This window comes from Alosa alosa, chromosome 1, assembly GCF_017589495.1.
Source record: "Alosa alosa isolate M-15738 ecotype Scorff River chromosome 1, AALO_Geno_1.1, whole genome shotgun sequence".
NCBI classification, from domain to species: Eukaryota; Metazoa; Chordata; class Actinopteri; order Clupeiformes; family Clupeidae; genus Alosa; species Alosa alosa.
Window position 1 is genome coordinate 40,792,782 of NC_063189.1, and position 126,158 is coordinate 40,918,939.

At 41.5% G+C, this 126,158-nt stretch overlaps 7 protein-coding genes across 13 annotated transcripts in view; 2 read left to right on the plus strand and 5 right to left on the minus strand.

Moving 5' to 3' along the window:
* Positions 1-2,063: 2,063 nt before the first annotated feature.
* Positions 2,064-5,198, minus strand: ccl25a (chemokine (C-C motif) ligand 25a). Its single transcript, XM_048256043.1, has 5 exons — positions 5,160-5,198; positions 4,113-4,189; positions 3,495-3,612; positions 3,198-3,294; positions 2,064-3,095 (listed from the first exon to the last, which is right to left on the minus strand). The coding sequence occupies exons 2-5, from the start codon at positions 4,174-4,176 to the stop codon at positions 3,084-3,086; spliced, it is 291 nt and encodes a 96-aa protein (XP_048112000.1). The 5' UTR covers positions 4,177-4,189; positions 5,160-5,198; the 3' UTR covers positions 2,064-3,083.
* A 26,592-nt stretch (positions 5,199-31,790) lies between these two features.
* ranbp3b (RAN binding protein 3b) lies at positions 31,791-49,963 on the plus strand. 6 transcript variants are annotated; one of them, XM_048259581.1, is made up of 17 exons: positions 31,791-31,837; positions 34,700-34,755; positions 34,881-34,917; positions 35,136-35,222; positions 36,353-36,424; positions 38,452-38,517; positions 38,995-39,099; positions 41,751-41,851; positions 42,642-42,755; positions 43,226-43,329; positions 43,445-43,520; positions 43,719-43,812; positions 44,732-44,901; positions 45,041-45,161; positions 45,425-45,567; positions 48,799-48,985; positions 49,251-49,963. In XM_048259581.1, exons 1-17 carry the CDS (start codon positions 31,816-31,818, stop codon positions 49,292-49,294), a joined length of 1,599 nt encoding a protein of 532 aa, XP_048115538.1. In that variant the 5' UTR covers positions 31,791-31,815; the 3' UTR covers positions 49,295-49,963. The 6 variants fall into 6 exon arrangements, with proteins under 6 accessions (XP_048115538.1, XP_048115544.1, XP_048115550.1 ...); XM_048259587.1 differs by having other exon boundaries at positions 42,645-42,755; XM_048259593.1 differs by having other exon boundaries at positions 39,007-39,099.
* A 1,579-nt stretch (positions 49,964-51,542) lies between these two features.
* Positions 51,543-56,539, minus strand: capsla (calcyphosine-like a). 2 transcript variants are annotated; one of them, XM_048256131.1, is made up of 5 exons: positions 56,383-56,539; positions 55,712-55,814; positions 53,276-53,453; positions 52,093-52,302; positions 51,543-51,893 (listed from the first exon to the last, which is right to left on the minus strand). In XM_048256131.1, exons 2-5 carry the CDS (start codon positions 55,804-55,806, stop codon positions 51,792-51,794), a joined length of 585 nt encoding a protein of 194 aa, XP_048112088.1. In that variant the 5' UTR covers positions 55,807-55,814; positions 56,383-56,539; the 3' UTR covers positions 51,543-51,791. The 2 variants fall into 2 exon arrangements, with proteins under 2 accessions (XP_048112088.1, XP_048112095.1); XM_048256138.1 differs by lacking the exon at positions 56,383-56,539 and having other exon boundaries at positions 55,712-56,124.
* A 1,021-nt stretch (positions 56,540-57,560) lies between these two features.
* LOC125302196 (glial cell line-derived neurotrophic factor) lies at positions 57,561-69,368 on the minus strand. The gene is made up of 4 exons (XM_048255281.1): positions 69,162-69,368; positions 68,119-68,690; positions 60,994-61,306; positions 57,561-60,102 (listed from the first exon to the last, which is right to left on the minus strand). Exons 3-4 carry the CDS (start codon positions 61,277-61,279, stop codon positions 59,591-59,593), a joined length of 798 nt encoding a protein of 265 aa, XP_048111238.1. The 5' UTR covers positions 61,280-61,306; positions 68,119-68,690; positions 69,162-69,368; the 3' UTR covers positions 57,561-59,590.
* Positions 69,369-75,996: 6,628 nt separating this feature from the next.
* Positions 75,997-88,072, minus strand: abhd8a (abhydrolase domain containing 8a). The gene is given in 6 exon segments (XM_048260128.1): positions 75,997-78,692; positions 78,694-78,825; positions 79,067-79,283; positions 80,902-81,072; positions 82,138-83,055; positions 87,647-88,072. Coding segments are annotated over 5 exon segments (1,506 nt in total). The 5' UTR covers positions 83,043-83,055; positions 87,647-88,072; the 3' UTR covers positions 75,997-78,611.
* Positions 88,073-89,301: 1,229 nt separating this feature from the next.
* Positions 89,302-92,758, minus strand: LOC125300049 (cathepsin Z). The gene is made up of 6 exons (XM_048251537.1): positions 92,600-92,758; positions 92,346-92,509; positions 91,961-92,140; positions 90,729-90,879; positions 90,322-90,487; positions 89,302-89,932 (listed from the first exon to the last, which is right to left on the minus strand). The coding sequence occupies exons 1-6, from the start codon at positions 92,731-92,733 to the stop codon at positions 89,819-89,821; spliced, it is 909 nt and encodes a 302-aa protein (XP_048107494.1). The 5' UTR covers positions 92,734-92,758; the 3' UTR covers positions 89,302-89,818.
* Positions 92,759-107,441: 14,683 nt separating this feature from the next.
* Positions 107,442-126,158, plus strand: part of LOC125301414 (piezo-type mechanosensitive ion channel component 2) — a 66,003-nt gene continuing 47,286 nt past the window's right edge. Inside the window, exons 1-4 of the mRNA XM_048253825.1 lie at positions 107,442-108,076; positions 112,311-112,406; positions 117,806-117,931; positions 124,123-124,165. Of these exons, the coding sequence (XP_048109782.1) occupies positions 108,013-108,076; positions 112,311-112,406; positions 117,806-117,931; positions 124,123-124,165 (329 nt within the window). The 5' untranslated portion in view covers positions 107,442-108,012. The remainder of the gene's footprint in view (positions 108,077-112,310; positions 112,407-117,805; positions 117,932-124,122; positions 124,166-126,158) is intronic.

The following is a 126,158-nucleotide window of genomic DNA, read 5'->3' on the forward strand; positions in this document are numbered from 1 at the left end:
GTGGGACCCCAAGCAGTTGTAAAGGGAGCACTGAGTGGGTGGGAGTTAAGCAATGGAAGAGCTTGACATAAACCTTTGAAATCAGCTAAAGTCATAAAAGTTGCTGTGGCAGTTACAGCTATATTTTGGTATGTGTTTCTACATGTGTGTGCGTGTGTGTGTGTGTGTGTGTGTGTGTGTGTGTGTGTGTGTGTGTGTGTGTGTGTGTGTGTGTGTGTGTGCGTGTGTTTGTGTGTGTGTGTGTTCGTGTGTATTTGTCTGGATGTGGGTTTTGTATTTGCATGGTCTGGTGCCAGTCACCAAGACAATGTATCAGCCTCTCATTGCTCCAAAACCATGCCAGGTTAAGTACATCACTGCTGCTGTCATGAAGCATTTCGAAAGGCATTTGTCTAACAGAACTGTCAGTCCAGCATCAACGCCCTTGTTGAAAATATGGGCATATACAGACACATATCAATGGACCCTGATCGGTGCAATTAGTTGAGATATGATTCGCTGGAGGAGAGATATGACTCAGTGGAGGAGAAATGTTTATGCTCTGCCTTCTTGGCACAAGAGCTTTGCATAGTGACTGCAGGCCATTGATATAAGTGGCCTAAATTGCAGCATTAGTCTCTATAATCAACAGCTATGAGTTTGACCCACTTTTCAAGGCTGCCTGCCCTACTTCTGAAAGGAGAGTAGTCCAAATCCATTATCAAATATATGCAAGTGACATCTTCATACCTATTCCTCTTAGACTCTCTCAACAGGACTGCAAGGAAGAGCCCTCTTTACACTGATCCACAATCTGAAATATCCATGTGTTCACTCCACTTCATGCTTGCCGTTGAATTTGGAGAGAGCCAAAAGAGGCACTGTGCATCACGTTTGCTCACTCCAGTACACTGCCGTTAACAGGGATGCAGTGGTAAAATAAGATGTGGGTAAACTATGAATTCTGTGTTCATGGTAAGGTGGACTGCATCGCGGTATCATTTTTTTAGAAAAGGCAATCAGAACATGTTTGATGATGGTGGAGGTTATTGTCCAATGTTTATAACAATACAAGGGGTATTAAATGGTTCTTAGAGTGTTGCTGAGTGTACATGTTGTGATTGTGGATAATACAGTGTGATTTTTAAATGTTAAAAGTTGCAATTGGTGAAAACTCTTTTGAGAGGTGGATAAACTCTATTAAGAGGTGGTTAAACTCTATTTCTAAAATGTCAAAGGTGCGTAAAACTGTGTTTAGCCTCCACTACATCCCTGGTTAACCCCAGCAATGACAAGCATAATGATATGAATGATTGTCCGTATTGCGGTGTTGTCTGAGGATGTCGGGTTGTTTAAAATCAGGCACAGCCTTGGGTTATCTGCTGTAAAAACCTTCCATTGATTTACCATGGTCAAGGCATGAAGGAAGAATATAGGAGCCTAATATTATGCCTGGGGCTAAAGCTATTAATCACATTAGGAGCCGCAGCCTAGGACCCGATGGCTGAGATCTCTATCAGCAAAGTCAACAAGGCCTGGACAGGTTTAGTGAATGTGCGTGAAATGCAGCAGTCTGCTCAGGTTAAAAAAAGGGACTTTACCCATTACCTACGCTCTCAAAATATGACACATGAAAGAAGAGCAGGAATCAGCATGCTCACTGTCAACAGAGATGTCAATGCATCTTTGTCTGTGTATGTGTGTGTGTGCGCATGTGTGTGCGCATCTTTCTGTGTGTGTGTGTGCGCGCGCGCATCGGTGTGTGTGCATGCGTGTGTGAGTGTGTGTGTGTGTGTGTGTGTGCTTAATTGCATTCAGTATCAATATGCATTTGAGTAGAGAGAGAGCTGTGTGTGTGTGTTTCTGTGTGTGCATGTTTGTCTGCATGTGACCACTGAGTAGACAAGAACCTTGATGCCAAAATGTGTGTCCTGTTGTGTCTGTGAATTTGACTTCTTTTTAACACTGACCGATTTGCTGCAGTTATTTTGAGTTGTGGGAAATGAAAGTGTAACAAGTACACAGAGCAAACAGACTCAGAAGACATGAAACATGAAAATGATGTGCAATACGATAAGCCAGTGTTGTTTTTAAACTTTTATTAACAATTTCTACAAAAAAAAGGCAACAAAGAAAGATAACCTCAGTACATACATTAAGGCACTCCAGAAGTTAACAGGGCTATTAACCTTTGAGCTTTTAGGATGCTATAAAATGGACATGCAATTTGATTACAGCATTTGTTACACCACAACAATAAAGATATAACTTCTGCTTACAAACTCACCGCAGCATTACATTAAAACATTGTTTCACATCAGCTTCTACCCACAGGTCTTTATGATAGACTTCACTTATAATATGCATATTTCAAGTGCAATAATATAACACAAGAGACAAGAAAAATGTATTAAGCCATCAGCTGGTGAATTTCTACACTGATTATTACATAAATCTAGATTCTTTGTAAAACACTCCAAAGTCAAAAGGTTGTCCTTGATTAAGTATCTGAGAGACATTCTTTCCCTGTCCTGTCCTTGCCTGTTTGTCAGTGGTAAAAAGGAGTAAACGCCTCTGAAGATGAAGATGTGAGATTCACTCGGGCTTGTTCAAACATTTTCTGTGATAATGTGATCATTGAAACGGAGAAGCATACTGTTCTACTCACACACACACACACACACACACACACACACACACACACACACACACACACACACACACACACACAGATTACAAGGTGTCAATAATGTGCAGTCACAATTTTCAGTTACATTGGATGTCTCTCTCTCTCTCTTTCTCTCTTTCTGTCTCTTTCTCTCTCTCTTTCAATAATAGTGGGCCCTCAGCCAGCATCACTGCCTGTTTTAGTTGTGTCAATTTGCCAGTGGTGTGTCTCATTGGCAAGATACCAGTCTGTGTGTCTGCAAAAGAGGCAATAACAAAAGAAGAGTTTGGCTAAGCAGGAGGACGAGATCAGATGAGCAGGGGAGGCAAACGGACTCTGTGTCCAAAAACGTGGAGGAGGTGGAAATCTTGTTCACTATACGCTGTTAACACTGTCTCTCTCTCTCTTTCTCTCTCTCTCTCTCTCTCTCTCTCCATCATCCTATGCTCTGGAAAAAAAGAACAACTTGAATAAAACACTTATATATCACATTTTGGACCAGTGAATTGTGTTAGCCCCAGAGATGTTTTGATTAAGGGTGTAAGGGTACCTTCTTGTTAAGTTTCTTCATGAGCTCCCGCACCCAAAGCTGCTTTGGGTCGGCACAGAACACTCGACCTTGACGACCCCTCCGCTTAATCGAAAACCTGTCAAGGTCCACACGAGAGATTAAGACACCTTGTTCTTGTCCTTGTTCAAGTTGAACAGGGTACATGTTTTCTTTTTGAGTGCTCCAAAGTATACAAATAAAACACAGACTTTTCTTTAGAATTGAGCCATGGAATGCATAGCCACACAAAAACAGACATGAGGCTGATATTTACACTGAACGATGATGGAAACTTACACAGTGGCAGGGATGTTGCATCCTCCATCTAGCTCTTGCTTCCGGTAGCTTATGACCATTCTCCTGACATGATGGGAGGGCTTCTTTGCATACTTTAGGCAGCAGTCCTCATAGGAACCTGGGCACAGAAAGGCCACCACGTTCAACAGCACACCGGTAACAACAGAGCATCACGGCTATTCTTTACCTGACACTAGGCTTGCCTGTTGCTATATTAATATGCCTCTATCGTTTACACTCAGGCTCGCTTCTGTATCATATGAGATAGCGAAGGCTGTTGTTTAGGGGAGAGATCCACTTTAGCCCTGAGCTTTATTGGTTGACCTACTAACTTTACAAGAACAGCTGCAGGTTAATCATCACACACCATAGCAATATAAATGCTATCACAAGCAAACAATGCGACTCCCTTGCACTGATAGCACAGGCCGACATACAATACATTTTCAATGAGGTGCTGCAGCAATAAAAACCAGCCAGGAAATGAACGATTTTCTTATACAACATTTGATTGTCCAGTGAATCCTGATAAAGTGGAGATAAGTAACTTGAGAGGAATCAAAGACGTGCAGACTTTCGATATGTAAGATCCTGCTGCTAAATGAACAGAGAGCTTACCTTGTGCCACAGTCAGGTACAAACAGGTGAGAATGACAAGGAAGAGAAGCGTGTAGAACCTCATGGCTGTTTCAGAGCTGCAGAGAAGAAAAGAAGACAGAATTTCCCGTCATGGCTTTGTCTGGCATTGATGATAGATTATCTGATGTGTCCTGGCATTGTAGGAACAGCTTTGAACCTTGTTCTGATGTGTGACAAAAGAGAGAAAAAAACTGTTCTCTTCCTATAATCCAAGATTACACTGCAAAAAAATATTTTACCAAGTTACAATCTTGTATTAAGATAAAAAAAATCTAGTTAATATTGTTTTTTTTAGTATAAAGATACTTACTTTGAGTTTTCTTTTAAGATTATTTTACTTAAAATAAGTCAAAATCTTCTTAAATTCAGACATAAAAACAAGTAAATCTATCTGCTGTGGAGTAAGTACATTTACCTTAAATTGTCTTAAATCTTCAATCTTATCTTAAAAGATAAAATTGAAATTACTTACTCCACTGGCATATACATTTACTTGTTTTTATTTCTTAATTTAAGAACATTATCTTACAAGAGAGCTCAAAGTAAGTATATTTTTTACTAAAAACAATACTAACTAGATTTTTTTTTATCTTAATATAAGATTAAAACACTTGGTAAGATATATATTTTTTGCAGTGTATAAAATGAAAAGAAAGCTGGCACGACAGTAAGTATGTGATGAAATCCCCAAGAAGAATAAAAAGATCCTGGTCTTACTGAGAAATGGAGCTACTTACTCTCTTCCCTGCAGTATTGGTACAGCTTTTTCAGATATATGTTTAAAATGTTAAAAAGCATTCAAATGATTTTTGGTCCACCATGCGGCCTGTATGAAGATCCTCACTACACAAACAACTCACAGCTAGGGCAAACCATAGGCATAATTTTTTTCAGCTCTCTCACTGAATTATTTGGGGAAGTGTCATTGGTTAAACATGAATACAATGTATTTTACCATCATAATTTAACATTTCAAATAAAAAAATAAAAAAATCATATCTAATCTGCATGCTCTGAGAGTCTTACCTTTGTCTGCTGGTCTTTGGATAACTCCTTTTTGAGGCTCTGCAGGAAAACTAGCTTGCTTTATATATTCAGGTAGCCTGACACCTGCTACTTGGGACACACCTCCTGACAGATCTTATGCTGCAATCAGCATCTTCCATGAGCATTTACACCACGCATGTACAGGTTTCGGGATTGGAGAATGATTATGAAAAAAAGAGTGTTAAATGATAGTAAAAAGAAGAGTCTGAACAATACAGTGATTCTTTTCACTGCAGTTTGTGACCTCGGTGGCACTGGATAGTCATAAAATGTTTAATAAGGAAAAGATTGATCGTCTGTGACGGGTGACAACTCTCTTTGATGTGTAGCCGCTCTCTGACTTTATACATCCTCATTCATCTGCAAGCATAAATAGAGGATTTAGTGTCTTGCACATGATGCCTGGACACAGTAAACAAAAGCATTAAGTAAATTCACTTTCTCAAAATATAGCTACATGCAAGTAGCTATGCATAAGTCATAAGTACACATAAGTGTGTACTTTGTACATTATTCTATTCAAAAAGGCCATTCACTAACTGCCAGCTATTATGTAAGAGGTGAAATCTGCCACATACTTTATAAAAATTACCTGCCCAGGCTGATTTTTTGAAACGGAAACCCAATCTGACAAACACTGTTGTTCAAACTTGACAAAATATGAACCCCGACTCTCCCTTCTCATGAATTTCAATGGACCTGTCGAAACCATGCCCTTGTTTGATGGGGACACCGGGGGTTCAAATTGTGTGCAACTTTTTTTTTTTTTTTTTTGGGGGTTCTGTGTGTACTAATCATGGACAGTGTTACGGAGTAATGGAATACCTGGAACAGGATTATGTATTTAGAATCCGCAATATTGTATAATATACTGTATTTATTTTTACATTAACATTTATTCATTTAGATGACATTTTTGTCCAAAGCAACAATCAAGGTACATTGCAAATTGAAGACAATGGTGTAATAATAACTAGATAGTTCAGAGTCAAGTCAAATCAAGGGGCGTGATAAGAAGGATGGAGAGGAAAGAGAAGAATGTGGAGATACAGTCAGAATTGTACTCAGAGTCAAAGGGATTACTTCATAATTGATATAAGGCTTTTACAAGCTCAAATTCAAATATTTCTATGCACCACTCTGGAGCCTCCTTTCTTGTTTTCTTTCTGGTTATATTGATAAATTAAATAAAACTCCCAGGGAATGTGAAATCAGTTTTGTTTATAGACTGATGGGGTCTGTATCCAGCCAGCACATTTTAGGCCAATTATAGATTCACATTTCTTGACAGTGTTCTACATATAAGGCATGTAGCTCCCTTTTCTTGTGTTGGTCAATTTTAGGTTACACTTTACTTGACAGTGTCGACATAAGAGTGACATGACACTGTCATGAGCGTGTCATAAACAAGTCTTCAACGTTTATGACATAATGCTTCTGTTATTAAGTGACATTCGGTTTTTGTCATAAGAAGTTATGGTTAAGATTAGGGTTAGATTTAAGGTTAGGGTGAGGGTGAGGGTGAGGGTTAGGGTTAGGGTTAGGGTTAGAGTTAGAGTTAGGATTGGGGTTAGGATTAGGGTTAGAGGTTAGGATTAGGGTTAGGTTTCATGTGTCATGACACTGGCATGTGTTCATGACAGTGTCATGTCACTCTTATGTCGATACTGTCAAGTAAAGTGTTACCAAGTTTTATTTAAAAATGTGTTTGTAGAGATTTAGCCGTATAGAAAAATACACCACTGCCAACACAACGTAATGTGTTAGCATTGGCTGTTGGTCTTGCAACCTTAACGTCTGACATGACATTTTCATTCACAGCCATTCAGTGTAAGACAACAAGAAGTAAGTCTTCCTATATGTTGAAAATGAAAAAAATGTAGTGTGTCTATTCTGTATTCTGTATTTTAACCGTGCACTGACTGATCATAGATGACACTGATCATGGAGATTCAAACGTCAATATTTATTAAAATCAATGTTATTAAATTGGTATGATTCTTTAAATGAATAAGCATTGACCACTGATCAATGACATAGACAACAATATAAAGCTTATCATACTAAAATGTACCTTTTTGTTTTTTAATTTCTTTCATATGTATAAGCTTTATGCTAAAGATAATAAATTGGATTAGATAATGTGGAAAACTTAAAATTCAATGGTGCAATAACGTAAACAGTAACAGTAAAGAATACTAAAAGTATCCCATTATTTTGTGGGTGTCAGACATCATAGCTATTATTGTGTTATTTCTTTGTTCTCTTATTTTTCATAAAGGCAGAAAGACAGCAATCCTGCCGCTGCAATAAATAGTCTTACCTTGAGACTAGCCTCAGATGAGAGGTCTAATGTATCTGATAAGGGATTATGATTGATTGCTATTCTTGTATTATAATTAATCTTGGGGTCAGGAATTGAGAAGGGATAACTCAGTCAATAGAATTAATTTTTAACTTGTAAAACTGATACCAGAAAGAAACAGTTATTGAGCAATTGTGTATCCTAATCTATCCACACAAATGTTATATTCTACTTTGACTGCCTGCTAGTAATTGTTTCCAGGTTTCATCATCTTTATCGTTGTCCTTTATCCTGGAGACATCTTTCCATGAGGCTCTAAATGTCTCCTACACTCTTGTGTTTTGCTAACATGTTAGAACTCTCTGCCCAGTTGCAAAAAGCTTTAGATCATTATACTGAAGCGGACACCTGATAGCGTTGCTCTTATAGTCAATGAAGTGTGGCAAAAATATATAAATCTCCTGGAGACTGACACAGACACTTGTGTTTTCTGTTCAATTCTCTTTCGCTTCTGTTGTGTTTGGTTTGCATTCAGCCTATTTGTTCACTTTGTGTATTCTGGGAAGAGCTGTTGAAAAGACTTTTCTTTGTTAAGACGGTGAGAAAATGTGTACACTACTTTTCACAAGACAAAATGAAGACATTTCTTCTTCATGTTGAGTCAGTATTTGTCAAGGGATTAAGTATTTTCTACTGGTATGATATCAGTGACCAGATCATGAGTAGGCCTACTGCATTAACAATGAAGCCAGGAGACACTTGAGGGTACTGGTTAAGAATGCCAGGGCCCCGTTTGCCAGAGGAAGGTTGAAAGTATGCCTGCATGGGTTTTGGGATATATTCATAGGCCATTTATTGTCCATGTGGGTGTGACAAGTAGGCTATGGGTACCGGTATTGCGTAGCCAAATCACTCAAAATGACATCATTGTACTCGTTTTGGAACAAGTGACCAATTGAGGGACTTGTCTTGTCAGATCCCGACATCTAAGGTCAGGCAAAGGGGTGAGAAAGCACTGCAGCCTCACTAGCAGATACCCAGCAAAATGACTGAAGCTAAGCAGATGTGGGCTCAGTCAGTAGTGGATGGAGAACCTTCTGGGAAAATTGATTTGCTGCTGGAAGTGGTGGTGTTGATGGGTTGTAGGATGAGTTCTCCCACCAGTCAAATAAATAATCCCAAAGCCCCAGTGCTGTTAAAGGAGAATTCCAGCAATTTTGTTATTTTTTTGTTCAAAAATGTTCATGTCCCCAGCTAGGTAGAACTGATTTTATTTTCAGTACTCGGGGACCTTGAGAAACACTCCTGCCTAAATTCAATCCATCTGGACACTTAGTCACCCCCCATTGTAATTGGTTGATTGATTCCCCCACTCTCCACCTCAAACACATGTTTTGGCATAAAATCACTGTAAAGTAATTTGGGTTTGTTACCATCACTCTATTCATCTGTGTGTTTTTAAATTTTTAAATGAATTCCCATTGGACGTGGAAATAATGTTGACACGCTGATTCCTCCACTGTGAACACTATGGTCATTTTCACATTCTGTGTAACCTTCCCTTTTTCCTTTCTATTATGGTGACATCAAAACAGGGACGTGCACAGGAATTTTGAGGGGCAGTTGCTCTGACCTGAAAAAACCAAAAAAACCTCACGGGCTATACACGGCATACATTTACCAACAAAACTAGCAAAACTAGATGCGCACGCTGCTGTAAGCTACAATCAGATTTTTTTGTATACCCTTGTTGTCTCAATGATAATAACATCTCATTTCAGACTATAGTTCAGAGTTTGCATTTTAGCAGAATTTGCAGAATTTGCAGAATTGCAGAATTTGCATTTTAATATAACATCGTATTTTGTCATTTTTGGCGAAGACATGCATTCCGTTAGGGATATTGAACATATTGAACATTCTCTAACCATCGTGATTTCGAATTGGTGCATGTTTCAGCACAAAAACTCATTTTATTCTTTTCATGGACAGCACTGCTCTGTGCTGTTCTATGGTGCTTTCTGCCTCTTAGTTGCGCACGCATGTTTTCGTGGCATTGCATAGAAATCCATGTAGGCCTACATGAAGGACTGAGAATAACAGGGTCTTTATTAATATATATACACAAAGAAGTAAAACACTGAAATACAGCACTCAATCACCTTAACTACTGAGTGCAAAGTCTCTGTCTCAGCTGCTGGTTGGCTTTTTCGCAGCCAACCCTGCAGTGATGTGCTGCCCTTCGCTGCCTCCCTGAATTGTCTCTCCCTCTCCTGAATCCGCCTCTTTTCAGTGGGCATCTTGCCTTCAAACAATAGCCTACTCAAAAAAGTGATAGGATTTAGGCATTTAACTATTTTGAATAAAATAATTAATATGATGCATTACATCCATCATTCATTCTTCTTGCTAAAACTATATGTGAGAAACTAACTATCAGCAGACATGTAGCTTAGTTTGTCTAATGCCTACCAAAAAAAATAGTAGGCCTAGCCTAGGCTATGTGATAACGTGCTGCTTGTCTGCAAGCTATCTGTCTGATTATTTAGGCTAAAAGTGACAAACTCAGTCTGGATTTATGAAGATTTTATTTTATTTCATAAACTTGATGATGATGATCGTTCGTTTGTCACCCGACAACCGCGACAATCTCCCTAGGGCCGCTGCCGCTCATGCAGGCTCAGCTCAGGTGCCCACGTAAACAGAGTTTGCCCTTCCCCTAGGCTACTGACTTTCACTTTCGGTGCTCGAATGGAAGTGAGTGAGGCTTTGCGATTTTTTTTTTATCTAGGCCTACATGAAATTCTGCATCCACTGTAGCCTACGATTTATTTATTTAGGCCTATTTTTCTTTCCCCTCGGAAGGGCAACGTGAGTTGAGAAGGGCATATGGGCAGTTGCCCGGGCAACCTGAGCAACCCCCCTGTGCACGTCCCTGCATCAAAATACTCGAGAAATCAGTGTGGGAAGTATCTCAATAGCAGAATCAAAAGTGACTTTTGTGTAGTTGAAAACCCTGTGTCAGTGTTTGACTCACAAGCAAGACCAACAGTCAGGGACATAAATCTGGCCTGGGCTTGTGCAAATCTGTTCCTGTAAGTGATAGCCTGATGGGTTAATAGCAATCAGCTCAGACTCAAACAGAGAGCTTAACTTCTCTTTCCGTCAAAAATGACTGAAAGAAGAAACCTGAGATGTTCTTGTAGAATATACAGTGGCACATTCTCTGCATTCAGTGACATTTTAGTGTTTCACAGTTGAGGTGATTTTCATGCACAAAATGAATAGATGACACTGATCAAGATTAGTGTCTGTTAAGTCAACAGTTTTTTGACAATGATGGATTTAGTATGGACAGGCCAAAATGTTTCCCAGACACCTTGACTTCACTGTCAGTGAAGCAGATGCAGATAAAGAACAATGAAGCAAAATTACATTGAGGGCCACAATGGAAATATGCTGTGTGCTGAGTGTGTTTCACTAATTCACGGATTGGGATAAATGCAGAGACCAAATTCCCTCACGGGATCAAAGGAGTATATATACTTATACTTACACTTACTTATACTTCTTGTCTTTATTGTGCTGTCTTTGATAACTTTATAACAAGGAGGCGGACATTGTGCGAACTTTTGCCCCTCAACAGACCCGCCCCCCTGTCATATTCTACTGCTCTTCATACTACTCATCCTGCACATTTATTCTTACTACTCTTATAATGTTATACTGTTTCTGTACCGTACTGTTACCACACTGCACATAACTGTACATACTGTACATACCTGTCTATACAGTTCATACTGAATATCCATATTTATTCTGTTTTTCATATAAAATATTCTGTTAATACACTGCATATATCTATATTATTTTATACTCTTATAATGTTACTGCTACTACATTACACATGTTCATCCATTGTTCATATGGCCATATTTATTCTGCTCTTATAATGTAACTCCTAATACACTGCATATATTTATATTTAATTTGTATTACTGTAAACCACCTTCTGTAAACCAACTGTATACTACTGTCTACACACTGTACTATATATATTGTGTATATATTGACCACCTATACTTTACATTGCTTCTGGTTAGACACAAACTGCATTTTGTTGTCTTTGTACTTGTACTCTGCACAATGACAATAAAGTTGAATCTAATCTAATCTATAATCTATAATCTATAATCTATAATCTAATCTAATATAATTTAATCTTGTCATGAGTCTGCTCCCTGCTCCACTAATTGGATATTATTCCATCTCACTCTGCCTGTTGCCACACCCCCCTCACACTCACACTCTAACCTATCAGGAAGCTCACCTGTTCATTGCTCCTAATCACTGCCACCTGCACCTTGTTACCAGCAGAGGTGGAAAAAGTAAGAAAATATTGTACTCAAGTAAAAGTACCAATACCTTGATGAAATATTACTCAAGTACAAGTTAAAATACCGATCTGAAAATGTACTCAAGTAAAAGTAAAAAGTAGTTCATTTAAAATGTACTTTAAGTAAAAGTTACTTAGTTACTTTTTTTTTTTTTTGGGGTACCAGAACAACCAGTTTTACCTGAGACTTTCTAATGAGGAGATACAGCACTCAAAAAATCCTCCATAGTAATGCATGTGGTTAGTTTGTAACGCCAATATGGCAGTTGTCTACACATATCACAACCCTTCCACGGCAAAACGTCGACATGTAAATACATTGAGCCAATCATGTGGTGTGTTGTGAATACATTGAGCCAATCATGTGGTGTGCTGTGAAGACATCGTGTCAATCATCTGTTGTGATCTCGCTGCTGGAGCAAGATTGGTGTCGTGAAGCCTTACGCACATGCATTTCTGCCGAAATAGATGCACGATAAGTGCCCAAAAAGGGTTGCAATATGGCCGCCGAGTGGAGGTACTTGCCTGATAAGGACGTTGAGAAATGGAGATCTATGTGAAAAATCACCGGAGTTCTCCTTTAAGTTTGAGCAGTAGTTGATTTTCAAAGTTAGTTGCACTCATCCTTGGGTCGCTTTGCAGTGAACAGTAATCCAGCACAACTGAAAAGCCCCTCACAAGCAGCTGAGGCAGGCAGGCCAATGTTGAGTTGCAGAGTTTTTTTATATTTGGAAACGAGCAGAAGGTTCAGCAGATTAAAGGGCGTCGAACTGGGGGGGAAAGTGGGAAGGAGAGGGCCCTTGAAAAGTGGAATACAGGGGGCACAACATTTTCACCAGGCATTAGTAATAACTCCGGTAACCCACACATAAAAAATCCAAACAACTCCATAAGTAGTCATGTGTAATGAAGTGGAATAACACAGGGAAAAAGTATTGAACACGCTAAGAAAAAGCACTAAGGCAAGGAAAGGGAAGGAACGAGTAGTTATCCTTTCTATTTGTGCAAATTAATATAAGCTTGGTTAGTAGCCTACATATTGATGGGCTATAAAAAGGTTTTTCATTACCAAGGTGTCACACAAGAAACATTTCATGATGGATAAAAGCAAAAGCTCTCCCAAGACCTTTGCAACCTTATTGTTGCAAAACATATCAATGAAACTGGTTACAGATGCATTTCAAAACTTCAGAATCTTCCAGTAAGCAGCATGGGAGCCATTATCTGCAAGTGGACGAAACATCACTGCATCATCAACCGGCCTTGCACAGGATCTCCTCGCAATATTTCTGACCAGGGAGTCAGAAGGATAGTCAATTCCAAGAGCCAAGGACCACTCGGAGAAAGCTCCAGAAAGACTTGAAGGCAGCCAATTCAATTAAATTCAATTAAACAGTTCTGGAAGTAACTAAAGATCAGGATTCACAAGAGGGACCCCTGGAATCTGTTTAGAACAATGGGCCAAAATCACACCTGATACTGCAACTAATACATTTTGTCATACAGGAAAATGTCTTGAAGCTGTCTTTACAAACAGAGGCTTTTCCACAGAGTGTTGAAGAAAAATCTTAGTAGGCACCTTCAATACTTTTTTCCTGTGTCATTCCACTTTAATACACAAAACTCTTATGTTTGGATTTTTTATGTGTGTTAATATAATGTGTGGTGAAAATTTCGAATAGACTCACTGGAAGTTTAGGCTAATTACTGAAAAAAAAAATTAAGCGTTCAATACTTATTTCCACCATATATTTATTTTACCTGAATATTTTAACTTCCAAATGAAATGTCAAAATGAATGTCAGACGAAATGTAAAGTTTGACTGACTGGATTTTGTAAACAAAACATAGTGAAAACTGTCTAAGGTCACTCTCACTCTCCCTTGCTAAAGAGCTAATGGTTTAGTCCGCCTGCACGATTCATATCTTTTATTTATTTAGTTGAGCATCGCTAGTAGTGGACCGCTAATTGTTTTGCTGCTGGTGCAATGTCTTTCTCCAAGAAAGCCAAGTCAAGTTACTAAAAACAAAGGCCAAAACAGGAAAAAGAGAGACATCAAAATGAGGGGAAACAACTGCTAATAAACTTCTTTCCAAAGAAAGGTGAGCACAAACGTCAAAACACGAAATCCCATGGTGTTTGCTTGAATATCGCCGCAATCAATCTTGAATTTCCCCTTGAGGATCAATAAAGTATATCTATCTATCTATCTATCTATCATTGGTGCTAAAACGAACTGAGACAACCCACTGGAATAGCGGAAAATACACTTTCATAGGTTAGGCTAATCTGATGCATCTCGTGATCCAGCTCCATCCATCAATTTCAGAAAGACTGCATGGCGCCAGCTTGATTCATTAGTTGTAGGCTATATGCTGATCATTATCACTAGGCTAGTGGTTTAGGGCGCGGTTTTTTTTTCTCTCCCTTTCTGTTTTCGTTAGTCTTAACTTTTTTTATTTACTCAAGTAACGGATGGGATTTTTGATGTAGCGAAGTACAATACTTCACTCAAAATGTAATCAAGTAAAATTTAAAATACCGATTTTATAAACTACTTAAAAAATACAAAATACACAGAAAAACTACTCAATACAGTAACGTGAGTAAATGTATTTCGTTACTTTCCACCTCTGGTTACCAGCTGCTGTGTGTGTGTGTACTTAAGGCACAGGTCTCCAGACATTCAGTGTCAGTTCGTCTGTGATTCAGGGTGTTCCTGTTCGTTGGCCTTCCTCAACTGATCTCCGTGCTGATTCCTACCTGTTTGACCCGACCTGTTCAACCGTACAACGACCATCTTCCCGCTCCTGGTAACCAGACCTGTTTTCACTGTTTTCAAGATTTCTGTATCTTCGCTTCTGTGCCTCTACCCCTCTCAGAACACTCTGCCTGTGCCTGCCAACCCCAGCCCCAGCCTGTGCCGGTGTCTGCTGCTGCTCGCTCCACTCAGCCTCTCACAGACCCCACTCCAGCCACTGGGGTCTCTCGCTCCACTCAGCCTCTCACAGACCCCACTCCAGCCACTGGGGTCTCTCGCTCCACTCTGACTCTCACTCTCCACTTCCCCTTATTTAATAAAGATAACCTTCTGGTGTTCGTGAAACGCATCTGGTTCTCCTGTCTCGTACTTGACAAATCTTTGTCTTCCAAAGTATGGAATATCTGTCAATCTATCTAACAGGGCAGGGTGTCACAACAAATTACTATTATCCTGCTCCAAACACCTAAGAGATGTGCTAGCAAGTATCCATTTTCACCTCTCGCATGCTCGCATCCCAATGGGCACAGACACCCTGACCCCTGTTGCTACTGCTCTGTGTCATATATAATTTCACGAGTGTGACTAAAATAATAGATGTGAAAAGTGAAAAGGTCTGGCTTTTTGAGGTTAATTAATTAATTAATGCACTTCTGTGTCTCCATCAGGAGCGTTACAAGCGGAATCTGCAGCTTTTCTCAAACTATATGGGCCTCCTCAAGAGGATTACTGGACCGCGTAGCCGCGAAGTTAAGTTATGCCAGTGCTTCACACACCTGATCATTTGCAGCAAGATTTAATGGTATGATGGAACCGCGGACAGAAAAAAAATAAAAAAAGTTTCCCCAATCAGGAAATACTTCTTAATCTGTCATCAACTATAGAGACATAGCCTATGGTATGAGCGCTCAATGTGTGTGCATCCCTGCCCCCCCCCACACACACACTTTTAAAAAGCCTGATATGCTTCATGATGATAATAAATATGATCTGTAGGCTACCTATGGCTCATTACCAGTTCTAAATCAATAGGTGTGTAGCACTCCTTTCAAATAATCAAGAAAGGAGTTTATTAGGATAAGTTTCTGTATCAAAAGCATGACTGACTGTCTAAGACTTCATTTGAAGAGGCTACCGTAATTGATGACCAGTAAAGTGACTTGCAAAACATTACAACTGAGGAAGTTGCAAACCTGGAAAACACCACAACCAAGAAAATCTATGTGGTCACAAGATTTTATCTCCAGGAAACTAAGGGGGACTTTCAAAGGTTCTCAAAACCAAAATACACACAGAGGAAAGTTAAGTCTTCAGTCTCTGTGCCTCTGTGTTTAACAGTTAAACAGGAAAAGCCCTGATCTGTTTTGAATCTGAAATGGTGAAGTGTGTGTCAACATTACAAAAAGGCAGAGATTGCTTTTGTTCATAATTCCAATAAAGCTGTCACCAGGTAAGAAAGATTGCCTTTAAGGTATTCAAGCACTAAAACAAAAAGCAAGCACATACATTCATACACCTCAAAAAATATACACACACACACACATCAAAACATTGTGGTGAAATGTGCTAACAAACTAGATTTTTTGGTGAAGGGATAGAGCATTGGCCAAGAGAGAACATCCAGATTCATGTTAAGTTTATGATATTTAACAGGTTTTAGATTTGTGGTTGGAAATTCAGCTGAGCTGCTATTTTAGTGCTGTTAAAGGGACACCAGGCAACGTTTTCGTGTTAATTAATCATCTTCGTAAGTCGGTATATGGTTAAATGACTCATTACGGGGCGAATGAAGGCTCTCTCGCCCGCCACTACTGCCTGTGAGAAGAATATCCCACTTGCAAGTTCGGTGTATCCTACCCGCCGACCGAAGCAGGATCAGTTTACAGCACAGAGGCAGGCTAACGAACCGCTAGATTGTTGCAAACGTGTGTATAATGGCAGAGCCGCCGAAGAAGCAGCGAAAACCCTTGACGGAAGACGCAAAGAAAAGGAAAAGAGCTTCAGACCGAGCGAGGGGGAGTTTCGTAGAGAAAAAGCATCAGGCTTGTCTGGTGTCCCTTTAAGTGAAAGTTATTCCTTAGTTTCCTTAGTTTTTCTAGGTTTTTCCTATACGGGGCATACTTGTTGAATATTGGTGACAGCACAATTGGGTTAAGGATGTCATTATAAAATGCAGATTCTATTTAATTCAAATTATACTCTGAGTTTTATTACTGGCTTTAATTCCAAACAACAGGAAGATATAAAAGTAACTCAGCAATTAGCACCCTCCTCCGCAAAGGTGCTGAAAAGTCTGGAATGTGTGCGTGTTTAGGCTTTGTGGAGATGTGAGATTTGTAGTCATTATGATATACTGTTACTCTGTTTAGGTTTAAAGATAGACACATGCTAATTGCCTCAGTGTTTTGTGGCTCTACCTGGGTAGTGTTGAAGTGAAGATAGTGTTGCATAGTCTGACTAATGAGCATCATCTTCACTTTCAGGCAGGGCTTTAAAAGCCAGGAAGTAAACTGCCTCTGCCATTGTTAGTGGAACATACTTATGGGGTCTTTCATCTTGTAAGAGTGATGGATGTGTTTAATGCCAATGCAGAGCCAGACATGTGGTTACCAGGAGTTTTTGCCGTAGGGGCCCTGTCATATCCATCTCAGGCATTGTGAAACACAAACTCTCTCGGGGAGCTCTTACGGTGCTTTCCTTTGTTTTTCACCTTTCCCATGCTGAGAGGTGAAGCCAACCAATCAACTTCAAGGCCATCTGCACCACCGGCAGAATGTCTTCAGGCCAGCTTGTAAAACCTCTCAGAAAAGGGCTAAATTATCTTTTTTAATGGAATGTTTTCTGTATTGGCTGTATAGGCGAATCTGGATTTCTTGAAGAATAGCCTTCAATTCTTATAGCAGGGACATAAACGTTGTATCTGTCTGGCAGCTTTACAACACCTGGTACCTGGAACAGCGTTAATTCTTTGTATGCATAAAATGCAGTAGTAGGCTTCCTTGCAACAGCTACCTAATTGATTACTAATGTCTTAAAACAGTCACTCTCAACCTTTTTGCCCCTAAGACCTCCCTGTGTCCACAGAAACACCCCACAGGAGATGTGTTGATCTGTCTGACAGCCTATTCCGTTTACCGCAGGGGTGTAGTGGTAAAATAAGAGGTGGGTAAACTACGGTAATCACTGTATGGTAATCACTACGGTGATCACGGTAAGGTGGATTGCACCATGCGGTATCGATTTTAATAAAAGGCATTCAGAAAATGTTTGATGATGGTGGAGGTCATTGTCCAATGTATTCAGGTCACTGTCCATTGGTATTAAATGGTTCCTAAAGTGTTGATGAGTGTACATATTGAAAAATGTGAATAATACAGTGTGATTTTTTTCATGTGAAAAGTTGCAATATGTGAATAGACCCTTTTGAGGAGTGGATAAAATCTAATAAGAGGTGGATAAACTCTATTTCTGAAATTTCAGAGTTGGATAAACTGTGTTTACTTACGTTAAGCCTCCACTACATCCATGGTTTTCCGTTTCCAAAAAAAAAAGTTCTGCTCTAATGATCCTGAAATATTTCAAGTGCATGGCAGAATAGAATTGAATGCTTTTATTGTCACTGCACAGTTGTGCAACAACTTTTAGATCATCTCCCTGAGTGGCTCATATGGCTACAGTGAAAATAGGCTACAAATAGAATCTTCAAACAGATTCAACATATGCTATACAGTTCATACAGAAAGCATTCACAGCGCTTCACTTTTTCCACATTTTTTTATGTTTCAGACTCATCTTAAAATGAAGATGAAAGAAGCGTAAAGAAGGACAAACATCAGTGCAGCCAAGTGCCTGGTTTCTTCCACACACGCTATTGGGAATTATGGCCAAATAGTTCAGTCTTTGTTTCATCAGACCAGAAGATTTTACTTCTCATGGCCTGAGAGTCGTTCAGGTGCTTTTTGGCAAACTACCGGCAAAAAATGGCTGATTGGTGGAGTGCTGCACTGATGTTTGTCCTTTTTTTACGCTTCTCTCATCTTATCAAAGGAACTCTTGTTCTCATTCATAGTGACCATTGGGTCCTTGGTTACCTGTCTGACCAAGGCCCTTCGTCCCGAATTACTCAGTTAGGCTGAAAAAAAGTTCTGTATGCACTGTACTTACCCGAGAGTACATATAAAAATATAAAAGAACAGGTATGTGTTAAAAGAGCAATATAGGCTACACAATAAATGCACACCCCGATACAATACAGTACCCACACACAGACATATCAATAAGAATAAATAGTGATAAATAACAGGGTTACTGATTGGACATGTTTCTTACACTGTCCCCATATTGCACAGGATACTGAAACACTGTGACCATTTAGTAGGGAGAGTTATAATAGCCACTTAGTTATGAGACAGAGACAAAGTTCAGTGCTTTGATTGCGGAGGGGTAGAAGCTTTTCAGGAGTGTAGAAGTGCAGTCCTGGGTAGACCTATAGCGCCTCCCAGTGGGGGGGGACACTGTAAAAAGTGATGTGACAAAATGACACATTGCGTGTTAGCTCAGGGAAAACACGATATTGTATATCAATTTCAACACAGCAATTGTGTGGTGGGGTGAAAGACGGATTTCAGCTATCTAATAAAAAACAAGCAAACAAACAAACAAACAAAAAACATTTGTGCAGGTACACATTTTTATTTTTTTGAGATAGCTGAAATCTGTTTTTCACCTGCCAGCCACACAATTGTGTGTTGAAATTGACACAATATGTGTTGTTCCTGTGCACACTATCACATTTTAGGATGAGGAGGTGGTGACAGGGTGAGATGAGTCCTTGAGCAAGCGCAAGCACCGTGTTTTGTAAATGTCCTCTAGTGCAATGGTTCTCAAATGGGGGTACGCGTACCCCTGGGGGTACGTGAAGGCACTCCAGGGGGTACGTGAGATTTTAAAATATACATATATTTGAAAAGTAGAATCCATGCAAAAATACTTTAAAAACAATTATTTAATAAATATTTCAGGAAAATATAAGTTCATAAAATGAATTTTATATTTCAGCAGGCTATTCAATTTCATTATCCTAAAAATGGATGGTTCAGGATGGTTCGACCCAACCTGTCACATGCCACTCGCCGTCACCTGTCAATCACTGTCAAAACTCAAATGATGGAGTCGTGGTTGAAGCATAGCGGTAATTCTTGTGCGCTGGTTAGGGGGTACTTGGCTGAAAAAAATATTTCATAGGGGGTACATCACTGAAAAAAGGTTGAGAACCACTGCTCTAGTGAATTCACTTAAGGCAGCTAAATGTTGGTATTCTGTGCTGATTTGATGACCCTCTGATCCTTCTTGTCAGCCTCAGAGCATCTGGCATACCACACCAAGATGTGTGTAATGCTTCCCACAGAGGTGATAGAATGACACCAGCACCTGCAGGTTGGCTTCCCGTAGTGTCCTTAAGAAGTAGAGCCATTGCTGGGAGATGTGTGTGCCAAGGAATTTGAAGTTAGACACAATCTTCATAGGTCCAGTTTGAAGCGTTCTTTCCTAGAGGCAGACTCATCCCCATTGTGTAGCCAAACACATAGGTGTTATCTGCAAAATTGATGATTGAATTGGTGCTGTGGGTTGTGCAGTCATGGGTGTAGAGAGAGTAGAGAAGAGGGCTCTGCACACACAGCCTTGTGAGTGCTCAGTCTCAGTGTAGGGGAGTGATAGGTCCCCATCCTGATAGATTGTGGATAGTTTGTAATGTGATTCTTCAACTATGGTACTTTATCACCAAAAGATTTTCAGAAAATGAAACATTTTGTATTCAAATATTATTGCCATACTTTGTTTCCCCATTCTGTCTAGATACCTGCCCTGAAGTTGGCTATGCTGATTTTAATTGAATAATATATATTTTTTGCCATTTTGTCTAAGCACAGCAAGGAAATTGTAATTTTCCATCACCGAGATAAACATGTGTTTTAAAGCAAAAATGTTAAGGCCAATATATGTATGACAGCAATTATTTAAACATTACATTCACATCTTTCCAAATTTTATATTTATTTATATCTCAGAAATGTAACTGTTATGATATTATTAAGTTAACACTAAAAAACGCTTAAAAATAGGTCACTGAAACCATTCATTCACATTTTTACCATTTTGAAATCTGAGATTTTTAAACTAATACAATATACCTTACCCTCAACTGCACAAATATCAACACCACAACCATCATTACCATAAAACTATTATTTTTAAACATTTTACCTTAAAAAATGTGTGGTTGTGGAAAAGACAAGGAGTTGTGGAAAAGACGGGATATGGTGAAAAATACATTTCAGTATAAAACCTCTAGTAAAAATATAAAAGATAGTAAAATATAACTCATGCAATATGTCTCACAGTTGTATTTTTAATACAAAACAATATCATAAAAAACCTCATCCTCATTTTGCAGAACCCGTAGTTAGCACGTAGTTGAAATCGAAAAAGTTGAACCTTGAGAAAGTAACCGTCTCAAAAAAGAATCACTCATAGTCAAGATCCGAGCATATTTCATCCCAAACGGATGGATCCAGCATCTGTTAATCTACAGTAAAGTGGGTTGGAAAGACACTACACTTCCTATAGTGGGGTTGTTTAAGGCTCAGTCATTTCAAATTTGTGTCAAAGTTTGAATTTTCACTTCCAAGTTGAAGTTTAGGGTCTATAGAACAATTTGAGTCAGAGTGTCAAACACACAGATAAAAAATGGCCTCTGGGGGGCGCCGTAAAATATATAAACTGCTACAACTTTTCATTAGATTATCCAATTTTAACATATGAGGTATGTATGGATTCAGAATTAAAAGGATAAACTGGTGTGCTAAGCATTTGGTTACCAGATTAAAAACACACTTTATAATAAACACACTTTTAGCCCATGGACAGCAAAATTGTGCTTTTTTTTGGGTGGAAATGCCCTCAAAGTTGCAATGAAACATCATTTTTAACTAAATTCTTTAATGCAACAGTTTCTTTTCTGGACCAGTGAGTGACATTTGGGTAATTTTCTGCGGCACACCTGATGATCTCTCACGGCACACTAGTGTGCCCCGGCACAGTGGTTGAAAAACACTGTCGTAGGCCTAATCCCTTGCATTGCCACAAACAAACATTAGGCCTATGATATCCCATGCATGATAGATAGATAGATAGATAGATAGATAGATAGATAGATAGATATACTTTATTGATCTCTAGGGGAAATTCAAGAAATTACATTTTTCATGTAGTCCAGGCAAAGTAAGGTCTGACCCAAAACTTATTCCAACAGAATTTATTTTCACATTTTTATATTTCAATTGGTAATTTAAACACCATAGTCAATGAAAATCCAGTTGGTGGAAATATGTTAAAATGAGGGTTGTTTTATGCTTTATCTTTCAGCAAATACAAACAAACAAATGGCTACAAACAAATGATCATAGTCAGCTTGTTGAACTGTGTCCTCCTCAGTACGAGTCTTTTAACAAACCTAGAGTCAGCGGTCGCGGGGGAGGCATTGTGAGTGTGTACAGGAAGAGCTTAAAATGTCACCAAATACCTTGTGATGACTTTTCTTCCTTTGAAGCGCTCACTTTTAAACTTTGTGGTCCTGAACCAATTTTGTTTGTTGTAATTTACCGTCCCCCTAAACCATCAGGTTGTTTTTTAAATGAAATCCAAGAATTTCTCTCCACTCTTGTCTTATATTATGACAGTGTTGTTCTTTGTGGTGATTTTAATTTTCATGTTGATGACTCCAGTAATGTTCATGCTACTGATTTCCTAAACATTGTTAAATCTTTTCAATTTTGCCAAGATGTGTCTGGACCAACACATAACCGTGGTCATACACTGGACCTTGTTTTCACTCTGGGTCTTAATATATCCTCTGTTGATTGTTTTGATATGACTGTATCTGATCATAACTGTATAGTTTTTAGTTGTGAAACATCCATCATCAATACTGTCACTCCCAGCTCTTTCTGTTCCCGTAGCCCTGGATTAATAGTGGCATTCGTAGTTGTAAAAGGGATTGTAGGAAAGCTGAGCGTAAATGGAAGAAGTCTGGTCTTCAGGTTCATTATGACATTATGAAGGAATCACTTAAACACTATAACATCTTGGTTAAGGATGCAAGATCACAATACTTTTCAGAACTTATTTCTGATCATCAGCATAATCCTAGATTTCTATTTAAAACAGTAGAGCAGCTGGTAAAGCCATCTACTCCCTGTGTCCCAGTGGAAAGTGATGCTGATTCTGAAAAGTTTTTGTCCTTTTTTACTGAGAAAGTAGAGTCAATTAGAACTTCTATCACTCCTAATACTATGCACTCTGAAGTCTCTTTTTTACAGGATAGGCATACTTTAAACCACTTCAATACAGTTACTCTATCTGAACTTCTAGAGACAGTGTCACATATGACAGTATCTTCCAGTCCTCTTGATGTAGTACCAACAAAGTTCCTATTAGAAGTAATTGAATCTGTTGGGTCCTGTTTGCTTTCTATTTTTAATAGTTCACTTTTAAATGGCATTGTCCCTGATTACTTTAAAACTGAAAGTGTGAGCCCTTTGCTAAAGAAATCAGGGCTTGATCCATCTCTACCTCAAAACTACAGACCTATTTCCAAGTTACCACTTGTATCAAAGATTCTTGAAAGATTAGTATCCAAGCAGCTTGTCTCTGCACTGGAAAATAATAATCTTTTGAAAAGCTACAATCTGTTTCCTAAAGTATCATAGCACTGAGACAGCACTGCTGAAAGTTACAAATGACCTTTTAAGAACAGCTGATGATGGCATGTGTTCTGTCCTTGTACTTTTGATCTTAGCGCAGCCTTGACACTATTGATCACAGCATACTGCTGCATAGACTGGAACATTGGGTGGGAATTTCTGGTACAGCCTTACAATGGTTTTCATCTTACTTGTCAAAAAGGAAGTTTTGTGTTTCTGCAAACAGTTACACATCTTCATTTTCTCCTGTCAAGTATGGGGTACCTCAAGGGTCAGTTTTAGGACCAATCTTATTTTGTTTATACATGCTTCCTCTTGGGCACATTATCCAGAAACACTGTGTCTCCTTCCACTTCTATGCTGATGATACACAGCTGTACCTGCCCATTAGTTCCTCTGATCCTAGTATGCTGAATTCCTTAAATGAATGTCTTTGTGACATAAAAAACTGGATGTCAAACAATTTCCTCCAGTTGAATTCTGACAAAACAGAAGTCCTCATCATTGGATCCCAGCACATAGTGAAACACATGATACCATCCTTAGGTTCCTTTCCATTTTTAGACTATGTAAAACCTGTTGCAAAGAATCTTGGTGTCTGGTTTGACAGTAATTTAAGCTTTGAACGTCACATCACAAAGCTCATACAGTCTTGTTTCTATCACCTCAGAAATATTTCCAAGATTAGTTCCATCTTAACTTTTAAAGACACTGAGACCATTATACATGCATTTATTTCTTCATGCCTGGATTACTGCAATAGTCTTTTTTCTTGTCTGAACCAAAAATCTATAAAGAGACTTCAAACTGTTCAGAATTCAGCTGCCCGGCTTAGTACTGTAATCACATTACTCCTGTTTTAGCCTCACTGCACTGATCTCCTAGTACCTTATACACCTGCACGTACTTTAAGATCATCTGGTAGTGGTTTCCTAACTATTCCTAAGGTCAGTCTGAAAACTAAAGGGGAGAGAGCATTTAGTGTCAGGGCACCTAGGCTCTGGAATGACCTGCCTGATGAAATCAGGTCAGCCAAGTCAGTATGCTCTTTTAAATCCCTCCTTAAAACTCATCTTTACAAGCAAGCCTTCCTTAGTTTTGTTTAAGTAATATACTTCATTTTGTGTTAAGTTTATTAAGTTTTATTTCAGTGTCAATTTTTATTTCAGTATCCTAAATTTTATTTCAGTGTCAAATTTTATTTCAGTAAGTTTTATTTCAGTGTAAGTTTATTTTCCTTTTTCAAATTTATGTTAAGTTCTAATTGAATTAGTATATATTATTTGATTGTTATTATTATGTCTTATTTGCATTTTCATTTATGTTGATATTGTACAGCACTTTGTAACTTTGTTTTGAAAAGTGCTATATAAATAAAGATTATTATTATTATTATTATTATTATTATTATAAATACTGAAAAAAATTGCATTAGAATATTGTAGAATAAGCATTCTAGAATATCTGATTTTTAGAATATTGCATTGTTGAGGAACATTCTTTTATTTTCAAAGAGTTAGTACATTTCTCATGCTTATTTCACACTGGTTTGTTGCAAAATTGGTGTCTATTTTTACATGTTGGCCCTTTGAATCAATGGAAATGGTTGTTGACGGGGATTGACTGATAGACTGTCTGTCCAATCAGAGGGGCCTGTATGATGCCTCTTTACTCTGTACAATTTTGACTAAAACAGTAGACAGTATGTTTATGTAAGTGAATGAAGATAAATTGTAAAGGTTGAAGATGGGGTTGAATGGGGGTTTCTGGGCTATAGGGCCAGATAATAGCGGTATTAAACCGATGTATCATCTTGAGGGTCACCAAGTCCCCAAAAAATCTTCAAAAGTGACCTCACTGCTAGCTTATTTAGAGGGCATGCAGGTAAAAGCCTGTCCAGCCATTTAACTACTAATGTAAACGGCAGGAGTTACTGAATGGTACAGTGACTTTGTCTGGAAGTGTGGTCTATTGTCAGATAAAATGAAAATTGAGCTCTTTAGCTAGAAACTTTAGATATGTTTGGTGTACAGCTGTACTGGCTATACTGAAAAGAACCCCATACCTAATGAGAATTATGGTGGAGGGGCTGTGCTATTGTGGGGCTGTTTTTATTCCCAAAGGCCTTGAGAACCTAATTAAGGTGCATGGTGTCATGAACACAAAGAAAAACCTGAACATTTTCAAAGGAAATCTGCCAATCTCTGCCAAGACACTAAAAGTTGGTCATGATTGGATCATTCATCCGGTCAATGAACCAAAGCAAATGTCCAGATCAAAACAAATATTGTTTGCTGAACACAAAATCATGCTCCAGACATTGCCATCTCAGTCCCCTGATCTAAACTCCATAGGAAAACAGTGGTGTGAGTCAAAGAGGAGTGTGGACCTAGGAATCTGGATGATCTGGGGAGATTTTGTAAAGACGAACAGTCTTAAATCCCTTGCTTTGTATTCCCCAACTTAATAGGGTTTTATTGGCAAAGGGAGGCTTAAGAAGTTATTACAAGCAGGGGTGCCAATAATTGTGAGTAATGTGTTTTTGTTACAAATATTTATTTCTTCATGAGATTTTCCTTTTTCTCCAAATAAATTTGCTTCCCTTCAAGGTTGTATTTTTCCTCATTTCTTTCATTGTGAGATTACAATAAATCACCAACAGATTGTTTTTTTATACAAGTTTTTAGTCAACTTTAACCGAGGTGCCAATAATTCTGGAAGGTACTGTATATAATTGCTATAATTATTGCAATAATTTTAAACTACATTTTCTGATTCAAAGCTGAACAACTGAACAACAGCTGAACTACAGCTATAAAACTGACTAAAAGCTAGATTCATGTCAATTCAGGTTGGTTTTTACAAAGTTAAATTGTGTTTTGTTTTATAAATCATGATATTGAATTATGCAGTGCAAGATGCCTTAAAGACAGTAGACAAATGCAGAAAGAAAGCCACAAAAGGCAGTGGATTTCTCTCTCTCTCTCTCTCTCTCTCTCTCTCTCTCTCTCTCACACACACACACACACACACCACACATACAAACAAATAGATAAAGATTTCACCTGGTGGGGTAAATTATCTATATACTATAGTATGATGTAGTTTGTTGTAAGATTCCATGTTGAATTTTGTTTCAATATGGGTCGCTATAATTTAACGGATTGAACTGTAAATTATGCTGACATATGTTTAAAAATCTTGTTTCATGTGCCCCTTTTTCAATTTGAGCCCCTGGCCCTCCATGGCCCTGATATAGAGAGCTAGGCAATGCCCATGATGATGACTGAGCTGTGTAATGGGTCTGTTGCCTACTTTAGGCTATCACGACTACTTCATGACTACCTAAAACCGTCTTTATTCAGAAACTGTGTCATTGGTCATTGATTTATGTACTCAAAAATAGCCCTCTAGCCTTTTTCACAAGCCTGTATTACGCAATGGGTTCCTCAAAATTCCACGCACATTATTATTGATTTACTTTCTTCCAGATATAAAGTTCTTTTGTGATTTTTTTTGTGAATAAAATGATGGCTTGATTGAAAAAAGTTGGTACTCATGATCCTAAATTCATAAACTCAAAGTTGCAAGTTAGGTGCTTAATATCACATCGGCTTTATGCAGCCATATTTGTGTATGGGTATCCTAGGTATCTTTGTGCTTCAGGGATATTCTGAACAACGATCTTAAATCGAGTTGAGTGATTACCCAGGCTTTATTTACAATAACTTTCAAAATTATGTTTCATTGCAACTTTAAGGGCATTATCACCCTTTATCTAAAAAAAAACACAATTTTGCTGTCCATGGGCTAAAAGTGTGTTTATTATAAAGTGTGTTTTTAATCTGGTAACCAAATGCTTAGCTCACCAGTTTTTCCTTTTAATTCTGAATCCATACATACCTCATATGTTATATTTGGTTAAACTAGTCAAAAGTTGTAGCAGTTTAAATATTTTGCAGCGCCCCCTAGAGGCTACCAAGAAAATTGATAACAGCACTACAAAACACACATTCCAAACAAGCATACAAAAAAGTTTCAAGAGTGGGGAATGGAGTAGAAGATGGAGACAATTTCATTTATATGATTTATTTTCGCGGAATGGATGTACAGGACTGAGCGGCGGTCATATTTTGTACCGCTATGCGGTACATCTAGTTGTGTGTGTGTGTGTGTGTGTGTGTGTGTGTGTGTGTGTGTGTGTGTGTGTTTGTTTGTTTGTTTGTTTGTTTGTGTGTGTGTGTGTGTGATACCTGGTGTATCTTCATGGTGCCTTTGATGGTCATCAGGTCACCAGTAAGCCATCCATTTCCTCAATTTCCTCTTCAGTGACGTACATTAGCTGGACAGATGATGGCTGGTTCCTAAGTTTTTCATATACGATCAGGCCATTTGGGAGGCCAATGCCTTGGGCGACATGTGCATCAGCCTGACGCTTTATGGCTGCTCCAATTCCATCCGCTGGACCCTTTCCATGACCGGCTTCCAGAAAGTTCCACGTTATCTTTTGGAATCCCAGCTCATATGGAATTTTGCTCAAAAAGAAGAAGTTCTTTTTGGATCTATGAGTAGTTGGGCCATCGCTTATTACATGCAGGGTGGTTGCTGCCGGGTTCAGTTCTCTCAGATAGCTCAGCACTTTTTTGAGATGGGCCCAGATTGCTGCTGGGTCGTGGCGCATGGATGAACTGAACAGTGTCTGCATGTTCCCATGTACTTTTTCTTTTGCTGTAAAGTGCACTTTGATGATTTCCTTGGAGCCATCTCTCTTCTTCTTCTCTCTGTCTTCCACAATACTTTTCCAGGACCACCACGACGTCTGTTCCTCCTCATCAAAAGCAGACGATTCAGATGAATTAAATCTGTAAGTTTAGACATCTGAATGACTTTGCTGAAGAACAGCTTATCGGCCATAAACTGAAGGCTGGCGTGTAACTTCCACATACACGTCTCTCTGTCTTTAATTGCAGGTTTGACAACATATGAGAGGTTTGCCTCAGGATATTCACGTGTAAACTTCTGGTGAAGTGCTTTCATAGACTCGTTCAGGAAACGCTTCTGCTTTTTGTTTTTTCCTTGTAATCGTCTCTTTTTTCCCAGTCAACGACCTACTGTTTTCGTCTCAATAAACGTAATGACTTTTTCTTTTAAATCTTCGCCCAATTTGTTTTGCTGTGTTTTCCTGGTGTATTTGAGTTTGTTTGTCCTCGCCATGTTTGTCCTCATTAGCTTTACAGAGAATTCAAACTCTTGTTTGGCCATGTACTTTTTTAGAATTTTTCCAGCCACAACTTTTGAAATGACTTGTCTTGCTTTGCTATTGCTGATATTCATATATTTTTTCTTTATTTCCGAAAGAACTGTGTTGTGGAAGAGTAGCATATCAACTCTGTTGTTGTTTGCTTCATTTGCTTATTTGTTTTACTTTTAGGGGATTCAGCCTCATCCATTTTCTTTCTCAGACGACTACACCTCTTCTTGTACTTTTCCACTTTCCTAAGGGCATGGTCTAGCCTTTCTTTAATTTCATTAAGGTCTCTGTAGACCTTTGCCCTTGCCCCTACCACCTTTCTTCTCCCTCTTTCTCTCTGAGGAGTTCTCATTGCCCCTCTCTCTGGCTGATGTGGTTCCTCAAACTCATCATTATCTGGGGATTGTGGTGGTGTTTCCCCTTCCAGGAACCTCTCTGCTGCTGAGACCATTTTAAGTCTGTTACGTCTGTTGCGTTGCTTTGTTCACCACTGTCTTCTCATCATTCTTTGGTCTCTCACTGACATGTCTGTAACAGTCTTAACTAATCCTTGTTATTTTTTCTTTGCATATCTTTCTCTGTATTTCCTTTGGAACTCAGCACATTTTACTGGATCATATTTTAGTCTTTCCCTGTATAGTCTGGCCTTCTCTGCTGATGTTTGGGGTGCCATCTTAAAGGAACAGCAGAGAGACTATGTCAGACTTAGTTGTAACCAATAAAATACTTTAATTAATAACATTCCCTAGGTCATAATATGCAAATCATGTTTCTACACTACATGTTTTAGCACTATAGGCAAACTACTTTGCTTTTTAGCCCTGACAATGTCAAATTTCAAATGCGAAATGTCTTTTCCACAACCGTCTGTCTTTACCACAACCATGGAGATAGTTGTGGAAAAGACGGTTGTTGAAAAGACATTTTCCCCCTTTCCCTCCAAAATCTCAAGCCTGATTAGCCTGATAGTGTTAGTTTTAGAGTTAACAATAAATAATCACAAATTACAACTAATTACATTTAAAAAAAATCCAGTTATTTTGTCGTCGATATGAATTACAAGCGGTTCAGAAGTGACATACAATAAACATACTCTAAGTATAACTCATATTTACCTTGATATAGTGTGGATGTGTTCCAAACGGGAGACAGCTGCCTACTGCCTCCCTCCCTACATAGAGAGCTGTCTCACTAGACATGACTTTGGATTAAATGCAATTTTACCCGTTTCGAACACACCCTGTATCTCCTTTTTATTACCCCCTATTGGGATACCTCTTACATTCAGCCATGTGGTTCCCTCTGGAGTGTCTGTTGCTATGGTTACTGAGTATACAAACCTACCAGACTGAGCCTGGCATTGTATTTTGTAGGCCTACAGAGTTGTGGAAAAGACAGTGAACCCAGGGGACAAGCGTTCAACATCTTAAAAATATGTCAAATTGAAAATAAATACTAAAGAAAATATTATATTTGATTGAAATGGATATTAATCCATAACTTATGCTTGAATTTAACATTATATCAATACATTTAAAGTGAGATAAGGTCAAAGAAAAGTCTGGCCTGGGGACGGAGGCAAAATAGTAAAAAAACACATATAACAAGCCTCTTATTTTATAAAAAACAACATAATTGAACAATAATTTTGATATACATAGGTTCCCCTAAATGTGTATTAAGTGTGGAAAAAAACAAAATAGTGGAAATGTATTTTAGTTTTTTTTTATTTCTGTTAGGGACAGAAAAAGTACCCTAGTTGAAGAATCATGTGTGCTGACACCCAGGTCACCACCAGTATGCTGGGGATAGATGATGGTGTTAAAGGCAGAGCAGGTGTTCATGAACAGCATCCTCGTACCCTGATGGTGTTAAAGGCAGAGCGGGTGTTCATGAACAGCATCCTCGTACCCTGATGGTGTTAAAGGCAGAGCGGGTGTTCATGAACAGCATCCTCGTACCCTGATGTTTTCAGGTGAGTCAGTGCTGTGTGAAGGGTGGTGTTGATGGCTTCTTCTGTTGACCTGTTGGGTGGAAGTGAAGATTGTGCTGCAACAGGACCAGACTTTCGAAAACACTTCACCACAGTGTGGGTGAGTCACAGGTCTAAATGAAGTCTGCTGATTGCGAAGACACGATGGTGGCAGACTTGAGGCATTTGATGTTGCTGAACACCTTCGCCAGATCCGCAAAGTCTGAGTGCCCACCCTGGAAATCTGTCTGGACCCGCAGCTTTTCTGGGGTTGACAGTGTGGAGCACTTCCTCTGACATCATCTGTGCTCACAGGAAGTGCCAGGCTGTCAACAGTTGCCACTGCTGCTATCCCGGTCTCTGCCTCTTCCACTGCATCTACCTCAAAACAGGCAAAAGAAGTGATTCAGTTCCTCCGGTAGTGAGTCATTGCTGCAAGAGATGTCTACTGTCTTTGCAGCTTGTGAGGTGATTGAGGCCTTTCCATGCACACCGGGGGGTCACCATCACTGAAATGGTCCTCAATCTTAAGCCGGCAGGCTGCCTTTGCGGCTTTAATAGCTGTCTGCTGGTTGGACCTGTGTGTCAGAACTGTAAAGTTCAGCATTTCCTGACCTAAAGGTTGTGTTTCAGTCCCTCAGCAGGAGCTTGACCTCCCTGGTGAAGAGTTTCATTTCAATTTCCCATTGACCATACATGCCCAGATAGTGAAAAAATAACTAAAACTAAAAAATAATTTCATATCATCCCGAAGCCCTTTATTGTAGTGGGCCCCGGCCCCTTGTTGATGACCACTAACTCCACCTAGTGGTAGTGAAGTCTAACTCGAACTAACTTAATTCACGCCCTACTTGATTTTAAACCCTAAAATGTATGGAAAACACAATAAAACACCATCAAGGCCTACTCAAAAATTTTGATGTTTGGGAAGACCTTTTTTTTAGGCTACTTGTCATTCAGACTATTCATAACTAAGGAGAAACATAATAACTTTTTTTTTTCACAAAACAGATATCTGTTTATTTATCCACTTATTATTCTGGTATTTTACAATAATTTCCGGAATAATATTGACTGTGGAGCTATACGGTAGTTTACTGTTACCTTGAAGCATAACTGTTTCGGACCAAAGAGGCTTTGAATACTCGTCTGGCGCATTGCTTTGTGGGTGTGCGCGGCGAAGTAAAATGGCGGACTTGGCAAACGAAGGTAGGCATTGAGATTGAGTGTTGATATAACAAAACAAAGAAATGTTTTTAAAGGCGGTGTTGGTAAAGCTTTCAATTTAAAAGGTATGCAAATGTAGCAGGTATGACCAGACATTCAAGTACCGATTTGTAGTAGGGATTAACATGACAGATGAGATAGCTAGTATGAAAACGCCGTTTAGCTAGCATTAGCTTATTAGCTGATGCTATATTGCCATCGACTAACTTGGTACCTTACAGACAACATTAGCACTGCTAGCTCACAGTTCATGGAAATGGGCAATTAGGCTGATCAACTAGCTATACTTGCTAGCGTAGCTTTACTTAGCTGTGTTCCCGGCCTTTCGCGTCTTTGATTTTAGGCGGGGACAGAGAAGCTGTTCAGTTTATGATCACCCTGCTAGCTGACATAAGTACCGGTTGCAAGGAAAACTCGGTCATCAAGAGACAACTCGCTGCATGCACGAGGGTTTTGGTCATCTACCCAGCTCGCAAAATAATATAAACGTTACGTACAATGGAAACGACAGTGTAACGTTAGGCATCCTATGTGAATCCTAGAATCTTGGACGTTTCTTAGCAAGCTAACCAGGTAGCCAAATAACGTAATGGTAAGGCAACAATTATAAGCCTTTACCATTCAAATAGCTAGTGGAATGTATTACAGTATAATCCCGCCTATAGCTAATGCCAGTAACTTATCACTTTGGATTTGTAAAGTTTTTTTTGGTGGGGTGCCCCTAGCAATTAGCCCCCTTTCAACGTCCAATGCGTTCTGCAATTTTTTTTAAGTGAACGTGGTTTACTGGCTAGGACTATTGTTAAGGTTAATGTTAATAACCCATTTGCGATTAACTGTTAAATAAAGTTAGGTTAGTGAGTAGCTTTGTATTTGACGTATGCCTGGCGCATACAACACTGATGGAGGCAATAATTGCGTACCACATGCCACCACGTTAGCTAGTCATGGATGTACTAGCTGTGGGTCAACATTCCAAATATTTGTTGTAACGTTAATCTGTGCTAACTTTAGCTCAGATAACTTGATTGCATCGGTTGGGGGTCAGTATATAGTAGTCAGGCCTAATAGTTCAGTTATTTTGTGAGCTATCCCTGTGTTATATGTGATGTGAACGATGGGCTCAGGTTGTCATTCTTTTTTTTTGAACCGATGTTACGTTAGCAGCTGGCTTGCCTGAAGCCAAATTTACACCTGAACACTGTCCAAGGGTAACGTAATTTGTCAGCCACTCACAAACTAGTTTCCTTACTGTCCTCCAGCAACATGTTTGACAGACACAACTTGGCTGTCTCAACTTAGCCTGCTAGAATAGTTAGTTAGCATGTTATAGAGCTGGACCTAATAATGATGTATGATTTGGCAATATGAATTGTAATAGACGTCTTTTCTCTCATGTTTAATTCACTATTCTTTTTGAATATTCGAGTTTTTATATTGTGTAATTAAATTAACGTGTTTGGCTTGACGTAGCAGTTCAAGTCGTTCAGGCAAATTTGCGTAAACGTTTGCTGCTAGTTGGCTCTTAAGCTCCAGCTTTCTGATAGCCAGGTCGGATACGCCCACCCAACCGACTGTAATGCATCCTTTTATACGCGGCTGCGTTTCATCCCGTTTCAACGTTTCATCCTTGAAGGAGACAGTTCTACGTTTAGATAACAACGTTTTTAAATTGGATTAAAAAAAAAAAAACAGTTTAATATCTAATAGCCTATGGTCACATCATAGCCAGTGATGCAGCCCATTGCATTTAGTGTTTGAACATCCACTCTCGTGAATCATTTTTCCCAGCCCAAATCAAGTAATACTTGTAATACAAGTGTATACCGGGACTCCTGTTGTGTAGGTCTGAATAAATGTATCTTTTTATTTGTCAAGGGCGGGGACAAAGGGGCAACATTGTGCCTTGCTTTTCCCTTTACTGTTTGTCACTGTTATGAAGACTGTTGATGCTCCACCACAACTAAAGGCATACAGCGGAGATCCTGTCTTGGTTTAAGTCGAAAATGGCCATCATAAAAACTGGATTGATTTTGGATTCGTATTTCAGCCAGGAATGTGTCCCATTTTGTTTGATATCTTGTATTGTTCATGTATACAGCCTTGCTTTGAATATTTTATAAATGCTTTTATGCAGTGTAGTTTCCAAAGGTAGTGGCTACTTTTCCAGTGCAGGAGCAGCCTTTTGGCTGCTGTGCAGCAGTAAAGAAAAGTAACACATTTTGGACACAAAACATGTCATATGGACACTTGTATGTGAGAAAACAAAGACACATTTTTAAACAGGATTGCCCACTCATGCTTTACATTTAGGTGTTAGTTTTAGTCCCAATTTCATTAGCATTTGGTTGCTAAAGAGAGGTGTTTGGTAAGAATTAGTTGGCCTAATAGCATAAAGCTTAGGGGCTTTATTGCTTTGTGAGTACATTATATGCATGCATGCATGTGTCCATTCAGTCATGCATGAGGTGCAGTTTAATAGCTAAGCCTAAATAGACTGCCGTCTCAGTCCAGTAATACTCTAGCCTAATTCATTTTTACTCAACATACAAATCAATAAGCAGTGTCTGCAGAAGTAATATTTCCCTTTTTTCAAGTTGCAGAATACTCTGTTTTGAGCAAGACCTCATTTGTTCACACCTCTGGTCTTGTTATGTGAGGACATTGGTGTGATGCACCTTGTGATTATGAGCTTTGTTGAGGGAGAGGAGAGTGTTAAACATGCGTGAGAGGTTTTGCATTAAACAATATTATGCCAGGGGCTACATGCATGTGTTTGTGTTCATTGTTACCTCAGTATTTGTTTATTATCTCAGTCACACTGTGTTTGTTTCTCCCAAACAGAGAAGCCTGCCATAGCCCCTCCAGTCTTTGTCTTTCAGAAAGATAAAGCACAGAAGGTGAGTCTGATGCACAGTCCTCCACTCACTAAGGGCTTACTTGAGCAGAGTGTGTAGAGTGAAATTGCCAGTTTAAGCTCTAGTTTCTCTGACCCAATGGATCCTCGTGTCTTTTTTTCTTTCAGCGATCGGCCGATGGGTCAAGTGCTGAAGATGGTGAGGGTGAGTGCATGTATATATTTTTAACGTATACGTTGAGGTGTTCATTCATGGCCCATTTAGAGAGAGATCTAAATGGACATCTAAATATCTCTTTCAGTATCCCCCATTTAATATGTTGGTGACATTTTGCATGCCATCTATTTTGTAACCCAGAGTAATTTGAGTATAAACTATTTTTTTTTTATTTTTCATAGATGCTAAAACATGTTCTGTTTCAGATTCAGAACGGGAGGAGAGTGAATACTGTCCTCCAGTGAAGAGAGAGAGAACATCATCTTTAACACAGTTTCCTCCGTCTAACTCAGGTGAGCATGGACACTACAGCAGGTTTCAGAGGTCAAGCAAGCATGCAATGCACTCCATTGGATATTATGTCTTTGCAGCGGTGAACCCTTTACCCAAAAGTGAAAAAAGTGTGTTTGGCGTTTGGGATGTTGATCAACTATAGTCTAGTATGTCAATATGTATTAGAAGGAAGAGCACTGATGTGGCTTTTTGTGACGCTCAGAATTGAATGTCATTGCAAAATGTTTTAAGAACTATTTGACTCTGATATTTGGAACCGTCTGATTTTGGTTTGGGGGTTGAGGAAGCCTCAGAAAAGGATACAAATCTTGGTAGGCCAGTGTTGTAAGCGCAGCCTCTGGTCTGAAAAAGAGAAGCCTGTTACCATGTTATTCGAGGCTAAGTGTTGTGCTACTGCACCATCGTTTAGCACCCATTAAATTAGCTCTTTACCCTACAGTGTAATCAATGCACAGGAAATCACAAATAAAATGTTCCCATTTTCACTGTGATTGGATTTGTCTGAGGCACGTTGTTGAACTGCTGAAACAGTATATTGTTGGCTGGATCATTCATATGTTGTGTAATATGTCAGAATCCAAATTAAATTAGATCTTATGACTGTAAAGCCTGTGAGCTCCATGTCTTGTTTGCTTGTTGACTAGCCAGTGTAAACAGTCTGCTGCTGCAGTGTTCTGACTACATTTCTACAATTAATTGGTAGTTGTTGGCTGATTCAAGCGTAATGATTTATGATTCCTTTCCCTCTCTTTTAAGAGATGACTTGAAATGGTGATTAATATGTCTGTGGACTAAATCACAGGGAAACAATTATAAGCTTGGACCTGCATTGGAAGAGCGGTTATTTTTACTCCTATGGCCTTCAGACTTTAATCTGTATTTTGATCTGTGTGTGTGTGTGTGTGTGTGTGTGTGTGTCTGTGTCTGTGTCTGTGTTTGAGGTTCAGGAAGTCTGGTAACATTGTTTTTGCCCATCTCCCCTATTTGTCAGTTGAAGGCATTGACCTGCCTAACCCATTTCTCTCTCCCATTCTCTCCTTTCTACCCCTCTTCTGTGCTCTCCCATTCTATACCTCTTCTGCACGTCCTTTTCTCTATTCTCTCCTTTCTTCTCCTCTTCTCTCTGCAGTTTCAAAGAATAATGTGTTCATGCCCTCAAGTTTCTGCCAGTCTCCTACTGGGAACTCTGACTCAGAGCCAGGTGAAGTGTTATTACTTACTTAAAAACCACACACACACACACACACACAGAGTGTATTGAACAGAGAAACACTCTCAAGACTCCTTGTGCTGCATAAATTAATCACTTGGGTAGTGTGTTGGAAGCTTGTCACTTTCCCTGTGGGTACATTATAAACTGCCTAGCATGCATATGGAGATGGTGAGGATTTTTTTGGAGCCTTGTGTCTATGTGTGTCAGTGTCGGTTGGCGAAGGGGCTTGGACATTTGGTGCACGGCTAACCAATGTCTGCTCGCTGCAGTCAAGCTTGTTTTTATCCACTATAAGGGACCATATTTATACTGTGTCAGGCGTGCTCTGGAGTAACCATGGTGACTGCCTCAGTTAGTGTTGAGAGAGAGAGAGAGAACAGGAGCGAGAAAGGCTAGAAAGAAAAAAGATTTGAAGATGCCCAGAGTGTCTCATGTGCATATTTCCGGCACCTTCCGAGACAAAGGGAAGTGGCAACCAGACTGGCAGGCGGTGCAGAGTGGAGTGCACAAGGGCTGCTCAGAGCTCTGCAGTCAGCCAGAGAGGAGGCAGAAAATAGGCTAGCGTGGAGCAAAGCGGTCCAAGCTGAAAGGAATGTGCAGAAGTAGGTTTTCAGGCCTGAGGTGGGCTCTTGGAAGTGGTCAGCAGGGATGTTCCTGCTTCACTGGGCTATCACTGTGAAGGGCCTTTGGGGGTTGGGGTTAAGGAATCACCAGCCATGGTGAGGCATCTGTGGGTGGGAGGTGCGATGTATCAGAAGAGAAGCAATCCTGGTAGATACTTTAAGTTGGTCAGCAATCGTAGAGTTCTCTGTTAGACTATTAATGCAATGTGTTTAGACGGATCCTGTATCCCTACTTACCATCACCCTTGTTTTGTTTTTGTTGTTAGCTTGTGCCCTGACAAGTGTAAAATATGTAGATTAGGGCATTCACACCACTGAAAGTGTTATGAAAGTGCTATGAATATTAGGCCTGTGTTGAGACTAAATTAGTTTCCAGGTCCACTGGCCCTGTTAATCCGGTCAAAATAGATTAGCCTAAAGAAGGAAAGTGACTGTTAAGAGGAACCCACACCGTGTGCTTGTGTGGTGTGCCTATGTTGAGGGCAGATATGACTGCATTCAGTGCTGTTTGAGTTGATGTTTAGGCTAAGACATGATTAGCGTGAGTCTTAACAGCAGTAGTACATCATTGCCGTCCTGGAACATTTGTTGTTCTTCCACGTGAATCATTTTGCCTCAGGCAGACTTTCTATATTCACGATCTTGTCTCATTAGTGCTCCAATGGGAAAGGAGGCTGTTTCACTTATGAAGTTTGTCCTGAACACTTGAATCAGCGATGAGAAAAATAAATCTCTATGTAGCTGCAAGTAGGGCTGCAACAATTATGTCAGAGTGCCTCCCTACAGAATACAGAAGAAGCAGTGGTATTGAAATATGCCAGAAAACGCACTTGCATTGCAAGATCGGGCCACACGCACACCTAACTTGCAGACATTCCTCTTCGATCCAACCACAGCCAGACAGGAAATATATATATAGCATATAATTTGCGGTGTTTTATACTTTGTGTTTGTACATCTTTTTTTTTTTTTACCTTATCCTGCCATCTGCGGTTAAGTGGTCTGGCGTGGTTCACTCGGCCTCCTCACCGTTGGCTTGGTGTTGATGTTGTGTTTGTAGCCAGTAGACAGCCCGCCACACCGACAGGACACATTCTCAGTTTGTTCCCTGTGAGCTTGCTTCTGCTCTACCAACGCTTGGAAGCAGCAGAGAGACGAGGCGCAGGGGTGATGTACTGGTGCACATTCAGTGGTTACACAGCCAGCCATGTTCTCCACAGAAGCTTTGCCTTCACGCACCCAACTGATGCCTGTCTGATGCATGACTCTGGTGTCTGGCCAAAGTTCTATGTTCATGTTGCTTGCTGTTGCCATTGTGCAGTACTGTGTGTTTTTTACTGTTCAATTCCAGTCCAGTTCTTAGCTAACGTGAGTTCTCTCGTCTGTCCACAGAGGAGAAGCCTGTGGGATTTCGCCTGAAGCCTCCGACGCTTATCCACGGGCAGGCGCCCAGCGCAGGTAAGAGTGCTTATCCCTGGGCCAGGCTAATGCAGGTGGGGTTGTGTGTATTGGGAGGCTATGCAAGCTTTCTGACCTTATAGGCATGAGAACCCTTTAAGAGGGATGTGGTTTCAGGCGAAGGAGTTAAGGCTTATGTTGTTTTGCTGTGCTGTTAGATCATTTGGGCATTTTTCCCAGACTGATTTTAAGCTGTGTTTTTGGGGTGTGGAGAAGCAGGTTGTAATGGATGTGTGTGAGCGAGAGTTGGAGAGGGGGAGAGAGCGAGTGTGAATGGTGTGGATGAAACCATGGGTGGGTGAGGTTGAGGGCCCGTGGAAGGGTCAGGGACTAAAATTTTGTGTGTGTGTTTGGGGAGGCGAGTGGCTTGATTGTTGTGAGTGTGTTTGCGTATTGAGGTGGGTAAGAGTTGCAGCAGGGTTGAGCGTTGAGGTCAGCTCTGTGGGGCGTTCAGCTTCAGATCCAATCCATTAGCAGGTTCTTTTCCAGGCGTGCCCAGCCAGAAGCCCAAGGAGCAGCAGCGCAGCGTCCTTCGGCCCGCTGTCCTGCAGGCGCCGCCCACCAAGACCTACACAGAGTCCAGTGAGTGTCACACACACACACACCATACCAAGACCTACACAGAGTCCAGTGAGTGTCACACACACACCACACACACACACACACACACACACACCAAGACCTACACAGAGTCCAGTGAGTGTCTCACACTAGAGTGCAGATCGGGCCGCAAATTTCTGTCCGAACCCGGCCCGCGTCCGACAGAGTTGCGTCCGAACCCGACAGGCATTTTCATTTTTATGTCCGAATCCGACCCGAGCCCGACGCAGATGATGCCTCAGTTATTCCCATGCTAGTGATTAAACGTTCACGTTTGTGGATAGCCTGTCTTTTTAGCCCATTAAACGGAACACACAACAAATTGTCTACAGAATCAGATGAGCGTGCACGCACGCAGGTTTCACACAGCGCACATTAACACAAGAGGCCCAAGCAAGCATAGCCTAAATAGAATTCTTGTCTTACCATTGACGAAAAGTCTTAAAAATGAACTGCAACAGTCGTTGAAACTACAGTGCCTCTCACTGATTCATATGCAGCATCGACGTTAATTGGGGCACCTCGAGTAAATCCTCATCCAGTTGAACGAGACGACCTTATAGCCTACCGGTAGCCTATGTCTTTACCACAGTATGCAACGCAAATTATGTAGTCGTGAGACGTGACGACGCGTGTGCATTTCAGGCGGCATGCCTGAAATGCGTTGTCACGATAAACAAATCTTGCACACAGGAACAAAGCTATTAGGTCTTTTTTACATTTTACTTTATTCTCAAAAAACAAACGTTTGCATCATGTAAAGCAGACCTGTTGGTTACCCAACATAATAAGGAATTTAAATGTAAAGCTTCCAATGCATATCGCCCCCATGTGTCCGTGTCCGAACCGAACCCGACTACAATTTCTAAATATTTGTCGGGTCCCGTCGGGTAGCCACACTCTACACACACACACACACCCACCCACCAAGACCTACAGAGTCCAGTGAGTGTCTCCCACACACACACACACACACACACACACCCACCCACCAAGACCTACAGAGTCCAGTGAGTGTCTCACTCACACACACACACACACACACACACACACACCAAGACCTACACAGAGTCCAGTGAGTGTCTCACACACACAGACCAGTGTTTCCCACAGAATTGGATTCAATTTGGGAGCTGACTTGGACAAGGGGGGGGGGGGGTATTAAGATCGTCTTGGTAGTGTATAGGTCTAATTGAGTGCCTGTCACTTTAAGACGTTTGAGGGAACCCTTGCTATTGTAAAACAGTTGAAAGGCTGCTGATGTGTGGATGCAATTCATAACGTTTTCTACATAGTTAAAATAAAGGTTCGTACTTCTCCTTGGGACAAGCGCTTTTGAATTTTGGAAAACACTTTTCCATTTACATCGGGATTTTGCAAACATTCAGTGTCAGAGTCAATAAAATGAGCCCTTCAACGAAAGCTGTCAACGAACGCAGCTGTAAGTAGGCTAAGCATGCTAAATTCGACATCCAAACAGTATTCTAACGTTAGCTTTGAGATACTGCTTGATTTCATAACTTAACTTAGTTTAGTCCCTTCAATGTAGCCTACTATGTTGTGATAAGGCCTTAGCAGAGTTCACTTCAATGCAGCAGTTTTGAACAAATTTGCGCAGCATGGTCATGATGCTAAGTGGATTTAATAGCAATTTAGCCAGACGTCTTCTATGCAATGCTTCTATGTGGCAACAACAATCCTTCAACAATCTAATTTTGTTAAATGCACATGCAGAGGAGGGGCAGCGGGCTACGAGAGAGAGCGGGGCGGGGAAGGAAAGGCTGCGTGCGTAAAAAGCGCAGCTCAATGGCAATGCAAGGATCTGACCTTATATTTAATTTAAATTAAATTAAACATAGAATATTAATCTGTGGCGGCCGATTTTTATTTTGTGGCGCCCCGCCACAGATTAGTCAATGTATGGGAAACACTGCACACACATACACACCCACCCACCAAGACCTACACAGAGTCCAGTGAGTGACACACACACACACACACACACACAAGACCTACACAGAGTCCAGTGAGTGACATATATTAACACACACACATACATACACACACACTGCCCACCAAGACGTACACAGAGCCAAGTGAGTCTCTCGCTCACACATATTAACACACACACACAGCCAACCAAGATCTACACTGAGTCCAGTGAGTGACTATACACACGCACACACTAAGTCACTCCCACATGCACACACTGCATACCAAGACCTACAGAGTCCGTTGAATCTGTCAGACACATGCAGGTTAATGCATGCACATGCATGATTCCATTTTGGTATTCTGAGTCTGCTTGACTTACACATAGGCATGTTTTAACTCATGGAGACAAACACGCATGCTAACCCGCTGTATCTAAAAACTGCTGCAGTTACACCGCAGCACGCGCACACACACACACACACACACACACACACACACACACCAATATATAACCTCAAGGCTGAGTCCAGGAAGAAGAGTTATTCCGGCACATAGTTTGACACATGTATTCCTCACGAATAACTGACTGGTGTTCTGCTACACAACTTGGCTACTCACCACAGTGTAGATGTGTGCTGTGCATGTGCTGGTCAGAAGGCTTGTTTTGTTAACCTCTTGGCCTGCCCTCTCACCTGTAGAATCAAGTTGTGGGACGAATGGGGTGGGGACACTCTCGGACGGAGCAACAGAGTCTCCGACTGTCATCCAGAACAACGTAGAAAAATCGGACAAACCACAGGTGAGGGACCAGGAGTAGTGTCATGCATGTTACTTTAATACACTGCTCTCTTCATGATGCTGTAGAATGCTCTATTCACTTAAATGGGCCTTCCCAACGTTTGGAGGTCTGATAATTTTGTATAACAAACCGTTGCTAAGTATAACAGGCCGTTGTGGGTTTTGTGCTTCTTATTCACGTCTTTCATATTACTCCACAAGTAGTCTGGTCACTTCTTGCAATGGAACTTTGTTCAAACGTGAAAGCAGACGGTTGATCAGCTGTATTGTAAAGAATGCATGTTTGAAGTTCAGCATGTGTTGCGAGCTATTAGTTTCTTAGCAACGAAGAAACGGTAACAAATAAAGAAGAGGGATACATCATGTGGAGTTTATTTTTTCGCTTTGGCAAGTAGCCGTATAATAAGCGGAATAATGTATAGAACAGCAGTCATTATTGGGAAAAGAAGTCCTTTCAGGGCGACGCAAGAACCCTCCTCTGGCACATCGGGGTCCGGTTCGCCTGTCGGGACTTATTTTCTCCATGATGACCGCCAATCTATACATTATCCCTTATGTGACGCCTACATGTGTTACTTACACTGTTTTTTATATTCAGTGATTGCTGGACAGATAAGTATCGTGCAAGGTTGTCTAAAAGTTATAGCAGCCATAAGTCGTCAATGTTGGTTTGAAACGAGCCATTCTCTGTGGTATGGTAATTGTGTCCTTTTAGGCGTGTAGAACCGCTTCAGTAAGTGTTTCTTTTATTTTCATTTATTTTTTTGCACTTTGTCTACGTTTTTCCACAGCAGAATGATGACAAGGACTATGGGAGTGAACCAAGTGGCCAGAATAATGAAAAGAAGGATCCGCTCAAAGAGTCCAGTTTTGTGTTTGGCCAGAACATCAGAGAGCGGGCCAAGGTGAGTGTGTCCAGTACGTCTTTGAAAACACAAAGATTGTAACCAATTCCCATTCAGTTCATTCACATATTTGAAGCACTTGCACATTTCAGCCAAATTTTCATCAAAATGTAATCTGGTCAGGGCAACGTTTACGGAAACGTATAGTACCTAGATGCAAACTCCTCACCTTTTTGCTATCAAAATGGGTCACCCATAGGTCACGAGATTCATGCAGATGAGAAATGATTGAGCAGGGGGACTCCAGAGACTAGAGGAACTTTGAAAAAGGGATATATTTTGTAGGCGATAAGGACACCGCATATTTACTTGTAATAACCATCTAATTCCCAAAGTTTCCTGGTCAAACATGCAAATTCAGGAAGAAGTTGAATAGACACCCAGCTACTGACTGCATGACATGTTTAAGTGATCACTTGAGGTCTTGTTAGGTTGGAGATTTTTAGCATATAGAATGTTTGTGACTGTAGGTGGAAGAGAACAGCAGTGCAGCCAATGAGACGAAAGACCCTGCCACGTCAGATTCCCAGCCAGGTGGAACGAATTACTTCCTGCAGTATATAGGTACCCCCAGGTAACGCCTATATTAAAGTATTTTTTTAAATATTTGAAAATGTAATCAGAATAATGTTTTGTAACTGGGTAGCAGTGCCCAGTAAAACAAATATTGTTTCTGGCCTTTTTTTCAGCTCTCAGAATGCCACAAACAACACAGACAAGGAGGCCAAGTTTGTCTTTGGGCAGAATATGTCGGAGCGAGTGTTGGTGAGTCAGTGTTTTCACAAGGCTTTAGAAGTGGGACCCTGAAGACATTTTTTGCAACACACTCATTCATGTTTTAACCAGCATTTCCCTTTAGGCATATGCTGTGTTTTTTTTTTGTTTGTTTTTTTTTGCTTAAACACAGCCAAACTGAAATTCTAAAGGATTATTCATCAACTTTGCATGTATGTGTACTTGCAGAGCCCCCCTAAAGGTGGCGAGGGTGTGGGGAGCGGGAGAGAGAGCCCGGCTCCTGTGTCTGAGCCCTCCTCACAGGAGGCTACGCCGGAGAAGGGTGAGTCCTCTCTCCTCCAGCACAGTTTGTCACCGCCCCCTAGAGAATACTCAGAGCTCTCACCAAGCACAGTGAATGTGAATACACTTGTTAAGGTGTGTGTGTGTTCAAAAAAAAGTTGTAGAGTTTAACTGATTGGAGTAATTGCGTGCTCCCTGAGACTTCTGATCATTTATTTTCTCTACCTGTTTTGAAGTTGAAATTCTCATCATTCATTGACTAAAATTCAACCACATTCGAGTCTCAAGATCTCAGCTCAAGATTTCATGACTGACCAATGGTGACTGGAGCAGGAAGCCGTTCATACTGAGCCCACTCTGCTGCTCCCTTCTCATGTCTATACTCTACTGCCAGTAGTCCTTCAGATAGCCAAAGCCTCTTGGGCTCTGCTCTGAGCTGTACTCCGCCTGGTCCTCTGCCAGCTTCTCTTGCCTCCAGTGATTGTAGAATAACCGGTCAAAGATGGGTCTGTGTGCAGGTCTGTTGATGACTCAACCCTGGTCGTCCTCACAGTGCCACGTAGCTGATTAGAAACTTTGCCTGTGGTCATGATTTGGTGCCGTAGAGTTGGAGATCTTGTGCCAAATTAGACTGCAATAGAATATCAATAGGTTTTGTTGCCATGGTGAGTGTATCGAATCTGCACTGTCACTGTGTTTGTCATCACAACAACAGTGGCCAACTGCGTGACTGAACACCTGGTTACACTATTCAAATGAATGTAGTCATACTGGAATGAATTCTTTCATGCATGGTTACCTCACTGGGGGGTTACAAAACGACATTGCTTTTATGATCCCCATAGTGTGGTCCTATAGCTAATTTGTAAGCTATTTTGTGGAGTTGGTTTGCTAGGTTTTGGTGAAATAGCATGTGTGTGTAACAAATGTGGTGTCTGCTGTTCATTTTCCTGTCCCAGCCTCAACAGCGTCGGCGTCGGCAGCAGCGGCAGCAGCAGTAGCAGCCAACAGTGTGGCGGAGTCTCTGGAGGAGTCGGCGGCAGCCTACACCAAAGCCACGGCCAAGAAGTGCATTCTGGAGAAGGTGGAGGTGCGCACCGGCGAGGAGTCGGAGAGCAACGTGTTACAGGTGGGGCTCCTCCTGGTCTGCAGCCTGATCTGTAGCGTTGGAGTATTTTTCATTTGATTTTGAATCTGATGAATGTTGTTTGTTGTGAATGTTGTACTGGCGACCTAATGGCTGCCGGGGTATTGGACGTCCTCCACAGATGCAGTGCAAGTTGTTTGTGTTCGACAAGACGGCGCAGTCGTGGATCGAGCGAGGCCGAGGCCTGCTGCGGCTCAACGACATGGCCAGCACTGAGGACGGCACGCTACGGTCCAGATTAGGTACGGCCACCGCTTGTCCTAAAGCCGTCTGGTCAGGGGTATTTACCTGGACAGGGAGAGAGCAAGGGGTAATCGGCACTTAATCTGCCTTTGTTTTGTTTTCCTTTTTCCCCTCACCTCATTCACCCTCCTTGTTTTTTGCTCTCTCTCTCTCTCTCTCTCTCTCTCTCTCTCTCTCTCTCTCTCTCTCTCTCTCTCTCTCTCTCTCTCTCTCTCTCTCTCTCTCTCTCTCTCTCTCCCCCCTCTCTCTGTCCCCCTCTCAGTGATGCGCACCCAGGGGAGTCTGCGTCTGATCCTCAACACTAAGCTGTGGCCTCAGATGCAGGTGGACAAGGCCAGCGAGAAGAGTGTACGCATCACTGCCATGGACACTGAGGACCAGGGGGTTAAAGTCTTTCTCATATCGGTATGCAGACTCCACAAATAATACTCTTTAATCAGGTGTAGGTGACCTGGTGAAGACAAGTTCTCAGGGATCACGAAATGTTGGGCCTGATTTTGCCTTAAGCTCAGTGTTTGGAATAACGCCGTTTAAAAGAACGGCGTTAGGTAACAACGTTATTTTTTCAGTAACAGGGTAATCTAACTAATTACTTTTCCCGTCGTTACAACGCCGTTAACGTTACTGGACGTTAAATGCGGTGCGTTACTATGCATTGATTGAATAAACTGTAATCCGAACGAATCCGAATGCATTCATTGTTTTTCACTTTTATAATCACATCACCAAAAGTAGGTTATTGGTTTTACCAAAAGTATTTGGCAGTATTTTTAAACTACAAACCTATAAAGTATTTTGATACAAAATACGATGCCATTCATTTCCAACTAAATAAAATACAAATTTATATTTTAAATACATCAGACATGCCTATCCCTGGCTGTTGGCTGCAGTAACTCAAGCTAGGTAGTACTTATTGTTTTGTGTTTATGTTAGTTTTGATCCAATTTGACAGCTTTGCTATGTTGCCCACCCAAAATTTCTACCAGCCCACCCAAATATAGTAGCCTAGCCTAGGTTAGAACCAGCCCTGCCCTACATGGAGACATATTTTACGATAATAATGGAGAAAATGTTAGCAAAACTTTAGGTTTTTGTTAACGAAATCTCCCTCCCTCATTCATCTATTTGCGCAACAGCCCACATTCTGCGTTCAATCCAGAGAGACAAGTGAAATAAATGTTTGTTTTTTTTTTTTTTTAGCCGGACATCGCCATAGGCACGATATTTAGGCTACCTCTGTTAGGCCTACAAAAAGTTGCAAATTAAGGAGTATTTCCTGATCGGGAAACCTTTGGGTCCAGGGTTCTATAATATCATTCAATTGTGCCGCAAATTAACAGACAGAAGTGGGCGTTAATTTAAATTCATGGCTCCGTAGACCAGCAATCTACTTGTCGAGGAGGCTCATAATTTGAGAAACGCTGCAGATCATAGACAGAGAAAGCTCTGGGAAAAGAACGCAGGCATGTGATTTTGTTGTCACGCGCTACTATGGAAAATTAACTTTATAAAGACTGGCTCGGCCAATAAAAAAAAAAAAGAAAAAAGTATGCCAGATGGCCAGTCCAGCCCTGCGTTCAGGAATTATTTAATTATTATAAGCAAAACTGGAGCGTGCACAATGTTTCATTTATCCCTCCTGATCGGAACCGAATAAAGCGGGTATTGGGGACGAAATAAGCATACAGTTTAGCCTAAGCTATGTAAACTTCCAATAATTTCAATATTTTACAACAAATGCTTGACTGGTTGAATGGTCATACATGTCATCAGAATATCGCTACCTGTAGCCTAGATCACGACAGTGTTTAGTGAGTAGGCCTAAGCTTGATGAACCATAAATGAAAAGTTTTCTTAACATTACATTAGGACATTATTACCATTAAACACTTTTACAAAAGTATAGGCCTAGCCTACAGTTAACACTTTTGGGGGTGGCCAATCGAATCTCAAGGGTGGCCTGAGCCACCCCTCTGACTCCGCCCCTGCAGAGGTGGAGGCAAAATGTAATTATATGATATTTCCTGTGGGGGCGTGGGCTTCGATAATCTCACTCCTTTTTGACCATACCTCTGTTTGCATCCCTGATTTTCGAGGTGGAAGCACTACTTCAAATTCATTGTGGTCAAAGGCAAGAACGTGCATGTTATGTGTACATTATGTCCAGGAGTGAAGACTTTGTCGACATCCGTTGACAACTCTAATTTAATGAAGCAGCTCACACACGCATCTAAAGCTAGTGGCCAAAAACACCGTTACCTCTACCACGGATGATGGCTCACCATCCACTAGCAGAAAAGGACTCGTAGCAAAGTCTTCCAAGCAGCAAAAGCTAGATCTTTCTGCCTCACAAAAAAAACCTATGACACAGGCTGAAGTCAACTGTATCGATGTGCAATATCTTGAATTTCTCCTTTGGGATCAATAAAGTATCGATCGATCGTTCGTTTGTTATGTAGCCTACAAACACCTGCCTGCTCTACTCATTTCAACTGGCTGCTCAAAACTGCTCAAAAAAATCCACATTATTTGACATAGCAACTTTTTTATTTTTTTAACAGTAACGCAAATGGGGCTGTATTTTGGGCACCTGCGCATGGCGTAAAGTTCGTTTTTCACCCGCACAAAGTTGAATTCGGTATTTTGCAAGTTTATTTTTTAAACATCGCGCCCAGGGGTGTGGCAATTAACAACCTAGGGAGGGGCCTGGCGCGTTGTCTAAAAATCGCTATCATACACCACCTAAACCTGGTCAGAAGTCAATGGCGAGTTGTTCATATGCTATTTTAAGAGCGCATGTCAACAGTCATATTGGCAGGTGCATGCACCATCCTTCTATCATTCATGAACGCACACTAGTGCACGTCCATGCAAAGCATTACAAATTGCACGATTACAATGGGAAACATAATTAGAATAAAGATATTACGAAATACTGTACATCTCATGATGAGTAGTTATTCACCATCATTTGCAAATTGGTAATGACGGTTAAAAGTGATTAGGGGAGAGGCGAGAGACACGTATGGAGCACAGCTGAACAGTCATGATGGGGCCCATACTTTCCCTGGTAACGTGTTACTCTTATCATAGAGTAATTCAGTTACTAACTCCGTTACTTTTTAGAACAAGTAGTGAGTAACTAACTAAATTACTTTTTTAAAGTAACGTTCCCAACACTGCTTAAGCTTAATAGACGCTGCCATTTTGATGCTATGAGAGTCTGTGAACACCATAAACCTATTAATAGCTATTTAAAAAAAAAAAAAAAGCATTTTTAAAAGGTACGAATTTGTGATGGTATGAATTTCTGATATGAATGATTCACAATATGGAAATGTAGTCAGAATGCTGTGAAATTATACCAAAAAGTAAAGTTCAACCATTTTAGCAGACTTATTCTATATCCCCACGTATCTCAAAACGGCAAAGTGCGACTTCTTTTATCGTGGAGTCACATACCGTCTTCCTGGCTTCAGGTGCCCAGTGGACGCTCGCATTTGGTGTTCTTCATGATTCAAGTTCAAGAACTTTTGGTGTTCTTCATGATTCAAGTTCAAAAACTTTTGGTGTTGTTCTTTCTTCATTGGCTTAGTAGTGACACTAGAAACATTTCTTCCCCTCTTCCTCCAGGCCAGTTCGAAGGATGCAGGGCAGTTAGCAGCCGCGCTGCACCACCGCATCCTGGCCCTGAAGAGCCGGGCAGAGCAGGAGCCCGAGCCGGCCCCACTAGGCCCTGAGCCTGAAGTGCCCCAGTCCAACGAGGACGACAGCGATGACGAGCCCAACAGCGCAGAGGGGGCCACGGCCAACACCAGCGGTAAATATACACACACTTAAATGTACACACGTATGGCATACACATTGATTGCAGTATTGCACACGCATATGCACATGCACACACACTCGTGCACATGAATCTAACACACACACAGGCATGTACAAAGAGTCCTTACTATGAATTTGTATTACTCAAACTGGGCCTTTACCATGTTATTAGCAACATTAGCCAATCAGTCAAGTCATACAGACATACGCTGTGTTGCATTCTGGGTATATGGAAACAACAATCTCTCTCCCTGCAGGTACCTCTGAAGGAGGGGAATCCCAGGAGGCCGGGGGGACATAGCATTTCTGGCATCTGCCTGCTAGGAAGCTGCTGTACAAGGATTTTTTTTTTCCTTTCTTTTTTTTTCCGAGCAGGCATCTCCATGGACAGCCCGTAACCAACACGGGTCCCTCAGACAAGTGCAGTCCAGTGGAAAGTAGACATCTAACCCTGTGTCGGAATCCTTCACCCTACTTGTGCAGTTGTTTTTTTTTTGTTTTGTTTTTGTTTTTCCCCCCCTTTTTCCCTTTGCATTTAAATGTAAATCTGGAATTTTTGGAATTGTCAGTGTGTTTTTTTTTTTATTATTCTCTCTTTGTTTGGTTTATTTTTTTGACTGCAAGAAAAAAAGACTTTTCCATTTTGGTTTAGGACTTGGAATCTCATCATATTGATGAGAGCAAGGGAGCTCCTCTACATTTTGAATACGGCACATGTTTCTAAATATGGGACCTTTTTTTATTCTTCGCCAAGCCACAGCTTGCGGTCACCTGGGACCTTCCAGAAGGATGACACACTCACTGTTGACCAGTCATGTCACTAATGGTTACAGCACCCATTGGACTCTTATCCCCACCCAACCCCGCCCCACCCCCTCTGTCTCCATATCCTCTGTCTCATCTAGTGAAACATTCACTCAAACTCTAATTTATTTTTCGGACGATTTTCTTTTTTATATATATATATATATATATATATATATATATATATACATACACACATCTCTACATACATATGCACTGGTTAGTAGGTTAAGCCAATACCATTTAGTCCTCCACTGTGGTAGTTAAATCTTTTGTTGGTGTGTTGAATAGATTAATCCAACAACTGAGGCTATCATGCTTTGGAGTTTTTGTTTTAAGGCTTACAGGCACGAGAATCTCACCCCTCGCCGTGTATGTACTTGTCTCCCTTTGTGGTGTAATATCCACTAGATGTTGCAGTTAATTTGGTCCATTTTTTCTTACAAATTCTCCATGAATTTAAAAACAGCCTTTCAGATATTGGTTTTTATTTCTGATGGTTTGTATTATTTTGCAACATTTTTATTGATATATTAACTTTTTATCCACTCTCCAGAACCCAAGTTGAAATTAAGGTTTATTTTGTGTGGTAAGAGTTTGAATGAAATCTTGTCTGTCCAATCCTTGAATGTCCTGTTAATTTCATATAACACCATTTAATAGGATCCCATGCTTCCTACACTTTACAGAATAAATCTTTAAAACCAGACAAATGAAATGGTGCCCTGAAATGATTGTGTTTCTTTGATCTCTGACCAATGGATGAACAAATATTTAGCTCAGGAGTTTTATGCCAGTGTTTGTGTTAGAAAGACCAAAGATGTATTTTAAATGTCAGTGTAATAAAAAAAAAAAAATAGAATAGCCTATGTGATTTAGTGATTAATTAGGATAAAACCTCACACTGGAATTAAATCATTTGTCACTAAACATGTTCTTGGAATACCCACCAGTATCTCTCCTCAATTTTGTGCCTCGGAAATCGTTTAAAGCTCGATGTCGTCATCGAGGATGTCTCTTGTCTAATTGCCACCAGAGATGTGAAACAAGGAGAGTGGACTAATATGCGTGGATGCAGCATCCTACATGGAAGCGTTTATAGTCAAAATGTGCAATCACTGGGCCAAGCAGCCACTGTGAATTTGTTTCCCATTAATATTCTCAGCAATTTCCAGATTTAGACTAAATTAATTAGGTTACTTTGAGTCTGGAAATACCGGTACTTGACACTTATTCACATTCTGTTTTTGGATTAGTACAGCCCACAAATTCCATCCATTATTTCAACCAAGCTCTGATTATGCACAATAATGTTAATGATTGATCATAACCCCCAATTCTCTATGCTGTATAACAAGAGGTGAAGCTGCCGCAATATAAGTAATTGACGTGTCTAAAGTGATGCATGAGAGAGCAGAGCTCATTTCTCATTTCTGTCCTGGATTCCTCCAGCCTTATTGCAATCCCTCCTCATTTCCTTCACATGATTGATTAGGAGGAGGAGTTACGACATGAGTAAGAAGGGAAGATTGACAAATAGAAGACGCTATAGCTTAACAGTTAACATAACAGTTCCTTCAGTAACCGCCAGGTGGTACTATTGAGGACTGAATGAATCAGTCAACAGATGAATTACAAACCCTAGACACAAATAGTTTAAATTAAATTGATTGATTGTTTTAAACAAAAGTGATCAACAAAACACCACACACAAGGAGCTCAAGGTGTCTAGTAAAGACCAGTGCTTTGGTGTAGATAGATACTTTATTGATCCATATGGTGCTGACAGAATTTCCCCTAACCTCAAAAAGACTTATCTACAGATGTATTTCTACCTAGCCTAAATAACAAGGTTCCATCTGCTATACAGTAACCACTATGTCTGTTTACTGGATCACTGCAGTTCCCCAGACAGCCACAGGAGGTCTCTTTCCAAATCCTATCAGCATAGCAAGTGTTGAAGATGGATGTTCAGCATGGAAGTGACTGGAATCCTACAATTTCCAGGCATTTCTCATCATGGTGACAAAGTATTCGTCACTGTCGATAGAGGCACTCACTCCACTGTAGTAGTTCAGAAACTCTTCTTGTGTGACCTGTGACATTATATAAAAAATAAATCTCATGTTTGTAGGATGCAAAGTTTGAGGAAAAGGATCTAAGAAGCAGTACTTCCTCGTTTCACCTTTACTCCAGCGCTGGATGTTTTACCAAATCATGTTTTGTGCAGCCACAGTGGTGAACTGTGTAAAATGTGTGAATAACATTTTTAAAAATAGTATGTGTTTACTCGACCTTGCCATCTTTGTTGTAGGGTGAGTCAAAGCTGTCCAGGAACGAGCGAAACACTTGCTCCTCGCTCCACTCTCCGTTCTTGAACTTAGGATGGTGCTGGCTGTTGTAGACACCCTGCAGATCCTCTACGGTCACCAGACCATCCCCTGTCCTGTCCAGCTTCTTAAAAGCCTCTGCAATGATCTGCTTTCTCGCGTTTGACATTGGGGGCTGAAGTAGATGTAGAACACATGCAAGATAAAGCATTTATGTAAATTCTGTTTTTACCCCACTGGTGGTAAAGTGTCAGAATATTACCACAGAGTTGGGAGAGTTGACGGTCTAGACCAGTGTTTCTCAAACTTTCAGACCAAGGACCACTTAACCAAAAAAAAAAAAAAAAAACACGGACCACCTAGCTGAAAAAAAAAAAAAAAAAAAAAAGTAGACCTACTTCAACAGTATATTACAATAGGCCTACTCACTGAACCACCTTGCTTATTGTTTCAGAGGATTCATATGATTTCAACTGGCACAGCTTACATAGGCAGTGTTGCAGAACCGTTTGGATTTACATACAAGTTGGTTCAATATGGCAAACAACTCGTCTATATTATATTTCACCATGTCTGCTTGCGGACCACTTGGGATAGCTTGCGGACCACCAGTGGTCCCTGGACCACACTTTGAGAAACACTGGTCTAGACAAATATGGCACTGTGCAGTAAACTCATTGTGGCATCAGACTTTCTTCATTTGTAAACTAAACACAGAACCCGAGTTCGGTGGCGATATACTGTAGGTAGTGGAAAGCCATGTACATCAAGGCGGGGATGCTGAAATGGGCAAGACCTCTCCGGTTAAGGGAAATTGAATAAACCACATCACATGCAACCAGTGTTAAATTTGGATCTGTTATCAATTAACTTTGGACTGACTCTGCCCATTTGCACCTGACATCGCTCTGGCCACAGTGCACATGCACGGTCAGCAAAATATGCTGTCAAACTCAAACACCCTAAATGTTTTAATTAATTAACATCAACTTTGCTGCTAAAGCTGTACAAGAATATGTGGTGCTCTACACAAAGTGTCTGCTACCTAAACTGAAATAGAACTCATCATGTGTGACTGCTGAATTCCATCATGGAAAGGTCAAAACCTCAACTGTGCACTGCATTCACAAAACTATACATACTCTTACCCTTAATTTTTCCAGGAACTCATTGAAATCGACTGTTCCACTTCCATCCTTATCGAATATGCTGAACACTTCCAAAGCTCTCTCTTTGGCCATGGTCACCCCATAAGTGTCCAACCCCTTCTGGAACTCCTGCAGATCCAGGGATTTGCTACTATCGTCATCCATAATGCAAAAGGTCCTTTGATGCACAAGAATATGTCCATGAAAACAGTGTAAGAGAAAAGAGAAGCGCAAAACTGTCTACAGTGCAACCGATGTATTGAGAAACAGACGTTTCTGTCAGTCAAACATTTATCATTGAAATAATAGAATAGACAGTTACCCAGAACATTTCTAACAATTACTTTAACGTTGGTCCAGAAGCAGTGATTCAGAATGTATAATCTACTGTAGAATATAAGGTATTAGACTTTATACAGTTGTGGCTGCATTTGTGGGTACCCTTGCAGATTATTGAAATAATGTTTTATTTCTTCCTTTAAAAAGTGACAAGATTCTTTTCATGAATATCTGCATGTCTTTGTCAAGTAATAAAGTAAAGCAAAGACAGTTTGAATTAATTTATTGTGTATTTTACAAAGATACTCTAAAATGGCCTGGACAGATGTATAAGTATAGTATATAGTAGTAGTAGTAGTAGTAGAGTATATATACTCTTTTGATCCCGTGAGGGAAATTTGGTCTCTGCATTTATCCCAATCCGTGAATTAGTGACACACACAGCACACAGTGTACACACAGTGAGGTGAAGCACACACCAATCCTGGCGCAGTGAGCTGCCTGCATCAACAGCGGCGCTCGGGCAGCAGTGAGGGGTTAGGTGCCTTGCTCAAGGGCACTTCAGCCGTGCCTACTGTTAGGGGTTCGAACCGGCAACCCTCCGGTTACAGGTCCGAAGTGCTAACCAGTAGGTCACGGCTGCCCCCAAAGATGTGTCGGTACCCTAAATTGTATAGCCTAAATTACGGTCTTATAGTGATGCTTTAAATGATAAAATGAAGAATTAGTATCAGAGATGTATTTAGTCATTCAGCCTATAAGATGGAGAAAAGTAGTCTGTCTGTCTAGATAGATAGATAGATAGATAGATCTCAGTAGCATACAGACATCACACACAACATGCACTTACAGCAGAAATGATAAGTATAAACATATAACAAAACTCCACTGTAAAATAGAGACAGTAGAAGATAAGAAAAACTAACAAAACTAAATATACTATATAAATTAAATAAAACAAATCCACAGTGTGCTTGAGGGTGATCAAGCATGAGACGCTTGCAGTGACAGGGCCGGGACTGGCCTGTAGTTCTGTGTGCATGGTAAGGTGCTCAAGAGAGTGTCATGGTGAAGGTGCAAAAAGTAGTCCAACAGTAGTCCAACAGTGCAAGAATAAGGTCTAGAGACCAGCATAAATAATATGGACAAATAATAGAGTAAAGTATAATGTAGACAAGGTAATATAAAAAACTATGTCAGTGCAAGAATAGGTTGAGGTAATAGGGTTACAGCCATTCAGTATTGTACAGGCTAGTCCCGGCCCCGTCACTGCAAGCGTTTCATGCTTGATCACCCTCAAGCACACTGTGGATTTTTTTTATTTAATTTATATAGTATATTTATTTAGTATTTAGTTTTGTTAGTTTTTCTTATCTTCTACTGTGTACAGTGGAGTTTTGTTATATGTATATACTTATATTAACCCTTTCTGCTGTAAGTGCATGTTGTGTGTGATGTCTGTATGCTACTGAGACCTTGAATTTCACCTTGGGGATCAAAAAAGTATCCATCTTGTAGCAGAAGCCATTGGTCATGTGTGCTAATATAGCATGAACCAGACCAGAAATAAAAAGAACCTGACTAAGGAGTTCAGAAGGGAAATTATAGGCAAGCATGTTAAAGGTAAGGCCATCATAAAAATCTCTAAATAGCTTGATGTTCTTGTGAGCTGCACATTTATTAAGGTAATTGGGAGTGTAGCCACCTTTGCTGGGTGTGGCAGAGGAAAGCCCAGATTGAACAGAGGGATAGTTCAAATTGGAAGACAAAAGAACCAAAGAAAACTTAGGTAAATTCCAAGGTCCATATGTATTTATTAATTATTAGAGTTATTTTGTATAAATTATTTTACTGAACTCTTTTGCACAGAAAATTACGATTCTAAGGTCAAGGTAAATCAGTGTCTGATCACACACCATCTGTCACCTTTTCCCCCCATGGAACTTAGACTATTATGCACAATTTGTTTCTAGTCAAAAGTCTAATTTAAATTAAATTAAATTAAATTAAATGAAGAATGCTAATTACTTTTGCCAGTTTCAAATTATTTTGGAAAACAGAGCCTTTTTTCCTTTGTCGTGGTGGGCCATACAAACAATTTCAGACACCACTGTAGCCCATGTTAAATTAAGATTATAGAGATTATACACAACTTGCCTCCCAAGTCCCTTGATTCCAGCAGCCCCTCTTGCCAGGCACTGCTTCCTAAGATCTTCCAGGACATCTGATGATTGCAGATCCCCAGAGGCCATGTCTCTTTCTTAAAAAGCAGCGCAACAATTTTCTTTATATTTCTTCTTTATTTTGCGTGTTTGTTAACATGGGTCATCAGAATCTACCAAACGTTACCTTATTACCAAAGTATCTCTACTAGCCTACTTCTCACAAAACACACGAGAGTAGGCTAGCTAAACCAGTAGAGGTTGTTGGCATGGATACTTTGTTGATTTTACTCCGCGTCTGTGACAACTAACCATAGTAGCACGGGAAGAAAAAAAGTATCCGCGCACTCAAATCAAGCAGCCTAAAATGGGGAAAATCCTCGTTGAGGTAATTTACAAGATCAACATGATGCATTTTATAGATTCCTTAACGTAACGTAGTATGCTATCAGTTCCCTGGCTTTTATGCTATCAAACAATAAAGGCATAAAGGTCTATTTTACAAGACCTCTACCTGTCTGTCTCAGTTATTGCCAAATATAGGTCTATAGTGTAGGCTAGAGTTTATGGTAGGCTATAGCCTGGGACACGAGTAGGCCTATTACCACATAGGAATGTAGGCTATATTAGGCTACCCCACCATAGATAATTTACAAGTTACCTTACCTTTAGTTGCGAAAATGCTGTGAGTCTTGCTGTCTTGTTTGGCACTGTTGTGTCACCCAGGTTGATTGCAAAAAATGTGCTCGCTCCACCCTCATTGTTCTCGTCGCGAGGTAGGCTGTTTGGGAATAGGTGGGCCTAACCCCCGCAGTTAAACTCACAGTTTGTAGGCTGCCATTATGTAGACTCAGTAATTAACGTTTAGTTCGAAGATAAATACTGAAATGAAACTGACCAATAATGTCCCTAGTAGCCTGACAAGTGAGGATAGCAGATAATTGAGCTGACTGCTGTCCTCATGGACCAGTAGGCTAGTAAAATCTATGGTGTAACCTAATGGACAGAGAATATTTTGAAAATGTTTCTTTTTCAAAAAAACATTTTGAAGAAGAAATTGTCTTTTTGTGTCAGCGCCACCATTATTTTCACTCGTGGCCCCTGTAATCGGTGGTGATCCCACTGATGATAGTTCTAATCTGCACGTTTTCAAGAAATGAGCAGGCCTACTTTCCAAAAGAGATGAAGTGATTATATGAGTCAGCTTGGATATTTACACTGTAAGTTTGGCTGTTAAACATTTGGAAGATTGATCATTTGTGCACTGTGGCTGAAGAAAGGTCTGCAAAGATGTTCTTAATTGATCACATCTGTGAATGTGTAGATGTTTTCTAACGAGTGGTTTGGCTTGGACCGCTGAAGGCTCTATGCACCAAAATGTTTACACTGAGCTGTTTACTGTTTTTTCCAAAACACCATGCAAACAGCATATTTCTGCCCCTCTATTCACATATTAATGCACTGGATAGACCTCCTGGGTTAGAACAAGGAGTTAGGCCTAGTTCTTGTGCAAAGGATGTGCATGGTAACCCATGAGGCCAGATTTGGGGTAGATCTTTTTTTTTCTTAAAAAATGTCAGTTTCCTTTGCTATGACTTGCAGGATCTTTATCTACATCTGTGATATGCATGACTGTTTTCATGCAGATTATGAGGAAAAGTAATGTATTGCTCTGTTCTGCCACTTTGCTTATCTAAATGGCTGGCCTGTAGGCTATGGCATGCTGTCAAACCATAATCTGTAGGCCACTACTCAAAAGAAGAGTTTTAGACCCAAACATTAACTTTTTGAACACGGCAGGTTAGACTCCTTTTTCATAGACTCCATAAACAAGTATGTTTTTTAAGCTGGTTAAGTTTATTCAGCAGTGTTTTAAAGAATATCAGAATACAAACTCGATTTTGGCACGTTGTTTAAAAATAAATAAATCTTTTTCTCCCATGCTACCACATACTCTAAAATAAATAAACAGACCACTTTCCAATAAATATTGATTATTCACAACAAAGATGCACTGCATCAACTTAACTGCCGTTGGATCATGGTTGGATCAACCCAACAATGCTAGATCTGGTAACTGTTGCTGAAAAGCCAAGGTGAGAAGAATCTAAAATAAAAATAAAAAATAAAAAAAACATGACAAACATAGTGCTTCGGAATCCTTTTCATTCTCACTAGTTCTAACTATACATCAGGAGGCCAAAGCCTGTAGGCTACTGCTTTCTGTAGTTGTGCAAGTGCAGTGTGTTTTTTTTCCTTTCAGAAATCTTGTAATTTTCCATGTTTATCAGGGATAAAACAGAAATACCCTTTTGAGAAATCAGTCCACAATCCCAGATGCAAATATGCTCTCTAACACAAAACAAAGCCAACATAAAGTATTAGTAAAATAAACCATTAAGGGTATACTTTTTTGCAAAAAAAAAAAACTCACGTGGAATGGGTTTTACAGACAACGTGGGCATTTTAGATGTTACATTGCTTGTATCTGTAACACTCTGTACTAGGTGCGGTAATGGTCTTACATGCGACAGCTCACTTTGATGATTCGTGTGAGACTGAGCAAGCAGGCATGTCTGTAGTCCTCCCTGCTACTTGCATTTAAGCACATTAGTGAAGACATCGGCCCTTTTTTTAAACTGTGATGAGTTCTGGCTCAGGTCTAATCCTGTTGTGGATTTTTCTTTATTTAACTGTAAGGTAATGGTTTAATTTGCTTCACTTTGTGGAACAGGGAGCAGCAAGCTCTTTCCCTGTGCATTAGGGCAGTGAAGCTTGCATGAAAACCCAGTGTGACAAAGATGCAGCAGGCCACGTGGCATCTTTGTCACACTGGGTACACCACGCAGGTCATTCACAAATGCATTCAATAAACTAATTCATGTGGTTTGATGAATGCCTCTTGATGTCTGCATTTGACTGCAAGTTTCACTGGTGGGAGGACATTGACGTCAGTAATGGCTGGGATTGCCCTTTTGCATTGAAACCTGTGCGATGCAAATCTGCTTTGACAGGTGACTGTAACTGCCTGTCTGAGATAGCCTCATAATTTACTGAGGACTGTAACAGGTTTGTTTTCACTAGGCTGAGTGGAATGTCGACGAGCGATTATTTACTTCTATCTGGGCAGAAGAATAATATACTTTTGTGTTATAAAAAGTTTGTTAGAGGCAAGTTTGGGTTTGGATGGGAACTCTGTTAAGAGAAGTATGGGTTTGAATGGGATTTAATGTGTTGTTTTGGCAAGGCTTTTGAAGCAGGAGATTTAGAATATCGTCATTTGTATTTGAGACCTATTTGTACAGCCTGACCTGATAGATTTTAGAAAGTATAAAAGAACAAAAAAGATATACTAAATTATATGACTGAATGCTCAAGTACAAGGAGATGGGTGTGTAGTCACTGAATTGATTGGATTTTCAGTCCAGGAAAAACGGAAAAGGAACATCAAAATTTGAGGTAGATATGCACATACAAACAACTTAATACTTCATCATTAAAATAACATTTATAAGCAGTTAACTCATCAAAAACAAACATTCCTAGCCAGATATTTTGCTGGTCTATGGTCTATCCAGAATAAGTCATGAGAATCGTTTCAGTGTCAAGTGTATACAATGGTTCCAAGTCTGTCATGAAAGGCCTTTGGTAGTCTCCAGGTTTCCATTACTGTCTTACTGGTCTTAGTGGAGGTTCTGACCTTTGGACACTTGAGAAACAAACGCCTTTCTTAAGGCTGATTGTGACCCCCACAGCCCTTTGGGCATTGGCCATGTCACATCACTTTTTTCAGGCATCTGTAATCCATCATCCCCCTCAATCACAGTACATCTCCAACTCCCCTGCCCCATGTACCCCCCCTACACCGGGGTTGTCACACGCAGCCGCACTCCCTGGCTGACACGTCGGGGATCGTGTAGAAGATGTTGTTGTTGCCAAAGAAGGACATGTCCTTCTCGTAGCGAGTGGGCCGGCAGCAGGGGCTGTAGCGGGCCTTGTCCTTCCGCCCCCTGCCTTTCCGTTCACGGGACGTGCTGATGTCGTCCAGCTGGCCAGCCCGCTGCATGTGCTCCAGGACCATGTCGTAGTGGCGCCGGCGTGCCGTGCACCTGCCACTGCAATAGCGGAACACCACCATCTCGTCGCTTTCGTAGCCCAGGCCCAGCTCGCTGACTGTCCGGTGGACCTCACGCAGTGCGCACGGACGCTGGTCCTTGCGGGCACGCTTAGTCCTGCGGCTCTGCCTGTCCTCAGAGCTCCACGGGCCACCGCTGCTGCGAGCGTCGTCTTCCTGTTCCTGCCCGTCCTGACGACTCTTCCGGTCCACCAGCGCGCTGACGATCTGCTTCAGCTCGCCCTCCGTGAAGCTCTGAAAGAGGTAGGTGACTGCAGGGAGAGGAGAGAGCAGAAAGGCATGGTGAGAAGTTTGTCAGGTAAGGGTTAAACATGGATATCCACAATGCCGTCATCTTGAGCTCTAGTTCATCTCTAGTAAGACACAAAAACATTGCAAACTTTATGGAAATGTCTTTGTCGCAAGATATATATATAGTTCATGACTTGAATCTGCCTTGAAACTTGAATCTAACCCTTGTCCCTAACTTTAGAGATATTGTTAATCACCTCTAAGTCACATCTAAGGATAATCTGCACTTGTGTTTAGGACTCAATAGTTGGGTTTTAATGCACTTGTTGTTTTTTTAAATGCACCTGAGTGGCACATAAAATCTTCTAATGCACATAACATTTGATTTGTAAGAGGAGGGTGGATTAGCTCTCAGTTCATATAATAAGGTATAATGCTATTAATATTGATCGACCTTACATTTTGATCCCTTAGTTAGTATTCTGAATTCCTCACTTTGATGAGCAGAATGTCTATTCTTGATTTGCGTAGCAAACACAGATGCGTCTTCTCTTTAATGGACTTTAAATGAATGTGCTTAAAATATGCCAGTGAGCTGAATGGAAACCCAGTCATTATTACTCCCCAGAAACTAGCCCAGACTCAAGTGCAATTTCACACCTCCCGGTCAGTTTGTTTGCACATTTTAGAGCCATGACTCTTCCCGTCCCACCACTTTGGTCTGTGGTGTGTGGCTGAGACACATTAGGTGCTAGTTGACTGCGTAAGAGTGCAGCATACAAAGGCCTTAGTCACATAAACAAATTGGAGACTACATGGAGAAAGCCCATAAGCCTGCTGTCAGGGCCTTCAAGTGCCAGCTCATCAGTACTAGCACTGCTGTCAGGGCAGATAGAAACAAGCCAGCTTACACTCGGAGAGGAGAGAGCCCACGTTATCCGCAGACCGGGCACGCCGACGGAGACCACCCATCCTCGCTGACCTCGGAGGTGATGAGGATGTGGATGACTGTGTGGGCAATGATGTTGGTGATGACGTCAACGGTAAAGGTGGTGCCATCAGGGATGCCACCCAAGAGCGTTGTTTGGCTGGCGTGGGGGGCATCGCGGCGGGCATCATGGCAGGCTTAGTGAGGAGGACACACAGAGATGCACAGCAGAGCAGGATGGCCAAGGTGGCACCTTTCCATAACTTCATTTTAGAATGGATTGGAGCATTGAAACTCTGCAAAAGCAAGCAAGACGGAGAGGAACACTGTTACTTCCCTTGGCCCCATGCCCACAAGGTGTCACAAAATAGTTATTCAACAAGCAATCTTTTATCACCTGCAGCACTGGGAACTCTCTCGGAGTTGAAGTTAGTTCTGGGTGTTGTTTGTTCTAGCTGCTCATGATGTGCAAGTATGTGTATGGGCCGAAATTCTGTCTGGCAGGTTTTAAAATACACACGATCAGGGAGAATCACAAACTTGTATCACTAGCTAAGTATATTATACTATGTATATTTTTCCAGTGCTTTCTTTCTCTTATAGTTCGTTGACAGTAATCTTCCTGGCCCCTATGTAATTGCATCATGAAGTTTGTGTAGCAGTGGTTATTATTTCATGGTTGTTATTTTATCTCCAATCAGTTTCCATTATTATTCACCAGGGTTTTAAAGACCACCACTCACCCCATTTTCACTTGGCTAAAAACACTTCCTTCCAAGTTTCATACCTTTCTAAAGATGGAAGCAGAAGGTATTAAAGGCACATCAGTCATTGGCTGTTGGTACAGTTCACTCCGCATGGCGCAAGATAGGGGTGAGAGTACCATTACTAGCATCAAGTACTTAATTGATGGGAAGCCATGAGACATCACCTGGTGACGAGCTGAGCATTGGCCCTCTGTGCTTTATAAACTTCCATTACATGTCGACTTGAAAGAATGCGACAAGAGTGCACTGACTCACATTGTGAAAGAGAGGAAATAATCATTCTCAAACAGGAATCGCCATGACACACCTATTTGCTGACCCTGGGGCCTCCTGGTCCATATGGATAATGTGTGTGTGTGCGTGCGTGCGTGTGTGTGTGTATGTGTGTGCACGCAAATCAGTCAGTGTTATGTTCCCCTTTCACCTCCCTCCAATACCACTCTCACCAGACTCAGAGTGTTAGTGTGTGTGTGTGTGTGTGTGCTCCCTCCAACACCACTCTCACCGGACCACTCAGGGCCACTCAGAGGAATTACATCACACAACTTCCTGTTATTTTTCCCTGGACGTCTTCTTTTCCTCTCCTTTAAGTTAAAAAGGTGAATCTCTCCCCCTTGCCCCTCTGCCCCTCTCCCTCTGATGTATCCAGTGGTAAGCTACTGTGTTTTTTGTTCTAGAACAGGGTTAGGACGAGCAAAACATTTCCGCAGATCAGGAAATGGCAAACGGGTTGGGACTAAGGACATATCCAGACCAGTCAGCCCCCTCCCGCACCCCAACAAAGTGCTTTGCCAGACTGGGTTCTAGGTGGCCTCAGTGGACCACATCCAGGCATTAGGCCTCCCATCTTGCATGCTACGAGACAATGTCGACGGGGAATGATGCGTGTCGTGCCTCTGTGTGATTCTCGCTCTTAAAAGTTCCAGCTCTTCGGGGGGTGCTTATTTTGATGAGAGTAACCCAACACCAATTTGTTTTGCCTCTCCAAGAGCAACAGTAGAAAGGACATGTTAGGCATCGACATCCAACGCCAAACAAGAAAGACTTGTAACTAACACACAGCAGTGACTACTCAGATTCACCCAAGATTACTGAAGGATTTCCGTGTACAGTTCAGAGTAATTACTTGACGCACCAGGCACCAGAAAGGTGGCCCTTGATTGCACTGTTTACAATTTGAAGTCCTTCATATGGCGACTGTGCTTGATGAAGGATAGACCATCTGTTTTATTTCCTAACTCTTGTGTGTGTTGGGGTTTCCAAGCATGCTATCACCCAAGACTCAGCTCTTTCTTGTGTTTTCTTTTCTTAACATGACAGATGAAGTTTAATATAGGAACACTTTGAAGAGCATGCTACAGCACTATATAATGGTTATAAATGATTACATCATTATTTGATTTCATTACCACAACGGCTGTTATCTCATGACGTCTGGTTATAGCACAAGACGCTGTTATTGCAAGCTTATATGTCAACTCATCAAGATACACACACACATTCTCTCTCTCTCTCTCTCTCTTTCAGTCTAATTGCAGTCAGACACTTGTGTCGGTTCAGAAATGAGGGCAACTGATGAATGGCCCTCCTGAGGTAAGATTGTTCCCATCTGCTGTCAGGTTGGGTAAGTGGTGATGAATTGAGGGGTAATGTTGTCTCCCCCATTTGAGCCCAAAGTCCAACATACACACACTTTAAACCCATTATTGGTGTGGGGGGAAAAGAAACACTTTGCCCCTAGTGGATATCGTGTGGCTGGCTCCCATCTCTGAAGATGACCGGATGAAGACAAGGGACCATTAATGTCAAAGTCAATGAAGTAGCAACCCTCAGCTTCCTGGACAAACGTCATTTCAACGTTTCCTCAACGTCAACATAAGGCTTCCAGCGCCACCATCACATTCTAGACCCCTGGCGTGTTGGGATATTCATAAGACGTCCACTATCTCATGTCTTTAACCGTCATCTCTTTTGGCCACACAGAGGGCCTATTCATAAGGCCCACTGTCACGACAGCTAAAGTGTCATCGTGTCTCGTAGGTCGTGCTTTCTGTCCCATTCTCTTCTCTGCACCACAAATAGGTCTCTATCCCTATCTGTGGTCTGCATTGCCTGGGCTCCCTACAATCTCCACTTTTTTTTTTGACCCCCTCTAACGTCTTGCGCTCTGTCGGATCATGGTCACAACAGGCTGTTCAGTGTGAGCTGTGCAGATATGTCAAAATTTCGACAGAAACCATGTCTGCGGGATTTAGTCAGCGTGAAGAATGGTATGGCAGTGTGGGGAGTTTGTGGCTTGCAGCCATACTACATGTAACGACTGAAACCCTCCTTTGTTCAGTCCAAAATTGACATGAACTTCTGTCACAGATCACTTAAAGTCCATGATCTAACTCAGTCTAAGCCCCACACATGTCCTATCCTCTCCCTCTCTTTCTCTCTCTCCCTCTTTCTCCCTCTCTCTCTCTCACACACACACACACACACACACACACACACCCATCCACACAGAGCCTACCCATGAACTTGTGAACGCAAAGTCAGACATGCTCAAAATGCAGAAATACTTGCCTCTTTCTTCTAATATTGACGTTCTTATCTGATCCAGGGATGAAACATGATGAATGAAGAGGGCTCTATTGACCTACCAGGGCATGCATGATGTGCTTATCATAACAATTTCCTTTTCCATCTTTGCTCTCTAATTTTGTTTGCATAGGAAATCTCCATTACTGCCATCCTCAGAACGTTCCATCAATACCGGGAAACTCTTATCTCTGCAAACCTGTTATCAAAAGAAGAACTATCTCATATGTACCCTGTAAACACAACTAAATCCTTGGAGAATCAATTTAAATATCTAATATCCTCTGTTGTTTTTAATCAGTGGCACATTAACGACAGACAAATTTGTTCCAGCAAGACCGTCCTCGTCTGTCTAAACATGTGAGTGACGGTAACTGTGACGCTGCTCAATGACAGCACACAAAGTTGCTGATCCATTAATTTAAAATAGACCACAGCCGTAGCTGCCATCGGCCTGCTTTAAGGTATTGGTAGTTGGTGATTGATGGTTGCATAACTTACGGTAACCACCACCAATAATACCACGTCATCCTGCTGCCTATCCCAGTCCCAAGTGTAAGCTGTAGGAGCAACCCTAGGTGTGTGTGAGAGAGTGAGACAAGCCCTGGGGGCAGCTAGGAAATGTGTGAGAAAAGACGCCAACTCTCACCTCAGCATTTTCATCCCTTTGTCCAAACCGCTGGATCAGTCACCTCACTTCTCTCTCTCTTTCTCTCACTGACTTTCTTGCTCTGACTTCTCCCTTGGCTCTTGTCTGTCTAATTTTCTTCCCCCTCCGTTCTCTTCCTTTCAGGCCCACACCCGTGGCACACCCCTCTCCTTCACCGCAGTGGGGCTATAGATTTACACTGTGGCTCATATCAAACAGGAGGAAGAAGGGGAGATTGGAAGAGCGAACCCATGTATACTTTACAACATACGTTATTTTTCCTGTAAATATTAAGGACAGCGGCTGGTTCGGTATTTGCCGTGGTGCACTTCCTGGTGGATGTGTCCTTTGCTTGCTTTACGACGGGCTCCATAAAGGGCGAGTGGAGAAGCGTGGCCACGGCCAGTAATGGGAACACACTCCAAAGATCAGGGACGGATTAGCACTAATGCGGCCCCACTTCATCTGCCTTCACGTGGGATAACACCTGCGATTGGCCGACTGAAGGTGTGGCCCCGGCCATCTGACTTAATCTCTTAGCCCTACCCTGCTTCAACCCCCTACGGCACCACGCCACTACACCACCAATAACCTCCCTCTCCGCACAACGACTCAGACACAGAAAGAGAGGGGGACACAAAGGGAGGATCCCCAAGTACGTCGCTAAAAAGCCTGGAGAATAGACTTGTGTGGCACACATATGTACTGTACACACACAAATTCTGACAGCAGGACAACCAGCTGCTGCATTTGGTCAACCTACTGTATTTGACCATAATACATTTTTAAAAAATAGGAAATATTTTTTAGCTAATACAAAATGTCATTATCTAATAGTTGTGTAGACTGCCCGTTTTATATTAGCTCCAGGGCATTTCCACGTCCATATAGCTATTGTATTGCAAAGAGGGGCTGATTGCCTTCTTACCTTTGTATGTACCGGTATGTGTCTCTGCTCAAATGAATGTGATGAGCACACAGTGATCATATACAAGGGAAAGCAACTAAACTGGGTTTGGTCCTCTATAGCCTCTATACAGCTATACGGCTTTAATAGGACCTTGGCCTACAGAGAGCCATCCTTGCTAACGTGAAGTACAGGTTGACGCGGGTTAATCAGCTCTCTTTGCTCTAATGCCCAGCTAGGTCCAACAGTCTGCCTGGGCCACCTCGTTGCTGCAGGCATCATGACCGCATTGCAGGCTGGGAGAGAGCTTGGCACCCCTCAATTATACTCACTGATAGCAACTGGTACAGCATGATACATGTTGTGTGCAGAGGCTAGTATTTGTTCTGGAAGGCAAGGCACTGACCTATGTGTCTAGGCTTTCCACCTATGTTCCATGTAGCACTCAAAGCTGATTGTAGTTGTTGCGGCTGCTCTTGCGTGTTGGTCTTAAAGCATATGGCCAGGTACAGGCAATTTCTCTTTTCGAAGTGTAACCAAGCAAAGGTCTCTTTTAAATAGCCTAGAAAGATAAAAAAAAAGCATTTTTCTTGAACACAGAGCCAAACCTCCTCCCGGAATGGCGAGGTGCAGCGTCTCCGAAGCCAAGCCAGTGATTTTTCACCTGGCCAAGGCTGATTTGTGTGTCCCCAGCCATCACTGGAAGTGAGGAATTCACCATCATTACGCAGTCTGCCATCCCAAGGTCAGGAGCGCAGGCATTTAGACAGCCCCTGCGGCCCCTCTCCCAGCCCCACGCTCTCTGTGCAATCACCCTACCATACACGCAGCCTGGTTCCGGCACACCCACCTTCTTTAAAGAAAAGCCAAGCGATTGAAAGCATGTGTACGTTTGCCAGAGACCTACTGCTATTTGGATGCATTGAACCTATATACACACACACAGTTTGAGTTTGTTTGTGCCCCTGCCTTTTCTTCTCTCTTATTTTGTGTAGACCGGGTCTTTGCGTTGTTAAGGTGGCATCCCTCTTCTAGTCAAATTAGTGGAGGGAGTGTTGGTTTACTCAAGCCACTCTGGGATTATCAGCATTTTGATCTTATCCCTCGGTGAAAGCAGTGTGGGTTTTTTTGTCATGTGATGGGGGCACAAAAAGCCTTGATGGGAGCTCTCTGGCATGGGCTGAATAGCTTTTCTGCCTTCAACATGTCACTGCACGGAGGGGAAAAAAAAACACTCGTCGGAGTGTCAATTTGAAATATGTTGAGACATTTAAGGGGATCAGCGAAAACATTCCTGAGCTTTCAGTGGATTGTTTTGTCATGTGCCTATCAGATAGAGAGAGAAGAGAGATAGAGAGAGATGTCGTCCATCTCCCATCTGTTGGAGAGCCGCATGCTTCCAAAAAAAACGGTTTGCCCTGTCCCATGCCAGAAGTGCTGTGGGCGTCAAACGTGGGGTTTGTGTGATTGATGGAAGTCCTTCATGGAGCTTGAAAAGTAAGCCAGATTGGATCTCTGGGTTATGGGAGTTGAAGGGCTCAAGTGACGAGAAGCTTAGCCTCTGGTGCCCCAGCCACTCGTAACGTGCCTCGCACCCCAGGCCAAGGGTCACTGGCCTCCCCATTTACTTTTCATGGCAGAGAAATCATGCACATGACACATGGTGAGTAAGCGTAGATGTTAGCACCACGAGCATCAATAGGCTTGCCTCTCTGTCCTAGTGTTAGTGACTTAAAACCTTGAACAGGTGTGAGACAGTGATGGGGTGCACTTTGGAGATTAGTTAATTTTTTTAGGTTAATCTCCCCCCCCCCAACTCTTCGCACCATTTCCACACCAATATGGTTTCAACAAGTGTCTTGGATTCAGAACAAGCTGAACCTTCTAAGCATGTCAAAAGACAATGTGTGCAACCATGCTGCAGCCTATGTTGTTTGTATTTCTCTGTTAAGATCACTATCTTCTGTTAAGGTCGCTGAACACATTTCAGGAATGCCAGATCAAAGGGTGAACACAGATGAGTGACGAGAACTATGTGGACTGATAGGAAATGCGGACATCAAACAAATTTGTCAAGTAAATGTCAACCCTGAGCTCTCGCCAGCATACTGACATTTTGTGAACCTTCGCCTCGGTGCAGTGCTTAACGCATTCGCACTAAGCTGCGGCTTATTCTAACAAAAGGAGATGTGTCCTTACCGTTCGCTTGGCTAATCCAGCCTTATCTTTATGTCGCTGTATCGGGTTGACCTCAAGACAAGTGCCAGTCCAATAAGTCCCTCATCATGAGGCAAAGGATGAGATGGGCACACACACACCATACACACACTTTCTGTCTCTGTCTCTCCGCCCCCACGGCTCTCTGCACCTTCTACATCTGGGGGCGGCCGGGAAAGCTCCTCCAGCGCTGTGGTGCGTGCCGTCCGAACGTGCGTCTCTGCAGATGCTCCAAACGGACTCCTCCCTAGAGGTCCCTCATGGCGCTGCGAACTTTTCCAGAATCATGAAATCACCGCTGGCTCACATCCTCCCTGAAGATGGGTGTTTGTAGTTTCTTCATACTTTTCAGGGTGTGTGTGTGTGTGTGGAGTTGGTGTTTGAAGGTTGGGGCGGTGAGCGCCTTCCAACAAGTCAAGGACACTTCAAATTCTCTGCTTGGCCAACGCTTAATGTTTTGGTTTGTGGAAATCCCTTCTGTATACACTGATGTTCCTGTCCCTCCACTTGCCCCCGTTTGCTGAGGGTATTCCACTCAGCCGGGAGAGGCAGACCTAGAACATAAATTGTAGAATTCAAACAGGGGATGGGAACACTATCCATGTGCACTTCAACACATCCAAGCCAACATCATCTACAAAAACAAAACTAAGTTATGTTGCAGATCTTTTTTCCGAGTAGTTCTCTGTGTCCATATTCTTTTGTTTAAGAATCTATATGTATCTCTCCTATATACAGACTAAATGTATCAGACTTATGTATGTGTGTCAAAGCCACGGACTACCAATCAATTTAAACATGGAGAACAAAAGTTAGACAGCAGCTTAACAGCTTTTCCACATGCAATTCAAAAGGCATTATATTACACAAGACAGACAATCCTCAAGATGCACATCTTTGACACAAATCTAACATTAAACTTCCCAAACTATGATCGACTACAATTTCCATGTAATGCTTTATAGTACCTATTACAGATGATTCTATCTATCTGATTCTTCTGAGTCCTTTTGCAAGTGACTTACCTTTTGGGCTTGTGTGAGGATGGTCAGGGCAGACAGACTGTCCGGATTGAAAGTGTCCTGTTCATGTGGCGGGGTGAAGCCTTTTAGAGGATCAGAGGAGCGTACAGGCTGAGAAGTGCATCCGTGTGCCTGTGTGTGTGTGTGTCTCTGTGTGTCCGTGTGTGAGACAGAGAGCCAATGGGAGCTCTATGGAAGTTCTCAGTGTCTCCCTCTTTCTCTCTCTCTCTCTCTCTCTGTTCGCTGGCTGTGGCTCCTCCTCAGTGGTGTGCATTGAGGAGCAGCAGGCTCGGATTACCACTGACTGCTAATCTGCCCGCTGTGGGCCCTGGCAGACTCAGCGGGGCTGCGCAATGCCTATGTGACCTGTGTCCTGCCAGTGGGCTCCCTTGGGCTCCCAGGGGCCACCCATGCCGTGGCCCCCAGTACGGCCACAGGAGACAGATTTGCCTACCTGACGTGTGGGTTAACCAGTAACATTAGTGCCCATCAGTAGGGCTGGGACGGTAACCGCATTACCGCAATACCGCGGTCACGTGACCCCTACCGCGGGTCTGAGCTCGTCACCGTCATCACCGCAAAAAAAAAAAAAAAAATCTGTTAAACATTTGGGTGATTCGACTTCGATGTTTTCAACCATGACATATGCACAATTCCGGTTTGAAAATGTAGCAGAATCTCAGAGTTATGCAGTCAGCTTAGACGTCTGCAGGTGGCTAGCCTAGGCTACAAGAAGTTGAATCCCACTATAATTGGCCTGCACATGTGTACGTGTACTGTAGGCCTATGTAATGTCATGATGTGTAATGTGATGAACCATCTTATGACATTGATACTCAGAGAACCACAGTTACGTTATGTAGGCTAACCCTCCGTTTTCACAACAAAACTTCAAACCGTTAGCCTGACGAGCCAGACCCACATTAAAATGTAGTGTCTGGGCACTCACCGTTCGCAGTGCTCAGTCCGAGGGGCGGGATAATCAGTTGTCTTTCAAATTCCCTCTGCACGCAATAGGACAGCGGCAGCGCTATGAGTCCCATGCGTTTCCCACCAGCGGAGCTAGTTGGCTAGTTCAAACGTTTGCCAACTTAATAAAAGCTTAACTCGTGTCACACTGTTCGCCAACAGCAACATCCATCTTATTTGTTTTCAAGAAGCAGGGAATTCAAGCCAAACCATTGCAACTCTGCCATCAATCATTATGTTAGGCCCACCTAACGACTCTATACACGATTTCATTGGCCTGATTGAGTTTCGATTTCTGGAGCTCACAAGCCAACGGAGAGTTACTAGACTAGCCCTGGCAGCTGCCGCTAGGGGCGCGTCTAGATTTCTAGGCTATCAAACCGTGTCATCAAAAAAAAAATGAAGCAAATCCAACCTTTCGCGTTTGTGTTGGGGAGCGCGATGTTCCAACATTCCATTTGTTTACTATGCGAGAGTAGTAGCCCAGAAATCTAGACGCGCCCCTAGCGGCAGCACATTACATTTGCTGCACATTTTAATGTGGGTCTGGCTCGTCAGGCTACGAGAGTAGGGGAGAACTGGCACAATCGTAACACTTTTTTCTATTCTCTCCGTTCAAACTCGATTTACATAAAGCTGTTAAAAGTGAACGCTGTGAAATTTGGCCAGAAAAGAGTCATACATGTTTAGTTCATGAAAGAATTACAAAATATGTTCTAGTTTGTTAAGAATTTAACTTAACAGCGACATGTAGGTCGAGCTAGCCTCGGACCTACTTTTGTTACAACCTGACGCAGCCATTAAAACGTGCGGTAGCCTACCGTTGTAACATTAGCATAAGTGTCAAGACTGTAACAGTTCTTAAATCATGATAGCCTTGTTGATAAACTGCTTATTTCTTTCATGTCTGAAGCATTAGGTTTAGTGGTCTTTGAAGTTGCTGCAGCTGCCAACATTTTTATTGGCTATGATGGCTGATGGCGGCACAAAATTCATAATCCATAATCCATTTTTTTTTTTTTTGGGGGGGGTGTATACCGCAAAACCGCGGTAATTTCTTGCTCACCGACCGCGGTAAGAAAACATCCATACCGTCCCAGCCCCACCCATCAGCATGTGAATTATTTTTTTTATGATGCTTGTGCAGCAACCATGATACATAGATGACCACATGGCTATTGGTGCCTCCACGGCAAGCAAATTCATTCAGGGACTATAATATGTGACCTATGTAGTCACTGGAGACATTCACAATTCTGGTGTGTATGTTTTAAAGGCAAAATCGTACAATCTAAATGTAAATCAGGTTTTTTATGCGTATGTAAAGAATTTGGTCTCTACATTTAACCCATCCAAGAATTAGGTTGTGCAGTGACCATGATGACTGCTAGATAGAGAGAGAGAGAGTTAAAAATGATTCTCTCTCTCTACCAAAGCTCATCTTTGGATAATGACTCTTTTGGGAAACACGCCTTAGAACAAGTCCTGGACACAGGCAGCATGGAGGTCATTTTTAGATGCCTGTTCTAATTGCTGCCATTTAAAAAGAAAGTGAGAGGCGTGGGATGGAGGCTTTTGGGGAAGACAAGGACAAGGGATTGTGAGTGCAAGGGAACCTGAGTTCACAAGTAAGCGTGCAGCCCCGTGAGGTCGGCGAAAGCTTTACCTGAGAGTGTTCTCGCTGTGCTAGAAACATGGCCTGACCTGGTTGTGAGGTCTGCCCACTGGCTTGACATTCCGTGTAATCAGGAATTTGCCTGAGCGTCCTCTTTCTTCTTTGATGGCTTGTCCCCAAGCACACTTTATTGGGATAACGTTTCGGCCCGCCTGGATGGATGTTCTGGTCCAAGGGAAAGGGAAAATGATTCCCTCGTAATTTAAAATACTATGATGGAAACCATCTCGAAGTAAAACATCACAGCGGCCGTTCGGAGTTAAAAGCAAAAGTGGATTTGCCAGTCTGAGTCACAGATTCACGACTCGGCTTCCAAAAACAAGCTGCCGTCTTTTACTGTCAGTTTGTTTTTCCCTGCATGTGTGGGAACCACACGAGAAAATAGAGAGCAGATGGAAGCTTTTGGGAAAGTCTCCAGTTCTTTAATCTGAAGGATAAATAAATACCTGACTGCTGAGAAAGAGAAAGACAGAGAAAGAGAGCGAGAGAGAGGGCGAGACACTCTCTAACACAGCACAGCAGGTCTGAGCTTTCCAGGTTTAGCACGCTGTCAACAGGGAATAGGATCGGGTTGGAGGGGCCTCTCCTCAATGTACAGCAGCACCTTGGACTAGACTAGCTTGTTCAGGAGAGTCAGAATCCTTGCGGGCCGCAAATGTGTTATGGAACAAACGAGACATTCCATTCAGCCAAGACACTGCGCGAGACATGAACAAAAAGAGTGGTCTGGAGAAAGCAGCCGGCTGCTTATCAGAAAAGGATCAGACGGAATAAGTCTGATATAAATATAAAAACATACCACTCCACTCTGAGCAATCTGAGCTCTAAACCTCACAAATTCTTTAATAAATCCATCTTTTACAATGTAGCCTTTGGGCAACATACTGGACTTTTGCAAAAACTTTAAGTTTGGGTAGATTTGTCAATCAGTGTTAATCCGTAACACATTTTTACAATTACAGTTGAGTTTGAATAATATCTGACTTATCCAAGTATGGTACAATGATTGCCCTTGATTGACGATTGTGGCATGTGATATTAAAACTCTTTTGTCAGCGTTTGTGGAATATTAAATTTGTGTGGTGAAATTAACAGTGGTGTAAAAAGGACAGAGCCTTGTCCATTATTGAATGCATATGTCTCTGCCACCCTTTTCCCATCATAGGTCCAATGAGGGATGTACTGAAATGATCCAGCTCAGTCGCTTCTTTGGGTTAGACTTGCAAGTGAGCGCATCTTTTGCTTGATAGATTTTAAGTGATATAACATATTGCTGAGCTTGGCTGTCTGTCAGATTGTTTATTGTATCATTATGTAATCTCTTGAATCATTTAGTCTTCCAGTGACCTTGGTCTGAAGACAGATTCTAATGTGTCAGCTTTAAGTTGAATTCATCTGGGACTTGGACATCTAAGAGGTCCTTTTGTGATAAGTTACTCTGGCACCCTTCAATTCGCACAAGACATCTATTCACTCTCTTACAACATGATCCAACATTTCATCTCCATGTCATTTTATGTCCATGATAACGTAAGTGTAAGTAGCAGCAGAGGCACAGTACAATAAATTGTATATATTACTTCTGACCACCTATCAGCATGGGCAGTTAAGTGAACACTTCTTTTAATGTGGTTTTAAAATATTTTTTCACATTTTCAGTTCTGTTTCTCTTAACTCTTCAACACTCTGAAATGGAGCTCTGAGGAACATCTTACATCCCCATTAAACAGCTTTTACACAGATTTGCAGGTCTCCTCTCTGAAAAGTTTCGTGTTGATAGGAGAGTGACCTTAGATTGGACCCTCTAGATATGCCTCATTCTATAGGTCTCCCAACTTTAAACATATACTGCAACCACAGACAGACACATACACACTATTCAGCGCAGATTACTGCTCTAATTACTGTTTAGCAAAAGAAGAGAGCCAAAAGAGTCTCAGCCTAGACAGGATATTTAACACACTTGTTTTTTTACCCTTAGTGTAGCGTGAAAAGTGGTTGAGCTTAAAGTACATATAGTAGTGCATTTTCATCAGCATTAGTCCTGGGTTGCAGGGCAAGGGAAGAAAGGCGAAGACTCTTTCACCCGAACAACAATTTCAATGCATGATTGAATGTTTTCAGAGCAGGGCTTCCTGTGAAAGGTCAGGTAAACAATTCCTATGAAAATTGTTTGCAAAACTGACGGTAGTCAAGCGAGAATGGGTGTGTCTTTATGAGTGTGCATTACTTCCTTACACATTCAGATAGAAGATAGAAAGTGTGCAAATGATGAAGGGATGAATGGTTAGATTTTATATTTATGTTAATGTTATGCGGCAGATGCTTTTGTCGAAAAATTTGTCCAAACAACATCAACAACTAATATATTATCATTGAACATCAGCAGAAGGCTATCCCGATGAGTGGAAGTCTGCGATGGAGGGAATATATCACCTCTTGAAATCATGTGGAGTTCAGTCACTGCATGACTTGTGCAAATGATCAGAGCTTGTCTCAAAAAGAGCCAAAAACAACAGAGTGTTCATGGTAACATGAGCTAATTATTTATGTGCAGCATAACAAATGCTTACAGGATGTTTTTTCCTCAGATGATTGAAGGTTTACAACAAGAGCATTAGTTTATGATCTTGACATCTGAGGTTGTAAAATCCGGCCAAGCCTTTAGTTGTTTTTATTGTCGGTATTGTCTATCCTCAATTGATTTGTTAGTAAGAAATGCCTTTGAGATGTGTTGGTTTACTTTCCACCTTGCTGTCAGACGGTAGATGCATGGTTCGTCATGTTTTTGTTTTCATTCAGTGTCTGTAGGTTGGCCATTCTTTTAAAGTGAACAGAAGGTAGAAAAACCTCAGACTCACTCAACCGTCCACTCCTGACTCATGCAGTATATTGTTCTGTAATGTATACGTGTACATGCGAATGAACAGCAAGTTTGTGCAGCAACTCTCCTGTTGAAGATGGTTTACAGTTCAACAGAACACAGGCCACAGTGTTCTTGCTGCTTCAAATTCCAACACACAGACAATAGTTGAGTGTAACATATGTTTCATGTATCCTATGAAGGCTTAAGCAAACAAGCCAGCGAGAAATGCCCTCAATCAAGGCTGGGGTCAAGGTTTATTTCCATGGTGGAATTTATTTCTGCCATCGAAATATTTGTTTTCCTTTGGAAATCATGGACCTAATTATCGAGCCATCACAGTGTGGAGCGAATCATTTTAAGTCGGCCGAAAACACGTGGGCAAACACACTCTGGAAATGTCTGGACTGGACGCGAATTGTTGAGGAAATCCTGCGGGTTCCTAAACACCCTGCCTTGGTATTTCTGCATAATGTGTCATCAATTACAGCAGTCCTGGTAAATATGTTTGAATGGTTGGTGTTGGGCAACTGTGTGTGGTATTTGTGTGAGTTGTATTTCAGGTTGGCTGCTTTCATTTTCTAAACGTATTAGGGACACCTGGCCTACAGGTGCAATATGCTAATACAAATTTATGATAACCCACTGTGTAGACCTAAACCTAAAGAACAGACTTAGTAAGAGCTATATAACTGTATTCTAAGAGCAAGCTGTTGTTCTCGCAGTACACTGGACAAATACATTCTTCTTCAAGCCCATTCACAATACCATCTATAGCATCTTGGTCTTGATGTTAAGGATCCATTACATCAAGAGATGAACGCCCACACCCAACTCCTTCCAACTCTATTCACATAAATATACAAAGCCAACGCGAATGGCTTTAAGGTAAATTGGGTGACCCAGACATTACAGATGTTCCATGGATAAGTAGGCGGGTCTGCAAAAAAAGCGAGTCTTAAATGTAAATATTTGTAGAGCGCCTCTGATTCACAGCTTCCTCGTCGACTCGCATGCATGGAAAACAGACGTCTGGAACTCTGGGGCTTTTCATTTATCTCCAGCCAGATTGGGGACCCCATAGGACCTCACAAGTCATTTCAGATTAGGATGCACTAAGCAGGTTTCTTGAAAATGTTTTGGCAAAATCTGTCATGTTCCATCTTGTTTGTAGCACACACACACACACACACAACACAACATAAATCAAATGTTCCAACAGCGCCCTCCTTAGAAAAGTAAGAAGAGGTGCAGTTGAACAGGTGGAATACACCTATTTGAACAGATGGTTTTCTGAGGACCTAACAAATATTGTAGTCAAAAAACGAATGCCAAATAAATTAATCATTTTATTAGAGTCGGCTACACAGTCTCAGCAGAAACACTTGAGAGAGCACAGACAATGAACAGTCTTTGAATATCAATGATGATTTATAATTTCAACATGTTTATATGCACACTTTGCCAGGCAGTGCATATGTTATCTTTTTCTTCTTTTCCACTGATAAATGCCATATATTTGAACGTAGGGTTGAACCACACACAGTCAAGCAGCACACTGGAGAACCGGATTTTAACACATGAACGGGGCAGAACAAGCACTCAGTCATGAGGTTCATTCACTATTAACATATCCCAACAGCTTGCAAGGGGTACATTGTATGGTGGACAGTATGGCGTTTGAATTTCAAAGGAAAACAACTTCAAGCTGAGAGCATCCGCTCATCTCCATTTTAGTTATTCTCTGGCATGGCCTGTTCCCATGTAAAGCAAGGTGTTTTAACACATCATGACCACTGATTTATCTCTTGCACCTTAAAAGGAAGGGGAAAAATCCATCACAGATTCCTTTCACAGGGGCTGGGGGATCCCAAAATGATTCAGGAGAACCTGCACTGGGCAGGGGTGCTGGAACATGACAGACTTAGTAGATGTTTGAGATTTGGTGGTAGTGGTGGGGTGGGGGGGGGCCAAGGTGTGTATGTGCACAGGTCATGCCTGCAGGAAGTCTCTTGAGCAGTTAATACCGCAGACATCAACATTGCCTTTGACGACAGATATCAATCCCGCTCCGCTTTCTGTGTTTGATGACAGTGCACAGCTGGAGGTATGCTCAGGACCAGTGGGGCGGAGACTGGTAGACGCGTGCAGTACAGCCTCACCACAAAGTCAAGAGCTTCATAGTAAAAAACTGATAGTGTTACCTACGCTGTCATTCATTGCTTGGATCCCCTCCCACCTGACTGAATGTCAGAAAGTTCATACCTCACAATAGACCAGTTGCAAGGGGCAGCTCTCACCGCAAACACTGTTCATGTCCCTTCCAAAATAGGAATTATGATTTTTAGGTGGAGTTCAAGAAACAAGCTTATATCTGTGGTTCATTTATACATTAGATCATGTCAGAGGTTCTTTGTACAAAGAAAGCTTAATGTTGGTTATTTGATATATTAAAATCCATTCCATATAGGCTTGTCAATCTTAATACCACAATACTAAGATATCTTTTTTTGTGCACCAATTCTTACTTTTTACAGTAAGCATTATTACTTATGAATAGATCTGTCAAGAAAGGGTCTCTTTATTACATGCTAGTAAGCTTATATCAACCCAATCAGGTGAGAAGACACTGCTCTCTCTGGAGCAAGTCTGAAAATGGTTGGCATAACATGGTTGGCATGGTAACATAGTCACTGAGTGAACAGCTGCTCCCCTTGCTTTGCATAGGCAGACATCACCCATCGAGAGTCAGATTGTGGACCCAGCAATATGAACAAAATGGCAGACACAACAGACACCCTGGTGCCGTGATTGTCATGTACTTTAAAATGGCATTAGTGATCCACAATTGGATTTCCTGTTCTGGTCCCTCCAAGCGTTCTCAAATACACTGGCTCTGAATCGGTCAGTGCTGTCTTGCATTTGTGCTTGCGTATCTTAGAATAATGAACTTCTTACATGTCCTAGCAGTCAACTTCAGTCTCAGAATATCAGTTGGAGTCCGTGCAGCTCTCATCAGCACTCAGCATCAGCTGTCTCGACCTCCCTCCACACACCCCTCTAATTCTACTGTCTTCAATGTGAAGACACAGCATTAACTGGACCGTCCATCAGGAGACATTTATTTCATGAATTAAGACACCCCATTTGTATAATATGCATGGGGCTTACTCTGTAATAATGAATGAGCATGAGGTGTTGTTCAGCCACCTGTTCCCTTACCAAAGACAATCAGGTGGGAATAATATAGACTATATCAATGTTACCATGACATGCATGTATCTTGCACCCTGTCAGTGGTCGATGGTCATGTTTTGTATGTCAGAACTTGAGGGAAGACAGAACTATTACTATTATTAGTGGTAGCTGTAGCATTACTAAGCTTTAACAGTACTGAGCAACTAGCCATGGGCCACATAACAGTTGGTTCAGGGAAAGACACATTTGTCATAGCTTAAAAAGTGGTCCCCCTTACACCGTGTTCACCAGTAGCTTACAAAGGGATACAATCATCGCACCAAGTGCTCCACCAGCATATACGCACAAACACAGAGAGTGACTTTAAGTCCTCTAATAGAACGTTATGTGTACGTTATGTGTACGTTATGTCCAGTTGATTTGACACCACAAGGACAAAAGATGTTAATTTTTCTTTAACGTGAAGGTGACTGAGATGTCCAACCCGCCATATTTGTCCTTGAAGTGGATCAGTCCTTGTTAGTCTCTCACTTCAAGCGGAAATGCTTCTACATTTCCACACTCTCTTGCTCAAAGCGGGGGCGTCCTTTCTAAGCTTCGCTCGAGAAACGCTCACCCTGTCTCTCACGCTAAAACAGCCCTCTGCCTTCAAGAAGTGCAGACCAAGAGCAAACCAGCCATTTTCAATAAAACAGCCTTCATCAGGACATCATCAGCAACACTCCGCCAGATCTTGTTGGCTACTTGTTCAGAGGCTTGATGCCTTTGGAGGCCTGTGTTGTGCCGTTTGCCGGGGGGTTCTGGCTGGCGGTGATGGCTCTGGCCGTGGTCAAGTCCTTTTTGGAAGTGTCCGGCTCCCACAGGAAGAACTCGTGCAGCAGGGTGTTGACAGTCTCTGGACACTCCATCATCACCATGTGGCTGCCTTCCTCGATGACTTTCAGGAAGGCAAACAGCAGGATCTGAAAAGAGGAAGTGAGGTTGCCACCAATGGACTTCACTAAGAGAAGCTTTCCACCAGACAGTGACTAATATCAACTGTGTGTGGTATCATAGGCACTCTATAAACAACTCACCCTAACCCAGCCAATCAGTTCACATTACTATACTTGAGCCATAATTAAAAAAGAAAACTTTGCCAACTACAAATATTTGTTGTGTCATATCAATCATCTCGATCTGAGTGCACCTCTCGTCTCTCACCTCTGCCATACGCTGGTCCTCCTCCATGGGCACGAATTTGTCGTACATGCCGTGCACGAGCAGGATGGGCACGGTGAGCTCGGCGTGGTACACCTCATCCCCCTCGGGCCAGTACTGCCCACTCATCATGGCGCGCAGCACAAACGGGGACACGTTGAAGGCATTGCCCTCCTTCAGGAGCTGCTTCTCTTTGGCACCCTGACGGGCGAAACCAGCCCTGGTGAGATGAAGAGAAAGCGGGTGAGCTCAAAATGCTGAGATATAGGTTAACCCAAATGTGATTATGTTCGTCCTCAATTGCTTACATGCACTTAATGAAAATATTTCTCAGAGATTTCACAGTTCTCATGCAAAGACTCCAAGCTTGATTGGATTACCGGTGTTGAACAAATAGAAAGCATTTATTCACAGCTAATCGATATGCTTGCAAAATTATGAGCTTCTAATGTCACTGTGTGAAACTTTCTGTGCACAATTCTACAATCAGCAATCATTTGTTATCCATAAGAGATACCATCTATTCTGTGTTGCTATATGCAAGCATGGATCTGAGGCACTTTTAGAGGCACTACTGTTTTGCCTTTTTTGGATAAGAAGACTTATTAAGAAAAGTTGACAAGTTCAGGTGTTTACTGTAGGTCTATTTCAATTAAAAGTGGTGGACAGTATGGCGTTAGAATTTCAAAGGAAAACAACTTCAAGCTGAGAGCCTTGTCTAGGTGCTTACTGTAGATCTTACGTCAATGACAGAGAGAGGAATGAATACAATTCATTTTTATTCAATACGTTTTATCTTTTCAGTTTTTCTGATTGATCTGAAAATTTAGAAAGAAATAGCACAAACTGCTGAAACTTCTGATACTGAAGACTATGTTTTGCATTTTGTTGCCCAGTGTGTAATGGTTGAAAGCACACAGTGATTTGACTACAAGTTGTGTTGTTTGAAGGCATTTGCTTTTGCTGAATGTTTTAGATGTTTTGAGAGTGTTACGGTCTTTTGCAAGCAACATGTGTCATTTTGGCCAGAGTGCTTCTGTTTAGACCTGTGTTAATTATTTTGAAAACGTGATGTCAGAGTTGACACAAGCAATCAAGAAAAACTGTAATCATTGGACTTTCTATTTCCATTTGCCAGGTTGATGAACTGTAGCCCAGTACACATGGGTCAGAGAAAGCAATACATTGGCTTTGAATTGCAATTTTTTAATAACTCTGTCATACCTTTATACAGTGAGGTAAATTCATCAACTTAAACACTGATTTGTATGTCAAGGCTCAGAATTTTGGCTATTTACAATAATCAGTTTTGTATATATTTTATCAAGAGGTGTCTTAATTGCTCTACCATATGATGCATTAATCTAAAATCAAGACGATATTCTTGTACAGGGGTTGCATACGTAGGTTAACATAAATATAATCAACTGTAATCAATCAATAGTAGTAAGTTATTTTATATGTTTACATATATGTTTACATATTTTGATATGTGATAATGAAGTAGACACAAAGTAGTTCCTTTAGTTTAAAATAACAGCTTCAGACTCAATTTGATGCTAAACTCACTACACTGAGACGGTTTTAGATGAACTGGGTACATCCCTAGCGCTTAATGGGTACCGAGCTTGTTGAAAACTGACAAAAAGGGAAATTCCCACATTGTGAATTTATGAATTAAGGATGATATATTGTATTATATAACATAAAATTCAGAATTAGATATTTTCATAACATATAATGCTTCATAACTTAATACTGTTTCTCCCTGACATTGCCCTGGTGGCGTTCCCCTGCAGTGTGTGCTGAGTGCTGACCATGCGGGCCGTGCGTCTTACTTGAGGAAGCTCCAGGCCAGGCAGGGCGAGAGGCAGTGCAGCACGCAGGAGGGCAGCTGGAAGATGGAGCACAGGCTGGGCTCCAGCGCCGTGGGCCCCCCGCCGTTTATCATCACCACTTTGTGCACCTGCTCAGGGTACTCGTGTGCCAGAAACGTGCAGAAGGACACTCTGAGAGAGAGAGAGAGAGAGAGAGTTCATTATCGTTCACAGTACCTTTTTCTGTTCCCTTCAGAGTACATGAACAGCCAATAAAGTGACTGGTGAGAGAGAGTGAGAGGGAGACAGAGAGGGGGGGAAGAGAGAGACTGAGAGGAGGAGTAATTTGGAGCTAATAAATGAGGATTTACTGTACACACTGCATCAGATCAGTTGGCACAATTTTCAGCACATTTCACACCTCTGCATCTCTCTACTTTTAAGCTTTTAGCAGCGCTGCATGTGTTTAAGTGTCAGATTAAATCAGTGTCTTATACAACAGATCAGGCCATTAACCTCAAGAATTAGTAACATTCTATGCAATGTCATTAAAAAGAAGATTGTAAAACTAAAATCGAATAGAAAAGATATTACAGACTCTCTCATATTGATGCATGTGGGTTTTCTAAATCCTAAACTGATAAAGAGTACAGTGTTGCTTCAGTGAGGCAGTAGGAACTGCTGTGTAAGCAGCAACCATCATTCAGCTACAGCAAATGGCAAACTGACACAGCAAATATGATTGCAGAGTAGATCTGCAGCCATCCACTACCAACTGACCAATATGAGAGAAAAATGGACACTCTTGAGTTAGGAGTCACAGATGTAATATATGTAATTATAGAGATTAAAAGGACAAAGGTAAAACACTTTCCTCTCCTATAGCTGCAATGGTATACTGCCTGCAGGTTGAGAATGCTTGTTTTTGTGTCTTTAACTTATCACTTTCAGTTACTTTGGTTATGGTTATGGTATTTAGCAGACGCTTTTGTCCAAAGTGACATACAAATAACAACAATACAAACTTAAATTTAACAGTAAACAATTAAAAAAGAAGAATAGCAATAATAAACAACAATGCAAATTCAATCAATAGCCTAATGAAAATAAATAAATACTATAATATACAAACCATAACGCATAAGATAGGCTTAATTAACTAAGTGCATGTTGAACATATATGCCTTTAGAGCCCTCTTGAAAGACCTAAAATATTGTTTTAGCATATTGTCAGTTCATTACTCCATGCCCACTCACCCGTAGGAGTGCCCGATGAGGATGTTGCGTTTGCGTGCGTATCGCTTGAAGATGGCGCGCAGGTCCTCAGCCAGCGCGTAGAAGGTGTACGCGGCGGCGATTTGGGGCGCGGTGCTGGCGCCATGGCCGGCCAGGTCGGGGGCGATGACCTCGTAGCCGAGGCGCGAGAAGAAGTTCAGCTGGCTGCCCCAAATGTCCAGCGAGCCGCCCACGCCGTGCACAAAGAACAGCGCCACGTCGGCGTCCGTGCCCTTGCAGCTGGAGATCTTGCGCTCCGAGTCGATCATCACCGTGCGCTTGGGCTTCCTCCGCTTCCGGCGTGGAGGGGGTGCCGGCTTCTGTGGCCCGGCAGCGGCCGAGCCGTTTCCCGTGGACGTAGTAGGGGGCAGTGGCGCGGGTTTGGGGTCAGGGGTCGTGGCAGCAGTTGCGCTGTTGTAGTCAGCCAGCTCCACCTCCAGGGTGGTGCAGGGCTCCACATCTCCGTTCTGGCACTGCAGGATCTCTGAGTGCAGGACATCGCCCAGGTTCTCGATCACCAGCTGACCGTTGCGGTAGACGGTGATTTTGCGCTTGCAGTGGACCGTGCTTCCCCCCTCCTCCCCGCTCACCTCCTTCTCCTCCTCCTTCCCTGTCCCTGGCCCCTTCCCCTGGTCCTGACTCAGCTCGGTCTTCTGCTCCAGCTCCTGCTCTTGGTCCTGGTTTTGCTCCTGCTCCTGGATTGGCTCTGGGTCCGGTTTCGGCGGGCGCTCGGGGATGATGTGGCGAATGCGCAGCACCCGCCCGGGCTTCACCTCCACAAACTCAAAGCCGTCGGTGCACCCTGAGGACTCCACCGGCAGCACCACGCCACTGCCCGTCTTGCCTGTCAGGCAGCACAAGATCCCATCTGTGATGCTGGTCAGCATGGTGCCTCACGTCCTGCAGAGACACAGAAAGACTACTTTAACTCTCTCTCTCTCTCGTCTCCCACACACCACACAGATAATCATGCCAACAAATGTTGTTTACTAGTACTCTCTCTCTTTCTGCCTCTCTGTCTCTCTAACATTCCCTTTTTGTTTACAGAGGGAAGTGCTTATAAAAACATTTTCAATGTTTCTATAACAAGATGGAATGTATCCTTGTATCATATAATATAGAATAGCATAAATCCTGTCACTAAAAACAATCTATAACATAGAAACGCAACGAGTAGGTGAAGACAAAAAATATTTTCCAGGAACCAGACATTAGTAACATCTAACAGTTTTAAGAGTTTTACCAATCCTCTCAATGGAATAGTACTCACTCTGGCCTCAAAGATCCAAATTCAGCTCCCCGCATTCACCCACATAACATTCATACAGTACATCTGAATCACTGACTTAAACTGCAAGACAATACCCAGAGCTTGTGGCACTGACTGGCGGTGTTGTCAAAAGGGCAGTGATTCACATTCTGACACATAGACATTCTATAATTAGACAAGGCTCTTCTAACATGGCCTCCTTGGTATTAATAGCAATAGGTTAGCATTAGCACATGACTGGCTCCAGGTCTTCCATATCACTGAATACAATTATTACTCTTAAGCTGGTTTTCAATGGTGGCTAGCCTCCACCGGAAAGGGGTGTCCAATGTCCACCCATCCAAAACATCTAAATATAGGCAAGAGGAAGACCAATCAGCTACCTCCTAACCCAGCACTGAAGGAATTCAAGAGGAGATCCAAGAAGGCCTTGAATCTGATAAAAGGACACCAGAATGGGTCTAGACATTTTGAATGTCAGCCACAGCTCTGTAAATTACAGATTAAAATGGGCACTGCCTAATTTAGTAAGGCTTTAGACATCAGCAATATATTAAATAATTGCCCTGTATTTATAGTGTTATTAGTTATATAACAACTTACATCTGACTTGCATATCAAACAAAAAGTCTGGTTTTGCCTACAGCAGAGTCAGAGCTTTCTAGTCTAACAAAGCCGTCTGAATTCAGTGCCTATTTAAAACATGTGAATATGTTGTTACAAACTGACACTCTGGCATACAGACCAATTGTAATAACAGTATTTTCACAAACTCCTTCTTGGCTTATAAACACAGTGAATGATTACATTGAGAATAAATTGGTATGCTGTTTAAGTTCTCTTGGCATATCTTCCAAGCAGAATACAACAACATCCGGATTATTTCATCCCTCGTAGCTGGTTTCATAATTCAGCTTAATCAAGCCTTGTCAGAAGTTATTTAACATCAAACGCCGCATGCTGAGATGCAGAACAGCATTCTCACCGCGGCCCTCACAAAGCAACGCCATCAGGACTTCCTCAATTCCCAGTGCACATCCACCATTACACACACTTTATCCTAATGGCTACCAGACGGGCATCCTACAGCCTGCTGACCGCAGCAGCCTCTGTCTGCCACCACAGCAGCTCAGAGCCGTGGCTGCTAGGAGGACAAAAGCTACGGCCGAAGATATTGTGGCGGTGGGAAATATAAACACTACCATGCCCGTGGCAGAGCACGGCAACAGCTGACACGCTCGCCCGCATCAGCACATCCTGTACAGTGCAGTGCAGTGGAGTGGGGAGTGGTAGTATAGTCCCACATGACATCTGGCGGGGACTGAATAAAACTCGGGCCAGATCTGGCCCACATGCGTGCGGTTACTGTATTTGAGGCTCCAGAGACTAGCACTGCCACTGCTGCTGCTGCTGCTGCTGTTGTTGCTGCGAAGTGGGCTGTGCTGTAATGCAGGGGCGGGGAGACTGCAGCGAGAGGAGTGTGGGGGAGAGACGTGAGAAGAGGGCCGGAGAGAAGGCGAGACGAGACGAGACGAGAGGATAGCATGAGAGAATAACAGAGCAGACTGGATGAAGAGGAGATTAGTACAGCAGTAAGAACGAGAGTCAAGCTCAGCAACACCTACACAGACACCAGCCCCACTAGCCCCAGAAGCATCATCTTCCTTTGTCCTATACATAATTAACATGCTGGGGAAAGGTGGTTTTTACCCCTTCAATAATTCATTCTTAAAGATGCCTGTGAAATGACTCCTCCACACGTGTTTGTGTGTATTATTTTCATTGTGGCAGAAAGGAGATCGCCCATTGATGGGTCTGGATGGTGATCTGTCCTTTTCACTCGTCAAGGTTGAGTTAAGCTCTGATCCTTCAATGCCGAGTCATTCTCGAAGATTCCCTTCTGAGACACATCTCTGTAACAACGCAGAGAAAGAAAGCCCTTGCATGTGGTACTGTAATTGCCCGTGTTTATACCACTCTGGGTTTCCATGGTGATCTCGCATTCTCCTCTCGTTGGCTCTGCAGTCGGGCCGGGTGCAGGGTGCATTGCGAGGAGCCAGGATCCATATTCATGAGGAGGTCTCAGTGTGGGAGTCATGATCGAGAGGCAGCTCCACGGCTTCTACTTCAAAGAACAGGGTCAGCGTATGCAGAGGCTGCCTGCTGTGCAGACGCTGTCATGCCATGTTGTTAGTGAGTGACGCATTTGTGCCAACAAAGCTTCATAATACCACAAAATTTAAGCATTTACAGCATAGAGGCTGCACGACTTTAAAAATGCTGTTACATATACCACTGACACTTGGGACATTATGCACAGTATATTGAGTGTACATTAACATTGTCTACACCCTGTATTTTTCCTCCAAGAGCTGCTAACGTCCTCGCATGTGTGAAAATTAGTTAAAGGTAATTTTCATTCTGAAACACCTGCAGGCATCATGCACAGTACCCAAAAGTGGCCTCTGTGGCTACAAGTCTCCTAGGACCCAGCCCAGACCAGGCCAGCCCAGCCCAGCCCTGTCTGACCGACCCTGACCACAGACCTGGCGAGAGCAAGACAGCTGATTATTCACAGGCGGGGCGGCGCCACACTGAAAGGGCTATGGCTGCTGGCACAGGGCCTCGGACGGACCCGGGAAGGCCGGGATCAGCACTCCAGCGCTGCAAATCAATAGTGTGGACAGCAGGGGCTGCCTAGAGAGCCTGGCAACCGGGCAGCAGGACTCCCTGACCCTTAAGTGCATTACGCAACACAGAAGCACGAGGGCCTGCTGTTCAATCCAACTGCAGAGCAAAGCCAACCATACCTGGTATCCAATGAGAAATGAAACCCTATGTGGACATACTGTACTCAATCTTTACCATTAAAGCAGGCATAAATGTAGGGGGTCGGAGGGCAATGTTAATGTCCAGACTTGACAGCAAGTTCAATAGAAGACTCTGATGGCACTGTGGGTGGGGGAGCAGGAAGGTCAGGAGGGAGGGAGGTGTGTGTATGTGTGTGTGTGTGTGCAATCAATCTTGCAAATGGGATGACGGATTGCAGGATTGGCACGTTGGCCAGGTGCACAGCCCTGCACAGCATCTCAGTGAGAGAGTTAATTAAGAATAGAAATAGCACAGGGTTCAATGTGTGGAAGGGGCTCACTGGAGAGGGAAGCAACGGGGCCCTGTCTTGTCATCGGTAAGTGGCAAAACACACCGGGCTTCTAGAAACCTGTGACGCAGCACTGGGGCACAGCAGCAAGATAAAATGCAACACAGCAACCAAACAAAAAGTAAGCTATGCTAGCCATTCATCGTCACAGTGGACACGATGCTGTGTTGGGGGGTCATACAGTAGTATAACTATTAACATAACATCTTGAGATGTAGGAATATGCACAAGAACAAACATCATTTCTGCTGCTGTCTCGTTCATATGAATATAAAGGAGAGCTCCACTTGTATGAGTGCACCTTAACCTATACAATCTGCTGCCTAATTTAACCAAATTATATAATTCACTGCCACTGGCTTACGTTAAATTCAAAATATGTCCTAACACCAATGAGTCAGCTTCACAGAGGGACTCGAATTGAACAAGAATATGTAGGTCAAACCATTTTGCATGAAGTGATTTAGCATGGACCAATTACCTGTATGAGTCACTCACGATGACTCCAAATGGTATCAGTATTTTTTTGGTTAGCATCAGATTGGGCCTGTGCATAATGGACATTTATTAGAACATGATGTACAGTAGGCTACATTAACCCACATATACCAGGCACGCTTATCTCCGCAGATGATGTTTGTGCACGCACGCTGCACATAATAGGGTGTGCATAATTAATGGACCAGGCGCCAAAGACGCACAGGCAGGTGCATAGAGGCACATCCATGCATGAGTTCATGTTGTATATTAACCAGATACTTTTCGTTAAGGTCTATAACACTGACATACAGAATAGCGACTGCACAAGCAACCCAGCAACCCTGTACAATGTCGTTCCATCTCGCAGCACCGTTATTGATGCAGCGTTTTATAAATGACATACACGTAATTATGCACTTAAAAAACATTAACTGAGCTATTAAGACTGTATTTGATTATAATAATTAATTATTCATCTGGATTCAATGACAAAATGTAGGCCTGTACATTTACCCTCACCCATACAGCTTGCATACGTAACTGATGCACTACATGCATTGTGAATGTGCAAATTCTCTTACCTGTATTTTAGAGGATATTTGGATGCAGAGTGGGCAGCTCATGCGTTTAAGGAAAAAATCGCTGTGAAATAATCTGTTGCGTATTAAACTGATTGCCTATTATATTCAACGGATTTTAACGGAATGCGCAACCAAAGGTGAACACAATCACCAGCTGATAAAACGGATTAGATATACATGTATGCCTGGGTTCTCAAGCCCAGGACATTCCGACATCTCCATGGCGATGACCGATAAGGATGCGCCAGAGTAGAGCATCCCTTGTAGCAGAGCTCACGGGCTGGTTTTCTGCCAACCTCTGTGTCCTTGTTTTCCTCAATCACAGCGCACTTCAGTCGGTTCCCTTCTCGGTTTGAGTGGCAGCGGGGTCAGCGAATTGCCGTCTACTACATCGCGTGTGTGAGCCAATTACTGAATACTCCCCTCCTGTTGCTAAGGTCTGGAAGAGGAAGTGAAGAATTCTGTAGAATTCCACTGTATGCTCCAAAGAGTGTTACAAAACGAATCTATACACTCGACTCTTATCAGTGTGTGCCTCATGTTCCCCTCACTGACAGTGCCACAACAACAAGAAAATTGATAAAATGGAAAGGTTGGGCCACACTCAGAGAAGGGTAACAAAGTAAAACAGCTCTTGAACCCAGTGTTTTGCATCGATAACTGAAAAAAAAAAAAAACATGTAAAAAAGGGAAAGATCCATCACAACATCAAAAATCTCGCCTGAACACGGATACAAAGGCAAATTATTACCTAAATAATTCGGCTATCAAAACAAAAATAATTGTTTAGGCGAAGAAAACAATTTTACTTGTAGATGTTAATGCGGACAAGCCGAACTATCACTGGGGTGGGTTGGCACTTGGATTGTATTCAGAGGGTTCCCGTGTCACCCTGCATGGTGCATCTAGTCACGCCTCTGCTAACTGATCTTTGTTTTTTAATGAATTTAAATAGTAGTAATGAAGCCACTGACTACTGATCACTATGTGACCATATGATGCCTTCATGGAAAAAATAGTCACAAAGATTGTTGCTTGTAAGGTATCATGGTTGCCTGGAATAGAGAGCCTTGTGACATTTTATTAATTCAACCGCACACAAATTCATACAAGTGGTCCAAGACCAAAGACATGGACTCACTGGCAACCAAGCACTGACTGAGACAAATTAAAAAGTTCAGTCAAATGTAAAGGTTAATAAATGTCATGACATGGCCCTAGACACTGTTGCTTTGCCACTGGAGAGAGAAGAGAGAGACAACACTGTCCTCTCGCTACCAACCAAGAAATATCAGCAGTTGAATTTTTCATCACATGATTTATACACTGTAACACTTTTCGATATAGACTAGTATGTCTTATTAACATTAAACTACTGATTGGTTCTTGTTCATTTACATAGTATTGTTAAGATATTTACATCTCAAATTCACTGTACATTTTCTCATTAAACTTTCTCATCACCACTTTAAGTATATATGTATATATAAGTATAGTATATATATATATAAGTATATATACTCTTTTGATCCCGTGAGGGAAATTTAGTCTCTGCATTTATCCCAATCCGTGAATTAGTGAAACACACACAGCACACATTGAGGTGAAGCACACACTAATCCCGGTGCAGTGAGCTGCCTGCATCAACAGCGGTGCTCGGGGAGCAGTGAGGGGTTAGGTGCCTTGCTCAAGGGCACTTGAGCCGTGCCTACTGGTCGGGGCTCGAAACGGCAACCCTCCGGCTACAGGTCCAGAGTGTTAACCAGTAGGTCACGGCTGCCCCCTTTATATCATATCTTTCTCCTAACCACTTCATTTCTCATAACTCATTTCTTACTCATAAATGTATAACTTTCTTACTGTTTCTTTCTCTTACAGTACATGCAGTCTCATTCTCTCGCTCATTTACACACTCACCGATAAAAAAACAGCTTATCAAGAGATCTTGTGGCATCCAAAGTGAAACCAAACTAAATGAGAGGGTTAGTCCACCTCCAGCTGGTGTGTGGGGAGCATTCCTCACGCATAATGGCTGCTGTGCATCAGCCAGGTGGGTGCTGCACATTGGTGGTGGTTAGTGAGGTTCCTCCTTCACTGTGAAGAGCTTTGGGTGTCTAGAAAGGTGCTATGTAAATGCAATGTGTTGTTGTTGTTGTTGTTGTTGTTAGTCTGTTATGTCAGGATTGGATCCCCAAAGGCACAGCTTTTCTCAATTGCTAAGTTGTACCAGTTTCCTTTGCCTCTTTTATAGGCACTTGTGACAATTCTGGCCCAGCCATGCTCTCCCTGTAACAGAAAGGAAAGCATATTAATCAGTGCTAAAACTCAGTCTAAATAAGGTTAATTTGGCAATAAAATACATAAGATAATATTATATAATATATTTGTATATTTTGTATACATCAGAAAACTGAATGTATTTGTATTAGAATGAGAAATAGTAACAACATTATAGTTATTCATTTTAAGAAACATTAAACTTAAAGGTCTCATTCCCCGAGAAACCGTTTAATACTTGTTCCTTTTGAAATACTATAGCTCACTCCATCATAGTCATATTACTGTTCACATGCGCTCTGAGTCTGCAGTCACATTTCTCACTATTGTGAGGCTAAACATCACTCACAATGGGTCTGACTGAGACAGACAGACACTGATGAGGTAAACACACTCACCCAAAACTCTCCCCACGAGTTCCTGACCACCCAGTATTCCGTCCCGTCCTCTGCCTCTCCCCAGCCGGCCACGGACACAATGTGATTCATCAGGGAGAGGGGGTGGAATTCAGCAAAAACACCCCCAGTGTAGGCCTCTAACCCCGATGTGGCCATGATGCCACAGCTACAACACATTTCCAAACCATCATTTCAGAGATGGGTAAGAGAGAAAGGTTTTCACAGCACCGACATCATGGTAGGCCTATCAATTTCCCAGGAACATACTGACAAGAGGGTAAGACTTTATCTGTGGCTTCTGTGCATCAAGTTGTCCGATACACTAAATAATGTACCTAGACAAAGTATGTAAATAATGTGCGTGTTCTACAAATATACAGTGAAAGTGTGAACAGTGGGATCCTTGCCTGATTGGTCCATTTGTGTAGATTTCTGCCTTCATCTTGTCTCGTCCAGACACCTCCCCATAATCACCAACTCGCCAAATGGTGTAGTTCTTCACAGTGTCACATGACCCGAAGAATGTGCATGTCCCACATTGATTGAAAGTGTCACACACTAAATTCATTAAAAATAAAACAGAGAATTAAGGTAGGTCTACATGTTGTATACATTGCAAACATGGGCCTATTGATATGCATTCCACACCTGAGGGGTATTCCAAGTACGTGGTTTAGTGACAAACCGAAAATTGACTGCAGGGTGTTTTTTTGTATTAAAACATATCAAATAAGCCGTGGAGACAATACTTTTCATTGATCAACCACTACAGAGCTTGCTCCGGTATACACTATTAGTGAAGTTTACCCCCCTACCAGCTCGTCCAACCCCAGCACTGAGAATAGTTTAACCAAATGTGACAGTACAACAAATCCTTGCGATACTGGGTTGGGGGAGCTGATAGGGGGACAGTTGGTAAGTAATCTTAACAGTCTTCTGTAATAAATTCTGGGTTCGCTAACTACGTTGTTGGTGCTTCGTTTTATGTGTAGGGACCCTGAGCAACCTACTGATGATGTTTGGTGATGTTTTCAACAATATTACTGGTTACAAAATGCTATTTGGGAAGCGTTTCTCTCATGGCCCTTAGCTAATCCACTGTTTGCGATTTTGGGCTATAGCGTATACCGGAGCAAGCTCTGTAGTGGTTGATCAATGAAATTGTCTCCATGGCTTATTTTATGTGTTTTAATGAAGAAAAACACCCTGGGGTCAACTTCCGCTGGAGTTACACTTTAACTCAAAGTAAGTGGTAAACCTCCTACAACAAGAGCCCTATGGCATTAATATTTTAGGAGAATGAAGCCATACAGCTCTTCTTTTAGGAGGTTTACCACTTACTTTGAATTAACTTACCCAGGTTTGTCAGTAAAAAAGAGAAAACAGAGAATGAAGGTATATCTACATGTTGTACGCGCTGTACACAAGGGCCTGTTGATATGCATTCCACACCTGTACAGTTTATTAAAGAGCATGTACTATTGGATAATTTGGGTTTTTAAAATGGGGGTAATTTCATGACCTTGGTAAAACATTTTACTAAAAACACCATGCAACACGCAATTCATTTGTTTAAAGTTGCACGTTTCCATAAAATAAAGGTTATAAATTAAACTAATGAAATTAAACTAATGCCTACTTTGGTTTCTAGCTTGGTAATTGTTGCAGGTTTCATCAGGAATTCCTTTCTTGTGGGCGTAGGCATACACCCCAACATGATCACCTCCGAAGCAAGATCCTGCCCTGCCGCAGTCAATCACGTTCTGCACTGACAGGTATGCAGAGGGCCAGGCGCCTTTGCGCTTTATGTTAATACGATCTGAAAAAGAACAAAAATAGCACCTGATATTAGAAAATCTCTATGTAAGCCTCAGACTCAGTTAATCTTCAACTGACTGAATGTCAAAATGCTGGTCAATTCCTGATAGCGTTATTTCCAGAAGGACAGTAGAGATTTTGGTGAATTGGTAGATCATGTTGTTGTAGGCCTAACAGGGTGGTTTGATTGGTTTGGTTTGGTTTACCTGCAAGGGCGCTGGTCGAACCCATGGCCCAACATGAACCACAGTATTGCGGAATATGTTGATTTCGGGTGATGCTAACATAGTTCTTGCCGTTAATGTTTCGCCAGTCCCAAGTCTTCGGGAGGTCGGAGACATTTACATATTCATGCGGCCGTGGATATGTCCTACAGTCATTTAAAACAAAGTAGCAACTTCAGAAATGAGAGCATTGAAACTCATATCGAAAACATTATGTCACGTAAAACATTCCTTACCTCACAAACTTGGGTCTATCATCCTGGATGGGTTTGTAACAGGAATCAGAAACTTTATTTAAAATGTCAGTCGCTTCTATGTATAACTGTACCAAACAAGAAATACAGAACAACAATATTATAGTGGAAGCCATGGTGGTAGGCCTCCTTAAAATTTCTCTCGTCCCTTCCCAGTATGCAGTAAGACATTTAGCCGTATGTTGCCACCTACCGTTGCGGAAGTAGAACTTGTTTTGTCTTGTTCTGGGATTTCCTTGGATTTGCCATACCGACAGTGGCCAGAGGGTCAGCCGAACAGTCTGTTGAAGTGGACCGAAGTTTATCATCTAAATGCGCTACGCATGCCAAACAAACCCAATGAATAAAACACAAAACACAAATCAACACTGTCCTATTCTTAAACATTTTTGTTCTGGTTTTCATTATTGTCATTAACTGTAACCAGGGACGTTCTAATGAGGAGAGACAGCACTCAAGAAATCCTCCATAGAAATGCATGGGGTTAGTTTGTAACGCCAATATGGCAGTTGTCTACACATATCCCACCCCTTCCGCAGCAAAACGTCGACATGTGAATACATGATCCAGTCATGTGGTGTGTTGTGAATACATTGAGCCAATCATGTGTTGTGATCTCGCCGCTGGCGCAAGGTTGGTGTCAACAATACAGAAGAGAGAAGAAGAACGATTGATATACATATATACCGGTAGTCATCAAATATGAATGATTTTGGTCATGGCAGGCTTGTTGACCTACTGCTAAGACAGTGTTTGCTTAGAATAAGAAAGAGATGACAAATGGTGTTAAATGTATTTGCAACATGTTTTATTCATCCTGATACTGTGTCCCCAGGGGATGGGTTGTCCTTAGTAAATACACACGTAGGCTATTTAACATCCAACCACATACAAACCCATTTTAAATCATATCTTAATGTTCATGAGCATAGTGGCTTTTTCTATTGTTTCTCATTTAAGGCACTGACATACTCTCTAGTTGAGAAGAGAAAATCCTCATTGTTTAGTGATGAGTATTTTTCACCCTGTCTTTGTGGCATGCTCATTTCTGAATCCAAAGATTATGTCTTACTAACTTCAGCTTTGTTTTTCCCTGTCATGCCAGGAGAGGGCGTAATTCCCATACAGCTTTACAGCGTTACTCTACCCTGGCTGCAAATAACATTTGCTGCCGCTAGGGTGCGTCTAGATTTCTATGTTAGGGTTACTCCAGTTCTTCAGAGAATGTGGACCTTTAGTTTGCCTGCTTTAATTTTTGGTTATGGCGGCAGCTCCACAAATCTTTCCAAAGAACTAATAATATATGCACTCTGTTTCAGCCATCAGTAAAGCTCAAAACCATGTGTGAGCCATTTACAGTTTTGCATGTTTCCATTCATGCCTTTGTTATTGTTTGTTTCACTGGAGACCATGAGAATGCTGATTAAAGCTCACCTTACAATGTATTGGAAATAAATAGTTGTAGTTTACCAATCAGTTGCTCTTTGAATTGTATTTTTCTGTGTCCAGAGCACAAGAAGGGCACTTGTCTCCCAGGTTGCATGACAGGTGGCAAAGTTGATCACTCCAAAAGCTAGATGTATTGATTAGTTCTCAAGGTCATGGGGGGGGGGGGTTGATATGGAAACATTATCTCCTATTCTACCTCAATGATGTGCCTACACAATATTGGTGCTCATTTGACATAGCTATATAGAGATTACTACACTGTTGCATTAATTAGTTGTATCAACTACAAAATGTAATGAGTTCATCCTTGGACCATGCAACATCTTTCCACCAAGTTTCATGGTCCAGAAAAACTGACATCCTGCCTTGAAAACAAAACATAACTTGGCGGAGGTGAACACATAAGCTTCTTGACAGAGGTATTAACAATACCACAACATCAAAAAGTGTTTTTTTCCGTAGGCTACTCAAAGTTTCCAAATGTGCAGAAGTGAAGCGCAAGATTAGTGCAATGCATATTACGCCACCTGAGAGATGACAGTGTGACAGCTGCTATGCAGCTGGCTTCTGAGAAAAGTGATTGTGATATTTGTCAGACAGGTGGTGAGGGGAAAAAATTGTGTGCACTGAAACTTCTAAAAACAAATGGTTTCAAAACCAGGGAATACGTGACCGTCATCAGACATCTGAGTAGGAAACAGTAGGAAATTCACACAAGTGAAAGAAATATACAATTTAAGTGAACGCACCCTGTAGGCTACTTCTTAAATATAAAATGTTTTATCACCACCACAAATTACAGTAAAAACTAACAGAACAACAAAACAAACAAAAATGAACAGTTTAGATTACTAAACAGGGCCCAGTTTCCCGAAAGCATCTTAAGCCTAAGAGCGTCGTAAAGTCCCTTTTACGAACGTCTTAAGATTTGCCGACTGTTTCCCGAAATCATCGTAGCTTAAGAACGTCATGAAAACACTCGTAGATCTACGAGTGCTCCAGAGTTCTCGTTACCGGCTAAGAGTCTTAACAGTACTTCTCACTGAGGTCACCAACAGGACATACAAGTCAAAAGTCAAAGTCAAAGTCAGCTTTATTGTCAATTTCTTCACATGTTCCAGACATACAAAGAGATCGAAATTACGTTTCTCACTATCCCACGGTGAAGACAAGAGATATTTTACCAATTTAAGTCCACAGACAAACATAACATTCAAGTAAACAAAAAAGTAAGTAAATAAGTAAATAAGAGGGCACATATAATAATGAAAAAAAATAAGAGCAGCAAAATTTGGTTGAAATTGTGCATAGACAGTCAATAAAATACTAGTGCAAAGTCAGGCCAATAAAAGGCCTGGGTAGTTCTGTTTGACCTAAGTAAGAAAGAAAGTGGCATAGTGGTGCAAGTTATGTAAGAGCAGCAGAAGTGTTGTGTTTTCAGGACAACAACAACAAGTTGTAAAGTGTACAAGTGTGCAAGTGTGCAAGTGGAGTAGTGCAGGCGGCCATTGTGGGTCCAATGTCCAGGATGTTATGTAGCTGAGGGTGGAGGGGGGAGAGGAGGGAGAGAGTTCAGCATCCTTGCAGCTTGGTGTATGAAGCTGTTGTTGAGTCTGGTAGTGCGGGAGCGCAGGCTTCTGTACCTCTTCCCAGAGGGCAGTAGATCAAACAGATTGTGAGCGGGGTGACTTGCATCACTCACAATTTTGGTCGCCTTGCGGGTGAGGTGGGTGGTGTAAATGTCCTTCAGGGAGGGGAGTGAAGCACCAATAATCCTTCCAGCTGTGTTCACTATGCGCTGCAGGGCTTTCCTGTTGTATTCAGTGCAGCTTCCGCCCCACACAGCGATACAGCTGGAGAGGATGCTCTCAATGGTGCCTCGGTAGAATGTGGTCATGATGGCTGGTGGAGCACTTGCTCGCCTGAGTTTCCGCAGGAAGTACAGGCGGCGCTGAGCTCTCTTCGCCAGTGATGCAGTGTTGGTGGTCCAGGAGAGGTCTTCACTGATGTGCACCCCCAGGAATTTGGTGCTGCTCGCTCTCTCCACCACAGCACCGTCGATGGTCAGTGGCAGGTGTTGGGTGTGACCTCTCCGGAAGTCAACAACAATCTCTTTGGTCTTGCTGACGTTCAGCAGGAGGTTGTTGTCCCTGCACCACGTGGTCAGATGGTCGACCTCCAACCTGTATTGAGTCTCGTCGCCCTTGGTGATGAGACCCACCAGAGTTGTGTCGTCAGCAAATTTCACTATGTGATTGTTGCTGTAGGTTGCAGTGCAGTCATGCGTCAGCAGGGTGAAGAGCAGCGGACTGAGCACGCAGCCTTGGGGGGCCCCTGTGCTCAGTGTGATGCTGCTTGAGGTATTGTTGCCAACACGTACTACTTGGGGCCTCTGACAGAGGAAGTCCAGTAGCCAGTTGCAGAGGTAGGTACTGAGTCCCAGTTTGTCAAGTTTGCAGATGAGTTGTTGTGGTATTATGGTGTTGAATGCAGAACTGAAGTCTATAAACAGCAATCTCACATATGAGTCTCTTTTTTCCAGGTGGGTGAGGGCTGGGTGGAGGGCAGAGCAGATTGCATCCTCTGTAGACCGCTTGGCTCGGTATGCAAACTGGAAGGGGTCCAGGGTGGGGGGGAGAATGGATTTGATATGTGACATGACAAGCCGCTCATAGCACTTCATGATGATGGGTGTCAGTGCCACAGGGCGGTAGTCATTGAAGCAGGATGGAGCAGTTTTCTTCGGCACAGGTATGATGGTGGCAGCTTTGAAACATGATGGGACGATGGCTTGCTTCAGGGAAGTGTTAAAGATGTCTGTGAAGACATCCTTAAGCTCCCCTGCGCAGTCCTTCAGCATACAGAGTAATTACAACTTAGAATACATAATCCAATGTTCCCATTCTTTATTGTATTTACCTGATGAATCAGATTTTAGCGTGCAAAATAGTATAGCCTACATTTAATGGTCATATAATGTGATGAAAAGCGGACAAAAATGCAATCCAGTTATGGTTCTCTAAAAAGGTAACTTTTTAGAGAACAGTTTTCATCCTTCAGTTTCAAATGTCTGATTTCAAAACTCTTCACACTGTGTACTTTACAAAAAGGTACCAGACCAGATCAGTTAGCCTGTGGTGCAAAATATACACTATGACTACCAAAATGTTTCATACTTCACCTAAAAGAGACTCATGCTGCTATAACATATTATGCTGATGCTATTTATATCTCTTGTATTGTGACTTATGTTTTGGCAGGTTTTCAACCGAAAGTTTTGAACCAGTGACCAGCACTAAAATGTTGGGTAACACTTTATAATAACTACACACAATTAATAATTTATTAAGCATTTGTTACCTATTAGTTAATGGTTTGTTAATCATTAGTAATGTATTGTTCATACATAATTTATCATCAGTAAAACATTTGTTCACACAGTTATAAATAGTTTGTTCATAGTAAATAAGCCTATATCTAAAATATGTTCATACATTATTGTTAATACTTAATAAATGATGCAATAATATGTTTTTGATGAAGTAAAATTTCCATTATTTAACAGTTGTTACATACACATACACTAATAATTAGTTAGGGTGAGGATACATATTTTATAAACCAGTTATATTATCCTATATAATTCACGTATAATTATAGTATTATGAAGTGGTTTATAAAATATGTATCCTCACCCTAACTAATCATTAGTGCATGTGTATGTAACAACTGTTAAGTCATGGAAATATTACTTCATCAACAAAATGTTATTTCATAATTTATTAAGTATTAACAATCATTTATAAACATATTTTATATAGGCTTATTTACTATGAACAAACAAGTTATATCTGTGTGCACAAATATTTTTTTTATAAGAATTAACATAGAAGCAATGCTTTACAAATGATGAACAAAGCATTTTGTAATAGTTTGCAACTGGTTTATAATGGAAAAATGTTTTTTTTATAAGTGGTTGTTTTATTATTTATTAAGTATAAATTATGTACAAACATATTTTTGGATAGGCTTATTTACTATGAACAAACCATTTATAACTGTGTGAACAAATGCTTTACTAATGATAAATTATGTATGAACAAGAAATTACTAATGATGAACAAACCATTAACTAATAAGTAACAAAGGCTAAATAAATTATGAATTGTGTGTAGTTATTATAAAGTGTTATAAAATGCTCTATAGAGTTATGATGGTGGCAAACACTGACTGAAAGAGGTACTCCTGAATTTTGGAGGAGGTGGTGATTGATTACATTTTGCATGAAAGCAAAGCAACAGAATAGACAATTTAGCTCACATAGTCTTCTGATATGGTAAATGTGTTACATGTTTTGAACAAGTGACGTTGAGACAAGCGAAACTTATTGTAGAAAAATTGTAATATGAAAACACATATTGCTGCTTGGAGTCTAATTTTTCCACAAATGTCAAATAACTTCATAATAAATAAGGAATGCAGATATTCAAGTCAGACAAATAAAAAGATATAGAAATGGCATGGCAGCACTCGAAGTTTGTGTTCTAAGCTGTTTTACTGTTTTTTTTTTCTGACTGCCGTACGTCTGAATATTGCTTTGAAACACAAGATCCTGATACATCTAGATCTGGACAATATGCTCCACGTCTACATGTATATCACACATTTCCCTACTGAATGAGTTACGAAATGCACATACCATTACTATAAACTTAATTAGAGTGATGTGTCCAAATAGAAGCCTTTACCTCAACACAGTTTCTGCCGAAGTCAGCAAATGGTTCCAATTATAAATAAATTAATAATGACTGGTGATTAAATTAGAAGTGCACTATAGGAACTGCATTAAGGTTGCATTGGTGTGCTTTGCATTGATCCTGTAGGCTATTGTACAGTAGGTTTTACCTGAGAGCATTAAGCAATATTAGCCATCTGAATTGCTACCACTTAATAATGCTGTGGAAATTGAAGGTATGACTCAATGCTTCTTTAATGGGATGATACTCCAAAAGAAGTTGTAACTCAACTTCACATCTGAAGAAACCGTGAGAGCCTGAGGTGACAGCTGATTCTTGTGGCATAATGTGACTTTATCAGTTCCAGAAATACCTGGGTCCTGAGGATGATGCCAGAGTCTCAGGTGTGTGTCTGTCTGCGTGCTGATCATTCAATCAAAGTTATACAAAACACTGTCACAAAGTCTGATTCTGATGTCTCAGTAATCCCTGGGAGTCCAATGGGAAGTATTGCTGATGCCTGAATTAAAAGCTGTGTCAAAGTAGTTGCTGTCTATACATCTATTTTATTTCTTTTCTCTGTAAAAGTGAAATATGAAGGCCTTTCCAAGTAGGCCTTGCCAAGACGGTTTAATGTGAAACAAACTTGTAGTCATCCACTCAGTGATACACAACATCTAAGAGCTCAGAGAGCAACCTCTCCTAATAGTAAAAGATAAGGTCATTAGGGACTTGTGCACTCATTGCAGAAGGTCCATGAGTGTTGTGTTAAAAGCTTCATTGTCTCTGAGTTGGTTTCCTTTGTGAACATGCTTTAATAATGTATGGTTTGATGGTTAAGACCAGTCCCTGGAGGGCAGTGAGAGTTGTTAATGTTTCAGAGATATGACGCTGCTCAAGGTAAGTTGACACATGGAAAACCACATGCACCACAGAGTACATGTAGACAGAGTCTTAATGTGGTCCTTCTATAATAATCGCCTGACCACATGCTGTCTTATTTAAGAGTTAAAAAAATTGTGAAATATGATCTGAGCGATCTCTCAGAATTAACATCAAAACTAAATCCCTTTCATAAGAAGAAAATGAAGTCGTTCAACTTATAAGGACAGAAAATCAGAAAATTTGGTTGTACCTCCCTTGCTTCCACTGAGGGATAGGGATGCACCAATTGTGACATTGTGGATCAATAACAATATTTAAAGAACAATTTCACCGATAACCAGCACTAATACCGACATTTTTAAATGTGTTTGTCTACTTGGTTTTTGTTGTTAATAATACCCTTACGTGGTAGGGAAACAAAAGTGTATTAAAAAAAACGGAACCATTTCATAACATTATCTCTAAATGTGGCAGCACCGTAACTATTAGCCGTGGCTTATACATTGATTTTGCAAAATTCCTTCAGCTATGAGGTTAATACACAGGAAATTAGTGTATGTACACATGACCCAACACTTAGCTTTAGTGCAAAATGAATGCAACATAACAGATAAACATCAGTCACTACCACTGGTAAATATAACATTATTTGCCTATATACAGTAGTCCGATAGCAGTCAATAAGGTATCTGTCGATAACGATATTAGGCCTATGCATCCCTACTAAGATATATAAATGTTCTTATTCAAAAAGCTCAGTATAATAGTGCAATATAGTTAACATTTAAATCATAATAAAAGTCATGACTATGGTTGCAAAACTATTATAGGGGTAAAAATGCCAATTACGGTTTCGTAAAATGGTAATCAAATGGATGTCTCTCGGAAGATTGATCAGTCAGACAGGATGTTGGAGATGTCTGTGTTGTCTAATGTACTTCTGTGACATTTGTGCTCTATCTGCAGTCCACATCCACAGTGGGGCAGCCGTGGCCTACCTGTTAGGGCTTCGGACTTGTAACCGGAGGGTTGCCGGTTTGAACCCCAACCAGTAGGAACAGCTGAAGTGCCCTTGAGCAAGGCATCTCACTGCTCCCTGAGGCAGCTCACTGTGCCGGGGTTAGTGTGTGCTTCACCTCATTGTGTGTTCACTGTGTGTGTTTCACTAATTCACAGATTAGGATAAATGCAGAGACTAAATTTCCCTCACGGTATCAAAAGAGTATATACTTTATATATACCCCCCCGGCGCACACACACACACACACACACACTTTCTCAACCCCATAACTGTCCAATCCCATTTCCTCTTTTTAAAGGTGATACTTGACCACACTGGGGAAAAAAAAAACACTGAAACGCTAAAAACAGACCATCTGATGTAATCCATCATCTAGCATTAAATGAGAGACTAATCATTTCAAGTAACAGTTGATGTCTTTGCAGCAGAGAGACTTGATTACAACAGCACACTGCACTATGGGCTTCTGCAGACTTAAGGAAGGACGGGACAGCACACTGACCCACCATGGCTCCTCTCCTGAAAGCACATTAAGTCCAGCCTTACACAGTTCCACTGGCTCCCTATAAAACACTAGAATCAATTTGAGCTTCTCACTGCTGTCGTTCAAGGTTGTAAACGGTCTGGCTCAACCCCATAAAGAGAATGCTACCCTGCCCAATAATCCGGACATGTCCTTCCTGTTCCTATTTGGACATTATTTTTTATCGCTTAATTTGCTGTTAAGATCTTAATATATCTTAACGACAAATATACAGCATATATGGGTGTTTCTTCAACTCCGGGCACTTTTGGCCTTTCAACTTTTAGAAAAATAATTATCTCCAAACACACATTCAAAATCATTGATACACTCATTAATATGTCTTGAAACAAAGTATGATACTGGGCACAATTGCATGACATGGAATATTGTTATTTTTTATCAGTTTTCTAAATCGTAAGGGAAAAATGTCATTTCCACCACACCTCAAATTATGTCCTTTATTTGCAGATTATACAATATAATTCATTATGTTACAATATATACCAGTTACCATGTCTATGACTACCTAATCATACCACATAACAAATCCTAAGACTTTGTGAACTAAATGTATATTGCTTGAAGTTGCTTGGTACAATGAATTATGTTTTTCATAATCAAAAATACTCTTTATTTAAAGTATACATAAATTATTAAAGTCACTCACATGTTTTTCTATTAATAATGAAGTATGGATTATAGTTTCTGAAAATAGTATAAGTCTATGTCACCTGGAATTATGTTTTATTCCCTTAAAACATATAGTTGTGATGGTCATTTAGTGGTGGAAATGACTGTGGGGACTGTGGTGGAAATGACATTTCATCACTGTCTTGCTGACTTTGTGGTGGAAATGACCTCACTTTGTGGTGGAAATGACTGTGATGGAAATGACATTCTCACAGTTTTCAGCCATATAATCACATTCCATTGCCATACCCAGATACTTTTGGAGATAGGGCACAATGTATCCAGAATACACACTAACTATGCTTTTTTTTCACTTCTTTTGCATATTTTGACAAAGTTACAGCTGTGGTGGAAATGATGTCGAATAAAAATACTCTATTCTCAAGTGATGGTTACTATGATTTTTCTTCAGTTTCTGATCACCATATGTCTCTGATATTTGCCATCAACCTTCCTCTTTAGTAACACTATGTTTTCCCCTGGTAAACAAATAAACATTTTAGGTAAAAAGTATATATTACTGGAAATAGTTTGTGTGGTGGAGATGACAGAAAACCTGGGGACACTGATGTTTTCCCTAAAAAATAGTATAAATATATTATTTGCATTAGAAATTTAAATGGTATGTGTTTATTTAACTCTTACTTGCAACAAACATGGTACAAAATCATCTAGGTTTAATTTGTCTTTAGTGTATTTTAACAGTTAAAGGTTACAAGTCTGGGTTGGGGACAAGCTCAAAACAGCCAAATCCACTGATAAAAGCCCCTCTAAGAGCAGTAAATCAGAATATATAGGCATGATTAATTTTTTATAGGATGCTGGTGATCTGGCCTTTGCAAATTGACATGATTGAAACAAAAATAGTTTATTTTTCCACAAAAACAACCACAAGGACACAATAAATGTTTTTCCCATAATTTATTTCAGAAAGTAAAACTTTCATATAATCTAGATTCATTCCGCATAAAGTGAAACATTTCAAGCCTTTTTATTATACAAAAATGTCGACCTGAGATGAGCTCTAATCAGCTAATTAAGTCAATATAACGGCAATGGTTTCCTGAGCAGTTAATCTCTCAGTCTGGGCAGGGCAATGGTCTTTTCCATCAGATTTTTCATTTTTTGAGATTTACCTGTATACACTCGCAGTATACAGTATATGTGTGTGTGTGTGTGTGTGTGTGTGTGTGTGTGTGTGTGTGTGTGTGTGTGTATGTGTGTGTGTGTGGGTGCAGGGGCGCAGGAGGCACGGAGGACGTGGGGGATATGTCCCACACAGTGCTGAAGAGACAGTCGTTGTCCCCCTCACTTTTGATAAGGAAAAAAAACCTTATAGGTACGCTAAATAAATAATAACATATAGGATTTGCGCTAACTGTATAACTCCCCATTAACAGCATCACATCACTAACCACAGCCATGTACAGTACTGTAAGACTGCACAATCTCATATTCACTCTGTTGGATATCTGAAGCCAGTTTGTCTACTAACAATCATAAAATAATCCAGGCTACTTGCTTAGCATAAATCATTTATCATCATCTTTATTTGAGGCAGGCTGGTATTCGAGGTAGGCTTTAGACATGCATTTCGTTTGGAGCGGCATGCATACCCGTAGGCTATCAAAAGCATTTTCGGTTTGGTTTGGGATTTAATGTACTTTTGGACTGTTTGATTATATTGCTAAATGTTGGGACTGATGGGCACTGAAATCTGGAAGATATTTGATGGTTCACTGTTAAGTTTCATGCAGTTGAAAAAAGTGTCGGATTTCCACTGCTGTTTATTATGAGACAAGGCAGCCCTTCATTGAATAGGGTTGTGCTGTAATGGAAACCTTTTGCGTAGCCAAGTAGCCTACATTGAGTTATTGTTTAATTATGCATGATTTAGTATTTTTGTTTTAAATAAAATTCGTAGGCTTGAATGCCTTGAGTCGCAACAATTGTGTTTAAATGTAGTAGGCTTCAGCCTCTGGCAATTAGCTCGAAAGGGGCGGCAAGAGAATGAGCTTGAGAACATGTGTTGGAGACCCATGGTAGGAAAACGACTTTTCTTTGCCAACCGTAGGCTATTAATCCAACCAACATAAGACAATACAATACAACATATAATAAAATATTAAGAAGAGGTTATTTCATTGACTTAAATCGAACAATGTCTTCTAGTGGACTGATGGCAATTGTTGGTATGGTAGGCAATTGTTACTCCGTCTTGTATATGGGAACCTGCCTTTATTTGTCCTGCTATAAATAGAATCAATCCCGGGCATAATTTGAGGATTTATGGTAGCCTAGTGCTCAACTCCTCCTGCTCAACATGACGTTAGCTGTTATGTTTATGATAACAAACTCAATTAGCCTACTTATCAACTTGTTTTCACAAGCCTAACTATAAAATACAAGTCTATCAACGTTTTTGTTCTAAGACATTTATTTCAAACATAATTTCAAGACACAAATTGGATAAATATTAACTGCAAACACACAGTGGAGAGTTGATTTGGTTTATACCAGACAATTTAAGAAGACCTAACTAGGCTATTTGATCATGTAGTCTATGTTTGGATCATAGGCATGATGATTCATTCATGGCTTCATAAAATATCAACATCCCATGTTGCTTTTTTCTACCATTAGCCCAAGTAGTGACCAGTATTCTACCATTGGCCCAAATAGTGAAAACAATTGTTTGAAAACAATCAATGGTATTATCTTAATATTCTGGCAAGTTTAAAATATGATGGTCGAAAGTGGGCCAGAGGTGGCAATCCGATATCTGGCTCACTATGGGTTTGTGTTCACAATTTGGTCCCCCTCACTTTCAAAATATCTCCTGCGCCCCTGTGTGTGTGTGTGCAGTGACGTGAACTGTTGAGTGTTTACAGCAAATAAATCAAATCAGGGTTGTCTGTGTTCCATGAAATTGACAACCTATGCGTCCTGTCAAACCTCGTGTGGATTTTAGACCAGATCAATGACCATGTCAAATTGCGAACATTATTCCATTTCTTTCAATTTAAACTGGCAGCTTCCATTAAAACATGCTTTTAAGCAGAATTATTGTCTGACCAGGTTGGTCAGCATGTAGAGTAGGCTTCATCTGGTCAGGTCAAGCTGTTCTGAAAGTGTAACTGTCCTATGTTTATGCTCTTGCACATTTTTCCAGTCCTCACAGAATATTTGCAAGCTGTTGTCATTGCTGGCAAAAAAACTACAAATCATTTGATGTTTTATTTATTTATGTATTTTTATCAAATGTGAATATTTTGCAATACGTAGCTCAGATTCACCACCCATTCTCAAATAACAAACCCTCAGATCTTTCACCCTTGATTCAGTAGGAATAGGAATAGTTCTTAGTAATCGATTTACATTACATAGTGAATGTGGGACAGCTGTGGCCTACTGGTTAGCGCTTCGGACTTGTTACCGGAGGGTTGCCGGTTCGAACCCCTAACAGTAGGCACGGCTGAAGTGCCCTTGAGCAAGGCACCTAACCCCTCACTGCTCCCCGAGTGCTGCTGTTGTTGCAGGCAGCTCACTGTGCGGGGATTAGTGTGTGCTTCACCTCACTGTGTGTTCACTATGTGCTGAGTGTGTTTCAAAAATTCACGGATTGGGATAAATGCAGAGACCAAATTTCCCTCACGGGATCAAAAGAGTATATACTAGTGTATGCTTAAACACATTTAACCACTGTCTCTCCAATTGTTTTGCACAGATCATTAGGCCTATATGCTGCTACTGCAACATGTCTATAGTCATTCTTGTCCTGGAAGATGTTTTTTTTGTTGCTGCTTGAAGACTCAGATGTCAATCGAACACATTACTTATTCATTTCAATATCAATCAAAGAGCAGTAACTGTTAAGTATATCAATACTAAAAAGCCCTGATGAGTCATGTTCAAGTTGATAACCAAAGGATATTGCACAATCAAATTGAATGCATGACTAAGGAGCACCGTCCATTTGTGTACTTCAGGAACTTATCTCAATGATCCTCCCAAAAGCTGTTGATAAATTATGGATACTCAAAGACAAATGTTCTACCAAGAAGCCTGTATAGCCCCATAGGATTTTAACTGATTGATGCAGGCTATTTCAATTTGTATCGATTATAAACAATGCATGTAGCTTATGGCTCAGAATGGCACTAAACTGTAATGTTGGACCAAGGGTTCTGGAACTAAAAAGAATCCACTCTCACTCACGTCTTGTCAGTGATTGGTGTGTGTGTGCAGGTGTGCACGTGATTGTGTTATGTCAGAGACAGTGAATGTGGTAACAGGGGGAGGAGGGGGGGTGATTACATTGATTGATTGTACGGTCTGCCTGAAGGGAACAGTTCAAACAGGGAGTGACTGGGATGGAGGGTGTCCTTTATAATATTATGGGCTTTTTTGAGACAACGGGAACTGTAGTAAATACTCAAGTTTACACCAGTCCAAAACAATCAACAATTATGTCAACTATGAGACAGTCCAGTGTGTAAACGTATACAATGTTACTACATGTATTGTTATCACAGTGCTCTGCCAATACAGAGGCCTTAGTCTCATCTACATATCAGCAAGCTGCAGAAACAGCTATGCCCCAACCACACTACCTGCCACTTCACATCAATGAACACTGCTACTTGTATTGGTTGTTAACCCCGTCTGTTGCATGGCATTACATGTCCATACTGATAGTCTATAACATGACTAAAAGTTTATATCCTGGATGGTAACTGATGTCTCAACCTATAGAAAACCTTATGTTATAGAGGATATATGTATTGCTGGCATAATATATGTGATTAGCAGGCTCTTGATTTGTGAGCTCATGGATGACCAAAGGCTGCAACACTCACTGTCTACTTTTCAAGAGGAAGTGTTTGCACACTCAACACAACACTCACATCTGAAAAAGCACACAACATATTATTTCCTTAACCATTAATTTTAAAGGTGAGGTCATACTATGTCCACTAAACAGGCTGATGCTTTTTTTTAAGAAAAAAAATCTAGCTACTGATTTATCTTTTTATAGTTCATAATGATCAACATTATATCCTACTTACAAAGCTGATGATCAAATACATTTGTGTAAAATTAAAGAATGTTTTTTCCCTCCCTGAGTTATACCTATTAAAATGGGAAATAGTGAAGGCCTATAGATTTACAATTATGTCAATTATCATTTAAACTGTCGAATATTTAGGATACCTCAATAATCACAATATTGCGCTCACGAAACTAGATTTTCAAGTAGCTTTCTTAAAGCTCAGCGTGAAATGTTTACTACTCGATATAATTTCCAGCTAATTACCCAGTGGAACCTCCCCTGTGTTGGCTCGTCATTTAGGGGGCATGGTGTAATCTCATGGAGCTTTCATCTTGACCTCTGACTGGCTGAAATATCTGTCCGTTACTAGGTGGTCTTTTAGGCAGTTTTGACCGATATTTCCCAAGGAAGTGATAGTGGATGACAGTGTGGATAAGGCTGGAGGTGGGGGCAATGCATAGCACTCTAGGTAAAAGACTGTGTTTTTAGGTAGTGCGGATCAGTGTAACTACTTATTTGAGAGAAACATGAAATGTGGTTTATTAATTAGCCTACTCAAAAATCGTATCGTGAATTTTCCGTGAAGCGTTTGTTTAGGTGAACGGACGGTTAAACTTACTTATGAATAACTTGTTGACCGCAGTCTCGCCTTGTCGTCTCTCTCTCTTCTATTCCCGGGTGTGGAGTCCCGCACCAGCGGTTCCCTTTTTCCGCTCCTAAATGATATTCGAATGAGGCGTCAAGAAGTGTTTTGTTAAAAAATGTAATGTTAGAGGACATTTTCCAATGGTTCGGTAAAAGTAAACGTGTTTGGCGCGATGGCTTTTAATATCTAATCCGAAAAGACTTTCTTTTATATGAAAACCTCGAACCAGACGCACGAACTACCCAGAAGCGTGGGAGAAACTTGGAGACGAATAATGTCGTCTCACTCGGATTCGAGAAGACATCAACGGCAACTGAGCACTTAGGAGGATGGTGGCCGTTTCCGTGTGAAAACTTCTCCATTAACTTGGATTTGAGAAAGTCAAGGAGATGGCCTCGGAGGTCGTGTGTGGATTGGTCTTCAGGCTACTCCTGCCAGTTTGTTTGGCAGCAGGTAAATTGCAGATCTTTTTATCTACATCTTTTCCCCATCACACTCTACCTTATAGTTGGGATACACGGGAACCATAGGACTTTGTATATCAAAATGACATTCAAGCTACACGGTAAAGGTTAGCCTACCTAGGCTGAGGTTCCAATCAATAGCTTGAATGTTATTCCTTATTTTATAAGTCGCGTTGGATAAACGCGTCTGCTAAATTAGTAGCCTAGTAAATGTCAAATACATATCCCGATTCCCTGTGTTATTTTATTACCATATCCAAAATGATGACCTCCATGTGATTTCAACGCGTATGGTTGCCAGTTGTCTGCGTAAACATTGTTTTGGCCCATAGCCTACAGCATCGCCCTGTCTAGCTGAATTGTAGCGCTGCAGGTGCGTGTTGCGCATCTTGCGAAACTTTGAAGCGCAATGACATTTCATTTTGTTCTGCGTTGATGTAGCCAGCAAAACTCTGCTGTTAGATTTAAAACAACCAAGTAAGTGTCCATCCACAAATGTGCTTATTGGATTAGGCTATATATCTGGCTTATAAAACTACTGTTACATATGCAAAATGCTAGGGGACAAGCGGAGTAAGTGTCCTGATCATGATAAACAATAATTGTGCCATTGAGGTCATGGTTATCTATCTGTGTTAGGCCTACTTGTCAGTGCTATTTCAAATTATGAGAGGTAAAGAACGTGTTATTGTGTAGTACGATGCTGGTTTCTGTGATTATTATATAAACTCATTTTAAAACTCAAGAATATTTATAGCTTACCATAGTCAGATGAGCATGCTGTGTATTGCATTCACAGGGGAGCCGAGGCCACATTTGCATTTTTAGATTATTTAAAATGTCTTTTTCTACATCTTCCTCCGGTGTTTGTGTTCTGTTGAATAATATTCTTTATGATATCTATTTTTTTTATTTTATGGAAGTGATGTTATGTGGAAAATTCAGAATGATTTTGAATGATTCAGAACCCTTTTACACAGTTGCATACATAATTTGATGCTTATACCACTCACCTCTATACTGTACTCCCTACACCACACACACACATATCCACCTACATCTACACACCTACACACACCCATCCCCCCACACACACACACACACACAGACATGGACAGTGGCAGGATGCTTTCCAGAGATGTGTAGCACTCTGTAGTATTGGGGGGGGTGTGTGGTAATATATAGCCAGACATGGTTGGCATCTTCTCTTTTCTCCCCCTCAGAAAGTGAATCTGTGGCAGACACTCATGCCCGTTAATGGCTGGAAAAGTCGTTTTAACCGCATGAATTAATAATGGCACAGAGGAGGGGAGAGGACAAACCATTATCGTAAACACAACTTTAATATTTCATGTTTTTTTATTTGAAAAAGTGCGGATAAGCAAAGGTCAGTCAGATGATCACCCCACGGAAAAACAATAGAGTCAGAAAGGGAAAATATTACATGGGACAGAGGGGGCCGATTTGTCTGATAAAGCATAGGACACTGCAGGGTATGGTTGTGACGTTGAGCAAGGCCTGTAATATATAGCAGTTGCCCTACAATGTTAGTCATTCAATTAAATTCACTTCACTTCAATTCAATTCAGTTCAATTAAATTCACTTCACTTCACTTCACTTCAATTCAATTCAGTTCAATTAAATTCAATTCAACTGTTTTTCCATCATTTTGTCCTTCAGGTCAGAGTATGCTTTAAGTATACCAGTCCACTACAGTTCATGTCATGTGTTGGATACTTTATGTATGTGGGCCATTCGGCTTTTATGTTTCAGGTAGCACACTACTCGTGCTGTCTTTGTTGCATTGATACTTTTGTGATTGTGACCTTTGTGTATGAATCAAATATTTAAAATATACATTTTATAAGTGTGACAGATTGAATCAGACCACACACAACATATCATTTTACAATGCTATTTTAAAAACTTGTTACTAATAATTTAGGTTCTACGCTTTCAATCTCAATTCTTGGACCATAAACCTATGATGCAGGTTTATGTTAGTCTCTCAAACATTCTGTGTCCCTCTTGGACCCATTAACTACACAACAACATCCTTCACAGGAGTGTGGCTGACTGTGTTGCAAACCACTAATTACCTTGGTGATTTTTCCACCAAGCATTTGTCTCACATTGTAACTGCACATACTATTGTGTCTGAATTTAATTCGGCAATGCTTTATATCAAGAACAATTATTGTAGTTTATATTCTGGGATTCTTTTTTACCTAAATACAGAAAAAAAATTAGAGAGCCTCTATCAAAACATCAACTATACTTTCATGTTACCCTGGGTCAAGTGAGGACTTGTGTAGAACATTTATTGCTGTAAACACCCTGAGCGCGTGCACACACACACACACACACACACACACACACACACACACACACACACACACACACACACACACACACACACACATTCTCTATTCAGATGGTCTCACACACTCTTTATTCAGGTACACAGTCTCTATTCAGAAAACGATTCTGCAGCTAACAGTGTTGTATAAAAGAAATGTTGAATACTGTACCTTCCGTTTCCCTCATTAAAGGGCTCTTAATTCTGCACTATCACTTTCACTCACATCCCACTACGCCATGTTAGCCACCCCCTCCTCCCCACAACCTCACCCCCACACCTTCGGCAACATTACTGTAACAATGATGTGTGTGGTGCTCTCTCAGCTATGTGCTTTTACCACACCTGGCTTCTTCTGTTGCAATACTCAGAATTGTAAAATAGTTTTTTCAATTGTTGATTGAAACAGGTATTTATTTGTAACCGACTAAATAAGTTACCCGTTATCAGTGTCACCATCGGGGTTGGTTTCAGCAGAAGTTTCAGGTTCACACAATAAGAGGCTTTGAAAAAGTAGAACATCTTAGGCTGCAGGCCCAAAGAATTCAGTGACCACATATGGAATCTAGAGAGAAATCTTGATAACACTGTAGTCCTCCTAATTGTAGCCTCTGTGAGATGCAGTAACCAGCAGTAATATGCAGGCCAAATTCATCAGCCCCGGTGCTGTGAAATTCATCAGTGCCAAAGCCACTGAATAATACATGAAGAAGTGTGACATTTATGGCTCACACAAAAAGCCTTTCCTGGGTAAATTTGTTGGGTATGGTCAGATGGTCATATTTACAAGGTGTTTTTGCATGTTAAATGTTTTCCTGAAGTTCATTTATGAGGGTCACGCCAGCCCATGCATGTCTTTCTGGACATTACTCCGAGATTGGACCACTCTGCTGGTTAGACCACTAATATATTTGTGGGTTACTTCAGCTCATCAACGTTGTAGACCTTAGACACTCATGCCCCATACATTCATTAAAGACACAGGGATGGTTACGTTGATCATTTAAATTCAACCTTTCCACAGTAGACTATTACTAACTGGGAACACATATGCTTATGGAGAGTTGTAGGGTTTTATTTTTTGCTGAAGTTATTTCAAGAGTTGGCACAGCAAGCATATGTAGATAATGAACAGCCCAGTAAATTATTTGGAACACCCTTTTTTCACCCAGATAGTATGCAGCAGTCATTTATTTCCTCTATCTTAATTTGATCTAGCCGAGGCTTTGTGATTGTGTGAGTAGGAGAGAGCCAGCCAGACACTGTGCTGCAGCACCATGTTAGCAAATGATACTGGCCAGTGCATTTGGGTTTCATACAAGCACTTCATTCATCACAATTATGTTCCATGAAATCACTTCAAAATGCCAACACAATTCTAACTTATCCTAGAATGCCACAAACCTAGAATGCCTAAGTCATTAAAATAGCCATGGCCTTTGTGTCATTCTTACAAATTGTTATAAACGTTCATTACGTTCCATTACTGGTGTTGATTTGATACCTTTATTAGCCCGCCTAGGTTCTGATAGGGTGTCTAGATTTGGTTGGTGGCTGAATTGTCTTGCTTGCTCATTCTGCCCTTGTCCATCATCTAATACATTCTGTACAGAATCCTTGATACTCTGGTTTGGTAGTTGCCCATCTTGATCTGACATTCATCTGCTCATTTTCACATTTCACATTTTTTTGTTTATCAGAATATGAAAGAATGTCAGTGTCCTTACTCTTTACCCACATTTGTCTTGTGTTCAGTTTGTTCTGTAATGTTTAGTTGTTGATGGGAGCAGTGTTTATAGTGACTGTGAAGTGTATGTTTCCTGGCTGTGTCTAACCTCCATCTTCTCTCCCTGGCTCTTGCAGCATGCCTGTTCAGGTACAATGGGCTGTCCTTTGTCTACCTCATCTACCTCCTTCTCATTCCCCTCTTTGCGGAGCCCACCAGAGCCACCATGCAGGGTAAGAGCCTCCCCACTGCACTGACTCTCCTGGAAGTGCCACAAATCCAATGGGGTCTCCGGTATCCATCTTAGGCCCGTGTCAGTCAATTTCAGCCACCCGTCACTTTCTGCCGCAGAGAGGGTACTTCTGAGTTAATGAAATTAGGCTTCTGATTTCTTTTTACTTAGGTTTGCATCATTCAGAGAGGGCGGAGGGGTTGAGCACGTGTTAGGAGAAATCTCAGTCATCGATGGGATTGCTGACTCTGTCTTGTTATTTAACAGAATAAGCCATAATTAGACCAATTTGACTAAGAGCTGCACTTCAGGATATTGACTCAAGACAAAGACTTAATAACAGCAACTGCATAAGTAATATTGATAGCAGTGGGATTTAAAATAATGCCAGGTGGTATTTGAAGAGATGATGTTAAACAGATACAGGAATGCACCCTTACAGCCAACTTGTGTGTGTGTGTGTGTGTGTGTGTGTGTGTGTGTGTGTGTGTGTGTGTGTGTGTGTGTGTGTGTGTGTGTGTGTGTGCATGTGTGTGTGTGTGTGTGTGTGTGTGTGTGTGTGTCAGTGTCAGTGTGTATGTATGTGTGTGCTCCTGCTGAGTGATGTTGATGCTGTGTCTGTGTGAATATTGCATGAGAACACTTACAGGACAATATAGCCCTGTGTGTAGTTGTCACATAGCTGCAGAGAGCCGTTGGCGCTCAGAGAGGTTTGTCCATGAGTCACGTAGGCCCATTAGCATTGAGTGAATGGATTCAATCCCAACGAATGGATCCGCTAGATCATTGAGCAGGTTCTCTGCTCTGAAAACATCAGATGCATCTAGAACAGTGGTTCTCAACCATGGGTGTGTCATGGCACACTGTTCTGCCGTGAGGCAAAACGAGGTGTGGAGACCATGGAATTTTGAGTTACCCAAAAACATAACCATCATAAGACACATTCAGAAATGTCCCTTATTTTATATGATTATAGCCTCTTTTTTGAACACATTCGGAAATGTCCCTTATTTGATATGACCATAGCCTCTTTTTTGAACACATTCAGAAATGTCCCTTATTTGATATGACCATAGCCTCTTTTTTGAACACATTCAGAAATGTCCCTTATTTGATATGACCATAGCCTCTAATGTCTCTTATTTGATATGATCATAGTCTCTTTTTTGAAAAGGAGGGGGGGCTCCTCCATGCACTGTTGTGTTCCGTTGATCTTCTTGAATGCCTGTGGGGCCATACTGAATAATATATTGGCATGACTGTAGACCCAGACTACCAGTCGCTTCGACGACAGTGACGGTTGTCTCGTGAAAGTATAAGAGAGGAAGTCCGAATAGAGGAAAATAGATAGAGGACATTTGAAAGGAGGATCACTTATGTGCTCATCAATACTTAAATAGGCAAGCTTTCTCAGGAGATGGATGTACAGAGCAGGCCCCTACCATCACAAGAGCAGCAGTCCTTGCATCGTATAGGTCCCTTGTATTTTTTGGTATTGCTCTGATGTGTCAACTGGAGCTGAAATAAGGTCTGAAGAGATTAAAGTGGATAAGCACTCCATATAGAGTGGTGTTTATTGTCAACCCGAGGGCCTAGTATTGTAATTCGGAGGAATTACAGCTTTTTCCCTATGAGTAGAATATTTAATGCTCTTTTTCCCTATGAGAATATTTAATGCTCTGCTGTGTTTTATGTCTTTGGAATGAACTTATTTTCCTTGTGGCTCAAAGCTAACTGAAATAATAATAATAATGAAAAAAGTGGTTAGGTGCTGAGTTTGTGTATAGTGTTATAGCAGTATAACAGTCCATATGTTAACTGGTGGTATGATTGTGTATGTTAGATTACGGAGAGGTATATACTATATACGATACAAGAATAGAAATATCATCTACACTCACTGTGTAATTTTCATATTCACACATATACACATACGCCCTTATGTTTACTGAGCACTCGCTGCAATTTATCTCCCGATGAAAGACTACATTGGAAGCGTTCCAATCTCAGTAGGTGGCCAGTCGGAGGTAACCAGTCCAAGTGGACAGCAGTCTGTTTGTGGTGTCTGCGTAGTTTGGGTACATAGCACCTGACCTGTCAGGCACGCCATTTTTTACCGTCCACTGCTGTGACACCTTTACAAATATTAAACCCTCATTCACATGAGAAGCAAAGACACTTACTCACCCTCACTATCACCTCTGTCATTCACACAAACACTCACACACAAACCCCCTCCACAGCCCACACACGCGACGCGCCTTGCCACGCACGCACACACACACTTACACACACACACACACACACACACACACACACACACATACACACACACACACACACATACTCTCTCCTGCCCAATCTCTTTCTCTCTCACAAAGACACACACACTCACACACACACACACACACACATGGTCACCCACAACACACACACTCACCAACCTGACACACACACTCACGCATAACCAGAAGGCAAGGTGTTAAGTGCATCCTTTGGATGATGTTTTCAACATGTGTTTAATTGTTACTCATTTTCTGGTCATATGCAGTTTTATGAGACCATTAAAAATCGGCTTTGTGAACGTTGCCTTCGCCAGATTGCTTAATTAAAGCTGCTATTTGCCTTGTTAAAAGGTGCACACTGGATTTTCAGCACCCAGAATCCTGCCTTTACTTAAGCTTGAAAACCAACTATTGTAGCCGAGTGTAGATTGATGTAGCCCTGATCTGGCTTCGATCTGTTTTTGTGTCACCTGAACTCCCACAATTCAATTTTGTTGTGAATAGATGTCCACACATTACAGTGGTGCCCAGTTTTCTCTTCCAAAGCACTTCTCAATCATGTAGAGGGTAGTGGAATTTGGTAGTTGATTAAAACTCAGAATTGACTGGGGGTCAGGTGGCTCATCCACTGATCCTACCAAACAACACTTTTGGATGAACGTAACTGAAAATGGGAACAAAACCAATTTCACAGCTGGAACTATTTTCAATTTTAGATAACCAGTTAATAACGGTATTTATCATTCTAATATATTATTAATATTATTCAAAAGTCCAGAGGCTTGGAAAGTCACATGCCCACACAGTTTTTCCCAGACCCCTTATAGGATACATTTTGTCAGATTTTATGAATTGATGTCTCCCCTGTATACTGTAGACTAGGCCTACTTTGAGTTGAGCATTTTTTATATCCAACACTCTCTAACTGCCTTTTTCCAAATATGTAGCCTAAATTATTGAAGCATTGTGTGGAATAACATATCAGAGACACTAAGTAAATGTAAGTTTTTAACAATTAGCCTTGATATCAAATGTGCTTTGATTTAAGCTTTAGGTCTGTTATGCAGAAAAAAGTTTAGGCTATTGTGCCACCTGCCATAAATCAATCCATTCTTCTATTACGCTCTAACCTGTTACCATTTAGAGAAAATGCCTTGGAACACTGGAAGGTGAAAGGAAAACGTCCCTGATTACTGTATCTATGAGGTACCCATTTCAGCCTGCTGCTTGTCTCAGATCCACATGGTTGGGCACAGACTGGTTACCACTGCCCTGACAGTTTTTGATAAAAGTCCCTCATCTTGGGCCACATGCTAATCATTACTATTGGACTGTGATGAATCTGAGCTGGAGTTAAGGCTCAGGCCAGCCATCCTTTTGGCCATTTGGAGAGCTGGCACTAACAGTGGTATTGGCTTTGGCACTGGTGTGTGTGTGTGTGTGTGTGTGTGTGTGTGTGTGTGTGTGTGTGTGTGTGTGTGTGTGTGTGTGTGTGTGTGTGTGTGTGTGTGTGTGTGTGTGTGTTAGTGTGTGTGTGTGTGTGTGTGTGTGTGTGTGTGTGTGTGTGTGTGTGTGTGTGCTGTGTGCTTGTGTGCGTGCAAGTATTGTGTTGGGTGTTTTGTGTGTGCGTGCATATGTGTGTGTGTGCCGTGTGTCTGTGTGGTGTGTGGTGTGGACCCAGATTAACAAGCATTCTTCGGCCCCAGCTCAGTGACTCAGGGGAGATGTGGAGGGGAAATTAGCACAAATAGTTTGGGCCCTTTGGTGCTTTTAATAAGGCAGGCCAGAGATGTGGTTCGGGTGGTTGATAAACAGAGACTGAGAGGGCAGGAATTTTGGGACTGTTGTCCCATGTTTATGTGTTTATTTGTGTGTGTGTGTGTGTGTGTGTGTGTGTGTGTGTGTGTGTGTGTGAATTCAAGTTTTTAAAGAATCTATGTATTTTATTAAAATTATTGTAAAACAGCTTACATATGCAGTACATTATTTGTGTGTGTGTGTGTGTGTGTGTGTGTGTGTGTGTGTGTGTGTGAGTGTGAGATGCCTTGGCCCCCTTCCCCATCCCAAGCCACCAGTCTGAGCTTCCAGTGTGAGGATGCAGTAGGTTTTATTGGTCTCACACTAATGATCAGATATGCGCTTCTGGCACAGGAGCGCCGTGAGGTCACTCTCCGACCAGACTGGACCGGACTAGAACCTCTGTAGGAATCCAGCTCTCTCCTCTCCTGTAGCGTTACATTCTGATAATGACTTTATCAGTGCCTTTTAAAAAACCAGGAGCCTTTTACATAACACTGCACCTAAATTTAGCAGTCCCCCCTCTTCCAAAAAAAAAAGGCTGATTTGAGTGGAAAAAGACGAGTCGTTTGCAGCGTTGCATGAGCGCAGGGTTCACCACAACGAAGCGATCCAAATACCTGTAGGTGCACTATAAACCTGCCATGTGGGTCACAGCTGCACCCACTGAGCGCGCCTGAGAAAGCCGTAAGCATACCCAGCGCAAGGCTCTCCGCCATGATGGGACTCACAGTGCGCTGCAGAAAGGGAGACAATAGTAAGGACATCAGGGTTTCAGGAGCACCCAAAAGAAAACCTATGACAAGAAAATCTGTACTTTAAATGCAGTCTATGTGTGAAGAATCAGCTAGCTGTATGTATGACTGTGAACGTGTGTGAAGGTCAAATGTGTGGTTAAAAGCCACTTTTTTGACAAGGGGTCAGTCATTACGTCTAATCTACCATCTTTGACAGACATACAATGAGTTACATTATGTACTTACCATGAGTTACACTATGTACTTACATGAGTTACATTATGTACTTACATGAGTTACATTATGTACTTACCATGAGTTACACTATGTACTTACATGAGTTACATTATGTACTTACCATGAGTTACTTTATGTACTTACCATGAGTTACACTATGTACTTACATGAGTTACATTATGTACTTACTTACATGAGTTACATTATGTACTCACCATGAGTTACATTTATGAACACATGTTGTTGTTTGGCTTATTTTGCCCTGATCCCTGATGTATCTGGTTCTATAGTACACTATCATGTGAGCATGTGGTCTTGTCTTATTGATGTGGTGTCTCCTCCAGGCCACACGGGGCGCCTGCTGAAGTCCCTCTGCTTCATCAGTATCTCCTTCCTCATCGTCCACATCATCTACCAGATCACCATCCACAGCCTGCTGGCGGGAGAGGCCATCGACGCCCAATTCAACTGTGAGTTCTCCCCGGTGGCTCCACGCTGTCTCCTTGCACACTCACTATTATATCGCCTTGATGAAGGTCCTTTGATAGAAGGCTTGGCTTTCTTTTCATTAAAAGATACTTGATTGCAGAGAGTTCCTTTTGGATTAGGCTGTTGCTTGTTTTTCTGGCAACTGAGCACATCTCCCTGGTCTTGAGTGCGGTGTGTGTCTTTCAAGTATTCCCTGCATGCTCACAAAATGTCAAAACACACAGCTCTGTCCTCATGACACCTCCTTGCTGCCTGACCTCAGGTCAGCGCGAATGCCCCTGTCCCTCTGACCCGGCTCCTTTCATGCGGGTGAAACGGCCAATGGAAAAAGTGAAATCAGAGCGATGACCAGCACAGTTAATCTCCTAATGTTCAACAGTCTATTTATTTGGCAGTAGTTTCCAGCTGGATGGCCCTTGGTAGGTGTGTGTGTGTGTGTGTGTGTGTGTGTGTGTGTGTGTGCACGCGCTGGGCTAGACTATTCCGACAGACATGCAGCACACAGACATGGTTTGAGGATGAGGAGCGTGACGAGGCCTTGTTCTGAGCAGAAGCCTATCACATCTGTTCCCAATATGCGGATTAGCAGACAAACACATTCACTCCCCGTAATCATGTGATGCAATGCAGCCCGCTGCCAGCGCACTGTTATTCCACATGCTGGTGATTCAGTGGTCATCGTTGTGCCATAAAACAATGTCCGCAAACAATGTCGTCGTTTTGAAGCCACAGGAGTAATGTCCTAAAACGGCACAGTAAAGATGGACTTTTTATGTCTCCTATAAGCAGCACTATATAACAGAAAACTCCCCATAAAGTGTGACTAGTGTGTGCTATATAGTTAAATATCACCTATAAGACAGCGTAAGGTGTGTAATTTGTGGCGTCAGGCTATAGTAAACAGTATTGTTGGTCATAAAGAGGGGTGCCTTTATGAGCTGTTTACCTCACAGTGGCAGGGCCGCCCTTATCTCCTGCCTCTGGAGCCTCTTCCCCTCAGCAGAGAGGGCCGTGTGGAGGGGAGTACATTTTACCCCTGGAATGAGGAACAGGGGGGAAAAGAGGGTCGCAGAGGTGAGCTGCCACACAGACTCGTTCCGTTAAGAGCTCAGGAGAGACTGCATATTTGGCCTCCTGAAGCTTGGGAGAGTCACGGAATGAGCCATTAAACCATGGCTAGTGCGCGTCTAGACGGAGCCCTGCGCAGGGGATCGGAGCGCCTTAATGAGGTCTGGAATTTTCGATACCGCAACTATGAGGGCATTATAAATGCATGGTGTGTATGTAAGGAACAGTTGACCTTTAGCCAGTGAGAAAGTGTCTTAGCAGTGGCTGCTTCTGACTGAGAAATAGGCTTCTGGTTGAGGTGAGGTGAGATGAGGTGAGGTGAGGTGAGGTGAGGTGAAATGAGATGAGGTGAGATGGGCAATGCTGCGATTCAGCCTGAGAGAGCTGGAGTTTAGTGTACAATGTCTGGACAGTCTCACTGTGTCCCACTGTGTCTTCTTTAAGTTATTTTAGCTTCCAGCTTCATGCTTCATACCAGACTTCATGCCTTCAAGAGTCCCCATCGGCCCATTCAGGGAATTAAAGACCTATAATCAACCAGGACGCAGTCACGCGGCCAGATCAATGCTTTTTGATTTGAAAATTGGTTTGAGAATTGATCAATTCTTTAGAATCGTATGCAAATTAGTAATGAAGGTCCTGCTTCACTTATCCTACAGAACAGAACAGATGCACACAATGGTGCTAGCTTCCAAGGCTACCCAGCAGCTCATCAAGGTTCTGAGATAGACACTCCATCCACTACCTCCTCTGACTCTCTGAGCTCAAGTCTTCCAAGGCGCAGGCAGCCCCACAAACCAGATCAGCGTCTCTCAGTGGTCTCTGCATATTGGAGAGGTCAGCTGTGATGGTCCGTGGCCCACCTCTGTGGCTTATTATCCGGTCATATCCTTCTTAATTAACCGCTACATTTAGCACGGCTCACACCAGGCCTGCGGTGCCCTGTCTCTCGCGCCCGTAAGCACCCCAGAGCACAATGAATTTATGGACAGTTAAGGGCCTAATGAATCCCAAGTGGCACAGCAGAGGTTATCCGTATAAGTTTTATCTATTCAGAGAAAATAAAGGCATCTTTGAGTAGTGCTGAGCATGCAGTCCCCTGTGAGATTGCTACAGGATAGGAGAAAATGGTGGTGTTTTGAACAGATGTAATTACCTCATTTGATAAATGCATTTACAATACATTTACATTTGATTAATCCAGAATGGTATATAGTACAAATCATGTATCTGGAATACTACTGTAGAAATAGATGCATTTAGAATACCATATTAAATGAATATATGCAGAATGCTGCACACTATGCTGCAGTACAATGCACAACTACAGTATGGATACATCTGGAATGTAAGATGAAAAGTATGTGATTACCTGGGTAGGATGTGCAGTTGACATGTAATAGTAAGATAAGATGATGCTTTTAAAGAGTCTGTTTGGTAATAGAACAGACCGACAAACCACAATGGAGAGTTTCCAGATCTGAGTCCTTAACACATCTCACTTCTTTTATAGCGGGCGACATGGGTCAGCACAGGACTTTCATTACTGTTTGATATGGAACATCTCCCTTCCTCAATGAGGTCTTTGAGTCCACTCAGCGGGGAAGTGCTGATCACCAGCTGGCGTTTAAAAGGCTCGAGTTTGATAACTTCACTCAGTGCTGACAATGCACATAAGATTACACTATTACTATAATAACACTGCACAGTACAACTTTAATTAAATCCAAACACCTAAGTCTAGAAACATTGTAAACAGTACATGATTGTGCGTGTGTGTGTGTGTGTGTGTGTGTGTGTGTGTGTGTGTGCGTGTGTGTGTGTGTGTGTGTATGTGTATATATATGCTGTATGTGTGTGTGTGTGCATGTGCTTGTTTGTGGCCGTGGATGTTTGTGTGTGTGTGTGTGCATCTGCTATGTAAACACCTTACACCTCTATGATGTGTCATTCTCATGATGACATTCATTCCCAGGAAGAGCTAAGCCCCTTTGGCCATCCTCCATTTCTGTTTCCCTGTAAGAGGCCTCTGCCGCCTGGCAGCCGTGTGTAAACAGGGTGCTGGGCTGGGCTGGGCTGGCTGGGCCCGGGGGCAGACGCCACAGACGGCTAACTGATTGCCCGACACTCTGGGCCACTTCCTTTGTTTCTCCCGCGCCAGATAAGCTATTAGAGAGAGAGCGGGAACTTAATGCCCAGGAAGAATGTCATGGAACATAAACATCCCCTCTCATTGGCTACCCCGCAGCATTCAGACGAGGTGATTGGGCGAAGAGTATAGGCCTGCGGGGCACTGTCAGTCTGGCCTGGGCTGGGTTTGCGCAGCCTATCCCAAGGTTAAGTGCCTACTGCTGGCCAGCTTATTTCATGCCCCACGTCCATGTGATGACACTCTGTACGTATGGCTTTTTAGTTGCAGAGAGAGATAGAGAAGGAGAGAGAGAGAGAGAGAAAGAGGGGGGAAGGGGAGGGTGAGCTGTGGTTATCTCTCGAGCCTCAGACAGGAAGGGTCAGATTTATGAGCCATTGAAAGACACGGTGGAATGAGAAGCTTCCAGCAAAATGAGAACATTCGTTTAGATTGGCCAGTGGGCCAGTTAAACGAGTTGCTGTATTTATAGAATAACTGTGAGTTATTTTGCAGCTGTCAGAGACTTTATTTCGCCCACATTTGAACAGGGGAATGACTAATTGTTGCTGGTATGCTGTAAACATGTGATAACAATCTCAATCTCGTATGTAAAACGAAGCGGTTTCATTCAGGAAAAGTATGCCAGAGGTTCATTACCTGGTTCGTTTATATATATATATATGATTTTGTAAGGCGTAGTCTAATCAGTGTAACCTGCATTGTTGCCCCTTTCTTCACTTTTCCTGTTTTCAACTCTGCTGAAAGTAATGAAGGATTCAGCTCCATTTAAGCTGGATGTGTTTACATTATGATATCTATGTACAGTATATTTATAAAACACGTTGGATCTGGGTCAGACGGCTTCAGAGTCACCTGTGTTCTTGGCACAAGGGGCTTTATCCTCTGTTGTCCTCCATCAGTTTGCCGCTGGGCCATTTCCTGAGGAAGTGTTCTTGGGAATCTAGAAATACCTCAGGTCTGTGGCAACAATCAAAGGAGGATTTCATAGACACCAGTAAGTCTAGTCAGACAGGCTTATGTTCAGCCTTTTTAAGACCACTCATAGACAGGGAGGTTACTCACTGCTCTCGACTGTAACAACAAAACAATTTGCTCTGATAAATAAATACATAAAATGAAATAAATAAATGAATAGGCAGATGAATGTGTGAATCTGAGGTGATTGATTTCTCCACATCCATACAGTAATCCTTCAGCTTGTTGTTGGGATCACAGCCCAGTCTGTGACATGAACTGAGTGCTGGGCCAGTTTAAACTGAGAGACAGTATTTGTGCTCTGGATGGGGTGTCATTGTTCCCATTCCAGCTCTGTGAATGGGAATGATGGATTGGAGTTTCCCAGAAACACCCTCAAGCTTAGTTTGGACTGCAGGCAGTTAGGTGTTGGAAACATTTAGACTGGGGTAACATTTCCCCCTACTACTCATGGTTGTCTATCCAGAGATGCTGTACAGGTACACTTTTTGATATAAAGGCCTTTCTCCCTAATGATAACATCCACTGAAATGGAAATTGAATGTCAGAGTGTATCTCATCTCAATTGCTGTTGCATCATTTCCGTTACTGTAATGCTTTTTAAAATGCCACACTCTATTATAGTAATGATCTGATAACATGGCGTCCATGTGCCCTACCCTCTTTCGATCTACCTTAATGGCACGTTTAGGAGTCGCATCTTTTCCATTCTTTAGCTACAGAGCTTTCAACATCTTTTATAGGTCTGCAGTGTTTCCCACATAATTGAATTCTATTTGTGGTGGTAGGTTTGCAGAATTAACTTGAATGCAACAGTTTTTAGCAAATTAGTGCAGTGTGGTTATGATGCTAACCAGATTTAAGCAAAATTTAGTACAACCTGGAAAATCATTGTGTGGTGGTCAATGTTGATATTGTGGTGGGCCACCACAAATAAGTCAATGTATGGGAAACACTGGTCTGCTCACGTATATTGAGGACAGTTGTAGAGGTGGATCATGAATAGTTAAAGGATACTTTATAGAATGGCGGTATAATGGAGCATGGTGTGATTATTGCGTGTGTTCAATATGGTTACAAATTGTATTTTACAAAGTGTATGTTGTTTGACATTCACTATTAATGGGCAGCTGTAGCATTACATAATGATCTCTAGTCAGTGTGTGGTACACATGAAATGGTGGGGGTGCTGTCATGGTTCTTTAACTTTACACACGGAACCGTCCGGAACGTCACTCCTGGGCCGTGAGAGCACTGCAGCAGACATGCGTGTCTGTAACTGTACCTCCTCCGCAGGGGCCAGTCAACAACTAATTACTTCCACTAATTTACTGACACAACAGGCCCACCATATTGATTTGTCATTAGTCCAAATTCTCGGGTTGTGTCTATAAGTGTTTGAGCAGGTTTTCTTTGGCAACGTGACTGCAGGGAGAGTCGGCACTGTGGGATTTTCCTTGCGGGGAATAGAATACCTGGAAACCCGGAGTATAAACACGCGGACTGACGTTCAGGAAGTGTAGATATGTTTGCTCTCGGTTCACGGCCTAACACCCACACCTACCTGGACAGCGTTGAAACATTTGTTTGTAAACACAGCAGTGTACACTGCCAACATGTGCCCAGAGAAGAACAGGCTCCCAAATCAAAGTTACATCATTTGATTCATACTATTCATTAATTATTACAAATAAAGACAGCTATCTGCACGCTGTCACATGCAATATGATTTTACATCTTTTCATTCAATACATCAGACATAACACAATGTGTGTTGTGTCATGACCATTCTCATAGGTGATCTAAAAATCAGTGACCCTCATCAGCCTATAGATATACAATGTCCTTTTAATCACTCTGTGCAATTTGCTTCACTGCACTTATCGTATGTTTTTATGGTTTCTCTTATTGTCTGCCTTAAGGTGAACTGTAAATTATAACACAGCTTGTAAATGTTGTTGTCATTTTCTCCCACAGGTTCCTCTTGGGAGAAGTCCATGAGACAGATAGGCTTTGAGAGGTAAAAACACACCATAAAGATGACTTCACTTCACATGTTAACACGTGTTTTTTCACTCCTGTTTGCTTGTGTTATGAAATACAGGTAATGATCCATAATGTTACATCACATTAATGAAGAGCATTATAATCAACTGCTACCAGGGCCAGCAGTGGTCAAAAGTGTTTATGAACACGGTGAGGATATGAGAGTTTCCTCAAGGGAGAAATAGTTTGGAGGCATCTAACCAAAATGGGGTGTGATCAGAGAATGGGGGATGGGCACGATGACCTCAGCAGGTGTGTAGCCACTCACAGAGCTGACATTGATGCATGAGGTAGGCTACAGCGGCAGTGTGAGTGAGCCAGAGGGGAAACACTCTGGGTGTTAGAATGATGACAGATAAAGGACAGCTGTTGTTGAAAATAGCAGTACACAGACATTTCTGAAATTCTACAAATGTAATTTATCCTAGACATGGTTTTAAATGAGAGGAGACCAAAGGCTCCACTAACCAGCCCTTACGTGTGTTTGACCATCCCTCTGACCGACCTGCATCTCTCTTTCTCTCTCTCTCTTTCTCTCTCTCTCTCTTTCTTCACTCCTCCTGTGGTTTTCCGCCATGAACGTGGAATCTGATTACTCTTGACCTGTTGTTGACAGGCTCTATTTTTCCAAAGTGTCTACTGCCCTTATGTTCACCATATTAGCTTGCGTCTGCTTGTGTTCCTATTGATCTGATTAGGTGAGGGCCCTCCCCACCACCCCTAAGTACGGGAACGTCCAGCACCGCTTTCCCTCAGGCTTTTGTTTTTCCCACAGCGGACAAAAACAGGCCAAGGGGCTTGGTGGAAAGCCTGAGTCTACGCCGCGCTAAGAGGCAGGAAGTCAGACGGAAAAGCGTTTTTACCGGCCTAATTGAGCCGCTCCTTTAAAGAAGGCCTCTATCTCCATCATTAGCTTAGAGCTTCTCAGCCTCTTCAGGGCAACATGGATGTCAGGAGATACTGGATATAATTGCCAGAGAGAGAGAGAGAGAGAGAGAGGTAGAGGGAAAGGGAGAGAGAGAGAGGGAGAGAGATAGAGAGAAAGGGAGAGAGAGAAAAAGAATGATGAAGAATGGATGTTTATGATAAAAGGCTAGGGACTCATTCTATCATCATGGTTGGAGTGGAGTGGAGTCCAGCATGAGTGTAGAGGTACCTCTGGGTGCAGTTTAGAGCCTTACAATGCTGAAGTGCTGTCTGTCAGACAAGAGAAGCATTAATTGAACATAGATAACTCTCCTAATATATATATATGATGTACATGTAGTTGCACTTAGCTGCCATAATTGAGGTATTCTACATAATCATCTCTTTGCCACAGCAATCAAGCAGAGAGTATGCTTGGAAGAGTTCAGTGTTAACTTGATGGAAAACAACAGGAGAAGAGCAAAGTGTGTGTGTGTGTGTGTGTGTGTGTGTGTGTGTGTGTGTGTGTGTGTGTGTGTGTGTGAGAGCGTGAGTGCGTGTGCGTGTATATGTGTGTATGTGTGTTTTTTCCAAAGCGTTGATTAGCTGTCGGCCTTCCACTTGTTAAGTTTTATGAGGCGTGGATTCACTGAAGCCCCAGTCAGCAGAGCTTGTCTCCTCCCTCTGCTCCTCGCTGGAGGAGGTGGGTGTGTGTGTGTGTGTGTGTGTGTGTGTGTGTGTGTGTGTGTGTGTGTGTGTGTGTTTGAGGGAGAGCATTTCATTCTCACTCCCCTTCCCAGCCCTGGCTGAATACTTTTGCAAGCAACGTGACAACAGTGGTTGTTTATTGTAAACACTTTAATTTGATTCAGCTCTCTCTGCGCCGCTCTGCGCTTGTGGGGGTAAATTTCCCTTTGGTTGGGGGGAAACGAAACAGGATGCAGTAAAAAAAATCCCCCTCAGATACCCGAAATAAACTCCATTCATTTTTATATTTAACTCTGCCATTAATGGCCTGAAAGTACTGTCAGTCATTGCAAGGCCAGGACAGAGCAGGGGTA

What these genes read in the sequence shown, in the direction of transcription:
- LOC125300049 (XM_048251537.1), bottom strand. Translation starts at nt 92,733, where the DNA reads ATGGCTTCCACTATAATATTGTTGTTCTGTATTTCTTGTTTGGTACAG. An exon ending in TTACCAAGCTAGAAACCAAA is followed by an intron (nt 90,880 to 91,960) that starts GTAGGCATTAGT and finishes TAATGAATTTAG; the next exon opens with TGTGTGACACTTTCAATCAA. An exon ending in TACACAAATGGACCAATCAG is followed by an intron (nt 90,488 to 90,728) that starts GCAAGGATCCCA and finishes AATGTGTTGTAG; the next exon opens with CTGTGGCATCATGGCCACAT.
- LOC125302196 (XM_048255281.1), bottom strand. Translation starts at nt 61,279, where the DNA reads ATGAAGTTATGGAAAGGTGCCACCTTGGCCATCCTGCTCTGCTGTGCA. An exon ending in GGGCTCTCTCCTCTCCGAGT is followed by an intron (nt 60,103 to 60,993) that starts GTAAGCTGGCTT and finishes CTCTCCCTGCAG; the next exon opens with TCACCTACCTCTTTCAGAGC.
- ccl25a (XM_048256043.1), bottom strand. Translation starts at nt 4,176, where the DNA reads ATGAGGTTCTACACGCTTCTCTTCCTTGTCATTCTCACCTGTTTGTAC. An exon ending in GTACCTGACTGTGGCACAAG is followed by an intron (nt 3,613 to 4,112) that starts GTAAGCTCTCTG and finishes TTCTGTGCCCAG; the next exon opens with GTTCCTATGAGGACTGCTGC. An exon ending in TGCAACATCCCTGCCACTGT is followed by an intron (nt 3,295 to 3,494) that starts GTAAGTTTCCAT and finishes GGACCTTGACAG; the next exon opens with GTTTTCGATTAAGCGGAGGG.
- capsla (XM_048256131.1), bottom strand. Translation starts at nt 55,806, where the DNA reads ATGGCCTCTGGGGATCTGCAATCATCAGATGTCCTGGAAGATCTTAGG. An exon ending in GGAATCAAGGGACTTGGGAG is followed by an intron (nt 53,454 to 55,711) that starts GCAAGTTGTGTA and finishes TGTGCATCAAAG; the next exon opens with GACCTTTTGCATTATGGATG. An exon ending in AGTTCCTGGAAAAATTAAGG is followed by an intron (nt 52,303 to 53,275) that starts GTAAGAGTATGT and finishes CATCTACTTCAG; the next exon opens with CCCCCAATGTCAAACGCGAG.
- ranbp3b (XM_048259581.1), top strand. Translation starts at nt 31,816, where the DNA reads ATGGCGGACTTGGCAAACGAAG. An exon ending in CAAGACCTACACAGAGTCCA is followed by an intron (nt 39,100 to 41,750) that starts GTGAGTGTCACA and finishes TCTCACCTGTAG; the next exon opens with AATCAAGTTGTGGGACGAAT. An exon ending in TTAAAGTCTTTCTCATATCG is followed by an intron (nt 45,568 to 48,798) that starts GTATGCAGACTC and finishes CTCTTCCTCCAG; the next exon opens with GCCAGTTCGAAGGATGCAGG.